General features: G+C 39.4%; 4 protein-coding genes across 7 annotated transcripts in view; 3 read left to right on the forward strand and 1 right to left on the reverse strand.

Annotated features, from left to right (window-relative positions):
- The window catches only part of LOC147314975 (protocadherin-16-like), a 78,543-nt gene extending 68,953 nt beyond the window's left edge, over positions 1–9,590 (reverse strand). Inside the window, exons 1-2 of the mRNA XM_086262101.1 lie at positions 9,291–9,590; positions 2,046–3,866 (exon numbers count right to left, since the gene is read on the reverse strand). Coding sequence (XP_086118227.1) covers positions 2,046–3,845 — 1,800 coding nt within the window. The 5' untranslated portion in view covers positions 3,846–3,866; positions 9,291–9,590. The remainder of the gene's footprint in view (positions 1–2,045; positions 3,867–9,290) is intronic.
- Positions 9,591–25,995: 16,405 nt separating this feature from the next.
- urb1 (URB1 ribosome biogenesis homolog) lies at positions 25,996–42,566 on the forward strand. The gene is made up of 39 exons (XM_086262102.1): positions 25,996–26,231; positions 26,352–26,491; positions 26,580–26,731; positions 26,821–26,950; positions 27,044–27,140; positions 27,213–27,298; positions 27,368–27,493; positions 27,608–27,738; positions 27,820–28,015; positions 28,098–28,235; positions 28,329–28,502; positions 28,582–28,708; positions 28,819–28,941; positions 29,040–29,152; positions 29,234–29,353; positions 29,720–29,836; positions 29,962–30,100; positions 30,189–30,347; positions 30,932–31,131; positions 31,218–31,436; positions 31,512–31,697; positions 31,796–32,636; positions 32,726–32,930; positions 33,021–33,207; positions 33,281–33,339; positions 33,425–33,609; positions 33,692–33,802; positions 33,885–33,948; positions 34,034–34,202; positions 35,223–35,325; positions 35,416–35,576; positions 35,663–35,774; positions 35,981–36,087; positions 36,320–36,463; positions 38,509–38,618; positions 38,750–38,956; positions 39,118–39,359; positions 39,923–40,501; positions 42,227–42,566. Exons 1-39 carry the CDS (start codon positions 26,105–26,107, stop codon positions 42,406–42,408), a joined length of 6,768 nt encoding a protein of 2,255 aa, XP_086118228.1. The 5' UTR covers positions 25,996–26,104; the 3' UTR covers positions 42,409–42,566.
- Positions 42,567–46,446: 3,880 nt separating this feature from the next.
- LOC147314977 (SR-related and CTD-associated factor 4-like) lies at positions 46,447–74,811 on the forward strand. Its single transcript, XM_086262103.1, has 18 exons — positions 46,447–46,694; positions 48,344–48,427; positions 49,080–49,124; positions 49,224–49,385; positions 49,472–49,589; positions 50,308–50,441; positions 50,556–50,702; positions 51,021–51,094; positions 52,631–52,718; positions 52,918–53,001; positions 53,142–53,221; positions 55,091–55,260; positions 55,822–55,922; positions 56,017–56,130; positions 56,246–56,402; positions 56,490–56,581; positions 73,352–73,490; positions 73,697–74,811. Exons 1-18 carry the CDS (start codon positions 46,665–46,667, stop codon positions 74,125–74,127), a joined length of 2,250 nt encoding a protein of 749 aa, XP_086118229.1. The 5' UTR covers positions 46,447–46,664; the 3' UTR covers positions 74,128–74,811.
- Positions 74,812–75,241: 430 nt separating this feature from the next.
- On the forward strand, positions 75,242–116,517 carry LOC147314978 (rho guanine nucleotide exchange factor TIAM1-like). Of its 4 annotated transcripts, none has more exons than XM_086262106.1 (27): positions 75,242–75,389; positions 92,269–92,353; positions 92,448–93,345; positions 94,312–94,771; positions 95,137–95,309; positions 95,509–95,733; positions 97,096–97,281; positions 98,489–98,635; positions 98,766–98,846; positions 99,249–99,419; positions 99,590–99,694; positions 100,123–100,204; positions 100,410–100,496; positions 101,459–101,671; positions 103,405–103,505; positions 108,560–108,745; positions 109,634–109,702; positions 110,042–110,167; positions 110,270–110,378; positions 111,186–111,365; positions 111,450–111,568; positions 111,663–111,771; positions 112,643–112,701; positions 112,836–112,941; positions 113,064–113,151; positions 113,264–113,436; positions 113,655–116,517. In XM_086262106.1, the coding sequence occupies exons 3-27, from the start codon at positions 92,458–92,460 to the stop codon at positions 114,179–114,181; spliced, it is 4,770 nt and encodes a 1,589-aa protein (XP_086118232.1). In that variant the 5' UTR covers positions 75,242–75,389; positions 92,269–92,353; positions 92,448–92,457; the 3' UTR covers positions 114,182–116,517. The 4 variants fall into 4 exon arrangements, with proteins under 4 accessions (XP_086118232.1, XP_086118231.1, XP_086118234.1 ...); XM_086262105.1 differs by lacking the exon at positions 75,242–75,389 and adding an exon at positions 83,543–83,672; XM_086262108.1 differs by lacking the exon at positions 75,242–75,389 and adding an exon at positions 83,543–83,672 and having other exon boundaries at positions 98,766–98,840.
- The last annotated feature ends 1,369 nt before the right edge of the window (positions 116,518–117,886 follow it).

Below are 117,886 nucleotides of genomic sequence, written 5' to 3' on the forward strand. Positions count from 1 at the left end.
ACATTTGCATTAAAAAAATACATTTGTACAATGAAATGTAACAGTTCCTCTTGAGTGAATGCATGCTTGCAATCTGGAACGGAGATATAATATGAGGCAAGAGAGCATAATTTATAAAATGAAGTGTGGACTGTAGAAAGTTGCGTTGGTATTGTGGTTCCGGATATGGATTCGGATATGTGTTGTAGAGTTATATTGAACCTCGACACCATCCAGAAAACTTGTAAATTGGACACAGTTGGAAAACTAATAAAGGAGAATGGAATGAGTAACGCCTCATGAAACACATTCCATAATGCAGCTCATAGTTTTCAAGTGCTGTTTTTCATGTCGAATTTGATTTCCCCTCTCCAGGGTGACCTATTTTCTTTGCAGCAGATCTCATATATTGAATTACAAGAGTGATGCCTGTTAATAGGATTAAGCCCTTATTTATTTATCCCCCCACACACACACACACACACACACACACATCTAATTATAAAGTCATCTGTAAAAGCATCTGATGTATAGTGAAAGTGACAAAAAATAATCACGCCACATGAGAATAGCCCTGAAACACCCACAGATGGGAAGAGGAGAGCGAAAAGGTAACGTGATAATCATAATGTCCATACTATAGGTTTTTTTTGGGGGGTGGCTTTGTCTGTGAAAGATGGGTACACTGAGAATTTTATCTACAAAGAGAAAAGGCAGTCATCAGATGTCTTGCTGAGATGTTTGGATGTAGAACTGGCACCCTAAGTAAGAGCAGTCTGTTCTCACATGGGCCGCCAAACACACGTCTGCAACAACCAGTGAAGCCCAAGAGAGGCCAGAGAGCAGAGGCTTTGAAGAACTACTTCATACTTGGACTCAGTAGGACCCACAGATCAAGCATGTCATACTCTTAGGAACTGTCTGAGGGCAGGTAGTAAGCAGCCAATGGAGAGTAAAGACAGAACTCTGAAAATCGCTGGTTCGAAAGAAAACATGAAATCGTTTTTTCCTTAAACTTTTTTAATCAAACATGAACTCCAGCTCACACTGGAAACAGTGATCTTAGAGTTTCACAGTCCAAAACATACATTTTTTAATTACTCTTTGGTCGACTTTCCAATTTTCAAAATCAATTTCAGAACATTCCCCTTTCTCATTACACTTGCGGTCTTTTTGATTTATAAACTACCCACAAAAAGTCCTTGTAGTGCCTTAACTACATTTAAGTGCCACAGTATGACATTGTGTCTCCTTTCACCCCTCCCTCATCCACAGCAAAATCCTGGGCCAAGATCTCATCTGCTAGGCCGTCCATCTGGGCTGCACTCTATTTCCAACTCCTTGATCCATGCAGTACTGCTGTACACACTTGCAAAACAGAATCTCTATCCTCGTAAAAAGAAACTCCAGCTTGCTGATGTGAGAAATGGCTTGAATGACACCTGATATGCCTCATTTTCTCTTTGTAATTGCAGTCTTTTTATTAATAAATGACTAGTGGAAATTATTTTTTACCAGAAAAAAACACTGCATTTACATGGGGTGATCTAATTTGTCTGAACTTTAATTCATCTTGTCGCTTATGGCCATTTTTTTCTCACGCTCAACAACCCTAATTAAGGTGCCTTTTGAGACTGAAGTGACATCTATTTCTTTGGATAAAGCCCTGAATTTGTCTCTGTCTGTGAATATGTGAAAAACTCCTTTGTGCCTCGGCTGACGGAGGACTTTGCACTGCCTCTGTTACCCTGGAAACCTTTTGAGAGGTGAAGGAGAGGACAGCCAAGGAGCAGATCATGTTGGCCTAAATTTGCAGGTAAATCCTCACTAAGGCTGTCCAATTTAAACAGCTTTAGCATTAAATAATAACCCTCGATGAGGAAAAAAGGAGTTACTCTGACAAACTTCTATTTTATTTATCTAATAACTTTCCATTTGTCGTTCTCCACAGTTGCACCAAAGTCCAATGCAGACCCTTACATAAGCAAAGTGTTAAAGCGTGGGAGTGTTGATCAAATCAATCAATTCATAACCTTTTACTGAATTAAAACATTAAAAAATCCTACCTCGAGAATGCAGGTCCCCGGTGCTGTGTTCTCCTCGACAGACACATTGTAGAAGTTTCTCTCAAAAACAGGCTCGTTGTCATTTATATCCTGAAGAAAGATGTTTACAACTGCAGTGGATGAAAGAGATGGCTTTCCTCCATCAGTGGCCACCACAGTTATACTGGGACTAGGGTTCTTTTCATAATCCAGCTGGGAGAGAGTGGTAATAATGCCAGTAATGGAGTCTATACTGAACCAGCTGTAATAAGCACTTCCATCTTGTAGGATGCTGTAGCTTATGTCCCCATTTGGCCCCTGGTCTTTATCTCTAGCTGTTACCTGTAACACAAAGCTACCTGGAAACACCACTTCAGGAATGACCTGCCTGTACACTGGTTGGTCAAAGAGAGGAGGATTGTCATTGATGTCAATCACTTGGATAGTGAAGGAGGATTCAGCCCTGAGCGGAGGCATGCCGGAATCTGTCGCCATCACCCTCAGCTCATAGGTGTCTCTTTCCTCGCGGTCCAGAATCTGATCCACACAAATCAAATAGATTATGCTATCCTTAGTGGTCAGGGCAAACTTTCCATCACCTCCCTCTAGTGACACATTGACATTAGCATACTCTCCGTAGTCTGGGTCAGTGACTGAGATGCGGGCTACGTACTGGCCTGGCTGTGCCCCTTCTGAGATTCTGGGAGATCCGTCCTCACTGAGAAAGATGATGGTCATTGTAGGCTGGTTGTCATTGTAGTCTCTGACATGAATGGTGACAAAGGCATTGGTCACTTCTGGGTGAGTTGCGTTGTCTTGCGCCTGAACCACCAGCTCGTGGACCCTCCTCATCTCGAAGTCCAGTGGTTTGTTGAGGGTGATGATGCCAGTGCGAGAATCTATGACAAAGTAGCGATCTGGGTCGCTTTGTCTCCTGTTAATTTCATATAGCACCATCCCATTATCACCCTCATCAACATCTGTGGCAAACACCTGCAGGATGTTACTTCCTGGTTGAAGGTTTTCAGATATTATAGCATGGTAGCGGCTCTGGTTAAAAACAGGAGCGTTGTCATTAATATCTTGCACAGTAATATCTAACGTCATCTGATCAGTTCTTTTGGGGGACCCGCCATCAAAAGCCTCCAAAGATAAAGTATAGGTGGATCTTTTCTCTCTGTCTAGAATGGTATTGACCACCAAATCCAGATAGAGAACTTCATTGCTTCCTCTCCTGGTTTCCAAGGTGAACGCCTGGCCAACATTTCCATCCTTGATAAGGTAAACCTGTGTCGTAAGCTGCCCTTTATCACTATCAACAGCTGGCTCGAGAGGAAACCTAGTGCCGATAGCTGTCTGTTCAGGAATTTTAAAAGTGGCTTGCTTTCTGGGGAACTTTGGAGCGTGGTCATTTATATCATTCACCTTGATGGTCACCTCTACTGTCACACCTGTCATGGTGACTGCAATGAAGTTGTACCTATCCCTTAATTCTCTATCCAGAACTTTGGCAGTTTTAATAATGCCTGTGCTTTCATCTATATCCAAATCACTCCCTACTCCTGTGCCCTCATGGTCTGAAATGAAGTACAAGGATGCTGTTACGCCAGGGGGGAGTCCTGCACTGATGTCACCTACAATTGTACCTGCTGGTTGCTCCTCATCTAGCTGTAGCTCAAGGGTTCCCAAGACCACAGGTGAGTGGACTGCTATAAGCTCCAAGACCACATATACCATTAGCACTATCCTTTGGCTCCACCAACCCTCACGATGCAAAGAATCCATTACAGACTTCCCAAAACCCTTGGCAGCAGTCTTCATTTTGGCCCCTTCGTTTTAAACCTAGAGACACACAGAGAGGAAAGGCTGAGCAATATCAAAATATTATTAAAAAAAAGTCAGAACAGCAGAAACTAAGTAAAGGTGTAATATTTTTATAGTAAGGTAGTTTAAGACACCTAGGTAGCCTACATGCCTTAAACACTTTCCCATATGTTTTATTGACTTTGCTCCTACCCACACTATATACAACTGGCCAAGCACATAACATTTTCCTTCACTTCTTTTTCACCTAATAAGTCGACACCTTGTTTCTCCCATATACCAGAGAGCCCCCCTTTGCTAAAGAAACATCAAAGCCACAGGCCACAGCATACCACTTCAGACAGGGAGTCTTTAGCTGTTGCTCTGCAGCTTTAATTAAAAGGGTGCGAGAATCAGTTTGGCCAGGCTACCCCGTGTGTTTGCCATAGCTGTTCGCCTTTGTATACGTCTGGGAGGTGAAGTCCTGGATTTAATATTTACCACCACATTTATCTTTCGTGGAATGAGGAATTTTAAAACAATCCCCCCCAAGAACCCTTTCAAATAACTCTCCTTAGGCAAACATATTGAGTTTATGAGAAGTAAGAGTGTGAGTGTTAAATCAAGGGGAAAAAATATTGAAACACTGATATTTAAAAGCAGCAAGGGTATTAGGATTTCTTGCATAAACAATAGGCACACTCTGGCAAAGGATCCACACCACTGCAGAGGAAATGTAATTGAGACTGAGAGACACTGTGGAGCAATGTGGAAATGTTTCAATAAGACTGTCACCATCTGCAGAATAATCCAAAACCACCAAGTGTCAGGCTCAAAGAAAATTATTGTGTCGTTTTCATTACATAAAAAGACAGGCTTCCAATTGTCTGTGGTTCTGTGTAATAGGTCTAATTCATAATGACTTTAACTTCCTGGTTAAGTACATTTTGCTTTAATTTAAAGAAAATATATACAGAAGTGCATCAATATTTGAATGGCTGGCTCTCTGTAAAAAGCTCTTTAAGGCTCCCCCCAGTGGATTAATTGATACCTGCAAGGAAACATTCAAAGACATCTGCGCATCTGTGTGTGAGCATGTGTCTGTGCGTGTGTGTGTGTGTGTGGACTAAATGCCTTCCTGAATGCTGTGTGGCGATCTGTCTTAGCCACAGTGGTAACAGTGTATTTGAGTGACAGAGCAGTACTGCAGAATTGAAGGGCTCCATGCAGTCTACCTCTTTCCCTTTTTCTGGCTCTGCAGCATTGTAATTGAGGTCTGCTGGAAGTTGGCCATGAGCACACAAGATTCCAGGGCTAATTTCAGTCTGCCGTGATTCAGAGCCCACAACACTGAAGATGCTAACTTTTAACGTCATAAATTGCTTTGAATTTAGTGTGAGTAGCGAGAAACCTTGTATCACATCTTGTTTTGAAATATGGCATGAGAATGTGTCCTGTTTGCATCTGCTGTGTTACCGGTCCAAGATGATTCAATGGTTTAGGCATAAAAAGGAATTCTGAGCCAATTTGCTCCATTAATCTCTAATTCTTATTGCTTTCACAGAGACCATAATAATTGCAAATGACAAAACCATAAAAGGCGAGCGCTACAAATTCACCATTACATAGTACAGTTTGGGTTGTTTTCTGAGTGCTGTTCTTGGCAAAAAACATAAGCACATCCATGACAGGCTGAAAATCTTGACAGCACTTGAACTTTAAAGCCTCAGTACTGATTTACTTTACTAAAACACTGGGGATGAACTTTTACAAAGCTCCCTCCAGTGCACAAAGGATAGCTTTTCAAGGCCAGACTCCCTGACCAAATACCACAACTGAAATAATGCAGTTTCTGGTTGAGCTACAGTGGAGGACCTCTGCAGAGCAGCGCAGCCTAATGGATATAACATACACACAGTTGGGTAAGCTAATTGAACAATACCAGGTAAAGCAGGGCACGTGGTTTCAAAAGATTCAGTGTGAGATTAAAGAGAAATCTATGCAGACTAAAGCTAAGATGTTAGCCTAATATATAACTGCTGTTGCCCACCCACGCAGGTATCACTGAGTTTCATACCTGTTCCTAAATTGCCAGTGAGAAGTCACATGTGTCAAGCTTTGGGAAAGAAAACTCTTCAAAGAGGCTGCTGATGGTTAAAAGCTGTTGCATTAAGTAAGCCAATCCGATTGTGGTTTGGATTCAAGCATTTTTCTTGCATAATTGTCTTAGAACGTGACTCTCTTCTTCTGGTAGTTAAATACTGTTAATGGCTTTTGCAAAGATGACGCAACCGCTGGTGGATTAATCCCATGTTCTCTGAACAAAGACACTAAAATGTTTACTTTGCACGAGCTTCACTATTTTTTTTTCTCTAAAACTGGCGTGTGTGTGTAATATATCACGCACACCTCAGTGTTAGCTGAAACTGTAGCATTGACCCAGTTTCTTTTGAATCCTTTAAACCAAGTCGAACGACCGAATCGGTGGTTCGTGGGATTTACGTAGAGAATGAAAATCTCTGTTGGAATAAACTAGATATCATTGTGAACACTTTGGTAGCATGACTGAAATCTGCATTCAAAATCCTTGGCAGCCTTGAATGCTGGGAACATCAGGGCAGCACTTTTTCCCCCTCCACTGTAGTCTAAATCGTGTTTGGCAAAATGTATTGGATATTAACGTCTAATAGCTGAAAATACTTGGGCTTATTTATATCTGGCTTTACAGTTTTGGGTGAAGTATGAGGTCTATTTGTCTTTCTCTGCTGCTATGAAGACAAGTAGGCCTTTGGTTTGGCAACTACTACAACAAACAGTATCTAAACAAACACTACTGCTGCCTCCCTCCATGAGCCATAACCAACATTACATAGAAGAATGCCAACACTCTCATGAAAATATAATTCTTAGCAATGCAAAGTAAAAGACACTTAAAAAAAAGGAGAATTAAAACGGTGGATTTACCACAGATCATCCTGCCAAGTCATATCATTTCATCTGAGAATTTATACATATGTTTTGAATAGAGAATGCCTCTCAATTGCCACTAACTGAACAACTGTCAAACACTGGCCTCAAGCAAATGTCTTAATCACAGACAACATCGGAGATAGCTTCTTGTGAGTAAATGATGTGCTAACTGGAAATACATTATTGGTTAAAAATCGCCCTCCATCAAACAAAAGTTTAGCAAATTACCCCCAAAATAAAGCAGGCTTCTACTTCATTAACGCAACCAAAAAACCTATGTAACACTAACAAACCAAGAGGGACAGCTATAGTGACAGACTGCGTAAAATGAGCTTCTAATTCCAAGTCATGAGTCTAGTTACTCACAGAAAACGTCTGTGGTTTCAAGAACACGCCAGCCTGCTTGGGGCTCGATGGAGCCATAATGGAAACCACAGACAGAAATGCAGATTGACTGGACATGAGGATGGCAAGCTTAGCTCAAAGCAAACTACAATGCTCTGAATGTTTGCCAGACTAAGTGCCACATTTCTGTACCTTGCATTACTCTTTGATACTTCAGTCGTTGGGCATGTAGTCTTAAAAAGCCCTTGAAAAACCATGACAGGCCCTTCCTGACAATAACAAACATCACATTGGGAAAACCCACAAGCTACATTTTTTTCACTGTGAACCCTTCAGTTCAAGGTTCTGAGGGTCCATGACAAAAGGGATCATCTCTTTCCCACAACAAGAGCAGCATGGGTTGGTTCAGCTGTTTGTGTAATATATTCAGGATAAAAAACACACACACCTAATATCTTTGAAGATGACACTGCCTGACATTGCACTGGCAGTGCTAGTGATTGCATCATTAAAAACAGATGTGTATCGTGTTACAGTAGCAAGGGTGCAAGGAGCAGCAACAGTACTACAAACTAAGGTAAAAGTTTTCCTGACTCACATTTTCTGATTATAAAAAGGGCAGGTCTCATTGGGAGTTTTTAAATCTGCGGGTGTCCAGATTGACATTCTTGCTTTCGCATTGATGCAACTTTTTTTTAAAATGACAGGGACTGGTCATAAATGTTGAAATGAACTTTGGAGGCGACAGCTTTCTGGCAAAGTGCCCTCAGACGCAATAGCTGATTTACACTCAGCTTGTTTGAGCGATGATTGAACTGCAAAAAGATGAGCAAAACCACAGTCAGGCAATTTTCAGAATGTGCAAGGCAGTGAGAAACTTTATGGTTAGATTGCATGAAACATATGTGCTTTTCTTTTCTTTTTTCAGGAATCTGCACACTATAGTGCAGATAGCATCAGCAACATCATACGCACGCCACAGAGACAAGACTAGTGAAAGGATTGCTTCATTCAGTGCACCAAAGGGAATATGACATAATTCTTGGACTCCTATAAACGCCACAGAGGTCCAAGCTGTGGTTTTATCCACAAGTGGTGCATCTTTCGCTTGTTTTTTCTGCAAGTTTAGATTTTGTCTCAAGTCTGAAACATGGCACGCACTGCAAAGATGTGCTGGAACAGAGAAAGTGTTAGAAATGACCCTATCATACAAACAAACAGCCTCACAACTAACCATGCACAAAAATGAATGAAACAGACTCGGCTCTGGTGAATGAGCCTCATAAAATCATACAAGTGTTAGGGTTTTTCAAACTGATGACTGGTAGTGGAAAAATAGAAAAAAGAAAAAAGAAACAAAACCTGGGCTGCACCATGGCAACCATCACACAGACAACTGCATGGCGATGGATCCCAGTGACTTAATTGGCTTAATAATTAAAAGATATGAAAACCTTTTGTGGGTAATGATGTGAGTAATCACTGAGCAGCTATAGGACCAGCCGTGCGGCTACAGCAGCACTCGGAGGACTATACAATAACTGCATATAGGTTTCCCAATTTCAGAGGAATGTCTTGATCTCAGGGGGACTTTAACAAGGTGCGATTTAACAAACTGTTAAATGTTTTGTCAGCTCTTCAAAGTCTACCCGCTCAAAGTCTACGTAGTATTTTGTTTTTTGAACTTACTGCTATAGAGTTGAAAAACTGCCAAATGATCCATCCATATGATCAACCTTTGCATGAAAGAAGATTAAGTAGCCTAAATTAGCCACATTGCATAATGACTGATTGTAGAAATACTCGATTAAAATGACACGTACACGAGCTGCTTTAAAATTTACTTTCTAGCATTTGTTTTTAATTAATTAAAACTTTTTAATGCTAGAGGCGAGTCTGCATAAATGCAACGGAGCGCGCTGATGCATTGGTCTGCTAAAACAGTAAGTAACAGGCAATTGCTTTGCATACATCCCTCCACTAAAATCCTTTTCTAAAGCAACGTGATTAGTAACGCGTTGTTAACAATGTATAAGTGAAAGGGGGTAAAGTGTGCTTAGAGATAAACACTGATGAATAACTTCAACATCAGGCTGGTTACTTGTGGCGCTGGAAGGTCTGCGCAGTCCAGCTTTGATGGATACTCACATTCATTTGTTCCTTTCCGGTGTTTAAAGATGATAACTTGCGCTTCCAGATGTACAAATTCCTCTCACTGTTCCCTTATGAAGACGAAGTACAGAGTTACATCCATCCCAGGAAAAAAGGCATTATCCCCGCGGCACACTTTGTTTCTTTGCTAAATTCCTATTCAGGTCTCTTCGATTTCTTATCAGACGAAATGATTAAAAAGAAAGAAGCAAACTTGGTCTCTTTGTAAAAACTTTCCTTTCGTCTTATCGGCATCCACTGCCCGCCTGTCTGGGCTCACACACACTGCTGCAGCACGCTAAGTGAAACCAAACGATGTGGGGGCCGAGCGGTGAACGTCCGTCTCCAAAATCGAATTTTTTCAACACGTGACGGAGTGCAGCCTCCTGCTCCTCTCCTCTTTCTGCTGCTGCTGTGATTACCACAAGGAGCCACACCGACTGCAGAGGCAGGTCAGGTTATTGCTGAACTTTGGTGCCACCATCCTATGCGAAAGGGAAGTGTACATCAGATACAAAGCTCGCTGTGCTCTGCTCTTCTGAAGAGTTAAACTGTAAAAGAAATCGCACAGAAATCTCTGCTGTGGTGACATGTATATGTCAGCACAGTACTTTTATAAATCCACTGATTTTTTACACGTATATTTGTTAAAACAGCTGAATAATTTAGCCAAATAATACAACATACAAACTCATTTTAATCATCCCACTGCTGAAGTAAACTTTCAATCAGTATAAGATATAAACCCTTACATTCATCATATTCATTTACTTGTGCTTCCAGGCACAGTGAGGCTTGAAATGTATAATGTAAATCGGGCCTGGCTTTAGTGATTATGAATAATATCCACCTGAGCTACCTAACAAAACAACCTCGACACAGCCACTGGATCATAAGGAGATCTAGCCATCATACAGACAACACTTTCCTTCAGATGTTGGAAATCAAGAAACCTCCTGGGGGTATTTTCCATCTAAGTCTAAAAAGGATACAATGCCTGTAACTTTTCCTCATATGTTGTGACTCTTTAAAGGAACATAGCTTACATCTTCAGTCAACCCCCAAGGGGAAGCTACACTTTTATCTCTCATGGTGCTGGAGCCATAACCCTGCTTCACTTTCTTGTCAATCACTAAAAGCTCTGAAAGTTATTAAACCCTTGTCACTTTGTATTTAGAGCTTATAAACATGAGAGGGGCAGAGAGTCCTTTTGTGTCTGTAGTTTTACTGAGAAACATCTGATGGAAATGGGATGAATGCCCCAATGTTTATTCATTTTTCTTCTTTGTCATTAAAGAAATGAATTTGAAAACTGAATTACCCCTGGCAAGACAAAATAAAGACATTTTATTCATGATATACCTGTGAAGTGACAGTATAAAGGAGGCTTTATGAATAGTAATGAACTAGTTGCTTTGTTCTGTTTGCACTGATTAAGAAAAAGAGAGATTATCAAAAAGAATAAACAAAAAAAGCTTGATCACTCTAACCGTGATCATTTTTTTTATTGCGGCTAAAACTTTCTTTCCTCCAGCCAACCTCGTTATGTCTCCCCACTTTCTCTCTCTGAACTGCTTTTTCACCCAGTGGAATGAGTTCCAGTGCTGGCAGCTTCTCATTATGACTGTGACAGTACAGCAAGGGAGGCAACTCACACAGATATGCATATGTTCACACTAATCGACATGCTCAGATGGTTTTACTTCCACAGGGACAATCATCCATATTATCTACACTACCTGTCCCTATTTTAATGCCAGCCAGACAGAACAACTTAAAATGACATGGAGCTTGGCTCTGTTCTTTATGCCCTGGATGTAATTTTGAGTGCAAAGGATCAAAAGACAGATACAAGTGGGAGTTAAATAGTATGCACAAAATAATATTTGCAGTATGCATTAAAAGAATCCAGCAGACGTAATACGTATTGGTGTTCTTAGATAGCAGTGTAGATAAATGTTTAGCAGAGCTGGAAAGCAAATAAAGTGTTTTGTTTATGTTTTATTTCCTTTCGTAGATAACATGTAGGGCTGTTTCATATCAATTCAAGTTGTTACTGACACCATCTCACTATCTTCGCAGTTCCTCGTGCAGCATTATATTAAACAAAGTAAAATCCTTTACCTTATCAAGATTCATTTTTATTGCAAGTATCCTTTTCTTTTTTTAACATAAATATATTAAAAAGCAAAGCCACAAAATCTGCCCAGTGACAAAGCAATGGATTGTCAAATATCCTGTTCGCATACTAATGACAAAATGTTCACTTGGCATCACTTGGCTTGCCTATTCCAAATTTGATAAATTATTAAAGATGAAAAGATGTACAGAAACTAGGAGCACAGATGTCAAACTGATGGATTTGTTTATGGTTTTGCAAACAACAATAAGCAGATTAGGTATTGTACTGTGGATAAATCAAAACACAAGCGGAGCATCTGTTTTCCATCAAGCGTCGGTGCTGGAGTTCCATACAAAAGTGCAGCCTAAGTTTACGTCGTTTTAAAGGCTCAGTCTGCATTAATTTTACCTATGCTCACCTCACACTTCAGTTTTTCAAGTCCGTTCACATGCATGAGATTGTCAGTTCCTACTTGGCTTTAACTGACTTGACTGCCCTCATGAGTCATATAAGGCCATGAATAAAAAAACAAGGTGCCGTAATGGTGGACAAATCTGCAATTCTACTTTGAGGTTAGATGCTGTCCACATCAAGACGTTGTGGTCTTAGTAATTTTTCTGTGCTGCTTATTTTAGTGACATTTGACCGTGGATTAGAGGGAGTACCACAACTTGGCTCCTTTACCCTTGCAGAAAGACCATGAAAGAAATAATAAATAGATTGAGTTTAATCAAGATTAAAGGTAAGTGTGTGACATGCCACTCTTTCTCAGGAAATCATATCAGTAACTGCTTCTAACCGGATACACAAAATGTAAAAAAAAATAACATAATACATGTATTGGTGAAATAAAACATCATGGTGTTGCACCACAAGCAATTTTTCAGCTGCTACATTAAAACCATAATAAGACTCAGATGTCCTTGTATCTCCCTACCCTGTAATTCTCAGTGTTTTGATGAAATATGATTTTTGTGAGATCTTTTCATTTAATTCTCAGTTTCTTTTGTGTAGCAATTGGCCCCACACATCATTGATGGCTGATTTGTGATTTTTTTTAATTTATTTATTTGCTCTCATAAAGTTTATATCGTGGCATTTGCAAGTGTGCCCTGGGTAACAAAAAAGGCTTTGAATGCGTTTAATTTGCAGCAACAATTTCTTGTTGTTTGTCAAGTCTTGGAAAACAAAATAACAAAAATGGGGATGACCTAATGAAGTTTTTGGTTAAAAAATGAAATAGGGGGAATAACAAGATGATTAATTTAATAGTTTTTGTAGCATTCCACAGAACAAAAAGCTGAGGAAAAGATATATACACATCAAATACTGAACTTGTTAAGCCACTGAGGCGTGGATTATCTGAGCATGCTCGCGTTCATTTCATTCTTTAAAAGTAATGGATTCATTTGTGATGCTTAAATGTAAATATTCTGTAATCCAGAACAAAATCCAGGACACAGACTTCACAATGCTGCTCTACCGGAACCCCATCTGGATCAAAACACAATGGAAGTTATGTCTGCAAGGTGAATAGTACAAAATGTTGAGGGTGGGGGGGTTGGGCACATATTTAAGCAGAGGCCTAATGACTTACGTTGAGACGAAACACTAACCAGAAGCAGTAGTGAACCATTTCCTCCAGACTGCTGTGCATTTCAGGAAATATGAGCTCTAGCGTGTTAAATGTCACCTTTTAAGTTACGGATGGGAAAAGTTCATATGAAACCTGCACAGTTCAAGATCAAGTCATAGAGTATCTAACGTTTCATGCTGTTTGGTGTGTTTTCTTTTTTTGTATAGTGCATGCATTTATTACCCTTAGTGATATAGTGCATATTCTACGCTAGACTTACACTGTGTGATCCTTTCCACAGGATACTGCATATTGAATGAGCATGTGGTTTTCATTTGGTTGATAAAGTTCCGGGAATACCTACCTCTTTGTCATCTTCTGGTTAATAGTGAAGATATTTTAAAGATTTCATGTCTCCACAAATTGCCATAATAAATTGTTCATGAAACCAAAAATCCTTGTGATGCTCTGACACAGAAATGAAGGGCTTACAAAGAAAGAGATTTACTCTCAAGTTCTTCACTGTGATTACTGAACAACGTGAGTAAGCATCTGTAAAACTTAATGTTGCGTTTGCTTTACTCAGAACTAATATCTGGTTCCTTTTTTTCCCCAACAGATGCAAACATGAAAGGGATTGATATAGCCCTGTGTACAGTATATATTTGAAAGAGCAGCCTGCAGAGGTGATCCTACTTTCACTTTGCTGTTACTGGGTCAAATCTCCCTGTGATGCCAGCTTAAAAACTTTATTATTTTGTGTCTGAGCATAGCTGTTTATAAAAACGACCATCTTAGTGGTTAAATTAGTTTTTCCTTCTGAATTGTTAACTACAGTCTCATTGACCACATTATAACCAACAAAAAAGGCAAAGATAGTATAATTGGTGTGTTAACTCCAAAAAAGTACAGTCTCATCCAGGAGGCAGCGTATAATTCTGTCGGGGTCATCCTGTTCCTCAATAGTCTGTGCTGTTTCTAGGAAAGTTGTATTTTCCTTAGAAAATACAAGGTGTGAATGTGAGAATACATAAATACAAAACAGAGCTCTGCTGACAAAGAGCCTGCCTGAATTGTATGTGTGGATTTAAGAGCTTAAGAAAAAAGTCACTAACCACAACAACTTTTGCAACAAAGCCTGTTGTTATCTTATTTTATCCTAGCAGACAAACTTTTAAAAACCTTACCACTGCTACAAAAAAACCCACCTATGCTTCTGGTTTAGTATTGTTGTTTATACCTGTCGCCAATCCTAACTGATTGAACTCAGATTATCTTTGTTTCTTGTTAAGACAAAAATCTAATTTAAGATAAAGTGAAGGTTTTGAGGCCAAGAGGCTAGCTTAACTCTCAAAGAAAAATGAGGTCTGACAGTAAATAATTTCCAGTGTTTCAGATCCTTTTTAATGTGTTTTAAGTATTCCTATGGTCTTGAATATTTGTGACTATGGTGTGTAATGACTCTTACAAAATATCATTTATTCATGTCATGGTATTTTACTCCTTTGGTTTAATCTGGTGAGTTTAATCACTGTTAAACATGATAAATAGACTTGTCTCTGTTGTCCTGGTTCTTGACAAATAACCAGTTTAATGAACTGTACAAAGAAATAAAGCTAATGAGAATTAATTTCTATTTGAAGTCTTTGAAAACAGCCTCAGGGTGAGGAGAAATATACTGAATTAGAGGGTAAATTGATAAAACTGGCATTTTCCCTCAGGCAATGCAGAAATGATATCTTCTTGTAACTGCAACAGTGAATCTTAACAATTTTAAAAAGCTCTGCCAGGCATTAGTTCTAATTAATTAATTAAGCATTAATTCAGCATGTCTGCAAAAAAGGAGGATGCAGCTGTAATGGCATTTGGAAATTACACTTTACATGCTGTATATATAGTGTGAGGACTTATTTTCAGTCTTCTTAACAGCAGTCTGGCTTATAACAGTGCCACCCAATTCGGTAATGAATGCTTTCTAATTAATACACTATCCATCACAGAGTCCAACATGTCGTTCTCCTGCAGGACAAAATTCCTGAGACATTGTAGGGAGTCTAACTGATTCTGATGGAGATCACTTTTATTCTCCAGGAATGCATTGTGTTGTGGAGGAAAGGAATGCACAGCTTTGAGAGAGATGCCCTGGAATTCTCGAAACAATTAAATTGCTCAAGCAAAAATTTCTTTGAGGCAAAAAAAAAAGTCCTAGTGAGGGAAAAAAGCCTCTAATCCCATTACTCTGCACTTCACAATGCTGTCAGTTGAGAAAGTAATGTTGTTGACTCTACTTGGTTTGTCATTTTGAAGCACGCCATTGCAATGAGTGGCACTGAAGTGAACAATCGCTGTCAGGGTCAGCACAGAGCAACCTGGGCAAATTCCTTCATCGTTTCACCATGGCAGCCTTACTCAACTCTGCTATAACTGCATGTTTTCACAATATTGTCAGAACATTACTTAAAAAAAGAGTGTTCATTAAAACCATCAAATAGATGGAGTGACAGGATAAACTCAAATAATATATAACCGTGGAAACTATTTTCCTTTTCCATGAGTCAGTGGATGTAATCATTTACTTTGGCACATGCGAGGCTTTCGGTTGGTTCCACAGGAAACATGAATGACCCACACCCTCCTATCAATACTAAATATATTCCTATTTTTATGGCAGCTGGGGCAAAAGTCATCTCATTTCACAACTTGCCAAAGTACCTCTGAAAAATGCTATGTTCCTGATGACTTGAGCACGATTTTTCTCATTAAAGATATAATCAGTGGTTACGCTTTCAAAAAGGACATATGTGTAAAGACTGTTGTTTTGCCGGTTATGCAGTCGGGGTTAAGGCATCAGCCCTCGAGGCTGGCAGCTTCACCAACAATTTGTCTAAGGGTCACATGATCCATATGGTCATGCTCATGAGCAAACATTTACATAACAAGAAACAGAGCTGGATGGTTGCAAATTGTAAACAGTTACTCATGGAGATGCAAATACAAAACAGCTTTCTGAAAGTAGTGCATCAACCAATTCGAAACATAAAACTAAAGATTGAGATTTTTTTCCTGGCTCTTTATGTTTGAAAAACTAGAGATTAATCTTGCCAACAGTAATATGGATATTTTAGGTGTTCTTGTAATTTTGTGGGGTTGCAAATAAGAAAGCACGGTTGCCGTGCGGTAATGTCCCTGGTCATTTCCTTTATTTTTGTAATGACAGTGGCTGTTTTCCTGCATAATTAAAATAGATGCTTATGAAGATCTTGGCATCCGTAGACTCACTGCCAGGTGCAGAGCCAAAGATGGGAGACCTATTATCATCACCATTAGGCTATGAGGAGAAACCCCAATAGGACTACGAAATAGACAGTCGAGTGTAACTGGCCATTTGTCTGCATAAGTGCACTGGAATTACGCAGCTCTCTGGATAATTAAGAAATGGACATTTCACATTAGCTATTAGCAACTATAATGGAAAGCATCTGATTCTGTTTGAAATCCATCACGGTGAACTATATTTATCCTCTTATGGGTGCTTATGGGTTTTTTCGCCTGAGTTTTGAGTTTACACATGAATATTTTGATTTTTTTTTATGTAGCCGATATTCCCTGTTTGACTTCTTTATTATAATATTTGCAGCTAATTTTTTTGTTTTCAACTTTTTGAAAACTAGCTGGTTAGAGTTGTGGTTTTATATTCAATCCCTTGAGATTCAATTTATGCTGCAACGCCTGTGTCTTCTTTTATCTTGCTGTTACTCTGCCTGTTATTAACTTCCTGTTATATTCCGTTTTTATTTAATTTTTACGTTCTCTTGTGTCTTCTAGTTTTGCTTGTGTGTCGTTGCCTTAATTAGTTTCAGTTGTGTGTATTTTCTTCCCTTGTTACCTTTTGTATATTTAAAGACCTAGTTGGTCAGTGTTCCTTGTCTGATTGTTTGTAGTCTTGGTGGTTCTGCCTCATGTTTGCCTTGTTTCAGATGTAGTATTTTAGGCTTCTGATAGGCTTCTGGATTCCAGCTGAATAAAGTTTTTTTTTTTCATGTTTGTTTGCAGGGAAGTATTTGTCTGCAACTTTGCAAAAATGCTTCTCTGGTTACTTTCCTTAACATTTAGAAAAGCAAATATCCTCCAAATATAAATATTTATGGCGTGATTGAAAATTATGTGCCAAAACCTTATGCTGGAATTTTATCTTTAATGATCTGTAGTAATCAATGCATATGTTTGATATGTAACATAAAACAAATTACTCTCTGGGGATATCAGTTTCTCTAGAGTATTTGTCACGGGGGGAAATCCTTGAACTCAAGCATTATATTTTGCCATGGGCAGGTTCAGCTGCCAAATGTAGGAATTTTACCTTAATTTTAGACTTTGAGAATGTCAGAAATAAAGTGACATCAAAGAGCAATAACACAGCTGCGACCATGTACAGTACATCCATTTTCGAAGGTCCGGGTAACTGGTCAGCTATAATCTATGACTTTAAATCATCCTGCAAACTGCAATAGCATGCAGCATAGCCTGCAGTGTAAAATAAGATCATCTTGGGAAACATAATATATGCCTGACATGAGTTTAGGAACAATGCTAAATAGTAAAGCTATAGAAATCCATGGCACGCTCAAGAAGAGGAATGGACAAATGTACAAAGGTGGCGTGGAGTAAATCTTATATTTAAACAGCCCATGGGAGGATACATCAGTATGCCATGTTTCAGCGTTAGTCATGCACAGATGTTTAAGAAGAGAGCTGCTATGTTACTGTCAAAGCCATATGTGCTTTGGTCTGTACAAACACTATAATCAGTAGCACTTTATAAAGCAGCTGCAGAGCCCACAACTAAAAATACACAGTCAAGGTTGCAAATCAGAATTTATACCAGTATAATCACTTTAATACTGAACGAAATGATTTTATAACCTCAGATATCGAATATAACCACATCCTGTTTTTGCGCTTTGATGGTTCGCTGAGGTTTTAAACCCAAATCGTTTTCACGAAGCTCAGGGAAACGTGTTATTCTCAAACTCATCAGTTCAGGAAACTACAGCCAAAGCCTACAGCCTTATAACGAATGGTAGCACTGTCGCAACAGATAAACCAGGGGTGTGATCACAGTGGTATGAAAGAAGTGAGAGACAGCCCATATCTTCTGCATGTTGAGGAGTTAAGGTCATAGACCAGGTCCCAGCGAATAGTTACTTTTTAATGCTGTTTTCTTTAAATTAAGCTGAAAGTATATATATAAAAAAAACACCCAGCACGCCCCTGCGGGCGGTTTATCCTTCAAGCTCGGGTCCTCTACCAGAGGCCTGGGAGCTTGAGGGTCCTGCGCAGTATCTTAGCTGTTCCCAGGACTGCGCTCTTCTGGACAGAGATCTCCGATGTTGTTCCCGGGATCTGCTGGAGCCACTCGCCTAGCTTGGGAGTCACCGCACCTAGTGCTCCGATTACCACGGGGACCACCATTACCTTCACCCTCCACATCCTCTCGAGCTCTTCTCTGAGCCCTTGGTATTTCTCCAGCTTCTCGTGTTCCTTCTTCCTGATATTGCTGTCATTGGGAACCGCTACATCGATCACTACGGCCGTCTTCTTCTGTTTGTCTACCACCACTATGTCCGGTTGGTTAGCCACCACCATTTTGTCCGTCTGTATCTGGAAGTCCCACAGGATCTTAGCTCGGTCATTCTCCACCACCCTTGGGGGCATCTCCCATTTTGACCTCGGGACTTCCAGGTTATACTCGGCACAGATGTTCCTGTACACTATGCCAGCCACTTGGTTATGGCGTTCCATGTATGCCTTGCCTGCTAGCATCTTGCACCCTGCTGTTATGTGCTGGATTGTCTCTGGGGCATCTTTACACAGCCTGCACCTGGGGTCTTGCCTGGTGTGATAGACCCCAGCCTCTATGGATCTTGTACTCAGAGCTTGTTCTTGTGCTGCCATGATTAGTGCCTCTGTGCTGTCTTTCAGTCCAGCTTTGTCCAGCCACTGGTAGGATTTCTGGATATCAGCCACCTCCTCTATCTGCCGGTGGTACATACCGTGCAGGGGCCTATACTTCCATGATGGTTCCTCGTCTCCCTCCTCTTTCTTGGGTTTCTGCTGCCTGAGGTATTCACTGAGCACTCGGTCAGTTGGGGCCATCTTCCCAATGTATTCTTGGATGTTCGTTGTCTCATCCTGGACTGTGGTGCTGACACTCACCAGTCCCCGGCCCCCTTCCTTCCGCTTAGCGTACAGCCTCAGGGTGCTGGATTTGGGGTGAAACCCTCCATGCATGGTAAGGAGCTTTCTTGTCTTTATGTCTGTGGCTTCTATCTCCTCCTTTGCCCAGCCTATTACCCCAGCAGGGTACCTGATCACGGGCAGGGCGTACGTGTTGATGGCCCGGATCTTGTTCTGGATAGCAGCTGGATAGTGTAGTGGTTAGACTACACGCCTTTGGATCAACAAGGTCCGCGTCAGGTGTTGAGGAACCAGGGCACCCTGACGAAAAGTGGGCTACTGGAACAAGAAGGCATCGGTGGGCAAGATATATATATATATATATATATATATATATATATATATATATATATATATATATATGGCTAACCAACCGGACATAGTGGTGGTAGACAAACAGAAGAAGACGGCCGTAGTGATCGATGTAGCGGTTCCAAATGACAGCAATATCAGGAAGAAGGAACACGAGAAGCTGGAGAAATACCAAGGGCTCAGAGAAGAGCTCGTGAGGATGTGGAGGGTGAAGGTAACGGTGGTCCCCGTGGTAATCGGAGCACTAGGTGCGGTGACTCCCAAGCTAGGCGAGTGGCTCCAGCAGATCCCGGGAACAACATCGGAGATCTCTGTCCAGAAGAGCGCAGTCCTGGGAACAGCTAAGATACTGCGCAGGACCCTCAAGCTCCCAGGCCTCTGGTAGAGGACCCGAGCTTGAAGGATAAACCGCCCGCAGGGGCGTGCTGGGTGTTTTTTTTTATATATATATATAGTTAGTATAATTCCAGAATTATACTAACTTTGCCATTTAAAACTTACCACAAGCTATTATAAAAACTTGATCATATCATTAATGACATTTAACCTCAAGCCTGAAATTTTAATTAACACGGCAAGAAGGAACAACTCTGAAGTAATGTTTTTGTAAGCACGGCTTACATTCAAATGATAACTTTCTCTGTGATCTCTGCTGTGCCAAAAGATTGATTAATAATTAAAATATCTTGTGCTCACAGAAAAAAAACCTCTGAGAGATTTATTTCTATCAGGCAGAACTGTTATGGCACATCTACTTACTGATGTGCAAGAAACCCCTATTAACTCTCCTCAGGTACCTGCTCGCACTGTAATGCACTATTCTACTCCCTTAGAGCTGGAATAAGGATGTCCTTGAACATGAAGGCAGAATTTAACAAGGCTGAAACTTTACACTGACATCTTCTGTTATTTGATGTGTTTAGGTAAAGGCAAGACTTTAACATTAAGCCACCTTTAAGACCACTAAGCAGGAGAACGGACCAATAGCGGAATAACAGCAAAAGCAATGCAGAAATTAAAAATAGGGGGGCTAAAACAATTGCATATCAAGAGTACTGATAAGTGCTGATGAGTCTTACAAAGTAGTGCTATACAGAAAACAGAAGGCAGTAAAAAAAAAAAAAACTTTTTTACTTTGATGTTCAGGACAAAATAATTTCATTCATTAAAATGGAAGATAAAAGGGTCACCGTGAGGGTACTTTACTGAACTTTGCTTCAGTGAAAGATCAGGCACAGACAGAAGAGGGGAAAATAACAGTGTATAATATCTACCAAAGTGTTTTCCTAATCACCACAGGGAACCTCCAGGAGAGGAAGACTCTCTCCACACCAGCTCAGATCTGGTATTAACATCATATCCGCTATATCCACTGCAGTCACTCTATGGATATCTTCATGTCCATCTAGCATTAACTTTACGTGCACGCACTGGAGTCTGGTGCATTATGCATAAGCCCTGACAGAAAGCTTCTTGCCTTAATATTGTTTCTCATTAGATTTTGCAGTCTGTGTGAAAAGTTTGTTCAGATGAGTTTTCAAAAGCAATATCAAGTTTGGCAATATCACTGGTTTGAGCAATAATCTCAGTGATTAGCTCAGTCAAACATTGCCGCAAAATATGAACATAAATATGAAAGATGAACACCAGCTTCCAAAGTCTAAAATCTCTGCAGAAATAAACACAATTTGTGGGCTTCATTAGCTGGCACATTTATTATATAACAAGGCATCTTTTCTGCAGTAAAGTAGACATTCAATATTCATTTTTTCCAGCTTGTTTTCTACTTTACATCTTAACAAATATAAGACTCTTCATGTTTTTGTTTGGTCTTCTAAATATTTCTTTCCCACAGCATTATCACAGTAAAAAGCCCAGTGCAACAGGTGCAGGGATGGGAGGTTATAGGTTATGAAGTGTGTCATGGTAAATGTAAAAGTGCTTGAACAAGCACCACATTGAGGCAACATATTTATAGAACATATTTATAGGTGCTTATTATGTAAAATATATGAAGAAGATTCCAACATTCTTGCCTCTCTATCACCAGCAGGGACAGAATATGTGATATTTAGTGGTTCACACTCACCCATTTGGAAAAAACAACATTTTCCCCAGTGTTTTCTATAAGCTTTATGCACACAGCACTGTTTTCAATCAGCTTGCTGAACAGTGACAACCCACAAGCCGGTGGCATATCCCAAGGCACCAAACCCAATCTGGGTGCAGCACAGTCTAAATTTAATAGGACATCAGAAAGCATCCTGTTTCTCCCTGTGGTGAGTGACTCCGAGGAACAGAAACATCTGAACCTTACGTGAGATGCTCTCCACATCTGGCACCCGTCCTGATTGTTTCAGAGGTGTGGGCATGCACCAGCAGCTGCAGCCAACCACTCCCAGATGTTTCTGATAGGCTGAGTGTCTAGCTGTTTGTTAAGCGTGAGGTGATCTTTGATCCTTTAACTGCGTTGGCTGCAGTGTTATTGTGAGGAGGGCCCGAGAAGCTCTGCGAGGCACACAGCGGAAGTGCTGCAACCTCACAGAAAGGCCTGTGGTTCGCTGTGGTGAAAACAGGCATGGTAAAGTGGCTTCAGCTGTGGAAAAGAGCTCTTTGGAAACCACCCAGTATCTCTATCCAGATCCAATTGTGCTACTGGCATCGTAATAGAGGAAATCAACACAAGTATAGTCTATAACCTTGGAGGAGTAAAGTAGTCTTTAAGTGAGCTTTTATGTGAAAGAAATGGAAATCTCTGAAACTTCATAATAAAGCTTAAAACCCTACGAAACCATCTCTGATATTATTTTCAGCAAAGTTGTGCTTTGCTCAGTTTCTGCATGTTTTTTTTCTATCACTACTGAGTGGTGCAACACATGGTGGCAAAAGACCAATATCGTAAATTACCCCTTTTTCCTCTTTTAAGAAGGCGTCTGTCCTGACATGATCACACATGGCTAAAACATCCTGCTCTAACATCCCAAGGCTATAAAGGCCCAACTATCCCTGTCAAAGTCATGTCAGGTTTTGTACACCCACCATTTGGATTCATAGACATAGTATTTTAGGAAACGGTGCACTCAGGCCAAAAATTCAAAAATAAACAGAACATTTGTGGAGAGGGAAGCTGTGCCACTCCTGCTTCCTCCCTCCACTATAGCCTGGTTCCACTATAAGAGCACTTTAGCAACAGATCTCAACAGAACGGAACAACAAATTGTGCATCATACACCATCCCATGAGGTCCACATATGTACCCTTTTTGATGTAAAAAGCATCTGTATTTTCTTACTGTCATCATATTCTAAACTTTTTGTGAATATTAACACTGATATTCAACAAGAGCAAAAAGAAATCCAACACTTGGGATCAGTTTTAAGTTCTCTCTTCATTAATGTCTTACGTAGATGCCCTTTTCCAAAGCCTCTCCATCAATGGACAGCAGTCCTGGTGGCAGTGGAGCAAAAACTAAGCACTACATGGTACTGTGTGAATAATATTATCAAATTTTAGGTTGCTATCTATCAACAGTGTGCCATAATCCCGGAAAACTTATTAAAATATTTCTTTAAGCTACTTCAAACTTACAGGAAATAGAATTACTGCCAACAAAGGTTTGTTTTGACCCTAAAAAAGTCTCAGCAACCACAAGATTTCTCATTTCCACAGGTTCCAGTATGTGACTGAGCAATGAGAAGGGAAAAAAATCTAAGAAAACACAAAGTGATTAAGATCATTTCCATGGAGGCTGCAATTAAATATGTTTAGAGTTTATGTCATTATTCTGACATTTAATTTTTAAAATATTGTTTCTAACATCAACATTCTCTTTACTTTATAATGAGACATTCACCATTATGTGCTTCCTTACGAGTCCCTGCTGTAAACTAATGCAAACTTTATTTGCACATGAAAAAAAAAAACATTTCAAAGACTCTTTTTGAATGCCGAGGCCGGTGGGTTACCTTTATCTTGCTGCATAATTTATGCTCAGCGTGAAAAGTTTCAGAGTTCTTTTTTGATTTGTTTGATTGTTTTTTATTAATTTGTTTTTTTGTAAAACAGTGTCAGCAGAATACTTAGCTCATTTTTCATTTTAATTCTGTTTGTATTACCTGTCACTATTTAATATGTTTGCTCAATTATTAAGGTTATGTTTTGATTTCTTTTGCAATGTCTTGAAGGCATTTGTTGACTAAACATTCTGTTCAGTCTGTAGCTCCAAAAAAGCTGACAATCACTTTTTTGACAAGTTGCATCAGCCTGTAAGCATTACTTTATACATAAAAAATAAATAAACAAATTATAAAAGAGAGGTTTGGTCGAGGTTTTGCGCAAGATGGAAGATGATCCAGCAACTTCTGGTGTTTCGTAAATACTGAAAATTAAATGCTGTTCAATTTGAGTTTAAAATAATGGGCCTGTTTCCTTGACTGAGGGCACAAGTAAGTAAGAGCTCTATAATTCAGTTTAAAAAAATAAACAGTGTGCTGTAACACGTCATATCACATTCATCACAAAGCATCTGTGCCATCTTTGTGGTGTCTCACTTGAGTACATCAGTGAGTTGGAATCAAATCAGATGGAGTAACACTGCAGAAAATAACAGGCTGCAAGTCATTCTGCAAGTCATTATTCGGTGCAAATAAATTCAAATTCTTAAACCAGGCAAAGGTGACCCCTGTTGGCCATGCAATTGAATAAAAAAATTAAGCTTAAACATATTCGTGGGAACACAAGTTACACAAGATGTTATGCTGAAATTCCAGTTTGTGAAATATTACTATCCCATTCAAATTCATTCCACAAAAAAATAATAGCTGTCTTTCTCAACAATCATCAAAAACAGATGTGTGGTTTTGGAAATGCAGACTAGTGTTGTAAAACATATCATGTGTGATGTATAATGCTGCCTGTGTTATGAGGATGTCAGATATTCTGAGAAAGAATTGAGCTCAACCACCAGTTGAACTGCTGGATGTTCTCTTTGCAAATCAAGAAGAATAGACGCTGAACAAGAGGGGAAGGCTGCAAACCAAACACCATGTGACAAAATAGGATATTCAGACCACATAGCTCATTTTAACCTATAGCACTGGTTACTTATCACATCAAAGTCAGCTTTTAGATCTGTTTAGGCAGCGTCTGCAAAAGTTTGCTGAGAGAATAACTGAGAAAAGGCACCACTGTGGTTAAAAACCAGATACACTTTAAATAGGATACAAATCTAAGCCACAACTATGTCTGCATGGCTCAGCAAAATGTGTGTTTTCCCTAACTTATTATGCTTTAGTTAAATATAAAAAACTAGAATAAAGGCTGTTGGAAACTTTGTATCTTGCAGGGGATTTGCAGCATTTGCAAAGCCGGAGAGTTCTTGGACCCCACAAGTTTAAGCAGCAGGTAGAGCTTGTCTGCATGGGGATTTGCAAACATGCATAAATGAAAAGGATGTAAAACTCATACACAGCATGAGGGCCATTCCCTCATAGGTCTCTCTACTTCTTCTTTGTAGTCCAGACTACACAAATCTTTCATTTCAACTATTTGAATTCAACCAGCCCACTTTCATGACTGGATTTTGCATGCTAGCAATGCTATGTGTTGACAACCACAAACACATGTGGATGGTGGAATGTGCGAGCACTAAACGGAGCAGAAAAAAAGGGGTTTCTATCTTTCTGCCTATCTTGAGTTTGTGTTTCTCGTGCAATGACGAAATCTCATCCTGAATACACCCACTGTAGTCAGAACCATCCTGGAAGGTGGTTTTTTGACCAAGTCTGAAAAATGGATGTAGTCTAAGAACTATTGCTGGTGTGATCCCAGTGCAAGATGACATCTGGGGAGGGATTAATCATTGATTGGTGACAGGCTTCATTATTGTAACATTCAATAATTCAAGCTTGAGCAAAATTCTGCAGATCGGATTAAAACTTGTAGCCTGTAAGAAAATGTGAATTACATGATTAAATAGGTGCCTGGTGGTATGAAGAGTTTTCTAGCTTTCTTAAATTCTTTAATATTTAAGCACCCCCCCCCCCCCCCCCCCCATCTCTCTCTCTCTCTCTGTGTGTGTGTGTGTGTGTGTGTGTGTGTGTGTGTGTGTGTGTGTGTGTGTGTGTGAGAGAGAGAGAGACTTAAGGCAAAAGTGAAAGATTTGGATCAAAAGTGTTGTAGACCGGCGCCCTCTTCTTGAATATTAAAATCCTGAATATTAAAAAATACTTCTAAGAGAGTTTTCACACCTAGCCGTCAAGCTAAAGGCAGACAGTATAAAAGAATAAGCTAACTGGTTTTTTTACATGTTTAAGGGATGTAAAATGTCGCAAATTTTATGAAATGTGCATGTGCTTTATGTAAAAGACGGAGGAGACAAAATACATTTTATTTAACTTACATGATAATGCGGAACTAAATTTCAATAGCGAACGTTTCTGGTCGGATGACAATTCCGTTGTACCGCGTTCTGTTTACAGAGCAACGTGGGTGACAACACTTACATGGCAGGATAGTGCATAAAAAAACTCACGTCAGTGGTAATTGTTGTTTGTATATAACAAAATGGGTAAAAAGCGGCGCAACGACGAGTCTGCTGAGTCAGACACTCCGCGGAAAAAAGAAACGATTCCGGAGTTCAATGGGACAGTTTTTAAAGCCATGCTGAAGGACCCGACCACAGCCATGAAGGGTGAGTGATAGTATGTACAAATCATCAGCTTGAAGTAATAATATTGTGTTATGCATTCAGTCAACTATGCATTGTTTTATCGGCATCCCGCCTTTGCCCCCCTCCTTTTTTCGTCTGCAGGACTGGAGAAGTTTATATCGACCGCTAAGAAGTTGCCACGGTCCGACCTGTACGATGTGGTTGAAGGTTATATTAAAATCTCCATGGAGTGTGCAGAGATCTTCAAATTGCTCGAAGGAGAAAAACACGTAGAGAGTGAGGTAAGCTTTAGTTTCTCAGCGGACGGCTCTGGCCCGGCTCACTCTTTCTGAGGTTTCTGAGTTAAACTCTGATCGTGTTTCTGTACAGATGATGCTGATTTTTGGGAGCCTGGAGGCGATCCTTCTAAGGACAGCCAGTGACCTCTCCCATTTCAACATGGTTGGCAATGCCATTGTGAAGAAGACCGTTTTCAGCTACATGAAACTCCTGCAGGGGTCTTTCCGTTCAGCAAACCACAGGTTGATTTGTGGATTTCAGTAGAGCACAATGACACTCAGTTTAAAACCATTCTGGCCTCAAAACCAATGTTGTTTCCCTTTGAACACAGGTTTATCCGCCAGTGTCTCGGTCTTCTGTGCGCCTTGGTCACCCAGGGTCCAGAAGCTGCCAGAGAGGTCTTAAGTCACCTTCACATTAACAAATTTCTGTCTGGATTGGCAAAGATGAAGGATAAGCAGGTGCGATGCAGTATTTGTCCACAGGGTTTATGATGTGCATCAGATTAGTCGTATTCTGTAGATAAATCTTTTCTGGATATTATAATTTTACAGGGTAGACCTGATGTCTGCCAGGCTTTTATCCAGTTTGTGCTCTCTTTCGTGGTGTCTGGTGATAACGCAACAGTCGGACAAATATTAGAAATCAAAGGTAATATTTAGATATAAATTATAATTTATGCAGTGGACTGTCTGTGAGTAACATGTTCATTTGGTATGTTAGAACTCCTGCCAGTGATCCTGAATACAGGTCTGAAGGAGGACCGGATGTCCACAGTCAACCTGATTTTGTCCACATTGAAAACTAAAGTAAGTACTAGTCCAGGACATTTGAGATCAGATCATGGATTTAGTAATAAGATGTATTCCTTTCTGTAGGTTGTTCTAAACAAAGCCATCAGTAAAACACAGAAAGTACGTTTCTTCACACCTGCTGTGTTGGCCAGCATCGCGTCGCTGTATAAATGGAATGGGATTGCAGATGCAACCGTGGATGATAACAGAGTAGGTCGCTTGTTGTTTTGCTGTTTTGTGTCAAAAGAAACAAAGATTGTGTCAGGTCAGTTTACTTTAACATGTCCAAGTAACGTTTTTATTTAATTACATGATATTTTTAAGATGTCGGAAAACACTGAGCTTTCTGGGATGACAGTCATCCGGGAACTCGCTCACAGTTTCCTTCTTGATCTGTGTTGCTCCCGTAAGCATGGTATCAGCTTTCATGATGTCAGCTTTGGCACAGCTGGCAGGTAAGTCATTAACATTCCAATTTCACATTGTCCTTTTCTGAGAACTTCTCATGTGGATCACTGGATTTTACTTCTTTGCAGGCCTGGTAACATTGTTTTGCTCCAGTTTTTGGTGGGGCTGAAACAGGCGACTGAGGATGAACTGGTGGCAGATCTGGTGGTGAATGTGCTGAAAGCTACCCCCGATATTTTGTCCAGATACTTCAAGGAGACTCAGTATGCATATGCTCCGCGCCTCAAAACTACTTGGCAAGACAATGTGAAGCTTCTTAAAAAGGTAACTGTTGGTGGTAAAAGTGTTAAAATAATATCTTATCAGTTTTTAGATGGTAATAGTCACCTTTACATTTCTATATCAGATCTACGAGGCCCAGCCAGAGATATCCACAGTCTTTCAAACTCAGGAGGTCATCCCTCTGCCTCGCTTGCTCTCCATGGTGATGGTGATATCTCTTCCTCCAGTCTGCAACAAGAGCTTCTTCACACAGGGCCTTATTGTAAGTGACTGAGCCTCATAAAATAAACTTATTACTGCAGTAAAGACTGAAAACTTTTTTTTTTACTTAAATGTGTCTTCTCTGATTTGACAGCTTGCCAATACAGGAGCACACCTTACAACCCTGTCGGTGGTCAATTTTATCTTGAAAAGAGCCAGTAAGAACATAGAGTATCTTTTGGATAAGTCTGTGTGGTGCAGCTCAGACCTATACACTGCTGAGATGATGGAGGATTTAGTGCAGCAGTACAGGGAGATGCTCGGCAAGGTAGGTTCAGGAAAGTGCCTTAATAAAAGCAAATGATCCACCTTTAAAGGCTCGAATCATTGTTCATGCTCTGTTCCAGATTTTGCCTGACATGACAAGCATAATTGAAAAGTGGCAGTCACTTAGCAAGAAGGAAAAAGCTGGCTCTGAAGAAAAAAAGGATAAAAGCGAAGGGGATGCTAAACTGACTAAATGCAAAGTGCCTGGTAGTAGCATTCACAGTACATGATTATTGTTTATTCCAAGTAATCCTATTTTTTTTTAAAAACCCAAAAGGATCTGAGTTGATTGTCTTGTGTGCTTTATTTTGAAACAGCTGAAGATACAGCTGAGGTCATTTTGCTGAAGGCTCTGATTCTTCAGGTCCTATGCCTTTACCAGAAAGTGGTGCCGCATCTGGTTAGCCAGTGCAAATTTGACTTCAGCAAGCTTTTAAAGGGTAATGTTTTTGGCATTATTAAGCTCCAACTTTTGCTTTTTTAAAGCTTATTTTTTCCAATAAATGGCTTTTGACACTGTTTTTTTTTATCTGTCCAGGCATTGTGTCAGAGAAAGGAATAAAGGATGAAGTCCCCCCAGTTTTGCAGCACCACGTACTGCAGTTGGCCTTGGATCTTCCCGCAAGCAAATTCTCCTGGTTCCGTATGCAGGTAAGGAAGTTAAATTCTCTGATTTATTTTTATTTTTGGTTTAAAACACATCTATTCTAAATAGTTTTTCTGTGTTTACAGGGTGCTGCAGATAAAGATTCATCATCTGGAGAGAAATCTGTATTTTACCTGCTTCTCAAGATGTTTGTGAGCAGCAGCAGCAGCCACCTGAAAGCCTCCACACAGATGCTTGTTCTAAAAGTAAGGAGCATTTTGCCTTTTCCTCTGTGCTTCCAGTCTGCATTATATGAGACATACTGTATATATTTAGATATTTGAATTAGTGCTTATTTATTCAAGATTGGTCCACTTAGGCAAACAAACTGTAAGCATGTTATATTTTTATATACGAGGGCATCATTCCTGGAGGGATTATATGTATGTTAGCAGATATTTATCTTTTGTAGGGTACAGTTCAATCCTCCATTGAACTTTTTTAAGTTAATGAAATCAGAGCAGCTTAAGCTAAAGTCTTTTAAGGATTTTATTTTAAGAGGTTTATATTCGTGTGGACAAATTTCCTCCTGCAGCACTGCTAAAGCAATTGGTGTCCTGTGTTGTATTTAGGTACTAAAGGACACTGGTGTGTTCGAGCACACCTGGACTGAGCTTGAGCTCTGGCTTGAACAGCTGGCCAGACTAGAGCCAAACCAGCAAGAAACTGTTATTCAGTTCTTGGAGCGGGTAAGTCTTCCAGTTTTTATTTCTTCCTACTTTTCTACATAACCGTCATATTGGAGGTTGGAAAAAATAAAGGTTTTAATCCTTATGCCTGATAATAAACTCTTAAAATCTGTCTCTTGCTCTAGGTGTTGGTTAAACTGGTGTGCAGCTCCTATGAATACACAGATAAAGTGGCCAGCCTGGTCCAGGAAGCAGGTTATCTGCAAGCGAATCTGAGTAGCCAGGAGGGTGACACAGCCAGTGTCCCAGTTTCTCACATAGATGGTCAGCATTTAAATGTGGAATCAACGCTGAATTCTTTAGGGCTCAAGTATGTCCGTGAATGTTTATGCTTTTTACTTTTTCATCTCAGATGTCATAGACATGCTCGATATCATTATGGAGGCCAGTGATGGTGAGTTGGAGGAGTTCGGCCCAGCTGTAAGTGAAGATCTCATCATGCAAACCTTCCCCTTCAGTGCCCTGGTACCCGCTGCCCTGGAGGCCCGAAACAAGCTGCCAGCAGATAGTGGTAAATGATTTCTGCCTCACTTGTGACAAAGAGTGAAATCACAAATTTGCAAAAAAACTTTTAAAGCATGAAATTTGTTATGCAGTATAAGAAGTACAACTTTAAATATAGGGCCAGATTTACTAAACGGGACAAAATTGCATGTGAGTGCAATCACAGACACAGTCAGTTCATTTCAATATCAAGCTCGGAAAATAATACGTTTTCTCCGCATTAAATATCGCTGTAATTAGTACTAAACTGTGTGTCGCAAACTTTAGGAACTTAATTTGCTTGATTTAAATATTCTATTCCTGTATTTTGCACTTTGTGAAAGAATCTCCAACAAACACATTTGCAACAAAATCTCTGAGTTCCCATCTCTTGTAGTAATATTGGCAATCACTGCGCTCTCTTTGTAAATACATTGTGGGTTTTTGTTGTTGTTGTTTTTAATGCCAAAACCCAGTTTAGTGAATCTGGCCCATAGCCTGTAATTAATGTTTAAAAAGACATTTACCCATTCTGTTCATGGACACTTTGATTGAAAAGTAAATGTACTGTGATCTATGATGTTTGTAACCATCTGTCTTTGTGTCTCTTAGGGATGGTATATGAATACTTGGCTGCAGTGCTCTCAGATGTGCTGCACTGTCAGAGAGAGCCGCTCCCTCTCTGTCTGGCTCTGCTGCAGTACGATAAAGAGTTTGTCTCCTCTGAATGCTTTACCTCTCCTCATTCAGCCATTGTATGTTTTCATCAGTATTACTCCAAGTGGCTACCACAGCAGTGCCGTGAAGAATTGGTGGGTTTTTAGTGATACAACGAGATTGCCTAATCAGACATGGTTAGACATAGTACTTGGACTAATACTCTTGTTTATTTTGTTAGTTCCGGTCTTCTGAATGCCATGCAAAAGGATTATCAGATCAAACATCATACACTGCACTGATGAAAGCTGCCTACATCCAAGGTCCAGACACTTTGCTTAAGGATACCTTTAGGAAAAGTGCAGAAGAAGCTTTAGCTTCCCTTTCTCTGGCAGAGTTTCCAGTTGCAATCAAGCAGATATTACTCTACATCAGATCAACTGTGGAAAACTTTGGACTGGTAGGTGCGCAAAACAAGCCCCGTCCTCCTCACATTGTTGAATATGCAAACAGTGCATCATTTCCCTCTTCACAGTTCTCTAAAGACGTAGGAGCTTCCGTGTTGAGGACCTTCATGGAAATACTCGAAAAGATGGTGATCAAGCTCCAAGGCTTTCAGGAGGCAAAAAACTCTGAACTAGCTGTAGAGAAATGCCAAGAAGGACCAGACCTCTTTCTGGAACTTAACCAGTCCTCCACGGTTGAAGTTAATATTCAGCAGGTTAGAAAAATAATGCGTTTACTGTGTTTTTTCAGACTTTGCAATATTCTCCTTTTTTGGAGGGAAGGATTTTTTTTAATGAAACTCTCTCTCTTTAGATCCTTCTTTCAGCTCTTGGCTCCGTCTTCAAGCATCCATATCTGGAGCAGTGGTTTCTGGCTCTGGAGCTATCTGCCATGCCTCCTCACTCTCTAAACCCTGTCAGACTTAAGCACTTGTGTTCACTGATGACAGATAATATTCTGGTCCTCCTGAAGCTCTGTGCCCCTGTTCTTCAAGAACTAAATCATCTAGAGCTTCTGAGGAGCTACATGGGAGCTTTAGAAAGAGCTGCTCTTCAGGAATTGGTGGAGAAGGGCTCTAAACCGGCAAAGAAACACTCCAGAACTTTCCAGGGCCTCCTGTCTCTGCACAACTACATGGATTCCGGTAATTTGAGGGAAGTTGTCTCCAAGTTGCTTCTCCTCCCACACAACAGCCTCATCTCCCCCAGTAGCAGTAAGGGGGCAAATTTTGAGCTCAGCATTTACGGTCAGGCAGCTCTACAGATCCTCACAGAGTGTAAATATACGGCCTCCCAGGACCATGGCACATTTCTGACACAGGCACACCTCTTTGGTCTGGGCACCCTGCTGCTGTCCTGTTCCAAGCCTGCACTGGAGGCATTCTTGCTCCAGTTTCTATCCAGTGAGCCAAGCAGTGCAAAACTCCTCCACACAGATGTGCTGTTGCACTGTCTCCAAAGACCACTCTCAGACTCTCTGGCTATCAGCTCTCTCCTGCTGCAGAACTGCTCCACTCACCGGCTCCGGTTTGAGATGTGGTGTCTTGAACCTGAAAACATGGAGAAGCTTTCTGACCAATCGGAAGCCTTCCTTCCACTGATTAATATGTACTTACGTGTGGCAAGCAGAGAGGACCCAGCCAGACCCAAAGATGGTACGTACTGAAACAAATAATTGTTACTCTTTTATCTCGTATTGCTATATATACTAATTGAGGTATGCTTGGTTGCTGCTGTTTCATAGTGCAAAAAGACATTTTGAAAGCCTTGAAGCAAGGGTTACTCGCCAAGTTCTCCCAGTGTGTTCTGGGAAACCTGACAGAAGAGTCCGGAGCCCAGCTTACGGAAACTCTAGGCAGTTTGATAAAGCTCTCTGCAAACAGCAAGGACATCGGGGATTTGATCAACAGTCTTCCCAGTGCTCTTCAAAATGTGGACAGTTTTGAAAGGTGAAATTTATAGTCGCACTACAAAACTACAAAAAATAAATGAAATGATCCTGTCAAAACTTACTTGATGAATATTCTTTGCTCTTTCAGATGGCAACTAGTAGATGTTATCAGTGACAAGCTGGCTGATTGCCCAGAAGAACAGGAAAAATGGAGGAAGTCTGTCGCCACTGCAGCTATCAAGTGTCTCATTGCCTCTTACAGTCACTCGAAAGATCAGGCTACTTCCCCATTAGAGCAGGAGCACAGCATCTTAAAAAGACTACAGCGAGTGCTAGTGGGTTTACTTCACGCATACATTTTGTAAGTTTTAAACTTTTTGCATTTCCTAACTTACTTTCTTTATACAGATATCCAAAGAAGACATCACTGCATCTGAGTGGAACAATTTTGTCAAAAATGGACTAAAGTAGGTTATCTATTTAAATCCATTTTGCTATTTAATGTTTCATAACTTTTGCTGAGTGACTGTAAAATATTCTTAAATCTTTCAGATATCGCTACAGAGATCACCACTTCCTGAACACTCTGAGCAGCCTGTTGGAAGTGATGTATTGTGGCACTGAGGTTCAAAAGGACCTGATACCTTTACCCACTCTTTACACAATGATCTCCAGCCATTCTCTGTTCCTGCCCACCATGCTGGACTCTGAAGAGGCTAACAGCTGCCAGATTAAAGGTACAATGCAATAAAGATTTTTTTTTTTAAAGATTCCAAATCACAATTTAATCACAAAAACACACATTTGTTGTCAATTTAGAAGAGTTGGTATTCCTCCTACTCTGTCTGGTGAAGAAAAGCCAGAGTGTCTGCAACATCAATCATTTTGTTGTACTTTTGGGAGCATACGGAGCTACGCTGAGTACTTCAGGTAAAACAAGAAAACCTGTTTTCTTTTTTCTTTTTTTGCGTTTTTATTGTCTTATCCTCTTATATCTTCTTCTGTTTTGCAGATCAAAAATTGTTGCTGCTTCTTCAGGAATATGAAAGAAACCAAGTCAGCCTGCTGAAGTTCCAGTAGGTTGAATTCATCTTTTTATGTTCTAAATGCTAGAAGTGTGCTTGTTTAATACAAAAACTCAGTGTGAGTTTTCAACTGCAGGTCATTGTTGTGGGGCCCAACAGCAGTGGAGCACCACAAGACCAGTAAAAGCCTGGGAGCTTCTCTGTGGAAGCAGACCAGCTCAGATGACCTGTTGGCTCTCCTCAAACCTGACAAGATGTTGCAAACTATTGCACACTTTCCACAGCAGCGCAAAATCATCCCGCAGGTTAATGTTTAACATCATATTTACTTTTCAGATTTACACCGATCAGGCATAATATTATGACCACTGACTGATGAAGTGAATAAAACTTATTATGTGTTTATCATGCCGTATGTTAGTGGGTGGGATCAATGAGGGAATAAGTGAACATTTTGTCCTTAGAGTTGATTTGGTGGAAAGAGGAAAAATTGGCAGTTGAGGATTTTAGCAAGGGCCAAATTCTGATCCCTGGTCCCTGTTCTCCGTTCCAGCAGATAAACGTCTATAGGTCAAACTCCTGAAAAAGTTCATGCTGGTTCTGATAGAAAGGTATCAGAATGCCCAGTTTATCATAGATTGGTGTGTATTGGGCTGCACAGCTGCAGACCAGTCAAAGTGCCCACGTTGACCCTGCATGCTGTCGGGGGTACCAACAATGGGCACATGAGCATCACAACTGGACCTCGGATGGCTAGCTGCATCACTTACCTGGGAAACACCTAGCACCAGGATGCCTTATGGGGAAAAAAGCAAGCCACCGGAGGCAGCCTGATGCTTTGGGAAATCTGTAGCTGGGAAACCCTGGGTCCTGCCATCCATTTAGATGTTATTTTGGCATGTAGCACCTACCTAAGTATTGTTCCAGACCATGTACAGTTTTTCATGGAAAAAGGCCTCTTTCAGCAAGATAATGCACCACAAATGCTTTGGTTCAGGAGTAGTTTGAGGAGCACAACAACAAGATTGAAACTTGACTTGTCCTCTGAATTCTCCAGATCTCAATCCAGTCAAGCATCTGTAAGATGTGCTGGGCAAACTAGTCTGATTCATGGGGCCCCGCCTTGCAACTTACAGGGCTTAAATGATCTGTTGCTAACATGGACTCCACCAGATTCTTCAGGGGTCTGGTGGAGTCCATGCCCAGACGGGTCAGGGCTGCGCTGGCAGCAAAAAATAAGGTTATGCCTGATCGGTGTCAATTAGTGGTAAATGACACACTGCATTATATGTTTGTGTAATGTACATGTTCTTACCCTCTCTCAGGAAAGCACGGAGCCACTCTACAATAATAATAAAGTGAAAGACCTTGGGAATTTGTATGATCCGTGTTTTCTGTTGCCTCTGTTCAGCGCCATATTGCGGCCAGGTATCATATTTCACTGGTTGTCGTCACTCAGTATAATTAGTTTTAATTATCACTTCTTATATCTGTTGCGTATTTCCTCCTCTTTGACAGAATGTGTTATTGACTGCCTGAAGTTTGTATCCAGCCACGCTCTTGGAGTAACTGTAATGGCTCTGAGTAGCTATGATCCAAAGGTGAGGGCGGCAGCGTACCACGTGCTTAGCTGCTTCTACCAACATCTGGAGGGTGCTCAGTTCAGAGAAAAGAGACAGGTAAATATTAGAGACTTCTTATGTGTGTGTGTGTGTGTAAATGTTGTGTGTTTGGAAACACTGACGGGCTTGTTTTTGTCTCACAGCTGCTCTACTTGATGGACATGGTAAAAAATGGAATTCAGCAACAGAATCAAAGACTCCCATTTGTCATGACCACTTACATCACCAAAGTGGCTCAGCAGATGCTCAAACCTGGTGTGTAACCCTGAAAACTTGAATATCTTTCTGCTGACATAACTCTTATTATTTACTAAGAGATGCTTTTTAGGTTGAAAGTAGGTTTTAGGCTAATCTATCCTGAATAAGAATCACAGTCATGGTTTGCACTTGTTTTTCTATCTACCGTTTCCTGTAATAACAAAAGAATCCTTGACCTTCACATGTTTGTTCGCTTTTCCCAGAGGACCACATGTACGTGGTGCTGAACAGATTTCTGCTATCCCACCAGAGTTTGGACTTCAGAAGAGTCCCTGAGTTTTTTAAGCTTTTCTACAGTTTTGACTTGGAGGTAAAGAAACTGGTGAAAACACTGTTTTTGTATTCTGGTGCCGTCTGGTGTTAAACATGATTGGTGACGCTTCCTTGAACTTAAATGACTATCCAAATAAACTCCTCTTGGATGAGCAACCTTTATCGGTTTGTTTGCTTAGCTCAGGCCTTTTTTTAGACTGTTATCCGTTTTTGTGAAGGGTTGAAAGACGTGGGAGTCGTGACTGTTTGTGTTTTCTTTCTTTCTGCAGCACAAGGTGGAACGTGAGTGGATTCTAAGCGTGCTGGAGCAAGGGATGAAAGATGGACACTGCTATGACCTGTGCAACCAGCAAGGCATCTTTCAGATCCTTTTAGGCTTCAGCAGCAGCCCTCTGTGTGATGAACACTTCCAGGTACACGCTTGTCTGTCTGTAGTTGTCACCATTTTTTCTAGTTGAGTTTTGAAGAAACCTTCATTTTAGATCAAGACAATATGTCCTAAAAAAGTTAAATCTAAAGGAAGATTGAGCCTTTCAAACTTTTGTATTACTATTGGGTGATATATTGACATTTTCAGACCAACCAGGGCCTTTATGGTTTGTTTTGTCTCACTAATCTCTCTCCTGACAGCATTTTTGTATCTGTGACTGTTCAAGGTTTGGCATGACAGCGAGCTTGTCTTTCTTGCTGATTTATGTGAATATGCTCTCACTGATATAGTTTCCTCCAAGGGCTTAGATTTGTGTCAAAATATTTACCATGCTATCAATTTCTTTCTAAGCAAGACTTGATGTCTGTGTTCTTAAATTCAACCCCTACAGCAACCAGTTTCACACGTGTATAATATGATTCTACGTAGAATAAGATTAGGATTTGCTGGTTAATTGGTTCTTGGTTGAAAACCATTTCAGACGACTCATGGTACACTCAAATGTTTCCACATTACCACGTCGTTCAAACAGTAATTTATCCATCTGTTTGCCCACTATGTTCTAGATGTCAAACATCCTGTGTCTTTAGGACATGTGCTTTCTCCTTGAATCTATTTCATAGTTACTTCTGTAATAGAAGGTTTATGGATGTACTAAAGTAGGACATGTACAGGGTTGGTGTGATAGAGGAGGATGCTAAGAATATGGTGAGATCGGGGGCAAATGAGCTGCTGTGATTTCAGTCATTTCTAGCAAACTTAAAATCTGACCCCTTTGCTGCCAGCTTTGGGGGAGTTCACTATTCAGGTGGATCGCTGGGGCCAACTTAATGCAGTTGCTTTTGCCTCTCTGCACACCCAGCAACTTATTTTGTGTGATGAGAAGGAAAGAAAACATCATGCTGTACCCGGTGGATTCAGGAAACTGTTGTTTTTGGGGCTCGAAAAGATTAGAAAATTAGTTTGCATGCAGAACAAAAGTTATTATAGTTAACTACAGCTAAACATAAAATGTAAAACTGGAAATGAAAACAAATTATAGTTTACTAAAGTAAAAATAAAAACAGATTGTTTAAAAAACAAAAACTACTGAAATAATCTTTTTGAACTTGAAATGTTTGAAACTAAAATAAAAATATAGAAGAAATATCCTTAGTTTTAGTATTAATGTTAGTTTGGCACAATTTGTTATTTACTTAATATAATTAAGTTGTCTCATGAGCCCTCGATCAATTTTTGTGACTATGGATGTGAAAAAGTTGTTTTTATTGTAATAGCCATACTAAATGCTACCGTTAGCATATAACTGCTGTGATATTAATAAAGAAAAGGACTTAAACTAACGCTGAAACTGATACAATTGATAAAAATTAAAGTAAAACTAAACATTTTCAAATAATAAAAATACTAGCGGTTACCAGTGCTGCCCCTCAGCCTCCTAGTAGATGCACCTATTGTATGAATATGAAAATCCTAGGTGACTTTCTTCTTGAGTTAACGCATTCACAGAATTTTCAGAAAACTTGACCTCTGAATTTGAGGTCGAGGTCACTGAGATTTGAACTCATACTTCACCTCATTCTCAAGTTATCGCATTCACACTTATTCGTCCCGGGTGAGGTGACGACAATACCCTATCAGCATTTGACGTCTGAGGACTGAAAACTAACCTGAAACAAGCAAACCCACTCTGGAAACCTATTGAAGCTAAAATGAATTTTTTTAAAAATTAAAACAAGATAAAAACTCACTAGAAAATAGAAAAACTATAACAACTCTGTGCAGAATGGACTACACATTACTCAGCTATTACTGCGTATAATGAAAAACACCAATAATAAGATAGTTATTCATTACACTAGTAGGTTATAGAGCCAAATCCTTCACATAATGAAGAAAGAGATCAGAAAGTACCACCGTAAAGTTCTGAAAACGAACACATTTTTGAGGATAAGGTGCGTGATTCTCTGAAATGTACACAAACAGGAAAAATAAGAATATCACGTACATGTATTTCTCACTTTTTAGGCACAGATCATCAGGGTGTTGTGTCAGGCTGCTCGTGTGACCAAAGCGGCGCATAACCTCACCAAGACCTCTGGGCTCCTAACCTGGATAATGCAAATAGTTGAAAAAAGGTGAGCCTTAAATTAAGGTTTGCTGTTAAATTTTGGTTCTTTATTTTGATATTTAAATTTTTATTTTGATATTTTAATGATGATTTTCATCAGTTACATATTTGTTACATATGTCTGTTTTTAATTGACAGGAATCTGGATTGGCAGCTGCTGTGCGCCATCATCGATCTGTTTCATGTGCTGTGGTTTACGGCCCTCGGGCAGAAGGAGAAGCAGGTGGATGAAGCAAAGACCTCCTTATCTGCTGAGGAGAAACCTCAGAGCTTTGTGAAATGTCTTCCTCCGCCACTCATCAGTGAATTCTTATGTGTGGCGTCAACTATCACGAGACATCTCGGGTAACGTGTCTCATCCATCATTCAGGGCTGTTAGAAAGTCCACACCTCGGGCACTTTACCCAAAACTTTTATTCACACGTGCAGTGATGAAACCTAAGATGTCCAGTAAATGTTAACTGTCTTTTGATGAAAGATGTCATTGTTTCATCTCCTTCTGACAGGTTGGGTTTGAAGGCTGCTCAGCTCAGCTTGTTTCTACAGACTCTTTGCTCTGTGCTGAAGCATCGTGCGACTGCTCTCCATGTAAGCAAACAGGCAGACCGGCTCACGCTCCAGCCACAGCCTCTGTCCTGCACCGAAGCCCTCGCTCTGCTTCACTGCTGGGCCTCCTCGTCCCACAATACAGAACTTCTTACCCAAATACAAGCCTTGTCAGAAAAGCACAAAGTGAAGGAGGTGATGGGTGAGTGCTTTTAACAAATTCTAACATACAGAGAATCTTGTACAGTTGCCACGGTAGTCTTTGATGGACACCCTCCAAGCCCATAATGGAAAAGGAGATACTGATCATTTTTCAACCCTAAACAAGCCTTATTTAAACAGCTAATTAAAAAAACTACCAGTTGAAACTTAACAGCATGAACATGATAAACATATATGAGGTGTTTGAATGAAACTAACTGGTATAAAAATGTGGTATGACCCACTTTGTACCCATGTTTGCAGTTGTGATTAAGATACTTTGTAATATCTTTACTTTGTGTAGCTTTGATAACTACTTGCTATCTCTAAATAGTAGATACTTCATATTTGATATTTATATGGTTTTATGAATGTGCCTGATTTGCAGCCAAACTCAGAAACTTGGCCTTAGAGTTAAAAGTAAATGCAAAGGAACGGCTGACGAAAGAACAGCAATAAAAATCAGGCTTAACAAGTGTCATGTTTATAAAGAAGTGGAAAATTTAGAGTTTTGTTATTTTGCATTGTCACATTGTATATCGTTTTGTCCATATTCCTCTTTAGGGATGAGAAAGGATAAGGCCCGAGTTAAGAGCTCCCTTTCCCACGTCTATGTGCGAAAAGAAAAGTTGGCAGAAGACACAGAGACCGAAAATGAAGATAAGAGTCTTCTGACAGAGTGTAAACTTTACCTCACCAATATCTTTGTTCACTGGGAGCCTGCTTTCCAACTCTGTGAACCCCAGCCAGCTCTGCCAACAGACAAGCTGGATCCCAGCTGGCTGGCCAGGATTACTGCGCACCTGGTTACAAAGTGGTCCCTGAGGTGCTTGGTGGAGGACGCGTATGATGAAAACAGGGCAAAAGAATTCTTGCTCTGGCTTGAAAAGGCTGTGATCAAACACACAAAAATTGTGGATGTTGTACTGCTTGATCTTGGCTTGAAAGCGGACCTCCTTCGGCTCTACCATCAGGCCTTTGAAGCTCACTGTCACTCCAGCATTTCAGCAAGAGCAGAAACCTTACAGCTTTTCACCAAGATTATGATCTCCTTGCTAGAGATCCAAGGCAACCTTCCAGAGCTGCATCAGGCAGTTGTCTCTGCTTGCATCCCAGAGGTCACACATGATCAGACTAGACTTGGTAAGAGCCTGCTACTTTTTCCAAACCCTTATTCTGAAATTGTAACTGATGAGTTATCTCAGTTAAACAAGTGGGATGTAGTGTTAACATATATAGTATGAAAGGATTTAAAATTGAGATTATTGTCCCGGTCCCTAGATGTCACAATGCTGCTGCTGCTGCTGCAGGAAAGTTACATTAACAAACATAATTACTTACAAAAGATGGAAGCCCTGGCAAAAGCATACTGCTTTTACACTTTTGGTAATTACCAGAATCGTTTATTTTGTCATTTTTAATCTGCCAGTATGCAAAATATCTTTAACTGAAATGATATTTTTAGGACTTAAATACAATTATTGTTATTAGCCATGGCTTTTCAAAATTACTGGTTTATAAAAGGGAAGGAACAATAGTAAAGCACATTTTTATATTTTTATTAAGATGATAAATTAGAGTTGCTTACTTGCATTCCAGAAGAGAAAAAAATAGTTTTATTGGTTAAATGATTAATTTCTGACTCCTCAGAGAAGCTCAAATGTGGGAATAAAAATGTTTGAAATTCCTCACTTGTCCTCGAAACGGTGAAATGTTGAGAACTCGCTGAAAAGGAAAAGGAAAAAGTTTGCACTTCGTGGTGCTGCATGGTCTTTGAGACAAACAGGGAAATACAGAAATTATTGTCACAGTGAGGTCGAGCATGCCCTGAAGTCAACTGCTGAACTGGTATTCACGAAAAGGCCCAGAGGAAGAAAATGAAGCAGAAAATGAAAACTTACAGAAGTGGATGTGAATCAACTTAAGATTTTAAGTACTAGAGACAGAAGGAAACCAGTGTTGATCTTCAAGTAGAGATAAATGCTTCTAGATCAGTCTGAGAAGGTCTCCACAATTACCTCCACAATTTATTCAGACAACTGAATAAAGAAGACTTAAAAGGAAGAGTAGCTGCTGGTATAAAGACATTATTGGGGCCTGTAAACATCCAGAAACATCTCGGATTTGCCAAAGAACACAGATGGTAGACTGTAGATAACTGGAAAGAGGTACTTTGGAGAGACGAATCTAAGTTTAAACTCTTGCACAGAAACTGTTTGGCTCATATACCAACAGGACAATGACCCCAAGCATACTTGAAAGCTGTGCAGAAACTATTTGACTAAGAAAAAGGAATTTAGACTGATGGTCATGTCAAAGTCCAGACTTGAATCCTTCAGAGATAGTTTGCACAAACAAAGAGAACAGCTGGAAACTATTAATTTAGTAACAAAAGAGATTGCAATGCCAGCAAGAATGACAACTCCTGTTAGGATCAAAGGATTTTGCCTAATAAATGGCATAATATTTAGTTTTAAACACGTTTTAGAGATTTCTTAAATATTCTTTTCTTTTTTTTGACAGGTGGTCTAAGAAATGGTTGAATATTCTATATTTGGTGTTTTTTAACAAAATGAAGTTATGAATTCAACTGTATATTCTCTACATTGATTAGATACTCTGTATTTGCCACATTTGTCAAAGCATGAACTAAAAAAAGAAAGCCTACAGTAATAATATATATTGTCAAACATATTTTAATCGTGATGTAGAATCCATCGTACGTAAAAATATACATTTAAATATAGAAGAAAATAGTAAATACATGTTTACATTTTCTTTTTCAGTATCTTTAAAGTCCCAAAGTGACAATAAGTTTTAATAGGTTGTTTTGTAAATGAGTTTGATGTCTTGTTTTCTTGTTTCCAGAAGCAGGGTTGTCTCTGCTGTCACTGTACATCCATGAGGTGTGGAGTGGAGCCACATCGGCTGATCTCTTCCTGTCTCATGTCAGTTTGGTGACCGGAGCCAAGTGCAAGAAAGTGAAATCATCCCAAAAGAAAGTAGACATAAGAGCCATCTGTAATGACATCATCACCATGAAGAGTTGAATATATAAATTATATGTGAACACTTAATGTGTTCTTTAAAATAGACCAAATGAGACTTCACATACTTCTGTTCAGCTGCATTTATTTCCTGTAAATAGACTTAAAATATTTTGTAAACTTTTGTAAAACCGTCTTGTCATAAAATGTTGATTTACAAATCTGTTGTCAATTTGAACGTTATTTTAAACTCATTAACCTCAAGTGTGCCTGCAAGTGTGTGTGTGTGTCTTCAATCACCGTTTTTTATTTTGAAATTTGCTGCTTTATTATTCATTTTCAGTCCAGTCCTTGTACCTGATATTTTTATAGGAATATCTTTTGTTAAGCCACCTAATTCTGACCTATGAATCATTCAAGTATAAAGAAAATTCACTTAATGATAAACTAGTGTTGTCTAAACATAACAAACAACTTGACAAAAGACTAATTTTAAATTGTATCTTTAAAAATAATTGGTACTTCTGGTTTTGTGCGTATTAATTGTCCTTATATTGGGAAGTCACAAAGAAGGAAGAGCATGTGGATGGAAGCATAACTTATGTTAAGCTATGCTTTGTTTGCAGGTGGAATTCTTGACATTGTTTCCTTTAGTATAAAACTAAGGACATATGTATCAAAATAAGACATCTAAGATTTTTGTTCATATTTTTATGTAGAGTACTGTCCCAAAGTCTTGGGCCACCCCTACACGTCTTCATATTTTGCTTGCAAGGAATCAGAAATCTAGTAATTTTTAGTCATGTTCATGCAAAACGGGGGGAAAAAAACAACAAATGACGTGACGCAGGACCTGTGAGATGCATTTAAACCTTCAGTTTTGTTCATCTACTGCTCACCAAGACCTTTAGAAATAGTCTCAGTGGAAGGGTTGCTGGCAAGAAGCCATTCTTACGGAAGGAAAATGAAGTGAAAAGGCTGAGGTGTGACAAGTTACACAAGAACTCCTGAAAATCGGTGGCAAAGGGTCTTATGGTGTGATAAATCCAAATGTAAAATTTTTCATTCAAACCATTGTGGAAATGTATGGAGGAGGTACAACAGTGGGTGTCTATAGCCTTTTTTTTTTTTTTAAGTGGAGGCTCTGTCATGGTTTGGGGCTGCCTTTCAGCCTGTGGTATTTGACATCTTGTCATTAACACAGTAAAGTATTTTTAGAGTTTGATTGGCAACAACTTCATTTTTCAGCATGACAATGATCCCAAAACACTGAAAAAACACAATGAAAGTTGTGGATTGATTTGGACCTCAATGAAGAGCTTTAAATGTTCTTCAAGAAGCTTGGAGAACCATTCCTGAAGAATTCTTAAAGAAACTACAAAAAGTCAGTCATACAAAAGGCGACTTTAAAACTTGTTAGAACTATACAAAGTCTGTTTTGCCTTGTATACCGTATGTCCCTGTATGTTTACATGCTCCCATTTACCTAGTAAAATGCAAAGAAATGAGAGGTGGCTCAGAACTTTTCCAAAGTACTGTATGTACAAATTTTGAGCAGAAAGTTTTGGGACTAAAATGAAAATGGAAGGAGCAAAGCTGCCAAATATACTCTCGCTGTCCTTGTTCTTATGTACACACACACACACACACACACACACACACACACACACACACACACACACACACACAGTGGTTTAAAGCTCAAAGCAGCTGTTACGTAACATTTTTTTAATGGTTAAGGAAGCCTTGAACTTTGCAGTGATCTTGCGAGATGTTAAGAATGATGGTCACTTCTTCTCATTTTAAATTTCATTAGTGCTGTTGCACCTTATCATCACATTTTGAATTTGAGTCCATCGCCTCCGTTTTTCACTATGTTCTCATAAAGATCGAGTCTCTAGTGAATTAGTTGACGTGTGATTCCTGCAAAGACAACAAGACAATTTTAAGTATGAGCAGCCCTTTAGGGATTACGCATATTGAAACGCATATACATGTTTCAGTTAGAAAACGCACTTTAAAGGCATTAAAGGCAATTGACCTTTATACTTACTTTGGTAGGTTTCCACTGCGAGACAGTAGATTCAAAGTGAGAAAAAGACATGCCACAAAGGTAATGACGACTACCCAAAATATTATAACAACGGAATCTGGGAGGAGAATAGAAAATGTGTTATCTTCGTGTAATAAAAGCAAGACAGAACAATTATGTAAAGCGTTAAAATAAACAACTTACATTTATAGTACTTTAACTTTCTCTCATCCACAATCACGGGATCCAGGTAATCATAATAGTATTCATATATAATCCCGCTGGTAGAGTTCTCCATTCCAGCCATCTGAGAGGGAACGTGTTACTGTCTCATTCACAAAAATCAGCTAAAGAAAATAATAGCCATTTACTGCTATTTCTACCATGAATCGTCTTAGAGGAATATCCGTGAAATCCTCACCCGCGTGTGTGTTTAGCGATTCAAGTCCAGCTGTTTCTTCTGTCAGTACTACTCGTTTTGTATTTTAAAGGCTGGATGCAGTTTGCAGGTTTGGTCACAAGGGGGCAACATAAAGCCATTCAAGAAATGCGGCATTCTGGTTCTGCGCTCGATGTTTTTAAGTTCCATGCACTTTATATTTTACCTATAAATGTAATTGCTATAAGACACAGGTGTCGAACTCCAGGCCTCAAGGGCCGGTGTCCTGCAGGTTTTAGATGTGGCCTTGATGCAACACAGCTGATTTAAATGTCTAAATTACCTCCTCAACATGTCTTGAAGTTCTCCAGAGGCCTGGTAATGAACTAATCATTTGATTCAGGTGTGCTGACCCAGGGTGAGATCTAAAACCTGAAGGACACCGGCCCTCGAGGACTGGAGTTTGACACCCCTGCTATAAGAGATTTTGTGGATTTTATTCTTCAGACACCCCCATCGGGTGGGGGGCGTGGGGCGCCAGCAGGAATTAATGGGATCTCATGGAGCTCTAACCCAGCAATTGAATTTTCATTGTGTTTTCAGATACTATACACTTAGAATTTTAGATTCGAATTAGTTTTTGTTTTTTTTAGGGACGTTACAGCATCATGAGTCACTTTACGATATCCGACATTTTAGTTTCAGGCATGAAGCTAGCTGCATTGAATTTGTAACAGCAGCCTCCTCTTTAAACAAACCAGTCCCTTCTTATCAAATCGTGCACTTTTCTGTCGTTGGTTTAATTCAATTCTAATGTCTCGTTATCGAATAGGTGCCATCAAGGAAAGGCATATAGTCGTAAATCCAGAACTCGTCATAAGACTGTAAGAATTAGCAAGACGCTTGATGAGATAAATCGATAAGCAAAAGAAAATTCCCTAAAAGAAAAAAATAGCTCCACGGTGTCTTTTATTTCACACAACATTGATACGGTATTAACCAAAATAAAATGTGTCTCGCTCATTTCAGCCGCTTAACTCCATGTCATGAGCGCCGCCTGCTGTGCTTCGTGCTGAATTACAAACAACTTCTTGATTGGCTCTGGTCTTTATAAAATCATTGGAAATTAAAAAAAAAAAAATCAGTATACTAGATGCTATTTTTAACAGTTTGCTAATAAGTACATATAATTCCATCTTTATTTTAGTTATGTTAAAAAATAGGAGCAGACATGCTGAAATATGTAGAGTACACAGGGACTTAAAGAACCCAGCTCTAATAAGTCGTGCTGAACTTATGACACTGGAAATTGTTTGATTGTGGACAGTTGTTCTCGTCTATAAAGGGCACTAGGTATTCAAACTGACAGTTTTGGGCACATGGTCGTCATTCCAAAGGTTTGCCCATAAACTGCGACTTATCTAAAGCCGGGCCAAAAGTGCATTACCCCACAAGACAGGTTGTGGGAATTTCACCTGTTACAGTTGTCACTTCTCATCGTCTACTGTGGATTCAGTCATAAATTCCCTATGAACAGTTTAACTCAGAACAATACTCATTTTGCCTTTGCATGATAGGTCCGAAAATCAGTTAATTTTAGTAAAATGCTTCCAAAAGTCATCCAAACGATTTTTGTAGAAACATACGGAGACGCCAAATTTTCCGATAACTGTGAAGGCAGCATTACCTCGTGACATCACAGGCGCTGTCTACAGGGTGGAACCGTTAAGCTAGCAGCAGTTTTTAGCTTAGCTGAGCTTTGGTTAGTCCACGTCGAAAGGAAAATAAAGCTTCCCGATGCTCGTGGTTGTTATGCTATAGTTAGGTGAAGCTGCGCGTGGTTATGGTCAAGGTAAAGTAATCAAATATAAAGACTAGTCAGTTGGCTTTCAACATTAACCAGTCGTTATGGATGCAGTGAACGCCTTCAACATGGAGGTAAAGTTTTTTCATGTTTTACTTAAGTCCCACGAGCCAAAAGCAAATATAATGCCAGAGCTAACGAATGCCAGTTATTTTCTTATTTGACACTTAATATTAGTGGTTATTATTTATTTACCATGGGGACAATGCCAGCTTAGTGTCCAGTTGCAACGTAAACATTGTATCTGCTAAGCATTAGCTTAACTGTAGTTTGATGCTAGTACGTTAATCCTAGACGGCCTTTGAGTAATCATGTAGCTTAATTATTAACTTAGCCCTACTCTACTTTATTTATAAAGATGCACAGGCCATCAATGATTGTTGTAGGGACATACGCCACTTTTGTAGAATTAGTGAAATACAGCTGTCGTTAACACATTAGCCTAAAGGTGTTCGGATATTTACTTTTGCTTCCAACGAGTTAAGCAAGCAAAGCTTTTCATAAAGGCTACTGGATTATTTAATGTTTTGTATACTTGAAGTGTGTTTATTATCGGCTCACTTAAGTAACACTTTTGAGTTGTGTATTCTTTAAATTTGTTGCAGCTTTAGAAAACTCAAGTGGCCGTTTATGTGATGTCTTGCATATTGTTGTGTCAGCGTTGGTTTGTTGGTGAAAATTAAGTATTATACTAAATTAAGTACTATACTAAAGCATAGATATGATTAAAGAGTATTAATAAATAAAATTTAACAATACACAGTCATGTTGGAGTAAACTTTCTGTACAAAAAAGATACTGAACTCTTTACATTAATGTAAAAACTGTAAAAAAGAAAAAAAGATCAGCACAATTTCATAGATGGGAATAATTTTGTAAAATTTTAAAAAGCTACAGACCTGAAGCCAATGTTAGAGAAAGTATTGTGCTGTCTGTCCAGTAAGTGGTGCAGAGGTTAGTCTACAGAGGATTTAAATATGATCATTTGATTGACTGCTGTGTCAGCACTAACATCACTATCTGCTCAGAAAGTCCTACTGCCAGATTCACTCACACTATGGTCAGGGAAGTGTGAGTCTGGCATTGTCTCTGTGAAAAAGTTATATTACACTCATTGTTGTCTCTGGGTTTTAATCACCTCATCAAGCTTGTATTTATTTTATTGTCCCTGGACCTCACATTTACCATGATGATAGCTTAAGCAGACCTGATATTTCATTCTCTGAGCTCTCCACTTAGATCAAATCCTGTAACCTTGCTGTCACCATGAGGACGACAGTCTTCACTTTGCTCAGTAGAATAACTAGTGTGATCAGCTGGTAAAGATTCTCCATTGTTAACAGTACACTGAGAAGAAACCCCAAAAGTAGATTTGCAAAACTTGACTTGACTAGACTTCCATAAAAGGAAAATCAACTGTATCACTTTATATCCAAATAAATTAAAAAAGCAAATATAAGAGAACTGCTGTAACAAGCTGCCACTTATCACAGCACCAGAGGGGAAAATATAAATTTTCAAACTTTTATTAAAGACTTTTTTTTTTGTTTGTTTTTTTAGTTTTGAGGTTTTCCTGTTACTGAATGGTCTATTTGTTGCTACATTTGATTATTATTTTGTCCTTTTGTTTTATAAAGGACACCACATATCTAGTATAATTGAATGCCAGTTTCTCTTTTAAAATGAACTAATTTTAAATTTTTCCTCTTTCATTACCTCTTAGTTGTTCTCCATGATTGACATGAAGCCGCCAATATCCCGTGCTAAAATGATGTCTGTAACAAAATCAGCCATCAAGGCTATCAAGGTAAAGTGAATTTTATTGTTGGATACCATCATGCATAATGAGCAAATATTTAGAAAAAAACCCAAGGTTGTGGTTCTTACACAAAGAAACTTAACAAACAAACACTGTAGGTTTATGTGTATTAACTTTCTGATTTTTATTTTTTTATATTTTTTTTAAACAAAATGCTTCAGTTGTGTGTGGTAATTAATGATAATCATAATATCTTAAGTGTAGAGACTTTATATACACACATGTATATCTCTATTAGTCTATATCTGTGCCTGTGTGTGTGAATAATAATAGTAATAATGATATTAATAAAAACATTAGGCAATCACTATGAGCAAACGGTTTTGTCATAGGTCTGGGGAGGTGAATATTATTATTCCACATATATTTTAAGCATATTGAGTTTCTACTTTACCCTATCAGAAGTTTTGCTCTTGGCAAAATGAGGTGTCACTTGTTTTGGGGTTTTTTTTGTTTTTGTTTTTGAAGCTTCAGCTGAGAAGAGTAGTTGAAGTGTTTGATGACTCTTTCGACTGATTACAGAAATCATGCAGTAAATGAGAATTTTTTTTTTTTAGCACAAAACAGCATGTTTTTATTTGTCTTATGCTACCATTTTGATAGTCATCCTGTGACTGAAATATTTTTTTTGTCTCATTAGCTTTACAAACACGTTGTCCAGATTGTTGAAAAGTTCATTAAGAAGGTATGTATTATTCAGCCGTTTAATCTTTACTATGTTGCCAAGTTTAGATAAAAGTGCATTTTACAGTTGCGGACTGTAATTTCTTTTGTTTCTTTTCAGTGCAAGCCTGAGTTAAAAGTTCCTGGTTTATATGTGGTTGATTCCATTGTTCGCCAATCACGCCATCAGTTTGGTGTTGACAAGGATGTATTTGGTCCAAGATTCTTGAAAAACTTCACAGAGACCTTTCAAAACCTTTATCGCTGCCCAGAGGATGACAAGGTACTTTGTGTTTCAAGTAATTTATATAAGTACAATAAATGCTTTAAAAAGAATCTCATAGATTTTTCTCCCCCCCCCTTTTTCAGACTAAAATTGTCCGTGTCCTTAACCTGTGGCAGAAGAATGGTGTGTTTGACATGGACATCCTTCAGCCTCTAATGGATATGGCAAATGGTGTTATTGCACCTCGCCCTGCTGTGGAAGGTAGTAGAACTGGTAGTGGAACTTTGGGCAGTGTTTTTAACTATCTGAGAGTAAATTATGTTGTAATTAGGGAGGGGGGAATTCCTAAGAATTTAGCGATTACAGTTCAGTTATCGATATCACTTATCAATTCAATTACTTATTGATTCTCCTTGGGTGCTAATTCTCTCTGTTTTGAGGGTCACCACTATCGCTAAGCAACATTTTAATTAATTGCATGCTTTGTCAAACAACTGTGCACGTTGGAGTCATTTCCCTGCTTTGTGGTGATCATTTTTGGGGTCATTACTCAAAAAAGTAAGTCTGGCTACTGGCCCGAGGTCAGCATTCATTGCCCAGCCCTTTAACATCACTCTTTGTTCTTGGCTAGCTTAACGTTAGCATGTTGTCTGTCTAGGTGGTTTCAGTTGTTTCTGTCTTGTATGCAGTTTACTGTTGAATTTTTGTCTTTTTGAGCAATAAAAATAAAGGTAATGGCCACATCCATGCTACAGACTACACTGCTATTTTCCTCTCCTGGTACTGGAAAAAATAAATTAATAAATCCAAACTGAAATCTGGTGATTGTAGCAGAAATGCAAGTGTAACCAATATGTGGAATTGTTAGGCAAGCAGAATAACATTCAAAGAAATTAAGCTATTGGGAACCAATTCTCACTTCCTATCCCTAGTATTAATTCATCATGCAGACACAAGCTGTTTTATTGTATCTGTACAGTTCCTACTGAGCCCCAACCAGAGACACGGCCTCCTGTCAGTAATGTTCCAGTCATGCCTACAGTCCCCCAGCTACCCAGTCCTGATGCCTTAGCTGCTGTGGCACAGCTGTTTCAGTCTCCACATGGTCAGGAGGTAAGTAATAATGTGGTTTATGTCCTCCAGCAGTTTAACTAATGTTGTGTTAGGTCTAAATGGCCCCTGTTGTTTTGTTTGTTTGTTTTTTTGTTTTCCTTTTTTTCTTTCTAGTTGCAGAGGATGCTCCAGAACATCCAGCAGGCAGATAAGACCCTAGCAGCCACCACTGAAAACAACATACCAAAACAGCCTCAGATCCCACTGGCCCAGCTCAACGCATACAGTGCACACACTGAAAAGAAAAGCTCATTAGCTGAGGTACTGGCACAGCTCTCATTTACATAATTGTTTAATAAATACAAGCGGTTGGCATTTCAACCAAAGACACAATGGGCCTTGTTTTCCTAAATTCTATACAAAACTTTTTGATGGCTGCAGTCGACTTTGCATATTTGTCCCATTTGTACAGCACCATCTAATCTCACCATGTTATATGGATTTTATTGGTGTGATATAACCTGCTTGTTAGTGTTCATTTCCACTTTTGTTGTTTAATGGTGGTTGGTAAACAGCTTTAGGGTAGACAAAAAGGAGTTGTGTCCCTATCCTCAAAACATTTTGTATATTTTTCTCCAGAAACTTCTTGACCGATTTGACTATGATGATGAACCTGAAGACACAATGGCTACTGAGGGCAACATTCACTCACAGTGAGTTTCTGAAAATGTACTCGTGCTTTTACACGTGTGTAGGGCTGGGTATCATCACTGATTTCTATAACTGATTAAATTCTGATTTACAAGATCCTGATTCGATTTGATTCAATTCCGTTTTGACTCCGTCAGAAATATTATAATTATAATCATTTATCAGTAAATATCCATATATTTTTATATCCATTTATAAAATCTATGTATAAAAACAAAGCTGACACTTGTGAGACTTCATCAGAGGTGTAAGCATCACAGCAGATGCCTTTGTGTCAAAGTAACTGAGGAAAGTATTAAGGAGATTTTGCTGCCGTAGCTTTTTATAGAAGTTAACCCCCTTAAAAATATTCTTCAGTAGATCAAAAACTGAAGAAAACCATGAACCAACAGATGAACATTACCTGATGCTGCTGAAGTGAAGCAGAGCAAAGTTAGAGGTTTTATTAGAGACATAGCTAAGTGTTTTGTGGTTTGGTACAATTTGTAAAAGTTGAAATTTCTTCGGTATTGAACAGCAGATATTAGGCTTTCTTGTCGGAGGTCATTTTTTGGAAAAACAAAACAAAAACCAGCAGCTGACAGCACTGTACTCAACGGTAGACTGGTGTGTAATATGCAAGCAAATAATGCAGAAAATAGAGATTTCTGATTGGACACTGGCTGAAAGAAATAAGAAGTAAAGTAAGAGCGAATTCATGACAATGCTTATCAAATGTGAAGCGTAGTTTTGATATTCTTTTTCTGCTGGTTCAATGAATTTTAGTTGGAGAGTGACGAAACCTGCAGCTTCAGAATCTGTGAGATGTTGTCTTCAGCACCCGGCATGTCCGCGTACATGCCGTCGGGTGAATGCTCCGTGCTTTGTGTTGAGATATTTGTGCGGAAATGGTTTAAGCATAGTGGGCTATGTTGCTTGTTTTGACTTAAAAGGTTGTGCTTTATTTGCACATTTTATCACTCCCCTCAACATTATCCACACATGCTATATATCTGTGTATGCATGTGTGACTACAGCACACGGTCTGTGGTTGCATCCTACTGAGTAGCAGAGCCTGAGCGCTGAGAGTAATCTTGTGGTTGACCAGTATTAGCCAAATAGGAAGAGACAAAACACAGTGCATTGCAGTGAATATCAGAAATTGAAAATGAAAGCACTTTTACTTTGATACTTGCTCAAGTGAGTGTGTGAATTAATGGTATAGGGAGGAGCACGCTGACCACACTGTTGTTCAACTAGTGTCCACCAAAACTGTCACTCATAATGCTATAGTTTATACAGCTGAAGTTGCCCATTACTCTTGTAAATTAAAATGTACTTGTGCACCACTGAATCGGAGCACACAACACAAAAGTTAAAACTAAAAATCCCATGTTGAATGTAGATGTTTTTGATCATGTTATTGACTGGTTTATGTGTTATGTGTAAGTGTCTGTAGTCAAAAAATGCCTATGATCACAGTTAGGTTAAGTGTTGTTTTACTTTAGTACATTTACCACATGTGTTTGTAATATGGAGTGTGTATTTTGTCATAACAGACCTGAAAATGTGATGAACCAGTTTCTTGGTCTGGGGCCCAACACAGATATTAATCAGCGTATGATGAGTCAGACTGAGGATATAAAGGTACCCGTCTATAACAGTTTTATATGATTACTTTTCTGCCTCTCAGACGTTTTCTCTTCATATTCTTGCAAATATATCAAATTGCTTTTTTTTTTCCCCTCTGTCATGCTAAACAAAATTTTTTGTTTGGTGATTTTTATTTTTAAGATTTATTTTTTTTAACACTTCCTTTTCTGGGGCTGTCTCTTTGTCGATCCAGCACAGTGGTGGAATGAGTCAAACTGAGCATCATATGATTCCAGATGGATATCAGTCCACAAATGAGGTTTACTCTCGATCCCAGGTAAGCATTTGTCTTGAACGTAAACTTTTTGTTTCACACGTACTTTGTCATAGTTAGTGGTAGGAACATTTCTATTTTGGCCTATGCTATGAACTGTGGAAAATAAACAAAAAACCTGTCTTGTTGTCATTCTCCTAAAGGGAAGTTCAAGAGAAGATTTATCTATGAGGCGGGAAGGCAGGCACAGAGGCCATGGGAGAAGATCCAGATCTGGTTCCAGGTAGGTTTGGGCGATATGGCCTAAAATCCATATCGCGGTATAATTTGAAGCATGTGCGGTAACGATATATATCTCGATATATTCTTTTCTTCTGTATAACGTATTTTACACGCAGAAATCTGTCAAAAATGTTTTCGTACGACTTTGGTAAGCTACGAAGTCGCACTGCTTGATGGATTGTCGGAGCATTACGGCTGCCATAGTCAGGAGCCTCGCGGAGTAATCTGGGTCCAAAACGCCGTCTGCTTCAGGTCCCAAAGTCAAACGAACACTGCAGCATCACTGAGAGTTAAAAGCTGTCTAAACTCTTCATCTTTAATAAAATGATCAGCGCTGCTGCTTTACCAAGTGTAACAATTAAGTTTAACATCCTGGCATCCATGAAAACAGAATTTATTAAATTCAACAGAGTTAGAAGTTATCAGGAAGTTAGTTTCCACCTAAACATGATATACCATGTTCTGACCGAGAGATTTCTGAAAAAATTCAAACGTACAGCTCTGCTATCACTTCCAACATATATGAAGACAGAAAACTAAACAGCAATGGCTTCTGTAGGGTTACTGAAGTTGGACTAGCTGGTATATACTGATGTCCTACGTGATCGCTAGCAAAACAACTATGTTAGCATGACATTAGCACAGTGAAGCTAACCTTTTTCCACTCGATAAAAGTTAACATGAGGGTTTCTGGTGGCTAAGGACAAATGCAATCACATGGCAGGATGCTATAAACGGACCAAACTTCAGTTAGGAGAACAACTGAGATAATCCATCCACAATACGAGGTTAGTCTCTAATATACTGCAACAACATGGGAATAGAGCAGCTGCAAGAGAATTCAGCATTAATGAATCAATGGTATGGAAGTGGAGGTAGCGCAGTTTTTGGCTTTCCCCATATTCCAAAACTGATTCGCCTCTTCACTTTTACTGTCGCCTGGCATAATTTGCAACCGCTGCAATGCTTTCGACCAAAAGAGGCGCAGCTTGATGCCACCATCAACATGCGGTATGGTCAAAATCTCTACCGTTGGCCAAATTTATATCGTTTCTACCATATACCGTTTATACCGCCCACCCCTAGTTCCAGGTAACCACTTTGCTCATCAGTTAAAATTGTGCAAATTGATTTTTGAGAGTTGTGTATTTCAGTGTTCATAGAGTGACACAAGAATAAAGCCCTAAAACTGAAAGGTTGTGTTTTTATGCTGCGGGTGCCCTCATTTCAAAGTCAGTGAATTTATTTGCCTAATTTTTCCGGTCAATGCCAAGGTTTAGACAAAAATATTTGGGGTGAAGTAGAAGAAAGAATTTTCTCTTGGCTACCTCTGAATAGTTTTTCTCATTCCTTGAAAAAAATGCTACATCTTGTGTCAAAATATAATTGTGTTTGGGTCAGAGTCCATAGAATACTCCAAATCTGTCTTGTTTTACATGTATACGAGTCATGATTCATGAGACAGTGGTTTATATAGCCTAACATCAGTATTTTACATCCAAAGCCATAGACTGTTATTTTTGGAGATGGTGAGAAAGCCTATGGAAAAGTCTTTTTGTGTAGGAAACAAGGTCAATACTAACTTTAGGCTATCCCTGCCAAAATCAGAAAGCCATTGCTGTATTACTCCTTTAAACATGTGTTACAGTTACCAAAATTCTAAATAAATGTAAATATTTTTCATATTATAGTGGACCAGGAAAGTATTTAATAACCTCAATGCATTATTGAGCACAAATTACAAGCAGTGAAGTCCCAAAACACTCTGGTCATCTTGTCATTTCTTTCCATCTGAAAAGAGTTGTTTTCGCCTGGGGAATTGGATTATTTTTGAAACAGTGTTCACTGGTTTTATTCTTTTGTATTTCAGATCTCCAAGGAGAAGAAGATCAAGATCTTCATCTCGCTCAAGAAGGTCAAGGCGTTCCCTCTCCCGAGAACAGCGCTGGAGATCTCATTCTCAGGATAGGAGTGAAAGAGAGAAGGACAGAGAGCGCAGACAAAAAGGTCTTTCCAGCATAAAGAGTCAGACGCTCAGTGGTATGTACTCAAACCAATAAACACGACTAAATGTCACAGATGATGGCGTGCATAAAGCTCCAGGAATCACTACTCAGTTTCACTTGCAGCTACTGTATCAACTTGTCTAAACCAGAAGAGAGAAGCCGATTTAATTTAAGAGATTCAAATGTGCAGTATCTTTAAACTCCATAAAGCTTTATATTCACTGCAGACAAAGTGAAAGTTTAAGGTGACATTTTGATTATTTTATGTGAGCTCAGTGGGATATTTTTTTTACTTATTCATTTATTTTGGTGAAGTGTATTTTGTAATGGGGATTATTTTCTTGTACATCAGAACACCTAATGAACTTCTTTATATAGTAGTAGTCTATAGTAGTGGTTTACTAGGGTATGTATTGTAATTTTCTTAGAATAATTTCTTTTGTATAAATTCATCTTTACAAAATCTGTGGCTTCAGGAGTCATGAGTTATATAAGTCAATACATTTTAGAGCTAAGTGTGAACTCTTGCTTAAAAAAAAAAATCTAAAAGCCTGGATCTTTAATGTAATTAGTTATTCTGTCTTTTTGTTTATAGTTTGCAGTACTACACTTTGGGTTGGACAGTTAGACAAGAAAACCCAGCAGTCTGATGTAATGTCTCTTTTGGAAGAGTTTGGGCAGATTGAGTCCATCAATGTAAGTTTGGACAATTCATGTCAGAGATGCTTATAAACATTATTGATTTACTCAAGCTTCAATGATCTTAATGCATTTCACCTTTTGTGTCCAGATGATTCCTCCAAGGGGTTGTGCCTATATTGTTATGGTTCACAGGCAAGATGCCTACACAGCCTTGAACAAACTCAGTAGGGGGTCATACAAAGTCAATCAGAAACCAGTTAAGGTATGCAATGTTTTTAATTTCCATTTGTGTATTAGTTTTGTAGTAGGTTTTTTTTTTTTTTTTGTTGTTAGTGTTATTTGATAACTTTATTATACCAAACATCATTCTTCCCTAGATTGCTTGGGCCTTGAATAAAGGTATAAAACCTGCTCACAAAAAGTTCTGGGATGTGGAGCGAGGAGTTACCTACATCCCCTGGAATAAAGTCAAAGTTGAGGAGTTGCAGAGCTATTGCGAAGGTGGTATGCTGGATGTAGAAACACTAAATCCAGGTAAACAATTAGCCATTATTTGAGTTTCAGCAAAATTCACCTGCTGCAAGAATATACAAACTTTGTACTTTTTTTGTTTGTTTGCAGAGTGGAATATTACCAAAGACATCAACAATCAGGCAGCTGTTAATGGAGTGTTGGAAAGTGTACCAGATGGAATCGTCTCTGCTCATGTTCAGGTAATGCTAATTGCAGTCCTTAAACACCTTTTAATACTACAAGTGTTCTTTTTATGGGTTTAATGGTCTTAAAGAAAGACTTAACAATCTTTCTTGTGAAAGCTGTAAAGCTAATAAATTTTTGTTGAACAATGAGTAGTGGAGCCTATCTGAATCATCCTCTTTGTCGTCTTTTAAAAAGTCACATCACTGCGTTGAAGATTTAATAAATTATTTAAGAGAAGGCAGAATATTAAAGAAACATGTTTCACATTTCTTTCATTTCTAAGTTCTGCTCAGTGTGTTAAAGCATTTATAATGACTTTCACCATGAGAATGGGATACAGCTGGCTGGGTGGAGTTGTGTAATGCAACCAGCTGATGTTGGGAGAATGCAGACATCATCGCTGCCCCTGCTACTGCACACAGGTGTAAGAGGAAGGAGGAAAGGAAATGGAAAAAATATGAAATGAAAACATTTGTTAAAATATCAAAAAGATGAGAGAAAAAACTAAGAATTAGTATGTTGCTGTGCATTGCTACATTGTGTGTAGGTCAAAACATACTTTTTTAAGGAGCACTTAAAGATCTTTAGGGGTGTGATTAAAAATGTATGAGATGTTTTTCTTAAATGACCAGATTGAGGACAATTTCGGTTGTTTGATCGTTTGGCAGCACAAGGGAGACCAAGAACCAGCTGGCATTGAAAACTGGTTTAGAAAACACTGGCTGTGTCCTTCAGGTTTACTGTAGTGTTGTGGTGTAGCAAATATACAATAACAATACACAACACAAGATAATTACCTTCCAGTGGTGATTGTGTCTATGTGCAGAATGTAAAGTGCAGTTTTTGAGCACTTCAGGAATGTAAATGGTGAGGAAATAGACAGTGAAAGCAAAATATGTACAACATAAACATGCTGGAGTACATCACAGACTTGTGCTTATTTCTGGTAAAATCACAACTGGTGGGCTGAAGGTCAGATGGTACCATGCACAAATACCAGGGAAAAAGTGCTTATCAGCTTTGTTCTCAGTGGTGAGACTGCTACTCTGGCATACATTTTGCCAATAACCTGTAAAGGAAATAAATGTAAATGCAACTTGTTAGTTGTGTTTAAAAGAAATTTGTAGTAAGCTTACACTTTAGCCCTTGTTTTAAATCTGCATGCACAAAGTTGAGCTTCGAGAAGGGAATAAACATTATCATGTGTTTATGCTTCAGGCATCTGCATCCTACAGTTACCATGGTTTTTACTCTTTTTTTATATGCACAGTTTTGTTTCATGAAGGTGAAAAAGCAGTGTAATGTGTTTATGCTTGAGTTATGCTTCAGGCCTCTGTAAGCTTTAGTTACCATTTTGATTCTTATGCAAAACGTTTTTTGTCAAGTTATCCATAGATACTTTAGAACAGCGGTCCCCAACCCCCGGGCCATGAACTGGTACCGGTCCGTGAGTCGTTAGGTACTGGGCCGTGGGAGTTGAGGCGCGGGTGTGAAATTTATGGTTTTTATCGGTTTTTATCTTTTTTTTTTTTTTTTATCGTTAACTCGGTTTCCCTGGGTCTTTTCACGTGTGTTATGAATAAATCCTGTTTTGTATTGTTTTTTTATACTGGTACTGGTTTTATTTTGTTGTCTTTATCCCCGACACCTTACGTGAAAATATTGTCGGACATAAACAGGTCCATGGCACAAAAAAGGTTGGGGACCGCTGCTTTAGTCTCCAAACTGGCCTTTTTTTGGGAACATCAAAGCCATACCCATAAAAATACAATTTGATAATTCTACAAAATAAGTTACAACTGGCACACATAACAGATCTATTCATTTGGTGGCATATAATTTAAAAACATAAATGCAGGGAGAAAACTGTTATAATAGCATTTTTAGTGATTATTACCTTTACCATATTATTACCTTTGCCAAAATCATTTCACTGGGAACCACTTGGTTTCTCTGCTGAGAGAGAGCAGGGCCAGCTACCTTCAGCCCACAGTAAAGTTTACAAGAATGCAGCGGTTTTTCTGCATAGGGACTTTATTTTAGCTTGCACTAGTCATATTAGTTTAACATGTGCGCTGTGGCTGTATAAAACATACCAGTATGGAAGGGAGGAGTCAAAAAGATCACTTATGTATATGTTCATTATTGTTGAGCAGGTTTTCTGATAAGTAATATAAGTTTGTTTTTGGCTCTAGAAAAACTTTAAAATAACATTTGTTCTCTGCAGTCTGTGGGTGAGACAGAAGTTATATCTTTGATAACTGCGTCATTGTCACTGTGGTTGTGTTACACATGTGTTGATCAGACAGAATTAAGCTTCTTAGGTTAAATTTGTAAATACAAACCACTTAAATACAAACTACTCACCTTCATGCTTCTGAATGCATTTTATCATTTATACACATCTATCCTTTGTTTAATTGTAGGCTTTTGCAAAACATGGTGGTCTCAATAAAGGATCTCTTTCCTGTCTAAATAGGACAGGACAAAAACACAGTTATTGCAGGTTAACATGCACTCATGAAAACTAATTATACATATTGTCAAAGGACTACAATGTTCAGGATGACTGAGAACCTTCGCAGACATAATTATACATATTAGTTTTCCATGTTTGTGAATAATTCCCCTGAAAGCCAACACATTGATCCATATTGCAGTTAAAAGGGGAGCTGTTCTGTTTGTTTACCCCTGCAACTGTAAGTGTTTGTTAAAACGGACTAATCTAAAGCCATTGTCGCACACAGAGGATGTATTTGAGCTTTTATAGGCATTACTTCCTGTAGCTGTGTGAGAATGAACAGATCCAACGTGGTCAAATCAGACCAAACGCTCTTTTATGTGTTACGTTCTTAATATAAGACCCTATTGTGACCATGTGAGAATATAGCAAGGTCTATTCTATATAGTTTAAATTCATAAGTAACCTGTGGATGACCCACCTCCTGCATGTTCTGCTCAGGTAGTCTTTGCCTAAACCAGACTGAGCACTACAGTTAGTGAGAATGCTTTTACCATTTTTCACTAGGTATCCTACACATAGGGAAAGGGCAGCTGTAGGTACCAGCATGTTGTCAGGGTAGGAATATATTATAATCTTGTATAGTCAAAGAATACATGTTAAACTTTCATGGGAAGGGGAATAGTTTGAGGCATAATCAGTAGAGATCATATACTGACCTTTGGCAGTCTTACTAAAGAAATTCTCGTATTTCTGTTTTAAATGAATTTCAGACTATTTACTCTCTGCATCCAAAAAATCTGCATGTCCACAATTCAGATAGGCTCCTCTACTGGTAGGCCTTACATTCAGCAGTGCTTATCTTAAATTCTTCTTTCTGTCTTGAAATATGCTTGCACCTTAACTCAATAATCTTGTACTGTATCATATAACTTATTCCAATAAAATGGGAATCATACAATCTTTTAATTATTGTGGTGTGTGTAGAGGGAAATATTCCTGTTATCCTTTCTCTGTTTCAGTATTCAAGCTGTGCTTTTCAGAATGTGTGCTGGGCAAATTTATTAGTAATTGTGTAACTTTTACTTATTACAAAAATCACGAGTTAATCATTGATCAGTGCTTGAATTACAAAAATATATGAAAAATATGGGTTGGAGTGGGTGTGAATTTTAACATATAACCAAGTAAAAAAAAAAGTAAATAGTTTTCATGAAAGTATAGACAATAATATAAAAGAGTGAGTCTCACGTTTAATCACGATTTTTATTTTTTTTTTTTAATAAACCTAAAAGTAACATTTAAGTCCTCCTGACTCTAAGAACCTAAAGCTACAAGCTAAAATAGGCTTTCTAGCACCTCACTTGGAAGAAAAGTTCGAATTGACTATGCGTGACTGTTGGCTGCTGGTGGGACTTAAAGTCCAAGTGGGAAGAGGAATATCAAAGTGGGAGACAAGGTAAGCCGACAGCAACTGTAGCAAACTGGCCAATTTTTGAGTATTGGAAACATGATTTTGTTTGTTTGTTCATTTCTTTGTTTTTACGCTATTACCCAATTCTTCAAGATCTTGATCTTAACGGAGTTAGTCTCACCCCACATACAGTCAAATAACATTAACCTCTAAGAATTTATCTTTGAGGAGCAGCTGAACTTATTTTAATAATACAGCAGGTTTGAGGGTCACATATAACTCCAACTAAATCTCTGCTGGACTTGGAACATGGATCAATTATGAAAGGGAAAAACTCCTTAATGCCTACCAACAATAAAACCATTTCTCTTAGTCTGGTTAGGTGGGTAGGTATGAATTAATCACAGGTTTCTTGTATGAAACTATCTGTTTTGATAGTGTTGTCTTTGCCCATTTCCTACTGAAACAACTGTTTTTATGCCATCCTCTGACTGATGCTGAATGATGACTGACTGTCCTCACCACCAGATTATATTAATAAAGGCTATTTGCTTGATGGCCAGATGTCAAGCTGTCTTGCAAGTAGTCATTGCAGTAGTTTGCACGCTGAACCACATTATGCCAAAGGATATAAAATGGATGCAGAGAAAAATTTCAGTCAGTGAAGGAACTTGACAGACCATGTTGGTCGTTTTGACAGACCGTGATACCTACAGGTATCACCATTTAATCCTTCTCAAGGCGATAATAAAAAATAATCCAAACATGCCTTAAAGTCACTTAAATGCTTTACAACTATACCTTTGTTACATTCAATGTATGCAAATTTGTGACTATACAAATTTGACCCTGCTTTTCCCTCATCCATTTGCATGTAGCCTCTCACTTTCTTGCTGCATCTCCAATAGAAAACGCCGGCCCACACTCTGGTCCGTACTTTGTTTTTGTTCAATTAGAGAGAGCGGTCTCGAAAACTGACCAGTCAGGTCTTTTAACCAGTTTTTCTTCACCTCCACTTGATGCGTTTCTGATGTGAACAGGCACATGAGATGAGCACAGTAAACACATAAATGTTGAAACAGAAAAGAACAAAATTTCACACTGAGATGAAGTGAATGCTTATAAACCACATGAGTCTTTTTCTGGACTTCTTCATTAAACAAATGATTTGCTGCTAGTGTTGTTTAAAATAGTTGTGGTCACTAGCCTTGAGAAGTTATACCCACCGCACTAGTTGGGGGATTGTGATCTTTAAATGCTGTCATTACTAATCCTGCAGCATCTGCAGAATACTGCAGCAAAAATACTCATGTTGTTGACTACTTGTTTCGCTAATGACATCTTCCCTCTGCCTGAACTGTAAGATCATACAAAAATATTTTACCAACTTATTATTTCTTTGAAGTTCTGTGGCAATAATCCTGCACGTCGAAATAATGTCCATCCAAAGTCTGTTTGAATGGCTTTTGGGAAAGTTTCACTTTGGATGATATACATGGCAACCATGTGAGTCATGTAGACCTGAAGTGATTTTGTCTTTTGGAGTTAACCTCTTTATATAAATGTTTGGTCTTCCTCTGTGCTCTGCTTGGGAAAGTCAGAAGAAGTTGTGATTATTGCAGGAGTATACAAACCACATGTTTTGAATACTGAGTACAAACTGAAGAAACCTTTTCAGAAAAAAACTTCTGTTAAAAAAGAAACTGCACTCCGTAACATCATCCGACTAAAATAACTGAGTATCTGAGAAAAAATACTGACAAAATACTAGAAACTTATACAAAATACCGATTGTTTCCTATGTATGTAATACCTCTCAGCATTGATGTCTTGACATTGTCTTGACATGAGTACATCACAGGATGCACCGGCAATCTTTTTTTCATACACTGATAGACTTCAGCTGTCCAGAGAAGCTGCAGTTTTACAGTTTTCTCCTTGGATCGGCACATCCCAGCTACGTTTACTGGCTCTTCCGTCTGTACATCATGTCACCTGGGAGGTATGAGCGTCAAATGATGTCAAATAACATGAAGCAGTAAGTGTTGACTGACTCTGTGGAGTTTTGATGTCAGCCAACATCAAGAGCAGCAGCAGCAGGAGAGAAGTGGTCGAGGAAGAGACATTGGAAAGGAGGACACAGAGCTAAACAGTGCCAGGTAGAAAATGTATGCACCAAACATGCAATTGAATCAAAGATTGACATGCTCAACACAGTGTGGTTGGCTTGTCAGCAAATCATTCCAGCTTCTGCATCTTATTAATGAGGAAACAAGCCTTGGAGCTCGTGGCTTGTCATTTTCAGCCTTTACACTTTTGTCACTTCACAGAAGTTTGATGGACCGAGCTTTGTTGGGGAAAAAAATCTGTAGAAGTAGAAGAAATATTTTGCATCATAACACCCTGTGAATGTTCTGTTTTTTTTCTTTTAAAGGTTAAAGTCCTCTGCTCTGCTTAATGGCAAATATTACTATTGTTTTAAGCAGAGTGTCTCAATAGAAGCCCAAAAAATTCAAACCAACTCACATAAACATGTTGATTAATTACTACTTATTTTTAATCATCAGTTATAGCTCTCATAATGCATTATTCACTATTGACAAATAACCATAGAATATTTAAAAAACAGACATTCTTACGCAATGTTTCACAGACATTATAAAAGATGTTTCTTTTATTACATTTGGAAAAGGCAAAAACTATAAAGACCAAAACTGTTCTTACTCTGGTAAAGACGCATCAAAATGATGAAAATACCTAAAGTAACAAGAAACAATCAGTTAACTCATAGGTCATCCAGACTGTTGACACAGTTTAACTTCTGTTATAGTGTGGCAATCCACGGGCAACAAAAACATTTTAACAGCACAAAGTGAACAGCATTTTTATGTAAATTACCTTAAACTTCTATATGGTATTGTTTTCATTTTTCTGAGTAACCTTTTTCTACAACTTGCCATGACCATTAAGGATATGTTATCTGGGGTGGGGGGTGTTTTGTGTAGTAGTTAACACATTAACCTTACACGTGAAGGGAGGAGACCAAAACCTAGCCTCAGGGGATAACAAGCTAGTGTACTTCTTGGGTTGGGCCCAAGCTCCAAAAAATAGAGTAATAGGGTTGTGTCAGGAAGGGCAACCTGCGTGAAATGTGTCCCACATTAAACTTGGGGTTTCATCTGATTTCACAAATTCTTGAGGAAAAAAGAAAGTAGCTGAATGTACATGTATTTATTTAATTTTATTTATTTAGTATTAAACATGTTTTTTGTTTGTTAAAAAAACAGGTCTTTTAAAATTTCATATATCTCTTTTTAGGGATCCAACTATGTGTGTTCAAAGTTCATTTCCATTCTAAAATATTAAACTGATTAAAATGCACAGTATTTAGAGGCATGCATTTCAGGTTCTGCTAGTTCAGCATTCATTAACTTGTGTTATGAAAAATATATGCAGTGTTGTTTCAGTCATATTGAAATGAGGTGAAATTTCAAGAAAAGAGGGGATTCTTCGGTTACATCGAGTAATACAAGAATGATCTAGATCCATGTTTGAAGAACATCAGGCTCACATGAGTCTCCACAAAGGTAAGGGTCATAACAATTATTTTTGGATGTGCTTCGCACCCTGATGATGCCATGGGATTGTTGGAAGATGATGGAAATTTTCATCATAATAAAATGGCTCTTTGAATATTTATCCTTAAAAAAGAGAAGAATCCTAAATTGTCGGTTCTTAAGTTCCGTTTATTGTAGGTTATCTCGCTACTGTCTTTTCACAAGTCTTCTAAGTAGCACAATAGGCAAAGACCAAATGAATTATTTTGATTGAAAGCATTGAGTTGACACTCAACAAGGATCAGAGCTTGATCAAATAGCTTATGCCTGGCTCCGTGCCTCATGGGGCTTCCTCTGTGGGAATAGCCTGCAGGAAACATGAAGCAGTTGTTATACTCTGCTGATGGAGTGAAACACCAGGGTAAGAGCAGACCATTATGTTGCTACCCAGTTATAACTTATCAAGTCTGTTTTTTCCATGCCAATAGCCATATGTTTTGTTTTGTTTTTTTTGGGGGGGGGTCTTTTCAACAATACACTTTTTTTCTTTGTATATATTGTACTGAAATGAAAGAAATCTTGAGGGGGAAATGAAACTAGACATTTTAAAAAAGTTTTTTTTACGTTTGGCTAGTGCAGAATTCACATGACTTAATAGATTAATTTGATCAGCTCTTATCAGTAAATTTCATCATCTGCCAAAGGCTGATAGCTGTGTCCGGAAGGCTAACACATACTTTCTAGACAAACGTGCTGGGCCACCTGAATATTACAACTATTGGAGCTGGAACACCATAACTCGAAACTCCCAGCACACAGTGTTAGTACTGATATTCATGCCACGTGAGGTTTAAAATTGGAGTCATTGAGTCAGCAACAAGTCAACTGTTGGTGATTTTTACACACTATGCGGCTCAAACCCATGGTAACCCCATCTGAATTTTGTGGCTTAATTGCTGTGGTTCATAAATGTTTCCATTTTACAGTGAAACCACTTACAGTTGATGGTGAAATATCTGGGAAGGGCCCCTATGACAGTACCATGCTTGAGTTCCACAAACTCTTTTAAACGGCCCATTCTTTCACAAATGTTTGTAAAGGCAAACTGCATGGCTGCATGCTTGATTTTATACTATGGCAATTGGACTAATTTCAAAGATTTAAGAGACGTGACAGAACATTTTGAACATATAGTGTATTGGTCACAGCAGCAGGGAGTTAAATTATACATTCCTGCCCCAGGTAGTTATTTGTAAAAATTTAAGAAAAGGTAGATGTGGCAATGTTGGAAAAACTTACTATACTCTTGCCCCCTTCAGTGCCTTGACCATTTAAACTTCAGACTTCAGTGTGGAAAAATCCTCCCTTTGGTTCCCTCCAATGGCAGTATCAAACTATGCAGTATTGCAGACAGAAATGTACACCACTGTGGAGTCTCAATTTGGCTTTTCAGTAAAATTATAAGTATTAAACCCTGGTGATTGCTGTCCAGATTAAATGTAGCTTTTTTTCAGCATTCCTTTGTCTTGCCTGAAGAAACAAATCAGCTTTTTACCTAAGATTAAAACTGCTAATCTTAAATCAAGTGATGGTAGTTTAGGCTGAATGTAGAATGGGTATGTCCTTCATCGGAGGGCCACAAGGTGTATGCGAACAATGTTACATTTCCTACACGCTGTGACTTCAGATAAATGCTTACATTGTTAAAAAGTTGTGAATGATTTGGAATTACTGGGATATAAACTCAATTATTTATTAAATTATTTATAAAATGTGATCTGACATCCAAACTCTCAACACAGAAGCTCTTTTTTTAAAGTTATTTTTTTCCTAAACACTCTTAGTCCAGATTTGGAAAACGTAAGTGAACTCTTCACTTAGTCAGAATTATTTTGGCTCACAGCCTCCATCAGACACAGTGTGTACATTGGTAAGAAGAATTTTTGTTTCCTTACAATCTACAAAACTTAGTGTTCATCAGTATTTCTGTGTGTTTCAGTGGCTCCCACTGCATCCATGCCCTGTAGCACAGCAGCCCCATGCCATTCATCATGTTTCGCAGTTGGAATGAGGCTATGAAGTTGATGTGTGGGCTTCCCCCCCCCCCCCCCTCCCAAACCTGTATCCAGAAAGCTGGAAATTCTTCTCAGCTACCTACAGAAAAATATTATTAATACCTACCGTCATCTGTTATATATCATTATCTGGAAAGTGTGAATGCTGCTCTTGGTGAGATTTTTGCAGGCCACCCACTGTGCCTTTATTTATAGGGAGGGACTACAACCTACACTTCTCCCATTTTAAGTGTCTTTTGGAGAAGTTGGCAGCACAGGTATTGAAATAATTTTTTTCAGCCTGCAATTTGAATTATTATTTAGTATGCTCAGTAAAGATATGAGAAGTACAACTGTGGTTACTAATTTACTGTTACTTTTAGTTATTAGTTTAGTCAGATTCTTTTTCAATAATTGTGATTAGGCTCAAGATCAGATCACATTTCATGAGTAATCAATGGAGATATTACAATATTCCAAATGCTTTGCATGCTTTTTGTTGTCAATGTACATCATACAACCGACATGTGGAAACTGTGGGTGCTGCAACGTGCAGTTAATATGAAAGTGGTTAGAACTGCATTTCCTCAAGTGGCCACTTGAGGTTGGTTCAAGCAGTGAGTCAGTCCCCATAGACTTTCATGTTTAAATGGCCAACTTTAAAAATAAGTTTACAGTAAGGTACTGGTCCGTCCTGGTAGCTAAACTACACCTACATAAAACTGTACAGATGGCATTATTTTTATTAGTTATCTGTTTATACTTGTGTAGCTGTGGCTAGCAGCTATCTGCCAAGCTTAATCTCTTCTCAATTGAATCACAGAGTTCTCAACCATGTATGCTATCTGACAAATATTACTGCTGGCTGTTTAGCCAGATGGACAGCAACCTGTTTGTGCTTCAGTCTTTGTTATTGAAATTGTAGTATTTTCTGTTTGGTACTAATCAGAGTGTGTGCACGATACATGGATCCACCTTGCTAACCTCTTCTGTGACTTCTGGCTACAGATACCCTCATGAATTTATGAACATTAAGACTTTAAAACAGGGATACGGTGATATGGTGGCCACATATCTTTTAATAATATATCTAAATTTAAAAAAAGACACGTGCATGTGTAGTTGTCTCCAAATGTAATTCATAGTGGTGGCATTATGAAAATCATTAAATATGTGACGAATGATTAATTGGCAACTCCTGTGAGTTACTGACGACATTCATGACATATTTAAGATTTACATCTAAAGAAGATTGTTTTAACGAGTGCACATCAGAGGTTACAACTTAACTTTTAACACATGAATCCAAATATTTCTGGTTTGTGTGTATTAGTTGTCCTGATATTAGGAAGTCGCAAAGAAGGGTGAGCAGCATATTGTATTCTATACAAGCACCAAGATTTGTTCTCCAGTTTCTGTGGCACCAAGGAGAGAATGTCTGGGCAGAAACAAATAGTGATCAATCTGCAGCATTTGCTAGCCTTTTAACCTCATGTGTTCACTGATTTACTGATCAGTGATTATCGTGCATTCAAGGGGTCACAAGCATAACTTGCATGAATTTAGGTTTGCAGATGGAATTATTGAGAATTATTGAAATTCTTTCCTGTAGTTGAAAACTAAAAAAAATAGGATGTCTATTGATTTTTATCTTATTCTTAAGATATATATATATAGTACTGTGCAAAAGTCCAGGTCTATTTCTCCAGGCTTGAGGTCTTTCAAAGTTTTGCTTTTGACAACCTTCTGCTTTTTTGCTCATTTTCAGTCCAGTCCTTGTACCTGACCATTTTCACAGGACTTTCTTTTTTTAAATCTGTCACCTAACACTGATTCAAGAATCATTAAAGCATAAAAAAGACACGGAACTCAGTGAACGATCCAGTGTTGTGTACATATAACAGAACCAACTTGAAATTGTATATTTAGAGACTGTGTTACTTGCATCTTGTCATATTCAATGAAAATTATTCCCATTTCTGTAATTGAATCAATGGAAAATGCCAATGGTGACGCAGTCTGACAGGCATGAAATTGTATTTTTCGCCACCAACCTCAATTCCAAAGAGCCTGTAGCCAGATATTTGGCATGTATTGATATAATGCAATATGCTCTTAAATATTTTGAGGAAACTGGACAAGAAGAGGTAAGAAGAAGAGGCAGGCTTTAAAATCTGCAGCAGATGAACAGTGTCAGAAAGTCATGTCCTTAAGAAACAGGAAAACAATCCAGGAAAGACCTGACAAAAGACCTAAGAGATGCATCTGGGCCTTCAACTCATTCATCTGCTTACCAAAGACTCCTATGTGGTCTTAGTCGAAGGATGGCTGTCAAGAAGCCATTTTTAAGGACGGGAAATGGGCAGAAAGGGGTGAGCTATGCCAAATTAAACAAGAACTGAACTGAAACTCAGTTTTATGAATGAATCCAAATGTAAAATCTTTAGTTTATATTATATTGGGAGATGGGTGCAACAGTGAATGCCTACAGCAACCTCTAACATACTGTGGAGGCTCTGTCATGGTTTGGCATTTAATTTCAGCCAGTGATCTTGTCAGATTTAATAAAATTATGAAGGCAGAAAAATAGCATCAGATTCTGACCCACCATGCAATATCATCTTAAAAACATCTGATTGGCAAGAGCTTCACTTTCAGCATGTCTGTTATCCCAAACACCCTGAATTCAGTGAAAACAACAAAATGTAAAGTGTGAAACAAATAGTAAACAGATAAGGGCTGCCTTAATACTCGGTACAATACTGTATCTAAACTAAATTACCTGAGGATGCATTCATACAGCAAGCGTAGCATCATGAAAATGTTCCTTATTATTATGTATTGTTATACTTTAAATAATGTAGTCAGACCTAAAATAATAAATGGTAATTTAGTTAATTTTTTTTAAATTTTTGTTATTAAATAAATAATTCTCATGAATTATATAGATAAACATTGTAATATAACTTTTTTCTATAGTATTTTTATTTTAGAAAGATTAATTTTGTTGCTAGTAGCAATGTATACTTCTGATATTGCATATGAACTTAAATTTCATAAAACTTGAATTCTTTTATTTTAAAATGAAAGGGGAAGATGAAACTTTGGGGATTCATCCATTTTCTTCTGCTTATCCGATTTGGGGTTGTGGGAACCTGGAGTGTATCCCAGCTATCATAGAGTGAAAGGCAGCCCTATATTACTATGCAGAGATGATGGAAAATGTAAACCATAGCTCACACATAACATTCACAGGACTTTAGAGGAAGCATAATAGAAATGCACAAAACTGGAAGTTTACAAAAGTGTATTTTAACTTCTAGTTGTTCATCCATTAAGAAGAACATCAGACCTTTTCATGTGTAATCAATACAGAAATCATGTTAATACCAAAGGCTTCACAAATATTTTCCTGCGACTGAATACAATTAAAAGTTCTATGATTAGAAAGGCAGTTCAGGGATATCCATGATACTACAGTAAGCTCTCGGTCTGTGTCATAGAGGTACAGTGTTTGTCTGTTTGGGTTGCTCTATGTTACTTATTTGACCCTATTTTGTGATTTGTTTTTTCCTATTTGTGATGAACACTATTTACAATGCTTCACTAAGTAGACAAGTGCTGGGGTAAAAAAAAACCTTTCTCAGGTCAAACACCTGGACATATTTAATGTTTAATCTTTTCCCTAACTATTTGAGCTATTGTTGTGCGGCTTTTATTCAAACTGGACTTTGTTACTTTAATTTTTAAAAAGAGAAATAAAGTCATTCATTGAATAAAGCCTTATAACCTGACAAGCTAGAAACTATGATTCTTACAAGTGTGCTGTACATTATCAAAATACAGAAAGTACCTTATACAGATTTAAAATGTCATGTTACATTGACCTTTGACCTCTCTTTCAAGTTCAATAAAGTGATCCAAAGTGATAATAGTGCTATATAGAGCTATATAAAACTTTGTTTCTAACTGCCATTGTTTACGTTGTGAACATATAAATATAAAGGAAAATATATTTGGGATTTTTAAATATCGTGTTACTCTGACCTCTGACCTCTCTTCAAGGTCAAATAAGGTCAAGCTTTTATTAGGTCAGCTTTCATAAAATGGTTTTTATCTTTAGATCTGTGTTTACAGTTCTGCTGCCTTTGTTTGCACTGACAACATTTTGGGATTCTAAATCTCCCATTATAGTTTGCATCCAAATATCATGTTACATTTGACCTCTGATCTAATTTTTATATTCAACATCTGCTTTTTTTTTTCAAGTTAAAATATATCACAAAATTTGGGTTAAGAAAATATTGTCTAGAGAAAAAGAATGAGCTGACGATTTAGTTAGAAATATACTGTAGTATAAAACTGTAATATAAGCTCAAGTTATTCATTTGCAATTATTCACAAATCAGTAACTATTATCCATTACTCCTACATAATAATTGTGTTGTCAAAGAAGACATCCTCCATGCAACCTTTATTTGATTTTTATTTACTGCACTATAAACTTCTTAAAGTATGTTTAAAGTAAAATGTAATACAATTCTCTTAAAAGTAAGTGAAATGATTAAACTGTTCAGTCTGGCAAAAGTGTCATATCTGACGTTTTTGTTTATGCCGGTTCAGAGGTGTGTGTTTTACTGTTCGCTGGGTATGTAGAGACAAATGCAACTTCAAACCTCGGATACTGAAAGTGAATGGAAAAACTTTATAAAAATACAGGGAGTGCAGAATTATTAGGCAAATGGGTATTTTGTCCACATCATCCTCTTCATGCATGTTGTCTTACTCCAAGCTGTATAGGCTCGAAAGCCTACTACCAATTAAGCATATTAGGTGATGTGCGTCTCTGTAATGAGAAGGGGTGTGGTCTAATGACATCAACACCCTATATCAGGTGTGCATAATTATTAGGCAACGTCCTTTCCTTTGGCAAAATGGGTCAAAAGAAGGACTTGACAGGCTCAGAAAAGTCAAAAATAGTGAGATATCTTGCAGAGGGATGCAGCAGTCTCAAAATTGCAAAGCTTCTGAAGCGTGATCATCGAACAATCAAGCGTTTCATTCAAAATAGTCAACAGGGTCGCAAGAAGCGTGCGGAAAAACCAAGGCGCAAAATAACTGCCCATGAACTGAGAAAAGTCAAGCGTGCAGCTGCCAAGATGCCACTTGCCACCAGTTTGGCCATATTTCAGAGCTGCAACATCACTGGAGTGCCCAAAAGCACAAGGTGTGCAATACTCAGGGACATGGCCAAGATAAGAAAGGCTGAAAGACGACCACCACTGAACAAGACACACAAGCTGAAACGTCAAGACTGGGCCAAGAAATATCTCAAGACTGGTTTTTCTAAGGTTTTATGGACTGATGAAATGAGAGTGAGTCTTGATGGGCCAGATGGATGGGCCCGTGGCTGGATTGGTAAAGGGCAGAGAGCTCCAGTCCGACTCAGACGCCAGCAAGGTGGAGGTGGAGTACTGGTTTGGGCTGGTATCATCAAAGATGAGCTTGTGGGGCCTTTTCGGGTTGAGGATGGAGTCAAGCTCAACTCCCAGTCCTACTGCCAGTTTCTGGAAGACACCTTCTTCAAGCAGTGGTACAGGAAGAAGTCTGCATCCTTCAAGAAAAACATGATTTTCATGCAGGACAATGCTCCATCACACGCGTCCAAGTACTCCACAGCGTGGCTGGCAAGAAAGGGTATAAAAGAAGAAAAACTAATGACATGGCCACCTTGTTCACCTGATCTGAACCCCATTGAGAACCTGTGGTCCATCATCAAATGTGAGAGTTACAAGGAGGGAAAACAGTACACCTCTCTGAACAGTGTCTGGGAGGCTGTGGTTGCTGCTGCACGCAATGTTGATGGTGAACAGATCAAAACACTGACAGAATCCATGGATGGCAGGCTTTTGAGTGTCCTTGCAAAGAAAGGTGGCTATATTGGTTGCTGATTTGTTTTTGTTTTGTTTTTGAATGTCAGAAATGTATATTTGTGAATGTGGAGATGTTATATTGGTGTCACTGGTAAAAATAAATAATTGAAATGGGTATATATTTGTTTTTTGTTAAGTTGCCTAATAATTATGCACAGTAATAGTCACCTGCACACACAGATATCCCCCTAAAATAGCTGAAACTAAAAACAAACTAAAAACTACTTCCACAAACATTCAGCTTTGATATTAATGAGTTTTTTGGGTTCATTGAGAACATGGTTGTTGTTCAATAATAAAATTATTCCTCAAAAATACAACTTGCCTAATAATTCTGCACTCCCTGTATATATAGAGCTGCTGTCATGTATGGAAAAGGTATCCGAGGTCCTAGTGGTTCAGTTCAGTTAAAAATGACCTGAAAGTAAAACATTTGTCTAAAATCTGAACTTCCTAACTAAAACCTTTTTTAAATGCCATGCCCTTTAAAGTTCAGTTCGTTCACATAGAAGTGGTGGTCTTTTTCTTTGTAATCAGTGTCACATAACCAACTTATTCTGTTTCTGGTAAAGTTTTATGAGACTGATTCCTCTTAAAATGATTACTGACTTGTAAATGATTGCCTAAATGTCAACATGGCACACTTTGATGCCTTTCATATCTTTGATCATAAATCAGACTGGGATGAATTTTAGCAGATTTAAAGACATAAAAGTCATATTTTACTGGTACCTGACCAAACATTGGTGCAATTTCAAAAATTGTATTGCAAATAAACAAATACAGTGCTTAAATCTACTGTGCAATCTACTTTCCAAGGTGAAGGTGTTAGCCTCTTGTTGATCTGTGGGCATCTGCCACATGCCAACCTTTTAACCTTTTGCAACAGCTTTAATGTTTATTTCAGTTTGATATTGTGTGATTAGCAGCAGAGAACTCAGTTTTCTGTGGATTAATGAAAACTTTGAGGAATGCTGTAAAATAAAATACCAATTAAAAACTTTTTTTTTTCAAGTGACACCAAAAAAATACCAGTGGGTGTTATCAATGAGCAACATTATGCTATGGAATCAGAAGATGCTGAACCAGAATCAGATGTTGCTTCCTGTTAAAGGGAGTGTTTCCTTCACGCTATTACCAAGTGTTTGCTTAAAGGGAATCGTTTGATTGTTGGGTTTTCTCTCTATTATTGTAGAGTCTTTACCATACAACAGCAAGTACCTTGTGGTGACTGTTGTTGTGATTTGGCGCTATATACGTAAAATTGAATTGAATTTAAAAAAAATCTTTAAGGTCACATCAGAAAGATTATCTTTTTCATTTACACTAATTTTAAGGATACCATTATATTTTTTTGTCTTCCAGTTACCACCAGTTCAACAGACAGAACTCATCGGAAGTTCGCCTGTCTTCCCAAGCCCTATTATGCTATCTCCTACATCCATGCCTCCAGCAGGAGTTCCTTTCATCCCCACAGAGTTTGATCCAACAAAGTTGGCAGCCGGTGAGAAATCTTCGCTAAATGCTATGGATTTTAAAATCTGTTATCTAAACCTAAGATTCAGTGGCAGTCAAAGTAGATTGTGTTTAAATTTAGTAAAAATCTATGCTGCATTTCTTTAAATGTTTTCTCTTTTTTTTCCTGCTGCAATTATACTTCATTTCTGTTTGAAAATCAATACAACCTTATCTTAAACTCTTTTGCAACAGGAAGTATAAAATCTCCAGAGATATCCACAGAAGATCCTAAAGGAAAGAAAGGTGCTTCTGTTGATGTCATGACTGCCAACCAGCTGGGGCATCCCACATCACCAGTAATGACCCTGCCGAGCCCTGCTATCATGCAGGGACACAGCCCGGGTATGCCACCTCTGCAACCGCCTCCCGGCATGACAAATCCTCATATGCCTCCTTTCCTCTCACCTCCAAGCATGCCACAAATGCCCCCGCAAATGATTCCAGGAGGACCCATGTTTCCATCAGACAGGTTCAGAATGCCCATGCCGTTCCCTCCTCGCGGTCCCCCCTTCCATCGACATCCTTCCATGGGACCCGAGAGCATAAATGACAGGGAAGGAAGGCAGTTCCGAAATGCGAGGCCTGGATTTGGGTGTCCACCTTTTCACAGAGGGAGGTGGTAAATGCAAGAGGACTAATGAACCTATGGAAAGGAGCGGGGTTTATGTGGAACCACTGTGACAAAGACTGCTGTTATCTGTGAGTGGTGCATCAAAAAAACTGTTTAAAATTGTCACTGCACCAGATCCCTTTCCCAGCGTCCAAAATGAAAAGGAATACACTATTTTGTGATGTGATACCAACTTCTTTAAGTTCATCAACCAAGAGATTTGTTGCTGTAAATAATGTAATTGCTTGTAGCTGTTTGTTATTTTTTTTGTATACCTAAAAGTTGTGGAGTTTATGGTTGAGTCTTTAATTGGTAGGTGCAGGTACAAACAAAGGCAATGTCTGTATTTTTGAGCATATTCCTTTATCAGAGTTTTGTGTATGGAAGAAAATTATATAACATTTTTGGTATTTTGTTTTTAGTAGACTGCCTTTGTACTACGTTGATATTTAAGTCTTCACATGGAAAAAAAAGGTTGTCATGTGAAGAATATTTCATTCCTGCCAGTAGAGGGTAGAGTACACCCTGTTTCCTAAGGTCACACCTTGTAGGATCATGTGGAGTGAATATTGAAGAGTTACTGCCATTTGATCATGTGATGTATTTCTGTTGATCAAAGTTATTTTGTTAATAAATTGTCCTGCATGAGGGGGTTTAACATAACAGAAATTTCAGGAACCTTTGGAAAGGCGCACGCAGATCCTGTGATATTTGTTTTAAAGGAGTTTGTTTCATACCTTGGCGCCTGTCTTATTATAACTGGTCACGAATTTGCAGATTTTAGCTATGAAATCTCGACAGTGATAATGACTGATGGTTGCTTACACTGCTTAAACCGAGTTCAGTCTCCATCACATATCACCTCGCATAGATTTGCTTACACAGAAAGACCTCCAGGCGCTAGACGCGCAAGCATTCTGCAATAAGGAGAAATGCGCAGAGATCTTTTTTTATGGTCTCCGGTTCTTATTATTTTCTTTTTGTACACCAAAACATTTAGTGGACAAAGTCACTGGACGCCGATTCGAAGCTGCACAGCCGATTGGCTGTGAGAAAACATAAGTGGCATTCTCATGATCCACTTGTACTCCGTCTCCAAGGGCCGTGGGCTCCGCCCCTCTCAGCGGTGTGGAAACAACACGCATGGTCCGTGGACAGGCAGACCTTGGAGAAGCGACTGGATTGTGAGACATGGATGGGCATTACCGGTGTGTGAAACATGGGAATTTCAATGTTAGAGCGCAAGCGGGCAAATCATGACCGAGGCGGAGACAGGTAAGGAGACCCGGCTTACCACGCCGCCCGCATCATTAGAAGGAAAAATCGGCTCGATATCCGATCAAACTCCCGCGTGGTCCTAGCGCCGTCTCCACGCATGATCGCATCACTCAATCATACAAGTTTATCAGTGGTGACAGACGCTGCCGCACTGAAGCTGGCGGTGCGGTCCAGCGGACGAGCCGGGCAAGATGCGGCTTTTTTGTGCGCGGAGTGTTGATGCCCAATAATTCAGTCTCACCTCGGTTGTTTTGGGGGTGCAAACAGTCATGTGCTGTGCCTGAATGATGGGAGACACGCAGCTGGGTTAACATGCATGTCCAGCCGTTCGAGCCCAGTGTATGAATACACCAGCATGAACAAATTATGCAAGACGTGCAGAGCGGGCAAGATGCCCGCCTTGACACCTTGCAGGTTTTTGAGCACCTCCGTGGTCATTTGGACAGTTTCGAAAATGAGAAGCGTGTGATTTGAGTGCGGTACATTGTTGCATGAAGCACAGCACATCACTGATCCAGCGCTGTTTGTTGGTGTAATGAGACTACACCTTAGTAAACAGACCGTATGCAGGTGACTCAACTGAAAAGCGGCAGCTCATTTGTGTACTCCAATGACCTTATGTCACGTTTGTTGCAGCGTCACTGCCATAGACTGCTGCTGAAAGTGTTACTTCCTGTCTTGTCACTGTGTAGGTCTTTAGCCGCATCAGATTTCATATATATGGAGGGAAAATAGATAGATAGTGATTACTATTAATTTACAACTAGCCAACGTGTTTTTGCAGTTCATGCTATCAGGAGAAACATGGGCTCATAAAAAAATATCTCACCCTATTTGGTTGTGGTGCAGCTTCTTAGTCAGCAGCTCCTATGTCTTGCGAGCCAAGACACTGCCTACTGTGCAAGTGATTGAAGCACTTGTAAAGATAATACCAGCAATAACATCTTAACTGTTACAATACACAGCGGAAAATAACTTTTATAAAGACTGAAGTTACAGTAACAGGATGGCTAACAGTCATGTGTTGTTGCATCACTTGAAGTGCAGCTGAACCTTTGAACATCCAGGGTTTGTGAAGTACACTTAAATTCACAATTGCCACGACAGCTTATAAGCACATACATGCTGCAGACCCACATGCAAATGCAGTCAAGTTGTTGCAAGTATTAATGAGGAGGGAAAAAACGGATAAACTAGTTTTTGGGTATCAAAAAATGCTGAATGACATCCAATAAAACAAGCCCAAACCACATCAGGCATACATTTAGAGATGAAAGGTATCAGGAAGGGGAAACTTGATTTAAATACCACAGGGCTAGTTTTCAATGCAAATTATGCGCTTCTTTTTTGCCCTGTTACATGATGATAAACTAACACGATGATAACTGAAAACTAACACTGTTCATATCTGTCTTTGGAATTAAGTCAGTTTCAAAGGTGACAGAAGAAAAAATGTATCTTTAAATGTTCATAGAAGTCATTGTGGATGGATTTAAACACCACAGGTCTGTTCAGCATACCTCCAAAAGGAATAAGGTGGGTGCCCTTTGAGTTTTGTTTCTTCACGCAGTAGTTTTTAGTTAAAATTCCCATTATTTCTTGAGTTATCTCAATATTTAAAAGATCCTGCACATTTTGGGGGGTTGTTTGGTTTGTTATGGTGAGTACCTATTTGTGGATGGCCTAAAAGCTTAAAAAGGAGCAGGTTTCCCTACATGTGTTTGGAAGGTATTCTTCCAGTGTTTACAGAACCTTTCCATAACAATGAAAGTGGAGAACCACGGAAATCAAACGACCATCTTTATGAGCATCCAGCAGCTTGGCCTCAGGGTTTCCTTCGAAGTGGTAACTTGAGTGCAAGCTTGCATGTATGACATGCCTGCACAGAGACCTCACTCTTTCTCTGCCCCCTTATTTTTGTTGTAAAGTTGCACTTAATATTTCTCCCCTCTGGCTTGCGTCAACAGTTGTTAACTTTGCATCTCAAAGATCTCAAATGTTAGACCAGCATGAAGCAGTCCAACAACTCTGCTCATGAAAGAATCCCTGCACAGTTTTATGGTAATTTGTTGGCTTTTGGTACAATCCATGACTTTGTTCTTCATGCGTGTACAGAAATGTACTACCAAGCAAAGTTGATTTCTCGAGATGCGCATAATCTAACCCTCATAAGTGCTCTTTTTGAATTATTCATTTCCATCCCACTTGCACATAACTCTTCATTCATTTGCAAATTGGTGCAAAGTAAATACTGAAGGCAGTCTAGTGTTTTTTGCTTAGTGCCAAGTGAATAACATACAGAGATCAGTGTGATCATACTAACGCCAACCATTCACTGAAATGTAAACTTACTACTACCTTTTGCACTACAGTGGTTTGAATTGTAACTTCACAACCACGGCTGGATTTTTGTTAGATCACTGGTATCCCAGTGTTGGCTTTTCAAACAATCCATTTAAACAGTCAGCGAGTAGGAGAGGAGGCGTGTTGTGGAAATATTAATTACAGAAGTTAGACCACAACCACAGAGCTGGAAATCCTTTCCAAAAGGAAACTTATTTTATACTGCTAAGCCGCTGATTGTAGGTATTACAATGAGAGTATTGAGTTGAGCTAAAGCCTCAGTGCCATGTACACGCAGGAAAATATTACTAACAGCCATTACGCTGCTTATTAGCTTTTGGCAATAAAACAACCACCTCTATATTCCTAATTGCACATTGCTTGCAAGAATTGTAAAGCATCTGAACAAACTCCTGGCTTACATGGAGTTGTGAGTTTCTGTCAGTATCCTACTTGCTTTAGCAGAGTCCAAGCTCCCCAAATATTTAATGGTAGAACTACTGATCAGCACTTGATTGATCCATTGACTCTGAATGAGAATCAAATGGGAAACCAGCAACTCTGAACATGGATATATCATTTAAATTCTTGTTGAAAGGTAAAAAAGTTTGTCAAATGTGAGAATTTTCTTGGCTTCCGTTTTTCATAACGGAACGTTTAATGTTTTGAAGTTTAAGGTAAAACTTGAATCAGGTTGTTATACACAATTTTTTTTTTTGTGATCTGACACTATTGTGTAACATTGATGTTGCAGCTGCAAACTCTGCTATCCAGAGTCTTGTGATAAATATGGTCTTCAGAGGTTGGTTGCCAGATTTATCTTGTGAGAATTATGTGCTCTAATACTCCATGGACCGACAGATTTTTATAACAGACTAAGACATATTTCACATTGCAGCCATATGCACAAGTGAAGTTATCCATTTTTTTTTTTTTTTATCCGTTGATCTCAAAATGTTTAGTACAACAGTTTTGAGTAGATTAATTAAGGACACCCATGCTTTCCAATCCACTTCTGTTTACATCCATGTGATACGGTGTGGCAGACGAGAGCTCGGCATTCCCTCGTTTCTCCTGACAGGACATCCGTCTCCATTAGAGAATATTATTAATATCCATCTTAGGATGGTTAAGAATGTTGCTCATTGTTTGCTACACGTGTAGTCAAGTGTAGTAATTTTATTCTAAATCTTAAGCATTGTACTTGAAACAACCTTTGAACCCCGTGTCTTCATATCACATGCATTTCGAAAGGTCTTTCATGTTTTTCTAATTTAACACAGATTCTCAGGAAGTCGCCGTGTATTCCTGGCTATGAGATGTCTGTTATGTTGAATTCCTAATATGCTGACAGTTTGCATTATCTCGAGAAGCATCTAAAGGGCTTGCCAAGATTTGATCCCAGATGCTTCCAGAGGACAACGCCTCCAGCAGTGCTGCACATCAGTGTAACTGTGATGCACTCCATATACTGTGAGAGAAACTTGTGTTGTATTCCACTAAGCTTAGAAAGCAAGAAAACCAAAGGACTTTAACTTCCTAAGTTTTAGCTTCGAAAGTGCTGCAGAGGCATTTTGTATGACTGTAAGCCTGACCTCTAAGCACAATGAAAACGCAGGCTTCTCATAAATTATTACAGACTTAGATTAACATTCTCAAAGACGGCATGAATAACATTGTGCTTCTTTGTCAAATCAACTTCACAGCAAACAAGAGCTTCAGAACCTTATTACCTTGTTATTGGGATATTATTGTGTACATGCAGTATTCAGTAGCGCCTTTAGTACGCGTTTTCCGCAATGGCTTTTGGAAAGATAAATGAGTATTTAAACATCGTGTTAAAGCTGTGTTCCTTCTATTTCTGAGCTGTGAGAAGAAACGTGTGACCAGCTGTCAAAAATGCACATGGCGATGATCATCAGCTTCACGTGGCTGATACAGCCTTGTGGTTTAGGATGAATAATAGATACTAAGTGCACAAAACTGCTGAGGCTATGAGTCACTTTGGGGTGATGGGAGTTGAGCTAACTTTAACACACCATTGGTCACAAAAAATAACTTTTCAGAGCCCCTTTTTGCTTGCCTTGGTTTGAATCTGCGTCGAATGCGCTTTCACCGGCATACAAAAACAATTGGTTGCCAAGGATATGCTTTCAAAGCTCCCTCAAAAAACATTTATTTGGTCACATGGAAGTTAATCTGTACTAAAATGTGGTAAGATAAGTCTAGGTCACATAAAGTACAAGTGCTTTATGTCGCTATTGGTGTTTTAAATGCCTCTAGTTAAGAGAAAGGTAGATTTTAGATAATTACTTGACTTTTAAACCGATTTATACATTTAAAATATTAATAATTTGCATGTTTCAGCTATCCAGTTGCTATTGCTTTTGCCTATATTTTTTTTTTATCTTTTATGATATAATAGACATATTAAATGATATTCTGATTATTTTTTTGAAAGCTACCAGAATGTATTTAAAACATTTACATGAGCTTACACGTTTTATAGGCACAACTGTGTATGCTTTGTGTAACTGGCTTAGTATGTATCAGACTCTACAGAGCAATTTATAAAGACACTTTAAAATATTACTGGCATCTTTTAATAACTAATATTGGGGAGCCACCTATGCTGCATAGGATCAATCCCAACCAATCAGTTCCAGCGTTTTCTTTACTCTCTAAATTATTTCTCTCTCTATACCAGCGTCTTTGAAGTCTACTCTTGAGAGGCAAGTCTCTGGTGGAGACCACTGGATCCTCCACTAATGATCTCTATCCAGGCTGGGCTTGCTACTTTCATGTCTTGCGTAACAGTTGCATTTTTTTCTCTTTAGATATCATTCGTACATAGTGCTCCTCTTCAGTACAATGGATCCACAGAAGGGCACGGATGAGGGAAGGGGTTGGTGATTGAGGAGACCTTCAAGAAAATAAGACAAACACTTAAACCCTCGTGGTGATGGATGTTCTTTTTAATGTTAATGTCAATTTGGTGGCTGAACCAAATCCTGCATATAGTATTAGACCCAGCGTGATGTGTGAACAGTTTGTATTTTTCAGAGTTGTTGATTCAACATCTTGAGTTGTGGGTAAAACTCATCCGTGTCTATTTGAAGGAAGACGATAATTGGTGTAAGACAAGAAGGTATCTTGGCTTTGTAGTTTGTAGTGGTTGCTGTTTTTAATACACATCCATAGTTTCATTGTACTCGATTTGTTTAGCATTTCGTATAATATTGCAGATGCTGCTGAATGGCAGGCTTTGCCATTAAATTTTAGGCCTAGTCAGGAAGTCATACTACTGCAACCTGATAATAATAAGCTACGTAAGCTTGCATGGCCCTTCATGGAAATGAGTTTTTTGTGTGACCAGTAATGTTTTTGGTTGCAAAAGTATTAATGCAAAATGATGGTGACTTTAACTTCAAAGCTACATCACGTTGAATGACGCACCACTTCATGGTCCATTCAGAATTGCTATAATAAAGCAAGTGTCGTCAATTATTAACTGACCTTTATTTAAAGCTGTTGTGGGGAGCAGCGGTTTGATTTGGCTAGTTAGACATGTTGGGTTTCTTTGCCTTGAAAAAACGACACTGACTTTTGCCATGGCTTGAGGAATCAATGACCTCACTACGGAAGAAATTAGAATTTATGTGACCGAGTAACAGTTATAGCAGTTATGAAAAAACAAAAAAAAATCCCCCCCAAAAAAACTCATTGTCTTTGCAATCACATTCAAAACCCACCTTGGGGAAGCCATTCTCCAATTTAAATGAGATTGTTTTTTTTGTTGAAGACAAAGCACAGCTTATTACTAACACCACCCCTGCTGCGAAGCCTTGTGGTGACAGCATCCCCTGTTTTACTGGCAAAGTTAAGACACAAATTAAAGGGGGTGTAGGTAAATTTAAAAGGGGGGAGAGTCAGGGGCTTCCTTACTACCTGAATCCAGCTCTGTTTTGTTGAACATCCAATACATGTTTCTACTCTGTCATTCTGATCTTGAACTTAACTATATCCTCACAAAAGTATTCCTGTGATTACTTTGCCTTCAGCTGATTTTTTTCCCCCTCTTGCTATGGCTGAAGGTGATTGGCATTGATTGTGGTTGGTTGTGACACCTGCACAGCATCAGCAGTCTGAAGTGCTGTTGTGGATCTGTACCCGTAGTCTCACCTGCCAAATTGCTCCAGCGGTATTGAATGTCCTGTCAATGTATTGGATGTCCAATTCAATCAGCATCCAAATTGAGTGCAGGCAGCGCTGGTTTTAATAGCCTTGTGCCAGTGATGAGAAAGCAGAGTATTTTTTTTTATCTGAGCTCCATGCAAGCAGTCTACATTTCTGAAATGCCTGTGGTGACAGCAGAGGAGGATTCAGCATTAGCCTACATTTCACTGACGGATGCATTTATTGCAATGCTGTCTTATTCATTTTTTTTTCTTTTTTGGGGGCAGGGAGTAATTCCAATCTCATCTCATGTAACACAAATTTATTAAACTTTAATTTTATTCTCCGATGTTGTTTATTTGAAAAGTAACTTTAGATTTGTATTGGGATGTGGGTTTGATGGCCCGTTGTTTTTAAGCAATACTCTCATAATAACATCCCTAGTGTGTCATGTGTATTGAGATCTTTTCAAGATCAAATTCCACCTAATTGTTTGCTAATTGGAAAAACAATTAGTGCCACATGGTACAATTTGTGTGTCTAATGCTGACAAATTACAGGTTATGCTTTTGCATGCTAGAGATATTTTTCTCTATGATTAAAACTTGGTGGTTATGTTTATTATCATTATCATTATCATTTTTTTAATATTAGTGGCATAACCTTGGTAGAAGAGGAAGCCAGCATGACAACACTGTAGGGCCATCCCCCCCCCCTTTTTTTTTTTAAATTTTTTTTTATTTTTTAGGTTTTTGTCATAATCATCCAAAAGTCTAGACATGGCAATTCATCCCACTAATCTCTGGACTCTTTCTAGACACACTAAGCTCTGTGAACTCTATGCCTCTTCTCTCTGTGACTGTTAGGGTGTCTATGCTCTCAGCTAGCTTGGGGCGTGTTCAGTTCAGTTCAGTGTGCATGCAAAGCTGCTTCTGAGGCGCATGATGCAGGCTGCAGCTGAGCAGACACTGCTCTGCCCTCGCTTCCCTGTCCTATCCTTTCTCTGTCCCCGCGTCCTCTGCCGGTTCCGTCATTTCAAAATGAATCCCACACCTCTGTCACTGCTGATGTGAAAGCCACACGACATCACTGGTGCTATGACAACAGCAAGTCCTGCCTCTCTCACATTCACAAGTGCATTGTGGGCTGTCAGTGAATATACCAAATTACAAACTGCAACAGAATAACTGTGACCTTTCAGCCTTCATTGGCTTAGAGGCACACATTAATTTCATTTTCCGGAATTTTGTTTTAACGAATCTTCAGACCCCTTTATCTTTGGCAAAATGAAAGTGAAATTTACATTTAGGCTTCTGATCAAAATCAAAAATGAGCAACACAGGCCTGAATCTGACTGTTCTTTGTCCCATTAGTTTGTTCCCAATAAACCGTTCTGCAGCATATAGTGTAAATATCATGCTTCCTTAAAGGGAGTGGAGGGGCAATTATAGAGGAGGAGAGGGAGGAACATGCATTCCTGTTTGTAGTTTAGGGGGTTGGAATTATAGAGTGAAGAGGGAGCAACAAGGGAGGGAGTAAAGAGTGTGAAAGAGTCAGCTGGAGAAGGGGAGGGGGTACAAACGGCACTCCCTCTCTCCCTCAGTTCTTCAACTCATCCTTGGATACAGGAGTCAGTCTGCTGTGGACTTGCAGGAGGAATACCAATCATCACCTCATTTATATTTTGAAATATCCCTCTTATTGGTGCATCAGATTTAACTGGAGGAAGAGTAGAATTATAACTTCCATGAGAACATTAAGGTAAGTCACTAGTTGTGCATTTTCTGTGCCATGCCGCGTGTTTGGTAGTTGGTTAGGAGATAGAAAAGGCAAATGGCTCTTTACCCTCAAGCTTCCTACTTTCTAAAAGTGTTGCTAAATATCAGCAGTTCAAATGTCACACATTTTCTGGTACGTTTCAGTAGTTAAATTGGTCAGATGCAGCCAGCTCTCTCGTGAACCATATTGTTCCCTCCTGAGATGTGTAATTTCAGGATTTATTAGCTTTGACTGCAATATTCTCATTAGTGTCCACTCGTTTTTGCATTCCCATTCTTCCAGCAATTTAATATTATATTAAGTTGTAACCATACCCTGAGGCCCCGTAGCCTCAGGGTATGGGGATTCCTCAGTGTATGTACCTGTAGTAATCCTGTGTATTGCAAACTTTAGGCAATAAGGCATTGTGTTATCCACTTCACTCCTAGATGCAAACAATGCACCCTGTGTCTGTGTCATTGTAATGACAAAGCAGTGGTGGTGGTGGCAGGTTTGTGATGCTGACAAAGGGAGATGATGAATTGCAAATGTGAGAGATGTCCAAAGCCAAGGAGAATTCCCAGAGCGCATCACGGGGGGAGTGGGGGGGGCTTTACGTTGTGAGTTCATTTAAAACCCGAACTTTGTGCTTGAAAGCTGGTTGTGACTCCTGCAGTGGGGAGAGGGCGAGAAATGGTCATCTGGTGTTATAGTTATGGTAATGTATTGACTGTTCACGGCTTAGCAGGACAGGGGGTCGGATTCTGGCCTTCAGGCTTGTAAATCTTGATGATGCTCCTGTTGTGATTGGAGGAAAGCAGGCTTCGAAAAACACAAACTCTGAGTTCCTGTTAAAAGCTTGACACAAAAGTCACATGCAGTGTCCTCAGTCTAAATTTGTCTTAACAAAATTATTCTCAGCAGAGGAAAATAACCACTGATTGGTTTGCGCAATCTTATGCGATAAGCTTCACTTAATTAAAAGTTATTACCGTGTGCCATGAAACAAGGGTTATATTGTAGGTTTACAGGCTAAGAGTTAATCTGAGATCACGTGGTATTTCAGATACTAAGCTCATAAGATTTCAACTGAACTATTTGAGGCAGAATTCAGCATGCTGGAACTTGCTCTGCCACAACTCAAATTATTTTCAGTTTGCAGTTTTATGTGCATAAAACTTTGTTACCTTTCAAAGGGACTAGAGCATGTACTTACGATTGCAGGTATTTTCTTTCCTGGTAGTCACAGAATGTTGGGTTTGCTATTCAGTTTACTTATAAGCCTGAGCTAGGGTAAGAATAATATATACATATGCACTTTTTCCTTCTATAGCATTTAGAAAAGCAAGTATACAACTGTTTATAAAAATAAAAATTAACCTAACGTCGGTGGAATTTGTGCGACATCCCACAGTCTTTAAAAATAGAAGCATACTTTGATGCCTCCATGAGATTGAATTACTGCTGGGCTGTCATAATAAACACCATTTACATCCCACTGAGCTTTGTGAAAGTACATTGTATCTGCTGTCGGTAAATGTAACCTAAGGTGCAGTCAAAAAAAAAAAAAAAATCCTTCAATATCCATTAATATATGAAACCTAATGGGTGGAGGTGCTGTACTTTACCTGAAATTTGACTTTCTAAGTGACATGCCACAGGCTGATAAAGGAGGCTTGTGCTGGAAATTGTAATCAGGGATGTTTGGAGGAAGTGGACAGATTTCAACCAAGCTTTGTGTAGTCATGTGTGTCAGGACTGTGCTCAGTTCTGCCTCACTGCACAATGCAACACAGTGGGGACCCGGGAGCTTCAGGGGTGTTGTGGTGAAGGTGGAGCTTGGGAATGACTTCATGGGCTGTTTTCACAGATACATTGGTGTCAAATCTCCTCATTGTGTTTAAATTGTATAGTAAAGTCTTAAAGAAACACAGCAGCCCAAGGAGCCGCATGCACTTGCATATTGAGAATGTTATTTTGGAAATCCCAAAAGGTTGATTCTGTTCATCTGGATGCAGCGTTTTCAGTGGGAGAAACGTTTTGTCACTCATCCAAGTGACTTCTTCAGTTTCCACTGAAAACGCTATGTCCACATAAACAAAATAAAGTTTTTGGGATTTCCTTAACTGGATGATTGAACATGCATCAAATGTTATTTTGGAAAGTTTTTCTTCGCTCAGATGAACTCGCCTTTTCCTAGTGTACCAGTATTAGACACACTATTCCATCTGTTTGGAACACAACCTGAAATGTGCATTCCCTGCTCATTAATATTGAAATCAAAATGATGGAAATGGGTCTTGACTCTGACCCAGATGTGATATTGAGTGGGGTTTGTACTTCTGGTGCAATATAAAAGGAAACGCACCATACTGCAGCGTGCTTAGTATTCCCACTCACTGACCTGGAAGCAAAGGATTGGGTGAGTGAGAGAGCCTGAGTGCAAAACATTGTCCCCATGTTTTTGTTCCCCACTTCGTACTATCTTCGTACTTCATATTATCTCTGTGCAGACTTTTAGCGTTCTTGTGCATATAGTTTACTTTTATAAAAGTTGTGTAAAATTTCATATAATCACTAAAGTTTTTTTTTTTTTTGTAATCTTCCAGATGTTTTCATACACCATCCCGTCCCAGTCATCGGTTGGTAATACCTCCTGGTGCATTTACAGATTTGTCACACCAGATAATGTTTTGCTAACCACTGGGTCCCGTCATTGATACTGTCGATCGCAAATCTATCATCGTAAAACTGCCAAGAACATTTGTTTCTTGTGTCCAGGGGAAATGGCTGGGTATGTTTGGAGTCGGAGTGTGGAGGAGGACATTGGAAGTCTGGAATGTGAAGCATGTAAGACAGAGTACTTTTGATGCTCCATGTACTTGGGGGAGACCTTTTCTCTGACAGTGACGGTTACAGGATATGAGAAGGTCAGCTCGTGTATGTGCTGATTGTGGTTTAAATATTTTGTAACAGCGGCTCAAACCTTTTTCATAAAAAAAGAATTTGCCGTTTTCATCCCAGATTCACACTTGTGTCACAAACTGTTGAGTCTTGATCTTGGATTTTTGTTTGATCTGCCTATCATTAACGTTTCCCCAGCTTCTGATCCAGTTCCACATTATCAAGACTAAAGTTTAAATTACTCTTCAAAAGATTTGCTTTTTCTTGATTGGGTACAACACTTTTATTTTTTTTTTTAATTTTCACATATCAAACAGCAGATTGTAGATTTTAGAAAAAATCCTTTCAGATATTAGCAGAAATGTAAAAGAGCTTTTTCAAATGCTCTGATACAGTCCTAAATGATTACTACACAAAATGAGCGTTGCTTTAGAGATTCAGAGAAGTGAAAATAAATGAAGGGATGAAGGCAGGAGGAACATTTGGAAATATTGATTTAGTTAAAACAAATGGATATAAAGTGATTTTAACAGAACACTTCATATGAAACAAAAACAATCACTTCCACAAACCTGTGTCGTCGGTCCCCCACCCCGCATGTCATAACAGTTGTCCACAGCTTAGTTACGCCTTCCACTAACAGCTGTTAAAGTACTGTTAAAGTAACTTCAAAGGTTGTTAATGAGGAGGCAAAGAGCCATGAGCAGGAAGTGATCTTATGGCACCTTAGCTGTGAACCTCTACACAAGCAAATTGCTGCTATTAATGGAGGTGAAAGTATTATGACCTCACAAGATCTTGCACCTACAATGAATTTGGACAAATGTAGGATAATAGATGATAGTTTCTATTCTCTGGGCGTTTTATTACACCTCAAACTCTGGTCGTCATTTTGACAGATACTGTGGAAAAAAAGACGAGACATTAATTTTTCATAAGTTTGTTTTTATCTGTGACCACAGAACCGTATAAAGTACTCTTAAGTCTGCAGAGTGGACAAAAGACATGTTGACCCAATAAAACCTGCAGTTTATGCTGTATGCAGCTTAAACATCAGCAGAAGAGTTGACCTCTGCACATGGCATTGAGGGACAAAGGTGCCACTAGGCTAAACAATACCAGCTGCTGCTCAGCAACAGGCTCACAAAAGCATAGCGTTTCTTTTAAAACGACACAGCTCCAGGTCATTGCTGTATCCACATTTTGCAATCAAGAATGATTAATCGACAAAATCCTTTCCACTGAGTGGAGCTCACTTGCATCAAACTAGCTCTGCTGGCGTTCATAATTCGGCTTTGTATGTTCTGGCATCCTTCGAAGGGTTGCTCTCCTACATTAAAAATGCTCCATAACACCCAGCCACCTGAGCCTCTTGTGACAGGGTCAGACAGGTCACACACAGCAGCCTCACGTGCCCCGCCGTACTCTGAAACACATAATCAGATCAGCAGCGAATGAAAATGACTCCGTGGCTTGGCTGGTGATTTGTTTTTGCTGAAATGTTGCTTCACCTGCTGCTTTGTCAATGCGGCTGTTAAAGCCATACATGCTCTATTTGTTATTTTAGAGGTAAATTTTGAATAAAGCTGCATAAATAGTGTTTTGGCCGATCCTGTCTAACCTGATTTGTTTTTTTCATGATGCATTCAGCAGTGTTAGCAAACAAAGTTGAGCTGCTTTCCATATCACTGAAAGCCCCTCTTTTCAGTTTGTTTGCTATTTAATGTTTCCAGGGTTACAGATTACAGTTGGAAATTACTCTTTGAATATATAACCATAGTATATTGTTTTAATCTAAGCTGTTAAATTACTTTTAATATGGATGGGGTTTTTTTTCTGGCACAGGAACCTTTTGAAAATGGATGCAAGCTCTTGTAATACCAAATTTCCCTCTGGCCTAATAGAATCTTGAATACAGTTGAGCCCACTCGAGAGCAGAAAATGAGTCATGAGAACAAGGGTTTGTGTTTAGTGCTTCCATTTTCACAGACACATATGACTCCATATCAGTTGGGAAATGTGAGCTGTCTTAAGTGCAGTCTTTCAGTGGTTAAACCCCCTCCTCTTGCTGCATACAGCTACCTGTGTTATTATCTCTGGAGACCAGAGTGTTCAGATTACAGGGTTTTGTGTTGGAGTTTGTTACTGGTTGGGCCTGGCTTGTTTTTCCTTTCACAGTTGTACCTAGGTCAAATGGCAGGAATGTGTTGCAGGACTCCAAACAGCTTTTTAACAGAGATGTTTATCATCACATTTTGTCATATGTCTTTACGTAAGCCTTGCTTTTTTCAAAAATGCACTGTAGCCATTGATTTTTTTTTTTTTTTTTTTGAGACGTAGCCTGATGGAGGTGCACGTCAGAACTGCAGACTTCCTAATAAACAGTCTGTGTTGATGTAAGAATAGTCCAGATGATAGTCTGATGAGTTCACAGTTAGTCACTGACTGTCCTGTGTCTGGCGTCCAGCACTCACTTGTTGGGGAGCTCCTGCAAAACCAAATGAAATATTTCCAGTAGAGAGAATGATGCTGGTGTGAATTATTTTTCACTGTGTGCTACATGTGAGAAAAGAAGACTTTAGACAAATGACTCAACCTGAATCTCCTGGCATGAAGTTCAGCTCTGTCCATGTATACAGGAAAGTCTGACCAGGTGTTTCATGGTCTTTACCTTGTTTTCAAAGACCTTAAGTTGTATTTTGACCATGGGGCAACAACTTGCATGATGTCTGAAAATGATGCAAGCGGCTTGAATTTCATTCCTTGAGGACCTAAAGGGGGGTGGAGGGTTGAGACAATTTCCCCTCATACCTGTTCCAGCAGGCCCAAGAATTTGTATAAGAAGGACTTCAAAGTGGTCTTTACTAACAAAAGGAACTTAAATCTACCAGTCACATATTTTAGGGATGACAGCATTCCACACAACAGGTCATTCAGTGTAAAAACAAGTCACTGCTCCGAGAAGAGTTGATTCTGGCATAAATCACATTGCATGATTTTAATGTTCCAGTACAGTCCTGCGGTTATGAGGGATAAATTTGAGATTACCATAAGTGCTGACATTATCAACCGAGTTGAAAGTGTACACTTAATGACTCTCTCTGACTTTTTTGTAGTGTAAAAAATATAAAAAATAGAATACAGGATGCCTGTATATCATTTCCAAAAAAGAACTGAAAACCAGAAGATCACCACAGCCCATCTTAACTGAGCTCTGGACCATTTAAGAAGAAGGCAGATGTGTTTCTGCATTTTCTTTATAAAGTTTCTTTATTTCTTAAATGATATTTTGTACTCTAGATTATGAAATGTCCCTTTTTTTTTTCTTTTTTACAGTTTTAAGATGAGAAATCTTAACCATACTGTCCAAACATAAGCCAAAAAAGTCACCAGGTTGAACTGTGGTTCAGGCAGCATGGGAAATCACTTTCTCACGTGGATTGCCCACTACAAAGTTCAAACCTTGTGTTTTGCTTTTGCATGTCATTATAGTAAAGTTACCCACCCCTTAATAATCCTGGAACCACTTTAATTTTTGAAAGTCTCCAGTGGGAACTCTTTAGATTTGGTTGATCTTTCATGGGATCACCAAATTCTGATCATCCAGTGGAATTAACTTGTGATGTGTGTTAGTCTGTATTTCTAAAAGAATCCACTGGGTGTATGCGATGGGATTTTAGCGCCCTAAAATATCTTTTCCAGCCGTGGCATTTCTTGCTCATGTATTAATAAAGAGCTGATGGTGGATTCTGTGCGGCAGCAGCATTGCAGCTTCAGAGAACATTGTGTTTGGGAATTGAGGCCATTTAAAAGTTGTATTCAGATGTTCTGGTAGCTCCAGTGCAATTAAATTTAATAATCCTGCGTTTTCATTTTTGAACAGTGCATTCTTAAAAATTTAGTATAACATTTCTCTGGGTCAGCCATTTAAATTATGTGTTTTGCTATACCAGGAGCTTCAGTGTAAATCATGTTCAGTAGGAATCTGTGTTGTGTCTTTTAAACAGTGCCAATAGAAACTTGCTGACTGTTCTGTTCCCTTTTCAACCTATTTATGGTTTTGTGGCAGAGTGATTGGTGGCCATGTATTCTGCTGAGAATTTATCGGATCTTTTTCTTTAAATCTGCTGATTTGTTAGGAGATGAGTTGCATTTATTGCAACATTTGGTTTGGTTTGGTCTCATGGATTTGGCTGAATATTCATTTTGTACATTTTACTTCCAATTTCACTCATAAGTTTAAGCGTACAGATATAGATATGTAAAGATAATGTGTTGTGTGGTCACAGTAATGCATAACTTTGTTGCAATTCTATTGTAGTCCAAATTAATCAGTAACGTTTTTGGTCTACAACACCTGGCTCCTGAACTTCAGAGATTAACAAATGAGATTCCTGGGTTCCAGCGAGATCCATCTGCATCACTTGTAATTTAGTTCTGGTCATTTTGCCATTTTACATACACAATAACACATTTGTGCTACAAATAGCAGAAACTTCAACCATAAAGAGCAACCATTACAAGGTGGACATTTTTCTCTCCTCTTCTCCATTTTTAAAAATTAAGGTTATTATGTAGGAATGCTACGTGAAAAAACTCCAGAAGTGGTCCACAGTATATTGTAGTGCTTGCATTTTGTGAGCAATGCTTGTATGCCTCAGTGAATATCATTTCCTGTAACAACTTTGGTGTTTTGTTTTTTTTCATAGTTCTTTCCCTCCTGCGTTTCCGCTCTGTTCTATTTTGTACCAAATGGGATTAAATGAAATAGCCAACACACTGCAGAGTTATATAAAAGATGAATGTAGTTGTGTAAAGTTCAAACATGGTACACTGCAGTACCAGTGAGGGTTGATGAGTGGACAGAATAAGGAGGGAGGATAAGGATCAAAACGGGGTCAACTTCCATTTATGTAAAGCCCCTCCTCACAGTAAGCCTGAGGGCAGCACCAGAGGGTTGGGCTTATTTGCTTATTTGCAAAAACACAGTACCCCCCCCCCCCCCCCTCCCCCAGAGGGTCTATCCTAAAAAGTGGAGAAGCACACATCGTGAGAAGCAGCGGCCACAAATGAGTTAGCTAATCTTCTGTCCCATCTGTTGGTGGTCCCAAAGTGGAACAGGACTTTTGTTTTCCTTTTTACATCACACTGTCCGGCCTAAAGGCGGATAAATAGAGTCCAAATGTGCATTATAGTCAAAGCTTCTGCACCCTCCTGCTCCCAGTCCTTGTTAATGCAGGAAGCAGTGCCTGAGAGCAAACAACTATATCTCTGCATGGATGGTTCATTCCAGTTCTGAATAACTCATGTTCGCTCACACTGTCATTAGGTACCCTCCACTTCACAAAATCCCTGTACATATTGAAGGGGGCTTGAGTGGCTCACATCCTCTACCAGTCTAAGCACAGTGTTTATTTAGCTGACTTTACAGATAATTACTAAAGAAATAACTGCAAAGCAAGACAAGTTACAGCTCTGCGTTTATAACATCTACCATTATCAATTCTTTTTATGTGAACAGTGTCCTATGTTTTAGGGGAAAGCCTAGGATGGAAACAACATGTCATGTTCCGTCTTTACGGGTCCATATCTGTAGACAGATTTGTTGAAAGAGTACAAATATTTAGCTAAGCCACACATAATTAAGAGCACACAGGTTTTGTACTGATTTTTCATCTAGATATCTGTTTTTCAGAGGTTTGTGGATTATACCAGCCAAAGGAACAAACTGTCTTAAGATCCAGTGACAAAATGCCAGAAAAGTCATTACGGCCCTGCAGGTAAAACACCATTCAGATACAATTCTTTTCTTCTGTATGTCTCTCCTTCATGTCCCCCTAGGTTTATTTAATCTGTTTCCCCCTGTCCGTTTAGCCTTTGAATCATGGGAAATGCTGAGAGCCAGAATGGGGACCATGCCCTCTATGGACGTGGCTATTTGTCACGTAAGCACATGTCTCGGTCTCTTCGCATCTCCAACAAGCAGTCCAGACGCTCTCGCCATGCTTCATCAGGAAAAATAGAGCACAGGAACTCTGAGACAAGCACGCGCTCAAGTAGCACACCCAGCATCCCACAGTCCCTGGCTGACAATGGCCTGGAACCCTTCAATGAGACAAATATCCTCCCAGACTTTGGAAGCCCCATTTGGGTGGACCGGGTGGCCATGAATCTGCGTCCAGTATCCTTTTACAATGACCTGGCCAATCCCTCAATGCACATAACCCTACCTGGTCCCATGGCAGAGGAGGTGCAGGATGAAGATATGTACGCAGGTGAAGTGAAATACCTCCAGAAAACCCCAGACTGCTCCAAGGAGACTGTTGGCTTCAAGAAGAGGTCTAAATCTGCAGACATGTGGCGAGATGACAGCCTGGAGTTCTCCCTGTCTGATGTCAGTCAAGATCACTTGACCAGCACAGAGGAGATTATAGACTTGACTAACGAGAGGGACTTCACTGGCTGCGAAGGCCACCTGCAGTCCAGCCCAACAGACTCCACTGACAGGGCAAACTCACTGGATGAGCTGTATAGCCAGATGAGTCCTGCCTCCAGGCAACTCCATGGCCGCTATGCAAAGTGGCACAACACCAACAGGGCTATCAGGGAGGGTGAGGACGATAAAATGCTATCTCCATCAGACGAGGATGGAAACACCTACGGTGCATACACCCTTCCCTGCCGACGTTCACACTGCTTGTCTGAAGGCCTGACCAGCCACCAAGTTGAAATGTGTGCCAGCATGCAGGGCAGGAGGGCGCAGACTATACAGGTAAGATCTGTAACTATTTTATAATGTACTGCTTGTTTGCACATTAAATTTAGCTTTAAAAAAGTAATTGAAATGTGGTTATTAGAAAACAGTAAAAATTCGAGTGCTGATGAATTTTTGATAGCCTGTTGGATACATATATGTCAAGGACCTTCCTTTGTTTAATGCCGTCGTGGATATTCTGTTCTGTTTTGGACAGAGCATGAAAAGCTGTGCTAAATCTGAAATGATCTAGTAGTAGTACAGCTCCCTTCATTCACTTCCCCAATGAATCTGTGAGTTTGTTCCGCTTCAGTCACCTCACAATAAGCTGTTAAAACAAACTGAGTGTAAAAAGAAAGCTTGTGTGGGACGAGGGAGTCGTAGTTTCCTGAAGAAACTGTTGTTTTTCTTGTGAGAGGAGATTGCGATGATGGGAGGGGGCGAGCACAGCCTAAAGTCACTCTCTGTTAGAAATACCTCAGCCTTTGTTATGATAATGAAGGGAGGCCTGTGGAAGAGTGTAACAGTAAAACGTGCATTGGTGGCCCTGTCTCTACGGGGCACCGTCAACTCTGGTGAATGGAGCTCTGGACCGCATGATTAGGTCATGTGACCAGATGGAGATACCAAGCTCAGTGTAACCCCCTTCATCTCCCAGGAGCCTTTGACCATGTGGGTAGGAGAGGGCAGACCCTGTGGTGCCACAGGCCGGGCAGGCTGTGCTCACACAACGGCAGACGCTTTGCTGTTGGCAATTAATTTTAAGCAGAAACTCAGGGTTAGACAACCTGTGGGCTCTCATTAAGCATCTGTTTTTTGTTTGTTTTTTTGCAACATGTTTGCTTTTCAAAAATGCTTCTATCCTTTATTTAGAGATAGACGATCAGGTGAGGGCAGCGGTTGTTAATGACCAGCTGCCCTCTTAGTGATGAACAAGAAGCTGTGATGCCGTCTCACCTGTTTTGTGCTTCTGCCACAACTCAGGATGTCACAGGCGGGGAGGGCAGCGAATATGAGGACAGCGGCATCGACGGGGTGACGGTGGAGCCGGAGCACCAGTCTCGCCGCTACAAGACCATGTCGGCCTCCTTCTCTGTGTTCTCAGTGCATGGCAGGAACATGTTCACTGGCAGTGACAGCGGGAGCAGCAGTGGCGGCGGAGGGGCCAGCGAGTGCGTTCAGGGCGTGTACGAAAACTTCCGTCAGGAACTACAGATGAGCTCCTGCCAGACTGAGAGCTTGGAGGAGGCGGGGTCTGCCCTAAGTGATGAGCAGAGCACTATGAGCTCTGCCTACCAGTCCGACCTCTTACTCAGTGTTGTCCAAGGGATGGTGCGCAAAGCTGGCAAACTTGCTGTTAAGAACTTCCTTGTGCATAAGAAAAACAAGAAAGTGGAGTCAGCCACAAGGCGCAAGTGGAAGAGTTACTGGGTTTCTCTCAAAGGTGTGTCATGGCCTCAGTGGTATCATTAAATTTACATTTTATTGCACTGCAATCCTGTAATGTCAGCCTGTGACATCCTGCTCATGCAAGATAATATGTTTGATGCTATTTAGTTACATGCTGACATTCAAAAGGGAGAGCAAAGGTTTACTTCAAATAAGATTTCTTTAAGGCATTATGTCACTGGACTGGACTTGAAATCAATTTAGAAGCCTGTGTCTAATAAAGCCTTTCTCCCTGACTCTTGCCATGCTGCACTTCTTAATGTTGGCCACTGGAGAGCAGAATTAAATTGCTTGAGGAAATCTGACTTTCTTGTAAAACTAAATAATTAAATCAACAGTTCCATTGTGTTGGTTTTCCAGGTTGCACGCTCTTCTTCTATGAGACTGATGGACGTTCAGGAATTGACAACAACAGCAATCCCAAACATGCCATCTGGGTGGAGAACAGTATTGTCCAGGCTGTACCAGAACATCCCAAAAAGGACTTTGTGTTCTGCCTCAGCAATTCCCTGGGAGATGCTTTTCTGTTCCAGGTAAGAAAATGCATGTATGTCAACTGTTCTGTGAATAAATACAAATTTAATTTGCATACATTGCCCTGTATTGACTGTATTTTCTTTTTATGATCTTTAAAATTCTGGCCTTTTAATACATCAGGAGCAAAACAAAACAAAAACAAAGGAGTTTGTGTGCTGTGTAACCTTTGACCTTTCATGGTCCCTCCCCCTGTAGACCTGCAGCCAGACAGAGCTGGAAAACTGGATCACAGCCATCCACTCAGCATGTGCCACTACTGTCGCCCGCCAGCATCACAGAGAGGACACTGTTCGGCTACTTCGCGCCGAGATCAAGAAGCTCGAGCAGAAGATCGACATGGACGAGAAGATGAAGAAGATGGGAGACATGCAGCTGTCTGCTGTCACTGACACCAAGAAGAGGAAGACGATCCTGGATCAAGTAGGTGTCATGCTACTTTCTTCCTTGAGCTCATGTCAGGCAGGTGTGCAGGGGGAAAACATTTCTGAACAAGGCATGGAAAGACGACTTACTGCTATATTATTTCTGATTACAAATCACCTTTCTATAAAAATAGATTATTTCAAAAGAAAACAGTGAAGTTAAACAAAGTTTTACCAGTTTGATTTCTTAATGCGTCTCTATAACTTCAATACTGATAGAAAGTATATATGAAAAAATGGGTTGAGTAGCTTCAAAAAACACCTGGAATGCAACATAGTGACTCCTAGCTTGGCTGAATATTTATCAAATAAGGATGGAAGTATGAAAAATGCCAAATATAACTGTGCCCCATCAGTCAGTTTTAGTTGTGACATACTTGTTTTTCAAATTTAAGCTTTTGCCCATCCCTCCTAGTAATCAGCCCACAAAAGTTCAGTTTTGTCTGGATTCATAAGCATGTCAGGAAGACGTATAAAAAAAGCATTATATCTATTTAAGAGCTCTTAAGACATCTGTTAAACCTCAATGAGAACCAATCCTGAGGAATCTTTAGCTTAATTAAAAAATGCTAAAGATCATTTTTAGTGATATTTTAGCTATTGTTACAATACTTACAGATATCAAATGTAAGTATGTATTTCAGTCTTGTATCCTCAGGTTTTTAATACATGGAATATGAGGAAAAGAGAGAAGCAGGGAGCAATGAGAGAGGATTAAGTTGCAGATTTAGAGGAATCATCCGCTAGAGGCTGCTAATGCTACAAATGTAACAGCCCCCAGATTGCTTTTTATTTTTCTTATTGTAATATGCACTTTGCTCTGGTCAGCCTGACATTCTCAATTAATTGCAAAGTTCATATTGTCTTTAATGGGTCTGTTTACAGAAAGGGGAGAGATCGCTGTTGTTTGGTCCGTTTGGTAGTGGCTGGTTGGAGCTGTTCTGTTTGGCAGTGTCAGGTTTCAAATTGTGAGAACTGAATGGATGTAGGACTGCTCCTTAGAAAGCTGAAACGCTCCCAGCCTCTATCTGCCAGTGGAATGCGCAGTATTGTTTCTTTCTCGTCTCTGGGCTACTTGGCAGTAATACAGAGCACTCTGCCATGGAGCTGGCCGCCTATTCCAAACACCAGTGCAGGACCATGACAGGGAGGGGACAGCCCAGTGAATAATCACAATGTCCTGCTCTACTGCCCCAATAAACATCAAACCATTAGGCACAGAGAGAGTGCAGGTTGGCAACACTTTGAGAAAAGTGGTAACAGAGCTTCTATGGAAGTGAGGAGATGCCCCATCTTAGTCTGAAGTTGACAGACAAGGGCATTAATGAACTATTACTGTTGTGTCCCTCTCAACCTGCAGATATTCTTGTGGGAGCAGAACCTGGAGCAGTTTCACATGGATTTATTTCGCTTTAGATGCTACCTGGCCAGCCTGCAAGGAGGAGAGCTGCCTAACCCCAAACGCCTTCTGGCTTTTGCCTCTCGCCCCACCAAGCTGACAATGGGCCGGCTGGGTATATTCTCGGTCTCTTCCTTCCATGCATTGGTAAATATTCTCTTCTTTATTTTTGCTGCTGAAGCAAACACAATGGCATATTTTAGTGTCCTTTTCAATTTCTTTTTTTTGTGGAAAAAGAGACCTGGAGACCTCAAAAATGTACCTTGGAATTGATTATTATATTGGGGACAAACATCTATCTAAAGTGCACTTAAGTAACAGTAGCTGTCGCTGTTGCAGAGCTCAAACCTGTTCTCATAGTGTTAGTAAAGGACTGTGAAATCTCACTCAAAATACACTTTGGCATCACTGAGCACATCCAGTGATGCTCTTGGCAGGACAGTCGAGTCCAAAAACTACAATGCATTGTGTCAAACCACGCTTTTCTTTTTTAAAAATAACGACTATGCTATTTATGAGCTCGGGTCTCACGTAGGTCACCCGTTTGTGAGGGTTTTAGTTCAGTTTTGGCCTCCCACTGCTGCTGCAAAGAGGTTATGTACTTCACATCTAAAAGCACTGGTAGTAAAAGAAAACATCAGATTTTTTAGCGATGTTTCGCAGATCACTGAGGTGCTTTTTCCCTCACCACCACCAACGCAGTGCTACAGAGCAGGTGGGTGTTTGAGCTGGGAGATAGCAGTTAAGGATGTCTAACAAAAGACAACTGCTAAGAGCTTTCCTACGCTTTCACTCCTCTTGAATTTACTCTGTATCAGCACTGTGCACTCACCAGAATGGCCTGCAAAGTGTTGACAGAACAAATGACAGAATGAGTGCCTAGGCTAGTTTTAGAGCCTGCTGCAGGCACAGTGCTGATATGTTTAATTCAGTATTTATTTAAAAAAAAAAAACCAAACCTTTTACTTATTTCTTAATAGTTAAGCAGCCTAAAAAATGTCCAAGTCTAGTTTTCATGCATAATATTTGACTACTCTATATCTGTATGATTAACACGACCATTTATTCAGTCACTTAAGACAAGGTCATTTCCATAAACCACTCAGTGAAATGTTCCTTGATCACTTTTTTTATATACTCAGTTTTATTTCTTCTTTCTCTTTTTGTCAGAACTGTAGCTTTCCTCTCTTGAATATTTATGATTTTATTTATTTTAAAACCCCCTAAAATATGCTGATATGCTGCACTTCTCAAGTCATTTTGGCAAAATGGGATTTGACGCGAGGTCAAACAGATAGCTGTCGATCTCATTTGATCCGTTTTTGACCCCACTTCGCCATGTTACGTTTTCCAGGTGGCAGCCCGCACAGAGACCGGAGTGAGACGGCGAACGCAGGCCATGTCTCGTTCCTGCAGTAAGCGCAAGAGCAGGTTCTCTTCCCTCTGGGGTCTGGACACTACCTCAAAGAAAAAGACAAAAGCCCACCCAACGGTCAGCCAGGTCTGTGAAGTGTTCCACCCCCTTCCAAAATTTCCGCGCTTAATCACAGCTGACAAGTTACTTTTGCCCATTTCTCAAGCATCCATCCTACCTGACTGGTAACTTGCCATTTTGTTGTTTGCTCCTGCAGGTTTTTGCTGATGGTGAAGAGCCCATTAAAAAGCCAGTAGATGGCATATATGTTGATCCTGCTAAGGAAAACACAGTAAGGGTGAATAATTCAGTTATCTGTTTGCATTCATTTGTCAGTGAGCAGTTGGTCAAACAGAAGTGCGAACTTCCTCAACAAAATATGTGGCCAACATTGACATCAGTGAAATATTACCCCTTAATGTATTCTGAGTAAGCGCCAGAGCCAAAGTGAAGAGCTTACAAGCTGTGACAGCTACTCAGGAAAATTAGAGCTTTTAATTTTTCTTTCATTCCCCATTTAAGCAAATGCACTATATGGCTTGGAAAGTGTATTCCAACTACTCTGTGATTTAGAAGGAAGATGCAAAGTATTGGTGAAGATGGATTATTTTGGAGACTATTTTAGAAGTATTATCTAATTTGAAGAAGTCAGACCTTGCAGTAAAGTGTGTTTAATTACTTTGGATGTCTCCATTTCAAGAAAAGTGAGGAGGGAACTGTGAAAAGCCTTCCACGACCCAGCACAGAGAGCGATATCTGGGTTCCTGACCACCTTACACCCTCCTGGGTATGTCTCCCAAATGACCAGCCCGTGCTAACAATCATCCAGCCAGGAGAGTCTGCACTGTGTGTTCTCGAGTCCATCTGCAAGGTAAAAAAACACAGAGCCTCGAATGAGCTACGGTTTAAAGCGATATTCATAAGACGCTTAAACTGAAAGCCACACTGAGCCAGAGAAATACCATCTGTTAGGAAAACATGAAAGATATCTCACTGCTGCGATTCTGGATAAATTTCTGTCTTTTTGTGCTCATCCCACAGGCTCATCAGCTCGATCCCACTAAACACTACTTACGACTCAAATTCCTTATAGAAAATCAAGTGCAATTCTACATTCCCAAACCAGAGGAGGATATATGTGACTTGGTATGTCACTGATATCTTGAATATGATCTTTCCTCCCCTCACAGGCTGTTTTGAAAATGAGTCAAGGTCAAGAAATGTATTTAAAAAAATGTCAGGAGTTGATTTACAATGTATTAGGAATCACAATAGGAAAAAAATACTACAGCAACAAGGTTTATAATAAATAAAACTGTGCCTGGGAGATCCATGCACCAAAAATAATCATGGAGAAGCTTTATAAACAATATCTGTAACCTCTTTTGTAATTAAATCATGTAATCATGACATAGCAAAGAAACTCCTCTATAAAGAGCTGCTAGAGCTGCTTTGTCTGAAAGTACAGAAAATTAATGGCCTCCTTCCATGCTGTCAATAACCCACCCACCACGCCATGAATGAAGTAGGCTGTTGTTTCAGGATGTATAATGACTTCCTTTTGTTCCTTGCAGCTGTACAAAGAAATTGAGCTTTGCTCTAAAATAACTAAAGTAATCCAGTTTGACAGAGATGAATCCTGCATGATTGGTTACGGTAAGAATAATTTTCTATCTTTATTTAGAATGCTGCAATGAAGTCAGTGTTAAAGACTCGTATTTCTGTTTTCTTCAGCATAAGAATTGATTTTCTTTGACCTTTTGTTAACCATCCCTATTTGTCCCTCTGATGCTTGGCTAATATCATCATTTTCTCTCTCTCTCTGCTTTTCTTTCTCTTCACATTTCCCTTTTGTGTTCAGGTTTCTCCATTTCGGTGGTGGAGGAGGATGGAGTACAGCAGCTCTACATCACTGATGTAAAGGCAGGGGGATTAGCCTTTGCTAAAGGTTAATTATCCTTCATTTCTACTGAAAGAACTCTTCCTAAACACACTTTGTATCTAATAAGCCACACTTTAAAGGAAAATATAAACAATGCAGGTTGCCTTAGCTGTTTTTAGTGCTTCTCCATTTTCTCACATCAAGGCCAGGAGAGTTTTCATCTCCTGCTTGGTTTCTCTTTCGAAAAATGCATTAGCACGTTTATTCAACAGGTAGAGAAGGTTTTAGAGGACACAACACTTCTCAAGGGTGCTGATTACTATAATCATGCCTCTCACTGGCCTTTATGAAGAATTATGTTGAATCTGACACTTAACAACGGCTGCTTCACACTGGCTCTCCTGTAATGAAGCTGAAGAGCTGAATGATGTCAAAATAAAGATAAAGAGCATTGATCCCAGAACAATTATGACTGATGTTGGACAACAAGTGTTAATGTGTTACTGGCTAATATTTCACAAAAAATAGAGAAACGGGTCATGCCTGTGGGGCTGAAATTAAAACAACAGTCTCCAAAGTTGTAGATTGTGGCTCAAGAGTTGGGAGTTTGTCCGGTTTGAGCCCCGGCTTGGACAGTCTCGGTCGTTGTGTCCTTGGGCAAGACACTTCACCCGTTGCCTACTGGTGGTGGTCAGAGGGCCCGGTGGCGCCAGTGTCCGGCAGCCTCGCCTCTGTCAGTGCGCCCCAGGGTGGCTGTGGCTACAATGTAGCTTGCCATCACCAGTGTGTGAATGGGTGGATGACTGGTTGTGTAAAGCGCTTTGGGGTCCTTAGGGACTAGTAAAGCGCTATACAAATACATTTTACTTAAAACACCATTTGAACATTTCAAGCAGGAGTTGTTTGATTATTGCTAAAGATTAGGTCATTACGATCTGATATTAGAGAACATTTTTTTTAGTAAATGAAGGAACAGGAGACCGTAAACTGGAGCTGATGCTGAAAGCTGGTTGTGCATGTTTTTGCAGGTCTGAACGCAGGGGATGAAATACTTCAGTTAAATGGAAAAGACTCCCATAGTCTTAATTTCTCTGACATGAAAGCAGCATTCTCTCAGGCTTCACTGGCTCTGACAGTCAACACCTTGCCTGCGGTGGACCGCCGTCAGCTCTGCTACTTGCCGCCACGCCGCTCAGATGCAGAGGAGGATCTCTACACTGACATTTTCTCCCAAAGTCAAGGTAAAAGGAAAAAAGACACAAATGGTATACTTTAACATTATGCAGTGCTGTGTGGAGTTTAGTCAACCTTTCTTTCTTTTGCTGGGGAAAAAAGTGCAGTGATTTACTGAAATATATGCAAACATAAATGATACTACAGTCAATAAATAACAACAGGATTGAAAGTCAATATTTGCTTTGAATTCCTTTATTCTTTAGCACAGAACTCTTTTCTTTCTTTTCTTTTGAAGTCTCTTAGCCAAGCTTATTTTAATTTCTTTAAGTAGTCTTCAGGAATAGTTCCAGGCTTTCCCGGCTTGAAGGACATTTAAAGCTCTTCTTTCGATGTTGGCTGCTTTTGGTTTCGTTCTCTGTCACAATATTTGTTGCAGCCCAAGCTTTGGGAAGGCCAATCCATGGCTGGTAGTTTTCCATTGTGTGTTTTTTCTATCCAGGTTTGCTTTTGTTGAATTAACAGTATGTTTGGGATCACTGTCATGCTGAAAAATGAAGCTCTTGCCGTTAAGACACTTTCCAAATGCGTAATGATGGTATCTGATGGTGTTTTCCTAAATTCTTAATTTCCAACATCACTAGTTGAAATGCAGCCCCAAACCACCACAGAGCCGCCACTGTTTCATAGATGCCTGTAGACACTTTCTGATGTACCTTTCTCCTGACCTTCTCCACATACATGTACATTCATTCACTTCATAAGATCCGCTGCCACTGATTTTCTGAAGTCTGCCTTTTTCTCCCCGATGCCCACCCTTCTACTTCTACGACCATTTCCGATTAGGCTTTAGTGAGGAGCAGATGGATCAAATGAAGGACCAGATTCATCTCTCTGGTCCTCATATTTGTGCTGAATTTTTTTTCCTGTTTCTGGAAGACTTTCACCTACTGTACATAGATTTTTAGGCATGCCGCTTTTTCCTCCACTTGCTCTGTTTTTGGGGGTTTTTTTTAGGCTACACTGTACACCATGCAGAGAGATGCCAAGTTTTTGGATAACAGCTATTTTGGAATCACAATTTTGGTCCAGAAATACAATTGCATCTTTGTAGGACAGATTAAGAGGGCCACATTAACAAAAAATGTAGATTCCTGAAAATGGTCAGGTACAGGGATTGGATGAAAAAGCAGCCAATGCCCACAGAAAGATCTCAACTTTCAGAAAGTGTGAAGAATGACTGCGCAAGACCACTTTAATGAATTACAAGAAACTCCAGCTTCTTGGAAGCCAAACATAAAGATATGATGGATGGCTCAACACTTTTGCACAGTACTGTATTTCACTTACTAATTTAAAGTGCCACTGGTGCTTCCATCCTTGCATGTTTATAGGTCCAATTAGCAGAGGTTAATGAACAGTTTAAATTCAATTCCCACAAATCTAAAGCGTATCAAAGCCATCAGATGCTCACAGTGTGGTGATGTTTACGTACTCACCTGGCATGTAAATGAATCAGAAGCGTGCAAGTAGGCAAATCTCAAGCGTATATTTTATTTCCATGCAAGAAGAACTGACTTTCAGACCATCATCCTTAGCGACATCAGTTTCATTAATGCAAACACAACAGATTTACTGGATTTAAATGAGGAAAAATAGGACATTCTGAGCAGTTAGCTTAGTGGATTAGTTTAGGAAGGTCTTAAATCGTAATAAAATGACAAGGCAAGTAAATGTATTAATCTAATTTAAAGGGGGGGGCTTTTGTGACGCATATACATGACTGTTTTGTTTCTCTCAGAGGAAATCCTGGATGATGGAGTTGGACTGTTTCTGGAGAGCTCAGGAGACAGCCTGGATGACGACTCTGAGATCTTCAGTGAGTTCGACGAGTGCACAAAGGTAAGAGCACAATGTTTATCATCACTTTTATTATTATTATTCTTAGTGTCATCACAGAAAACATCTGACAACCAAGCTTTCGTGTAATATTGCAGCGCCTATGCTTCTTTTCCGTCCTTGTTCTTTACAGCACACCTCTTAGCTCTGGTATTATGAAAAAGCACTCACAGGCATTTCGCTTTGCCACAGTTTGACTCACCATCTGTTACTGGCTCATTTTATCTTGTTTATGAAAGCAGAGCAGCATCCATAATCAACATGAGGGTGTTAACCCCATGCTTCTCAACACAATCTGTATCAGGTTTCTCTTTTCCCTCCATGACACACAACTCTAATGGAATTTCATAGCTTCTGACATGATTAAATCAAAGGGACCTAAATACAAAAATATCTCATCATTGCTGCATGAAGTGTATCTTATGCACTGGAGACAAAGGACAGGAGAAATGATTTGCTTTGAATGAAACAGCCGAGTGATGGATGGGTTTGATTAAGCTTGCATTGTTATTGCTTGATTATGCGAGGTTAGTAGGACCAGGTAATAACTGGGGGTGGATTCATTTTTAGCTATAAATGAACAGAGACAAGTTTAAAATAGAAAGCACAGAGCACTACTGCCAAGACAAGCAAATAAGTCTCAAAGACCCACGTGTTGCTGTTAAAGTGCTATGACTAACAAAGATGTCTAATTCGAAAAAAATGGAAGAAGAAGAAAGGCGAAAAAATAGTTAAAGCGGCAGTCCTTAATCTGCTCTCTGTAACCGACTTCAAAGGATCACTGGGCACTTGCTCATGAAATGCTGAATGAAAGCACTGATGTGCTCTTGTAGATTAGTTTATCTCTCATCTCTTATGACAACACTTGATAACGACATCATTTCTCATTGTACCCGGTTAAATTGGGAGCTCACTGCAAGAGCTCCAAGGATCAATGTGATATCCTCAGACATCCTACTTACCCTTCAAATTCAGGGCTGGTTACATGACTGCTTCTTTATACGTTGTCTGTTTTAATCACGCCGTTGAACTTGTCTTGCTTAATGAGCAGCAGTTAATCAAGTGCAGCTCTGTAACTGCCTTTGTAATTATTAATGATATTATAGGGATGAGGAAAACGAGTCTAGATTATGAGTAAACTGAAGGACAAAATCTGTGGTTAAGATTGTGATCTGCTCTGTTAAATACTGCTTTTTCAGCTATTTTTTTTTCTTTGAAAAAACATTGATTGCTTTCATTCTCCTTTGGGCTTTCTGTTTGAAAATTAACCGATAGGTTCCTTTTGTGAGATCAGAACTCGCTTTTTTCTTTGTGTAGCATTGACGGTATGTGAATCATTAAAAAGATGGCCCTGTGAAAAACCTCAAAGCAAAGAAAAGCTGAGATTTATGTCCTCGTATCTGAAACATGTCTATATGTTTTCTTGAAATCGGCTCAGGAGTGGCTTAACAAAGTGATAAAAATATTAGTTGGTGTTGTTGTGCACACCATGACTTTGTATGACAACAGCTGAAAAGATGATCAACGATTTCCTACTTTCAGTCATTGTCAGACATAGATAGCCAGCCTAACCTTTGTAAGATTGTATTTTGTGCTATGAAAAACACATAGATTTCTAATTATTTTATGGGGCAAAGTACTATCACTGTTTTTCTGTCTTGTTATTATAAAAGCTATGTGCAACATAACCTCATTACGTACTACATATTCAAAGCAAGGACTTTGGCACAGACCACCTACATCATTTCTCAGCGATGCCAATTTGTGTGCTCTGGCTACAGGCTCAATAGAGAAGAACTCAGTGTGGCATCATTTTGTGATCTGAATAACAGCCTCTAAACTGTTTAGCTGTACACTCCCATCTCTCAATGACAAATGTGGAGTCTTTATGTGGGGCATTCTGGGAAAGTAGGAAATTACTGACTGAGTCAAACAGGACACACAGTGGAAAGCAAGTCATGCAATTCAGTTGTTATGCGGGGGGGGGGGACTGGATGTTTGGTGAAAACAGCAAGTGTGTATTTTTCTTCCTCACTGCTATGGTATTTTCAGAGCTTGTAACTTAATCACAGGGACCATTGCTTCTTTTGTTACTTGTTAAATGCTGCACGGCAGTTCACCCCCTCTCCAGCCTGCTCCTCAGCAGCTCCCCTCTCCCCTTTTCCTGAAATCCTGCATTTGTATTCTACTGCGGCGTGGCTTACCCAGTCAATCCTGCTCCACTGCAGCCTTGAGGAGACTCTTTCCCTCCTGCTCCTTTGCTCTCTCCCCGGTCTGGAGGATTATCGAGACTAATTTACAATGCTGCTAGAGTTGACCAGATCTTCACACTCACACAGTGTGCCTAAGTTTACCCAGCCTGTAGAGAAGAGAGAGAGCCAGAGAGAGAAAACAGCAGAGTACTGGTGACAAAGCTACAGCAGACTGTGAAGGAGCAAAAGAAGGGGAGTTGGAAGGCTCTAAGTGCTGGTGGGCGGAGAGGAGGAGGCTGAGCAGCTCCACTCATCCTTCATCACAAGCACCACAGCATCTTCTCCTGTTTTTTTTTGTTTTTTTTAAACCAGGGAAGACAAAAGGGCTCAGAAATGTATTGGAGAGACACAGTGTAGACTTTGCTCTTTCTAAAGCCCGGAGTCTTTGTTTTCTCTCTGGTACTTTAACTGACGCTGGCTGTCCATCTGCACCCGGCTATGTCTATCCTGAAGTGGAGCAAGCACAGCAAGCGCTCCACAGACTCCATCTATGACATGCTTCATCTGGTGAGCCTCTTTTCTTTCATGCACGTCGTTTTTTTTACCTGCTTAATTCTTGGTGCTGCTGTGATAGCTGTTGTCTCATTCCAGTGAGAAGAAAAACAAAATCACCTGTCCTTCTCAGTGTTAGTTTCACACCTCTCGCTGGCTGCTGTAGACCAATGGCAGGAAGCTGTGAGTCACTGTCGCCGCAGAGTTGCCCCATAATCACTGGAATGCTCCAGGAGATGCCAAAATAAAATACTGCATATAGGAGCCCATGCTCTACAAGTCTTACTGCAGATGACTTGGACTTTATGCGACTTGGACAATCTACTGACTATTTCTGAGTTTCTCTCTTAGCACCTTAAGCTGCGATATCGGGCTTCAGTTTCAGAGAACAGACATGCAGTCTTCTCCTTACGCCATGCTTTTATGCTTTGAAGTAGTTTATTTCCCCCAGCAAATAAAATATAGATTAAAAAATCTGTGACAGGTTTTTACATTTACACATTGTTCTTTTAAATAGATACAGAAGCCTGTGATTTTCTTTTTTCTCCCCCTCTGTACTTTCTCTCCTTTCTAACATGTCATAAGTGTCCAAGCACCCAAAGCTGTCATAGTGTTAATTAGCCTAGATTGTGAAGAGCATGTCTTGACTGTGACTGTCTTACTAGGCTTAGTAAAACTTTGCAAAATGTTCAGAAAAGAAACAGATTTGAATTTTCCCCTTTTTCTGCACTCTTGCAATCTGTTTGTGCATTTCCATCTATCATTTCATGCTCAATTTTATGTGTAATGTACTGGACCTTACATATCATCAGCTCTAAGTTTCATAAGACTTTTTTTAAAAAAAAACTTTTATTTTATTTTTTTAACTAAATCACTCTCTACATCCAGTTGGTTTTACTTACAAAGTATGTGTTGTGTTCACTCTGACCAAAAAAATATCACATCTAACAAATCACAAAGCATTTGTGAATTAGTGTAAGATCCATTTGCAACATTGCATTTACAGACACAGCACCTCCTAGTTCATCTGTTTATGTGAGAGCTGCCTGCTTAATTTGGGAACATTGTCAAGAGGAACAAATGGCTGTCGTGCCTCACATATCAATGTCTCTTTGATTAGATAACAAAGCTGATAACCACGGTCATTTGCAAAGCTGCACGGGAATATCTGTAACAGTTGCTGGATAACAGTATTCTTCTTGTACTCTGTTCTTCTCGCTCTTGCATTTTTCCATCATATTTTTGTGAATGACGGCAAAGAACATCAGGACTATGGCCGTTTTTCATCAGCATTTTGGTAAATATTGGAAAAATTGCACACGCATTGCTTTTTAGAGACAGCAGAATCCTTATGTTTGTTTGTCTAAAACTAAAAACAAAGTTTAGATGTGAAGACTGACAGCAGCTAAGATCATAATTGGGTTTTCTAATATGAGAACCACAACCTTTCATCCTCTGCAGCTATGTTGATGTATAATCTCAGTATTTCACAGGGGAGCCTATAGGTGTGAGAGGACAAATTGTTTCTGTCCAGCCTGTAAAACTCCATATAAAACAAAGCACACATCTCTCAGCTTCCAGTTATGAACTCAATAATGACTACAGCTCCTAGTGGTCCCTGTTATGTGACTGTCTCATTTGATCTTTATCATGTACTTTCAAATGAAGTCTGGCCTCACAGAGTGAATAAGGCTTTGATGGATATGATTTATGCTCTTTGTGCTTTCTGCTTTGTGTTTGTATTGATTTTTTTTTTTTTTTTTTTTTAAAGCCAAAATGCCAGTTTATATTTAGGGATGCTGAGGCTGTGGCCAAAGTAACAAGTACTAGTTCAGCCATAGGCTGCTACTGAGTGGGGTCTATTTTTTACCCAAAATGATAGTCTAATGCACATCAGCGCTGGTCACCACGGCAACCCATACTGTATGTGGACAGACACCGTTGTGTGTATATTTTGATTCTGTGAAAGAGCTGAATCATTACACCACCGATCCATCAGTAGGAGGAAAACACCAGGGAAAAGAGCGATGTGAGTGAGAGGGAGGTGGAAAGTCATTGTTATGACAGACTGAAAATAGACCAAATTAGTGCAAATGATTTTTTTTTTAGAGCTGCCTCACTGCCTCTTTCCAGGCTCAGTTGCTGTACAGTCATGGATGTGTGCACAACAGTAGGTAGAAAGTGGCATCTGCTTCCTAATGTTTGCGGCTCCCACCTTTGTGAACATTGCCGTTTTCTTTTATGAAGGATTTTATCACTCTTGCCTTTGAAACGCTCATCTTTTTTTGGTTGTTTTTCCCCCCTTTCTTGCAGAGCACGGAGCAGGTCGCCGCTTTCTGCCGCAGTCTCCATGACATGAATTCCTTGGAGTGTGTGTCCTCTTCGCCGAGCCCGGAATCGCCCTTTCCACCTCCTGCAACTCCCAGACAGCTCTCTGATGCCGACAAGCTCCGCAAAGTCATCTGTGAACTCGTGGAGACCGAACGCACCTATGTCAAAGTCAGTATCACTCATCTTACTTGTAGGAGGCAGATGGTGTTTGTGAGTGTGCATGTTCCTCCTGTCCATCGATCGATATTTCTGTCTGCCTTAGGTCGTGTTAGGCTTCCACATTACCCATTCAACATGACCTATCCATATTTATCTCTGTGTCTCGGGAGATATGAGCAGGACACAGCTGTGCCCTTGCTTGGATATTGCCTAATCTTTTTCAGCCCAGTATAAATATGGCTCAGTGGAATAACTGGGTTAGCGATGCTATATAATGGAATAATTTAGACTAACTAAAATGTTATGCCCTATTTCACGGGCCACAGATATAGTTATTATAGAAATTATACTGCAAGTGACTGATGGTGTATTGTTCAAACAGACATGTGGGTGCATTTTTATGTCTGTGTCTTGTAGTAGGAGTTGCAGTTTTGTTGCTAATGCAATAAATACAGGCAAAACACTTGAAGGGGTTTTGATTTCAAGTTGACAAAGCTTTAATGCAATACCACATAATGTGTTTTGTTTGCTACAAGTTTGAGCACGTCATTTGGAGTCAGTCTCATGTTACTTTTGATTGCCAGGCATTTGTTCATTTCTTAGGCTTTCTACATTTCAGCTCACGTTTGTATTACCAGAGTCATCTACTTAATTTGGTTTCCATATAGCCGTTCTTTCTGAAGAAAAAGGCACCCACCAGCTGCTTTTGGTTTGAGCTTGAATTACTTATTTGTCCTGGTGTCTGACTATCCCTTTCTATACCTGTTGATTTGTTAAAAATGTCAAAGCCTTATTTAAAAATGCATTTTTTTGTGTGTGTCCATATTTCACACGGTGGCACAAGGCAAACCTGAGTAAAGCACAATTTACCGACTCTTTTTCATGGTTTTCTTGCAGGATCTTAATTGCCTCATTGGGAGATATTTAACCCCACTGCAGAAAGAGACCTTCCTTACTCAGGATGAGGTATGTCAAATGCTCCCCATGTGCCTTTATGGGGTCCAGGCTTTTAAATGCCAGTACTGTTGAAATGTTCTAAGAAAAGTAGGTTACATAATCATGTGAAGTGCAGCTCTGTGTGAGGACAAGAGGGTTGGATGATGTGTGAGAGAGATGGGATGTTTGAAAATAACATGTTTTATCTGCACTTTCAACAACGAGGTTCATTTGGTTATATTCAATTTTTGGACATTTTTGTGGTTTAACTGGTAGCAAGTGATTAATAAAAATAATATTTTGAAATGCACTGGAAGGTGTTAAAATTCATTCTTTATTTCAAATCATCTCAAATAATTTTTCTTTCAGCTGGATGTTCTGTTTGGTAACTTGCCAGAAATGGTGGAGTTCCAAGTCGAGTTTCTCAAGACTCTGGAAGACGGGACGAGACTGGTTCCTGATTTGGAGAAACTGGAGAGAGTGGATCAGTTTAAGGTATGCACTTATTCTTTGAAATATACAGCAAAAGACTAGCAACAGGTATTTAAAGACCCGACAAAGTCTTTGAATTACTGGTTGTGTGACTCCTTTTTACAGAAAATCCTCTTCTCCCTCGGAGGCTCTTTCCTGTACTATGCAGACCGGTTTAAGATCTACAGTGCTTTCTGCGCCAGCCACACCAAAGTCCCTAAGGTCCTCGTGAAGGGTGAGTAAATGTGCTTCAGAGATGCATCCCTCCTTAAAGGAGAAAGGATGCATTTAGGCTCCCAGGGCTAAAAGCTTTGCACAAATGTATGGTATATAATGAGCAGTCTCGAACACTGTCTTCTAAGCTAGTACACCCACTCCCTTCAGGACTTGACTGGATGGCTTTGTTTTCTGCATTTACATTCAGTGAGTCAACTGGTTATCTGCCACACTGTTTAAGGAGGTGCTATTAGAATAAAGCTGTTTTGTTTTTGTTTTTCTTTTTTTTTTGAAACAGTAAACAGATTTTTGTTCTGCCCACTCATGTTTAGCTGCTGTTCGATAAAAATGACCCTTCTGTAAAAACAAAACAATTCAGACCTTTTGATGTGGCTTCTAATCTCTAATGCAAGACAAAGCATGCTTGTACGCCAGTAATCTGCATAATATCAGGCTAAACATAAGCAAGCAGACAACAAACTTATAGATCTCACCCCAACCGGTCGCAGCAGATGGCCGCCCCTCCCTCAGCCTGGTTCTGCCGGAGGTTTCTTCCTGTTAAAAGGGAGTTTTTCCTTCCCACTGTCGCCAAAGTGCTTGCTCATAGGGGGTCATATGATTGTTGGGTTTTTCTCTGTATCTATGAAGCGCCTTGAGGCGACTTTTGTTGTGATTTGGCGCTATATAAATAAAATTGAATTGAATAGACCATTAGTGAAAATACTAGGAATCCAATGTTTATCAGTTACATAGAGGATAATTAAAAGTAGGTAAATAGGTAACATATGGAGGCGTTTCACTAAGTGTTCTTTTTCGGTCATTCCAGCCAAAACTGACCCCAATTTTAAGGCCTTTCTGGATGAACGAAACCCCAAGCAGCAGCACTCTTCCACACTGGAGTCTTACCTAATCAAACCCATACAGAGGGTTCTCAAGTATCCCCTCCTGCTGAAGGAGCTCTTCTCGCTCACAGACCCAGACAGTGAAGAACATTACCACCTCGACGGTAAGACAAATTCTTATAGCAGATCTCAAAAATATGTACAATCCCAACAACCCGCCTCATAACGCGATTTGTGCTGGACTGCAGTTGCCATGAAAGCCATGAACAAGGTTGCCAGCCACATCAATGAAATGCAGAAGATCCACGAGGAGTTTGGAGCTGTGTTTGATCAGCTTATCACAGAGCAGAGCAGTGAAAAGAAAGAGGTAGATCGGAGAAACCTGGCTTGGTTCTGTTATGTTAACCAAAAATGACACGCAATTGGAGCAGATTGGTTGATTATTTCGTTCCAATTACCAGGTTGCTGATCTGTCAATGGGCGATCTGCTTCTCCACAACACTGTGACATGGATTAACCCACCTGCCTCCTTAGGAAAATGGAAAAAAGAACCCCAGATGGCTACATTTGGTATGGCAGGATTGTTGATTATGTAATAAATGAATAATAAGTGTATGTATGCTGTTTGGATTCCATCTAAAAATGTCAAAACATCTGATGAAAAATGACAAATTGACTGTGTAAAGCGTGCACATGCATCAGGGCACATTTTGGAAAGAACTGCCTAGTAATTATGGAAAAATTCAAATGCCTTACACTCCATAAGTGACAGATTAGCAGCATTTGACAACATTTCAGTTAACTGTAATGTGGGTTGCATAGCAGTGCAATAGTTAGCACTGTTGCCTCACAATGAGAAAGCTTAGTCAGTTAAGGTCTCCCTGTGTGGAGTTTGCATGTTCTTCCTTTGCCCGTGTGGGTTTTCTTTAGGCTCTCTGGCTTCCTTTCACATCCAAAGACAGGCATGTTTGGTTAACTGGTGATTCTGAATTCCCCAATAATGTGAGGTAGACCAAGTACTTGGTCTAGAATAAAGTGCTGTAAAAATGTAGTGCTGTAAAAAAAGGTAGTCTAAAGTGCTTTGAGTAGTCAGACAGGCTAAAAAAAACCCATGTGTATTAGTTGCCCCCCGACTTCTGACCATATATAGTATTAATAATAACAACAATGGTACTAATAATAATATTAACTAAGGTTTGGATAACCCCAAGGATGCTTTACAGAAGAGTAAAAATGAACTAAAACATATAAATAAACAAAAAAGTCTTTTCATTTTAGCAAGAATTGTTCACAATTGTGCACAAAAAAGAGACCAGTAACCCTTCCTATGTAGTTTTTAATGAACAGACCTGTTGTTAACTTCAAAGTTACATATGTTGATTTGACATGTGACCTGAACCCCAGTGATTACTAAGTCTTTTTTTCCACCAATGCTTTCTAGTGTTCAAAACAGCAGTGGTCTTTGTTTGCAAGGAGGGGTCCAAGCAGAAGAAGAAAATGGTAGGTTTTCACAAAAACAGGATTCCATCAGCAACACCAAACCCCAATCGCAAACACATTGTTGACTTGCCTTTCCTGTGGACCATTTTTTGTCTGTAAAAACAAAAAACAAAAAATTCTTTACTTGACTGAAGGGAGGTTCCCACCGGGTCTCTGTATCTTCTGAAGAAAAAGATCCCTTCAGATTCCGTCACATGATCCCAACTGATGCCCTTCAAGTCCGGTCTATGACCAATGCAGGTATAGTAGATTACAAACTTTAGTAGCACACTAGTTCTAGCTTCAGTCCGACTAATGATTATCTCACAATATATTACCAGATTTCTACGTATATGAGACATTAGTGATGATTTCTCCCTCAGATGGCGAGGGCTCTGCTGTGTGTGAGATTATCCACACAAAATCGGAGTCAGAAGGAAGACCAGAAAGGACATTTCACTTGTGCTGCAGGTGAGGATTTCTGCTAAAGGAGGTTCAATTACACTGCAGATTACAGCTTGCCCACTACTGATAAAGTCCAGTCTGCTATCTAACGAAGTGACAAACTGTCTACCTTTCTCAGCTCTCCGGAGAGCAGAAAAGACTTTGTGAAGACAGTCCACTCCATCTTGCGAGAAAAGCATCGCCGGCAGCTCCTAAAAACAGAGAGCTTACCACTCAACCAGCAGTATGTACCCTTTGGAGGAAAACGGCTGTGTGCTCTGAAGGGAGCCCGCCCCACTATAAATAGAGCAGGTAAATGCCAGTCTGTAGATGCATTAACCCAACAGCTTCAAGTGCACAATTTATTTTTGACAGACAGGCAGAATCCTGTGGTTTTATCCTGAGTTTTTCATTTAAGGTTTTAACCAGTATTGTAGGAAGATAATTACTTTCAACCAAACTCCAAAGGGATGTACTCAAAGTAGTAAGATCATAATAATTTATCTCTCTGATGTTCTGGGGTTTTGCAGCATCTGCCCCGACTAGGACTCTCGGCCGAAGGAAGTTAGTGCGCAACCGTTTCACCATAGACACGGATATTGTTTTTGATGGTGATCCTGAACAGCAAGACCTCGTTTCACCAGAGGAGCCTGGCTCAAAACGGTCCCAGCAGGATGAGGAACCAGATCAGCAGCAGCAGCAGCAGTCTGACTTGGCAGGTGACACAGACCGCTGGGTGGAAGAACAATTCGACCTAGAAGAATACGAAGATCAAGAAGAGGTGAAGGAAACTGACATCCTCAGTGACGACGACGACTTCTGCCAGACACCAACACCTGCGTCCATTGAGACTGACCTGGAGGCCCCAGTCATGGCTTTGACCTTGGAGGGTGTGGAAAGAGAGAAGATTAAATCCCCAACAGCCAGTGAGACATCTGACATGGCGAAGCAGAGAACCATGATCAATGACAAGACGGAGGATCAAAATCAGAAGGAGAAGGATGAGATTTGGGTAAGAAGGGAGCAATCAGGTTTATCCCCAGACTGTGCCACATAAAAGCAGATGCCAGAAGATAGACAGCGAGTGTTCTAGACAGCTTTACATGGGCTCCATAAAAACAAGTCATCACAAACAATGCATGAGCATTGATGTATATTGCACAGCTAGTAGAAGATATACCTTTCTTTATCTTATGCTGAATGCTTTTTTTTTGTACAGGTAAGAATATTAGTGGAGCAATACAGGAATCCAGAGTGAGGGAGCTTTTCCTGAATCGAATGCTGTTACAGGAAAGTCAAGTGTAAGCTTTGAGGGTTGAAATAATGGTACAATCACAGAGTCTAATCAGTTGCTTTGATTGGCATGGTTTGCACATTTGGGCGGCATTCTTTAGTCCTGCCTGCTGTTGCCAAATTTGGGTATTGTGAGAACATAAATATTTGTTATGTCTGTGTTACTCAGAGATATTATCATAGTTAAGGGCTGTATATTATTTGTCCTTAAAGAAATAGAACAATTAATTGCAAAGGACCGTTGTCTTGCATAGTTTACTATACTTGTGGATTTTCACATGAATATACACTGACATGTTTTGAGTACAGACTTCCTGATGTATTTGATTTTGATTTGCTGTTTATTAACTTAAAGCTATCTTTTTACTCGGAGAGACAGCTTGTTCTTTTTTTGTTACATTTAATAGGATAATAGTGGAATTATGTAAAACTCCCCTTGTCAAAGAAGCAAGGGGATTTCATTGTTTTGATTTGGCATAATCCTGTTTTACTTGAATTTGGCTGTTTCACGTGTCTTTGTTTACTGTGAAACCGTTTTGGTGACATTTACTTTTCCTCTTCAGTATTACCACTCATACACATCGATACTTAACACTCCACTTGGAACCACTCAGTATTGTACATAATACATCTGGGGTCTGTTTCAGAAAGCAGGTTTAGTAAAATAGCTGACATTGTTAACCCTGTCACAAGAGAAAAAGTCAACAGTAGGTTTTCTTTAACAAATCTGTCCAGGAGTTTCTCCCTAAAGAAGGGCCTTGGATTCCCAGACAGATACGCCTTAATAAATGTGACTGTGTGGACATTTAGGCGCCTGTCAGGTTGTGAACCACTTCAAAGCACTGGAACATTTACCTTGTATTACTGTAGTAATCACAGTTTAGCACCAATTTGTATCAACATTTAGACACATCAAATACTCATTCATTAAACATGTGTCATGTAACGAGGAGTGAATAATGTTCATGATTACATGATTGTGTAAATACATGTCAGTAGAGCTGCAAATGAAATGACTAAGACTCTAAAAATAAACTAGCTATAGTTTAAAAGTGAGTTTTTACATATAAGCTGATATTGGTTTAGTATGGTCTGACAGCATTACATGTTGAGATATTTACAAACTTTAAAATACATCGGCTCACTATCATTAAATCTAGAGCCCATAGCTAAGAATTCCCATTCAGTTTGAACCTAGGCACAACCTCATATCCATATTTTATTCGCTTTATTTATTTCTGTCCCCATCGATTGAACCAGCCTTTTTTGAACCCTATCTCAGGGTTTATCAGTTCAGAGTTCAGGGTAAGCTTAGAGTTTGTAAACCTGCTTCCTGAAAGAGACTTCAGCTTCTTTAAAAAATGTCTTGTGTGTTCAAAATGATTGTTCACTAGTATTGGAATACAATGCAATGTTCTTATTTATTCATATGTAAATTAATTTGTTAGCACCAAACACAGTTGTTTTTTTTGTTTTTTTTGTTTTTGTTTTTTTCCACTGAGAAAGTCCAAATTTGCTCAAGCAATCAAGGGAAAGACTTGCCGTGTGCAAAATGAAAGAAGTCATACTTGTAAACAATTCATTGTGCTACTAAGACTGCGTTTTTATTACTGTGTGTATATAGAAATGTACTGATATCATAATAAAAACAGTTGTTTCCTACTTATAATTTAACATGTGTGGTTGGTGTGGTTTTAATCAGCAGCCTCATTTACTCCCTGCAGCTCAGCAGATACCAAGTCTACAGGACCATTTTGTGATGGGAGAAAACAAAAATGTCAAGTCGACATGCTTGTAAACAACAGAAATAAGTGACTAATCGATGCTCAGCTACCTTAAAGCAACACTTAGAGACTGACTGCAATTGCAACAAGTGGAAAACTTAAAGCTGAACTTTAGAAGACATTAAGAGCCACTCAGAGTGTTTGCTAGCTTCGGCTCACTAAGTGTCTGAGTGATGGTGCGCAACCTAAATCGCCATTAACAGAGAAAACACAAAAATGTCTGCAGTCAGTGTTTAGTGTTCACATAACAGGAATGAAGCAAGCTGAGAATTATTAACAACGATTGATTTAATCTAAATCTATACATTCTATAACTGGATATAGAAAATGAACACCGTACTTTCCAATATGCCTCCTCTAAATGAGTAATTTGAGGTGTGGTCATTACATGGACATTTTTTCTAATGAGAAACTATTGCATTTCAGTGCTAGTGAGTCATTTCCTATTTCGTTAAAGCTCTTTTTGCCAGTCAGGTTTTTTGAGAAATACAAAGGCGGGTGCAACAGATGAGCAAGGGGGAACGGTGGCCAAAAAATTCAGGAAGTGCATGAGCAAAGATAAACAATGGTTGCAGGAAGACCCTTCTCTGGCATCTGCTTTTTGCACACAACCTTAAAAAAGATCAAATCACAACCATATGAACTGGAACGTGTTTTAGCAAACTGATACTGAAGGGCTATTGTGTTTTAAACGGTCTACTGTCTTAAGCGGGAGAAACACTGCTGCAAAAAGCACATGGAACAAGAGTTCAAAAGAACAAATCTACATTCCAGATTACAGAATGCCAAAAAATAGAAAATGTAAGTTTAAATTGTCTATTAAAGGTAACGTCCTCTTGTACATTAGTCAAAACATTACATCTGTAACCCTGTTATGAGCTGTAGACAACTGTCTTCCACCATTGTTGAATTCTCTGCTTCCTTGGAAAAGAACAATTTCTTCAGTATTTTCAAGCTAACATCAGGAAGAATGGCAGCACTCTACAATCAGTGGGTACCTTATCTCTTTTATAACTGAGCTCTCTGCCCCCCACCCCCAGCCAGCACATCCTTGTCAATCACCACCCCCAACACAAAAGCTCTGGTGCTCCTTTTAGATCAAGGGGAAAGATCTCTTCAGACTTACAGCCTTGTGATGTGAAGCAATACAGTACAGTTCTGAATGACACGACTCCTTGATTAAATATCTGCCAAGAGATAAATGGAACCATCCTAATTTATGGGATTATCTTTTAATATCTCTATTTATAATCTTTATGTATTCATAAAAGGATATTACAAAGCAACTAATAAATGAACGATGAAAGAAAATCAAAGACTAAATCTAAAATCAAAAGAAACAGCCAAAACATTAGAAGAGGCCAAATGACCCATGTGGTACAAACACATTAGCCAGCTCAGCAACACCAAAAGGACTGAAAAGCCACAGAAAGCGAAAAATATGGGGAAAGAAAGGAAAATTTATGGCATAGGCATGTAAGGCTTATTGATGATGTGACTAGTGATAGAAGTAGCAGGATGAATTCTGTACATGTGTACACATGTACAGGGCTGTACTCTCCTCTGTTTTAGCCAAATGCTGCTAGCCGGATTATATGGTGATTTAAGGTGCAAATGGATAATGACCCAAAGCATTTTGCAAAAGCAAACCAACAGTTTCTCAAAGCAGAGAACTGAAATATTCT

The sequence above is a fragment of the Aulonocara sp. 'chitande type north' Nkhata Bay genome, linkage group LG14 (genome assembly GCF_057382095.1).
Source record: "Aulonocara sp. 'chitande type north' Nkhata Bay isolate Kocher_YH1m ecotype deep benthic linkage group LG14, A_spYH_male_GT1.1, whole genome shotgun sequence".
Lineage (NCBI taxonomy): Eukaryota > Metazoa > Chordata > Actinopteri > Cichliformes > Cichlidae > Aulonocara > Aulonocara sp. 'chitande type north' Nkhata Bay.

What these genes read in the sequence shown, in the direction of transcription:
- urb1 (XM_086262102.1), top strand. Translation starts at nt 26,105, where the DNA reads ATGGGTAAAAAGCGGCGCAACGACGAGTCTGCTGAGTCAGACACTCCG. An exon ending in TTCCGTTCAGCAAACCACAG is followed by an intron (nt 26,732 to 26,820) that starts GTTGATTTGTGG and finishes CTTTGAACACAG; the next exon opens with GTTTATCCGCCAGTGTCTCG. An exon ending in CAAGCTGCCAGCAGATAGTG is followed by an intron (nt 30,348 to 30,931) that starts GTAAATGATTTC and finishes TGTGTCTCTTAG; the next exon opens with GGATGGTATATGAATACTTG.
- LOC147314977 (XM_086262103.1), top strand. Translation starts at nt 46,665, where the DNA reads ATGGATGCAGTGAACGCCTTCAACATGGAG. An exon ending in TGAACGCCTTCAACATGGAG is followed by an intron (nt 46,695 to 48,343) that starts GTAAAGTTTTTT and finishes ATTACCTCTTAG; the next exon opens with TTGTTCTCCATGATTGACAT. An exon ending in ACCTCGCCCTGCTGTGGAAG is followed by an intron (nt 49,590 to 50,307) that starts GTAGTAGAACTG and finishes GTATCTGTACAG; the next exon opens with TTCCTACTGAGCCCCAACCA.
- LOC147314978 (XM_086262106.1), top strand. Translation starts at nt 92,458, where the DNA reads ATGGGAAATGCTGAGAGCCAGAATGGGGACCATGCCCTCTATGGACGT. An exon ending in TTACTGGGTTTCTCTCAAAG is followed by an intron (nt 94,772 to 95,136) that starts GTGTGTCATGGC and finishes TTGGTTTTCCAG; the next exon opens with GTTGCACGCTCTTCTTCTAT. An exon ending in CATTTTCTCCCAAAGTCAAG is followed by an intron (nt 101,672 to 103,404) that starts GTAAAAGGAAAA and finishes TGTTTCTCTCAG; the next exon opens with AGGAAATCCTGGATGATGGA.